Here is a 144,179-nt window from a genome sequence, read left to right as displayed (position 1 = left end):
CACCGCGAAGGGCGACTCAACCAGAACACCGCGAGCTTGGCTTGCTTTCTTGAGCTCCTTACCACGAACAAGGCTCTGATACCATATCAAGATTGTGGGAGAGAAGGAATGCGTCTCACTTGAAGATTTCTTGCTTGCACAATGGGGGAATACACACAGAGATGGAGGCTGAAAACAGTTTTCCTCTTCTTAGTTGTGTAAGCCAAAAAGAACTCTCATACAAAGAAATAGAAGAACCCTATATGTGGGTCTCAAACCAAACTCAAATAACTAAGGTGGCATACTAACTGAGCCATAAACTAGAGTAGATAAGGATAGCTGTCATCTAGCTATTATTCATGGGCGGTGTACCAACCGCATCTACAACTAACACGTCGGTGACATAATGCACAACGGTCACCCTGGCATATCACGAGTGGAGCTCGATCTCTCAACAGGTACATCATTCCTCGCATCAGAGGAGGTAGGACTCCTCTTCCTGGATTCATCGCCAGTCTAGCTTCCACTTCATCGTACAGTCTTGCACCTTCTGTTGCAGCTTGCAGTGTGGCTGGTCTTTGCAGCTCCACAAACTTACGAACTTCTGGTTATAATCCTTTGAGAAACACCCCCTTCTGAATGCCATCATCTAGATTAAGGTTAGTCCATCTCTTCAGGATGGATTCCATTCGTGAGACATAAGCTTCTACTCTTTCTCTAGAGGACTGACTTAAATTCATAAATTTCTCTCACATCCGCTCTTCAAAACCTTCACGCTTGAATTTAGTGAGGAAGGCCAACTTCAAGTCGTCCCATGTGCCAAAATTTCATGCTGCTTGTCTCTCATACCACTGAAATGCCGCGCCCTTGAAAGTGGCGGGGAATATTGCCAACCAATGCTCAGGGGTTCTGGCATTGTTAGCCACACATGCTACCATAAACTCTGCTACATGAAGATCAGGGTCTTCATTGTACTCTCCCTTAAAAACTGGCAATGGAACTACATTCGCTGGCCTGTCATCAATATTTCCAGGATGGATTTAGTTTGGAAGTGGACCTCCAGCAGGAGGAGGAAAGGCTTGATGTGCCATTGGGACTTTTGTAAAGAGTTCCGCAAGGGCGTCAAAGGCGGCTTCTCCTGCGAGCTCGTTCTTGGCTTTGATTCTTGCCTTCTCTCTTCTCACGTACCTCTGGACTCGTTCTAACGCTTGCCTCTTTATTGTGTCATTCATCAGGGGGTTGGCTCCACTATGTTGTTAGTGCTCCACAGAGGGATAACAAAAGGCTTCAGTCTATGGAGGACTCTCTTGCCAACATTTCTTCTACTTCTTCCTTTTCAACGTCTCTAAATTCTACTTTCATGCCACTACATAGAGGAAGGTATTTCGTTTTGAAGGTGTCAAAATGCATACGTCTAAGCATTGTGATGGTGCCATCATCATAGTAATGCCAGCTTCTGATGGTTTCAACAGTGTATGTTGTGAAAAACACTCTGTCTACCAACTTCCAATGGGTTGCTAATTGAACAAACAGAAGATTATCAGTGCACCAAGCATCCCATGTATCTTGCTGTTGAGCATCCACGAACAAATTCCAACTCTTTTCCTTCTTGTCTTCGTGAACCTCCACAGACCAAGACTCCTGAAGCTTCTTCACAATCTCCCACTTGATGATGTCTGGAAACTTCTCAATGAATGCCAAATCTTCCATGGATGGTCATTCTCTCCATTTCTGCTCTTCATTTTGTTCCCAAATAGTTTGCCACCAATATGCAAGTTTCTGTTGCTTCAACAGGAAGAGGAAACTGTCCACCACATAGAGCATGCATCATAATGGTGATATGTTTCCGCCATTGTGGGATGAACTTCTTGAGGAAAGTGGCTTTGATTATGAGAAAATTCAACTCTTTAGTGGAAGAAGGAACTTTACAAACATCCACTGAATTCTTCTCTTCTTGGCAATGCCATTTCCTTCATTTTCAGCCTCTTCTGGTGCTTGTTGATGGCAAGTTTCCCCGATTGCGCACCAAAAACATGGAGCCCCAAGAGGAACACCAAGGAAAAGGGAATTCTCTTGCAAGAAAATCTACCTTGTAACATCAACAAGCTTTTATTTCATTCTTCTTATCATCAAAACAAAGAAAATAACAATTCTTCACGCAGCATCATATTAGATTTCTCCCACAGATTTGATAGAATCAACCATATTTTTCAACATCTTCACAAAATCCATCAATAGAACAAAGAACACAAAGGAATAAACCATCTTTGAATGGAAATCAATCACATATTATTCATCTTCAATGTCTTCATAGTTCTCTTTCTCAATCTCTCATATACAATTACACAGTTTTGATAGATTTGACTATCTCTGACTCTCTCTCTCTCTCTCTCTCCATCAATAGTACATCATATTCTCACTACAATCACTCAATAATCACCCTCAATAATCCTTCTTAAGTCGTGGATACACCTCCCAAGAGGTATGTCTGATATGAAGAGGCACCAAAGCCACTACAGTGTTTTTTCATAGCTCACCACTATCACTTCACTCCAGTCTTTACTTGAGTCTTTAGCAGCTACTTCTTTGACTTCTTTTAGCTCTTTTGCACTTGTATTCACCTCTTTCCAAGGCTAGAAAACTCTCCCAAGCTACACTCTCATCCAACAGAACACATACAAAGGCATACAAAAGGTCTACAGAAGCTCAACAGAGTGTTACAGAAGGTCAACAAAAAGCATCAGAACCACATAATTCATACCAAAACCATTCCAAACCATAAAAAATCACTCAATAAGCTTTCAAAAAATCTCAAACCCTATCAATAAATACTCCATCCTTCCTTACAGAGAGAAAACAGAACAAAACAGAAGCTCAACAGAAGCTATCAGGACCAAACAGAACATATCAGAACATCAAGAGAACTTCACATCTCTACTAATAAACATCATGAGCTTAATAAAACCATTCCAACCTATCCAAAACACTCTCAAACCACTTCCAAACCAATCAATCATCTCATAAAATTAACCATTCAGCTCTCAAAAACAACAAAAATCAACCAAAAAATAGGTCATTTCAACACTCAACAGAGAGAGAGAGAGAGAGAGAGAGAGAGAAGGATCAACATGATTGACGAATGAGATGAGGAGAATTGACCTTAGCCTAAAATTTGACTTAGATTAGAGATTTTGTTTTTTTAATAGTCCCAAAATCAAAAATACCAAAAAATAGAAACATTTACTAGCCTATGAATGGAAATACCCACTTGTCTATCATTAAATTCTAGAGTTTTTGCTAAATATCTATTGGATTGCTTATTTTTACATGGGTTAAGGTGGGTGATCAGTCATTAAATTATGTACTATCCCTATTAAATAGAAAAAATGACTAAGGATGATGAATATGATGCTTGAGATTGAGAGGCATATCTCAATGAGTATGTCACATATCTTTGCACCCAATACAAGCTTATAATTTGCCAAAAGTATCATTTGTCTATAGACCACTTCTATCCTATGGCAAGTTTCAACTAGAAATAATTGATAAAAAAATCTTGGACTTTGAGTTGGCAATGAAAAAAGTGTATACTAATCTTTCTTTACAAATCAAACATTAATTAAAATAATTTTCACCAATATTGTACGTCTATGAAAATTATCCATAGGGAGATGCCAATACATCCCAAGTAATGAATGTGCTATGGTCAATAAGAAGAGCTTGTGGGTGTACAATAGAAGGAGCAATCGAGCTGATAAACCCTCTTTAGGATTCTTTGTCTAGTGCACCCTTGGAGAAGATACTATGGACCTATTAGACCTTCTTCAAATCTTAGAGCCTGAGATGGAAGTGATGATGAATTACTATCCATGGATTCCAAGTTATCTGATCCATTCAAGGAGAATGTGTCCATACCATTATATGATGGGTGCCAAGAATCCCACTTAAAGATACTCCTTGCACTCTTGAGTATAAAAGAAAAGTATGGATGTATTAGAATATCAAAATGGCAACAAGAGAAAATGTGCACAATAGAGAGAAAAGAGCTCAAAGTACAAGAACAAAATCTTACTTAGTAAGTTGCTCACAAGTACAATTGGTACACTCTCTTTGCTCTTTTAGAGTCACCTCTGGGCTGTTTATATAGCCTCATTATGGGCTAGGGTTAGGGTTTTCCTTGCCCTCCAATTCATTCATACCTCACCTTCCCTGATGCACCCTTGCTTACTCAAGGTTCCCATGCTACACTTCTAACACCCCCCCCCCCCCCCAATGCCAACGTGGCATTAGATTACATAGCATGTAAATGGCTTCCTCCCTCAATGAATCAGTGGAATGTCTTTATAAAATAGGCTACAAGGATGTTTATGGAAAGATGACTCACTAGGTACTAGAAAATTTGGTCCTTAGAGATGCTTTGGAGACATAGTTGGCCTCCAATTCTTTAGGAACCTTAAAAGAGTTTCGACATTTACTAGTGATATGCCCTATTTGTTTACAGTTGTTGCACTTTATCTTATTGGGATATTTTTTCCAACTTCGACTATGGGATTTGGTACATTTGTTAGAGTAATGATAAGAGTTGAAAATACTTTTCTTATGGCTTTCAAGAGTATTGCAATGGCATCTTCTTCAACAAAACCAAAGCGTGAATTGAAGCTAGTTGAGCCATTAGACCCTTCATGTGGGAAATGAACTTTCACACATCTTCTCATTGCTTGTATTCAAAGCTAAAGAACTCTATTTTGAGGAAGATTATGGATTTTTTTCCTCTTGCACCATATAGTTTCTCGAGTTCATCCCACTTCTCTTTTGTAGTTGTAAGCTAGCCAATGTGGTGAATCAAGGATTCATCTAGGTGTAATATTATTATGGCTTAGGCTCTTTCATCATCTTCAACATTCATAGGGTAAGATGGATCAATGGATTTGGTCCCTTTGATGAAGAGCCAATAACCTCTTTCCATCATTTTATATTTTTCTACTACTTGCCATGGGTGGAAGTCATGGTCTATATGTTTATATCCGACACATAGCCTTACAATTTTCAAGAGAGATGATGATAGTTAAGAACTTAATAAAAATTCTTAGGGCCTAAAAACCTTCAAATTGTTGAGATTAACCAACAAGAAACAATTAGTGGTTTGATATGTAGTGTTCAAAAACACTAGTATCCAAGGTTGGTGAAGTGCTTGTATTGGAGTCCACCAGTTGGATGTGGGCTTGAGAGCCAACTTTGGGGTAAGAAGCTCTGAATTTTGAGCTTCTAAGTTTGCAATAAACCTCAACCTTGTTTAAATAGTTATTAAAATCACTAATTCATGACTTCAATAATAAGAAAACTCAAAAATATCAAGCTTTAAGCTTTTTGGCAATGCTTAACACCATTAGGGTACACAATTAGGGTTTTGCTCTATGTGAGCAGCAGAGAGAGAAGTTGAGGAAACCCTTTTAGGGTTGAGTAGCCCATTTGGAGGAGTAACAAAGCCCTGTGGTGGCTGCCATCATTGTCCTTTCTATAGGCTACGCCATTGCTTCAACTTCCACACTATCCAAAACTACATCGATTTGGGGGAAATGGCAATGTTGAGCCCCTACATGCCCAATGTCAACTCCTAATGCACCATGCTATTGTGGCTTGAGGTAAGGAAGAGATCTCCAGAAGAAACCAAGGCTTGATATGCTCTCCTTTGCTCTCCCTAGGTCCTTTGAAAGAGATGGATATGGCAGGGAGCTATAGAGGTGAAGAGGTATGATGAAAAAATGACACATTCATGTGCACTTAGTGTGAAATGGAGTTGAAGAAAGCTTGTTGGATTAGAGATATCTCTAATACCATGTTGGAATATCAAAATGGAAGCATGAGAAAGTGTGCACAAGAGGAAGAAAAGACCTCAAAGTACAAGAACAAAATCTTGCTTAATAAGTTGCTCACAAGAACATCTAGTAAAATCTCTCTACTCTTTGAGAGTGACATCCAAGCTACTTATATAGCCTCACTATGGACTAGGGTTAGGGCTTCCCCTACCTTCCAATCCATTTACACCTCACCTTCCCTCGTGCACCCTTGCTTACTCAAGTTTCCATGCTACACTTCTAATAGAATGGAGCAAATGCAAGTGTGACTGAGTTATTTAGATACGTAGTATCCTCTCTTTTTTACTCCATAAGAAATCTTTCTATTCTCTACAAAATTTTAGGCTTTTTTAGATTACTAATATATCACATGTCTCTATCTGGAAACATGATGCCTGAGTCTTGTGATGACCCGCAACAAGTGTTGCAGAGGCTAGGTATGGATTACAACAACATTCATGTATGTGTCAATGATTATGTGCTCTTTTGAGGAGAATACATGTCCATAGAAACATGTAGAAGTATATTGCTTATAAGTATTGACACAAGGTCTGCATGGTCAACACTGTTCACTTATACACATGTCAATCACATGTTTTGCACATCATGTATGGTCAAGTTGATGACATGGCATGTGCAAAATAGGTCCATAAATGGTATTCCACATATACCAGCAGACTTGTAGGCATGGCATCACATTGATTCCACCTTTCTTGGCTTTGCATGAAAGGAAAGGAATCTTCAACTTGATCTTGCTCTATGGATGGCATGAATCCATTTGCTTGATCTATTATAATGTATGGCAAGTAGTCCTTATTAAGTATAACATTTTGACATGGCTTTCTATGAAGAAAGGACAATTGATCCTAAGCTTGCTCATGCATGGATACTATAAAGTCAAGAATATGAATGTCTATCTCCATCCATTGGTTGATGAGCTTAAGGTGTTTTGGGAGGAGGGGATTACTGTGGAAGACATGAGCAAGCATCTTGGGAAGCAGTTTGCTAATATACGTGCCATTCTTATGCGGACCATACATGACTTTTTGGGTCTTGGGGAGTGCACATGTAAATGAGTCTCCATTTTCATTGCATTTTTATATTTGCCTTGATTAGATACATATATTTTGGTAGACTTGGTCACCTCAAGTTACCATGATGTCCATTGTGTGAACCAAAGTTGGATACCTAAAGGTCATGAATGATGAAGAAGATAAGGGTATGCAACATTCTCACTAGAGAGCGATGATTTGAGAGAAGGATTCCTTGAAAAACCTCCTACAAGGATAAAGACCTAAAGGTGGTATGAGTGGAAAATGGTCCACGAAGAGTTGCTTCCAAGCAAAATATGATAGTTCTCAGTTGTTTATAAGTTTCCATATTGGACCCATTTACAAATCAATCATCTTTTAGATCCCATGCACATTTTCAAGAATGTTGGTGACTTATTGTGGGACTATATCATAGGAAAGAGAATTACTCTAGGGGTAAGGATGGACTTGAAAGAGATAGATAGGATGGAGGCGTATTAGCCACAAACAAGCTCTTATGGTCATGTGCAACTACCTCATGCTCCTTGGGAGGAATCCACTAAAGATGAGCACACATTGAAGCAAATCATCATGTTTATCTACACACTAACAAGTATGATGTGCTCTCTTAGATCCACATTTTCTAAAGATGACTAGCAAAAGGGACTCAAATCCCATGATTGGAATAAGGTATGCTAGGTTTATACTAGTTGTGATAGTCACCAATTTGATTAAATGCTTCTTGTATTTCTTTTATTTTGCATCAATCTATAGTACATAATGCATTAAATTTGTGGTAGTTTATACTACCAACCTCAATCATGGGTTGTCTCATTGCACATATACATTTGGTGATCTATAAGTTATCAAAATTAATTCAATGGATCTCTCGGAAGGATTGATAGATGATTTTTGACATAGATAAGTGCTTAAAAATAGCCAAAAACTTCGTCAAAGGCAACAATTGCAATCAATACGATTTTAAGCGACAATGCCCAAAAAGTGCTTTAAAGACCCACTAGACAGCGGTCGATGAATTTTCATAATTTTTTGGCATGATAGACGAGACTCTGGGAGACACCCAATAGTAGGGGACTTCAAGATGAATGCCCAGGATTTTTTGGACTGTGAATAGGACACCGGACGTGAAAGAGGGAGTGCCCGGGAAGCCAAGGGCCAAAGGCCAAGTGTAAAGGGGCTTAAGGGGGGTAGTAGGGGGTGTGCCTTCTGGGAGCCACCTCCCACAATTTTTTCATGAAGGGGAAGGGGGCCGATATTTTGGAAAAAAAGAAGGAAAACATGGCACCATCTTGACAGGCGACGAATGATAGAGGGAGAGGGAGAGGGGGTCATGGCACCTACATGTACCCCTGTAAACCGATCATACCAGGCAGATGCACTCTTTCTTCGCTTTATATCACCAATCTTTGCTCCTCCATTGGCTACCCGGTTGCTAAGATAGAAAACCGGTCTTTCTCTCTCCTCCCTCTCTCTCTCTTCCAAGTGGTGGTTCATAAGGGAAGAATCAAGAAGAAGAGGGGCTGAAGGATGCCCGGCGTGAACTGGATCACTTCAAGATCAAGAGGAGGCTGAAAGAGATGTTTGGCATTGAATATCTGCTATTGGTTGGTCCATTGGCAACCTGAAAGAATTATTAAAAAACCTGCAAAGAAGGAAAAAATTGATAATTCTATTTTACAAAGGAAAACTGTTTGTTTTTTACATTTGATTAAGTCAATGTTATTCTTATGGAGTGAAAATTGGTAGGAATGTTGTTCACTATTTTTTCTAGGCTTCCATGATAAAAATATTAGAAAACATAAAGTTAAAATGCTGGAAATAATTTTTAAAAACCCGTAAAACACGGTTTTTATGAGGAAAATGGGATTTTTTTGTGTTTTCAGGTGGGATAAACCAATACACATGGGATAAAATGATCATAAAATCTATATTTCTATTTTTCTAAGAATTAAGAGCCATAGCTCTGAAAACATATCAATTTTTAATCGGAAAAATAGAGAAAAATAGAGAAAAATGAGGGAAAATGAGAGGAAAAATAGGAATATGCCTTAAAAAATACAAAAAAATATAATAAGTGGTTGTGGATGTATGGTGGGGCAAAGCATGAGGTTTGGCCTTAGTTTGCCCTATCTTTTTGTTACAGTGTGTGATTTATTGCTATTTATACACTAAATCATGACAACCTCTATACACTTATGCAACGAAGCAAAACTTAAACGATGAGGGGACTAGGATTTTGTGCAATAGTTTGAGGAATGAAATAATACAAATTATGATTGATTTTTCTATGCATAGCATTTAGGAAACGGTTTATTTGGAAGTTAGGGATCTAATAGCACAAGGTTTGCCTTGGTGCTAAATTCTTGCAATGAAGCATATACGTATTAGTTGGAATTCATGGAAAGATTGTTTGTGTACTAGCACATAGGCTGATTTCGAAACATAATTGTTTGTGCACAATGAGACATCCACTATCGCATTAATTATACATGTGGTATGAACTTCTACAAATGCATAGCAATTGTTTGAATTATAGTTTACCCATGCTTGAGAGGGTGAGATTCCCCTTGATGTAGGTTAGCCGTTCGTTTCTTGGGGGAGATTATTAGTGAGGAAACATGGTATCTCCTTGATCTCGCTGACAAAGAAAGGATTGTTGTGTGAATGTGTTTATATGTAAAAGCAGCGTATCGAGTGGCCAATCCCCAAGATGTAGAAGAGCTGCAGTGGGGTCATAGCAATCACTCGATGGGGCGTCTCCTTCGTGTGTGATACGTGGAACTTATTGCCAATATGTGTGGGATACCCCTCTGAGGAGTTTTGGGAAAGGTGCTGTTGGACTTTTATCTAGCTACAAACGCAATATTAGAAGTATCTAGTGTGCATTTAGTTATTACAGATGCTCCTGGACCATGAGGCCGGGTGGTGGTGGAGGTGTCTATTGCATGTATGAGGTCTAACTAGTGCTATAGCCAATGCCGGCCCATTTTTGGTCCCATCAGTGGTGCCTCTGTTGGGAGCCGCCTCAAAGTGGTGGTTTCCAAATCTAGGGTCTCTTGGGACCTATTTTTCAATTGATGTCCTTTAAAGAGATCTGTCAAGCCGAACTCCAAAAACAGGAGAGAGCCGAGAGGGCTAGAGGGAGGGCCGAAATCAATAGGCGTTATTCTCCTAAAAGGAGTAGTCTTAAACCTATTCAAGGGCGGGGTCTTAGTACCCTTAGCCTGAATCAAAGTTCATTAGGAGGTGGAAGTTCTAGTACTTCCCCCCTCCCAATTAATCTGCCCACTTCGAGTGGTGTGACAGTTTTGCATGTCCCGATTCCGTTAGCAAATCCAATCATTGTCATGGCGCAACCTATCGCAATCCCTATGGGAACAATAGATTTTCCAGCCTTAGGTTTCCCCCTACCCATTTCTAATGGGTTAGTGGAAGAGGATGCGGAGCTTCATATAAGGGAGTTCCAAAAGTTGATGTTTAATTGTCGCATCCAAGAGGAATGGTATCTAATGATGTTCTTTAATATGACCCTGAAGGGAAGGGCAGCTATATGGTATCACAGCCTTGAGGTTAGAACCATAACCACCGTGGATTTATTTTATGAAGCCTTCCGAAGGGAGTTTGCCCCCCTGAGAGAGGTGGCCAATATTGGCTACGTGTGTTGAATTTGACACGCCAAGAATCACATGAAGATATATGAGCATATGCCAAGAAGATCAAAGAGGTTTTTCGTAAATTGGATGCCTCTATCCCTATCCCGCCTGCTGCCCAATTGCAATACTTCTTGCATGGTCTTGATTTTAGCATCCAGGTGCAGCTGAGTAGTGTCACCTTAGTGGATGTAGACACTACCATTAGATGAGCGGCGCAGGAAATAGAGTCACGTCTGCAAGCGATCTATGCTTCTTCAATCAATCCCAATATGGGTCTAGCATCGGGAAATAATGTGCAATTGATCAATGGCAATGGAAGCCAAGGGATGGGGATAGCCAACCCTAAGGGGAGAGGGAACATGGTGTCGAATATGCCTTTATTGCCAGCTCCGCCTAGTGTGACTATGCCTATGGCTAGTCAAATGCCTCCAAATGTGGGAAGCCAAGTAGCGAACCCTAACGTCATTCTTGTGGGTCAACAACCAGTGCCTAATCAAATTGTGCGGCCAAGGGACTAGCCAAGGGACGGCCAAGGGACCGACGAGTAGATGATCAGGGCTATGAGTCGAGTTCATCAAATGTCCTTGGCGAAGTCAAGGACATGATGAAGCACTACACGGATATGATCTCTGAACAATATCGGCAAATAGCCATCGACGTTAATTTCTTAAAGAAACAACAGAATTTGATAGGGAGTCGACGCCCCAAAGAGGGTGGACCCTCTAGATTCAACTACAAATGGTGTGGTGGGCAATATTATCCATGTAATTGCCCAAATGTCAAGTGCGACATTTGCGGGAATTCTGGCCATTTAGCAACCACCTGTTGGAGTAAGATCAATTCCCTCCAGCAAGGCAGTTGGCAACCAAGGCCTGTTAATCATCGTGCACAAGGAAACAATTTTCAGTAGGATGATGGGCAAAAATAAATACTCCAAAGGGGTAAGGCTACTGTGGAGAAACTGCCAAGTGGCAGTGGGGTGAGCCTCATCGAGGCTGTGCAGGTTAATGGCATTGAAGCTTCTAGCCTACTGCCATAACATGAGGCCAAAAACATAGAGAAGGCGACAAAAATAATGGAAAACCTGTCAACGGAAGCCCTAGGCAGGATGATAAAGGAACGCAAGTTCTAAATCCTGATAAGGAAGGGGGACCTCTAAAGCCCGTAGAGAGTAAGGTTAATGCCAAGAGAGATAAAGAGGTGTCGAGAAAGAAGGTGAGAGTTAAAAAAGAGGCAATAAATCTGGTGCAACATCCTAAAGAGCGGATGGTTTGGCGTGAGAAGCGAGCTTTAGCAAATTATCACAAATTTGATTTAGCTAGATCCCTTTGCAATGTTAAACCAGACGTGAATCTCTTGCAACTAATCAAGTTGTCGCTAGGAGTACGTAAAGAATTTAAAAAGATATTGCATACGGGTTATATCGTAGAACCCTTGGGAATAGTGCGGGCAGGGGATGGCACGTTTGAACATGCTGAAAAGCACAACCCAAGGGTTGCAGCCTATGTTGATGGGATTCTAGTGGATAGTGCTATCGTCGACATAGGATCCTCGGTTAATATTATGAGTTTTGAATTGATGGAGAGGTTGGGTCTTCCGATTCAGAAAGATGCCTCCACAATCCTTAGAATGGTTGTTGATAGTCTGAGACAGCCGGAGGGCTGCATTACTAAAGTCCACGTGACAATTGCCAACGTAGAATGCCTACTGGACTTTAGGGTAATCCGATTTTCAAGACGTTTGAGTTACCAAGTATTGCTTGGTCGACCTGGATTTTACAAGCAGATTGTCAAGTAGATATACCCACTAGTAGATTGATATTTAGCAAAGGTGCTAGACGAGTGGTAGTCGATGCATATCCTGAATCACCTCAAAGTGAGCGAGCTCTCGTGTCTTCTACGGAGTTAAAGACAATGGAAGATGTGCCTGAAAGTGAGATGTTGTCGATTGACAAATCCAAAGAGGGATTGACCACCGAAGACGTCTATCAAGTAATGTTGAACAAGCCATTAGAAGCTCAAGATAGAAAAAGGAACGCAGATGTTATCGAGCTAGACCTTGGTACGCCAGATGATGAATGACCAATAAAGCTAGGGTCTATGCTTAGTGCAAAGGAATGGGAGGATTATGTCACTCTAATCCAAGAGTTCCACGATATTTTCTCTTGGAATTATGATGAACTTAGGGGCATTCCTCCCAACCTCACTGTCCATACAATTCCGTTGAAGGAAAGAAGCCATCCTGTGCGACAGAAAGTTAGGCGTATGTTGTTTGAGTTGCAGGATGGGATATTTGAGGAGTTACAGAAATTATGGAAAGTAGATTTGATCTTCCTTGTGTAGCACACTGAATGGTGTTCACCAATTGTGATCAGGAAGAAGAAAAATAATCAAATCTGGCTGTGTGTGGACTTTTGAGAGTTGAATAAGCAAATTGTTAAGGATTATTACCCTCTGCCCTTTATTGACCAGATTCTAATCAATTGGTGGGTAGGGAGATATATTCATTCATGGACTGTTTTACAGGCTATAATCAGATGGCAATTGCAGAAGAGGATAAGCTCAAAACAACATTCATAACAGTCTTTGGGACCTTTGTGTATCATGTAATGGCGTTTGGTCTATGCAATGCGCCTCGTTCTTGGCAACGAACTGCCAATAAGACCTTTGGTGACATATCCCCTGAGGAATTGAAGGTATTTATTGATGATTTAGGGATAGCCATCGTGAGAGAAAGGTAGTTGATTATTTTACAAAAATGCTTTGAGCAATACAGAAAATTTTTCATAGCTCTCAATTCAAGGAAGTGTGTTTTTGGCGTACCTTATGGGCTCCTGTTGGGCCATATAGTTAGCTCAATAGGGATTGCGATAGATCCTGAAAAAATCAAAGCTATTGTCTCCATGAGTCCGCCACGTACCCCCAAAGAAGTCCACAACTTTCTGTCATCAGTTGGATATTATCGACGGTTCATAAATGCATTGGCAGAAAGAACGTTGCCATTGACAAATCTGTTATTCTTTAATTGTCTGTTTATGTGGAATGACCCTTGTAAGGTGGCTTTCGAGAATGTAAAGTAGGAACTCGTAAGAGCACTTGTGCTGAAAGCACCAAAGAGGGGCAAATTGTTTTATATCTTCTCAACAGCTACCATGCATAGCATTAGTTGCTATTTAGCGTAGATGTGGAAGGAGAAGTGGTATCACCCGATTGCTTTTGCTAGTCGGAAGTGGGATGTATCCGAAGTTAATTATACTTATATGGAAAATTTGTGCCTTGCGATATTCTTTGCGACTAAAAAGTTCAGGCACTACATCCTTTATGAGAAGGTTGTTCTTTATACGAAGGCGGAAGGGCTACGACTACTGATGAACAAGCTACAACTGCCCGACCATTTGGCAAAGTGGTTAATCACTTTGCAGGAGTTTGACTATGAGGTTAAGAGCAAGCCACCTAGGCTGCAGGGTATCGTAGAGTGCCTTGTGGACTTTGGGGAGCCAAAGGAAGCTCTGGTTGAAGATAGTGACTGGGACTCATTGTTCAAGTTTTAAACGGCATCTATTCCCTCCTAGTATGCAATGATAACGCATTATTTGTCGACGAGAGAGATTGGAGCTAGTCTATCGAAGTCAGAAAAGTGAAAGATTAAGCACCAAGCTTTAAAATTCACAATAATTGTAGGCACATTGTATCGACAAGGGGTAGACGATATCTACCACCGATGCGTAATGCCTGATGAGCTCCCTTTCATCTTAGAAGAGTGCCATGACTCTGCTTGCGGAGGTCATTTTGCTGGGCAGCTAACTGCACAAAAAGCTTTGAGGGTGGGATATTGGTGGCCTGCCATCTTCCAGGATGCATTCGAGTACATTAAAAGATGCGACATTTGTCAACGACATGATAGCCAAGAGAATAGGAAGCGACCACTCACTCCTATTATGGCGATCCTTCCATTCGAGAAGTGGGGGATCGACTTTGTGGACCCTATTACTCCGTCGTTCACTACACAGAAAAGATATATTATCGTAGTGACTGATTATTTTACTAAGTGGTCAGAAGCACATGCAACACGGAAAGACGATGCAAAGGAAATTGCCAGTTTTCTATTAGAGAAAATAGTATATCGATTTGGTCCACCGCTATATATGCAAGAGGTATGGGTCACAACTTGATGCATTTAGTTTAGGGCTGCAAGTCCTATTTTTTCCCTTGGAATAGAGCATATTTTTGTATATCTGCCTTCTTCCAAGGAGGGATCTATATTAGTTGGTTTGATTAATTTCTTTAGGTCAAGAGGGCCAATTGTTTTATGGGTTTAATGTTTGATTTCTTTAGGCCAAGAGGGCCAGTTAGTTTGCAGTACAAATGTGCTATTCCTTTAGGCCAAGAGGGTCCTATGTCTATTTGGTGCATGTATGTTTAATGGGTTTTTGTTTTAGTGATTGCATCATATAGGTTGACGAAGTCGCTGGAGGAAGCCTTTGCTGCGGAGGAGCTTCTTGTGGCCATTCGAGGTGGTTTCGTCCCCTTTTCGCATCTTTTCCCTTAAGCAAGTAATTATATATATGCCTATGAGGATTACTTTCTTTTGTCTGTTAGGGACCAGTAATCAAGGCATGAAGTCCTAGATTTAGGTTATGTATGTCTCGGGGAGGTCTGAGTAGTCATTGCCTCTTGCAAAGGCATTGTCAGGCACTGAAAGACCTGTTTTAGACGAGAGTTCTAGTGACCCTGTTCTGCTGACCTACTAGGCGGCTGATCTAGGAAGTCCTATTAGTGTGAGGCAGTTAGAAAATCCTGCAGAAAAAATGATGCTACAAAGAAGAAAAGCCCTATATATTTGAAAGGAAATATATGAATATGTGGAGGTGTGTAAAAAGGGGTTCTAACCCCTAAAACAAAACTCCACGTAGATTTCATGCCTTGGTTTTGTCAGAGGGTAGGGTGAGAGCTGTGATGTGTTTTGTTGTGTATGTATGTTGTATCAGCTTGATGCTCTTTGTGGTTGTGTTTATGTGCAGATCTGTTCGTGGGATTTGATGGGTTGAGTTGCCCTATCCCGTGGTTGCCAATGATAGATGATTTTTGACATCGAGAAGTGCTTAAAAATAGCCAAAATTTTTGAATTCTAGGGGAAAAATAGGCTCTGTCGAAGACAACAGCTGTAATCAGTATGATTTTAAGCGGCAAAGCCCAAAAAGTGCTTTAAAGACCCACTGGACAACGATCTGTGAATTTTCATAATTTTTTGGCATGTCAAACAAGACCTTGGGAGATGCCCAGAAGTGGGGGACTTCAAGACAAATGCCCAGGATTTTTCGGACCGCGAATCGAACACCGGACGTGGAAGAGGGAGTGCCCGGGAGGCCAAGGGCCAAAGGCCAAGTGGAAAGGAGCTTAAGGGGGCTAGTAGGGGATGTGCCTTTTGGGAGACATGCCCCAAAATTTTTGCATGAAGGGGAAGGGGGTCGATTTTTTGAAAAAAAAGAAGGAAAACATGGCGCCATCTTGCCAGGCGATGAATGATGGAGGGAGAGGGAGAGGGGATCATGGCACCTACATGTACCCCTGTAAACCAATCATACCAGGCAGATGCACTCTTTCTTCGCTCCATATCGCCAATCTTCGCTCCTCCATTGGCTATGCGGTTGCTAAGATAGAAAACCAGTCTTTCTCTCTCCTCCCTCCCTCTCTCTCTTCCAAGTGGTGGTTCATAAGGGAAGAATCAAGAAGAAGAGGGGCTGAAGGATGCTTGTCTGGCGTGAACCAGATCGCTTCAAGATCAAGAGGAGGTTGAAGGAGATGTTTGGCATTGAATATCTACTGCTAGTCAGTCCATTGGCAACCCGAAAGAATTATTAAAAAACCCGCAAAGAAGGAAAAAACCGATAATTCTATATGAGGAAAATGGGGTTTTTTTGTGTTTTCGAGTGGAATAAACCAATACACATGGGATAAAATGATCATAAAATCTATATTTCTATTTTTCTAAGAATTAAGAGCCATAGCTCTTAAAATATATCAATTTTTAATTGGAAAAATAGAGAAAATTGAGGGAAAATAAGAGAAAAAATAGGAATATGCCTTAGAAAAATACAGAAAAATATAATAAGTGGTTGTGGATGTATGGTGGGGCAAAGCATGAGGTTTGGCCTCAGTTTGCCCTATCTTTTTGTTACAGTGTGTGATTTATTGCTATTTATACACTAAATCATGACAAAACAACCTCTATACACCTATGCAACGAAGCAAAACTTAAACAGTGAGGGGAGTAGGATTTTGTGCAACAGTTTGAGGGCTAAAATAATACAAATTTTGATTGTTTTTTCTATGCATATCATATAGAAAAAAAATTATTTGGAAATTAGGGATCTAGTAGCACAAGGTTTGCCTTGGTGCTAGATTCTTACAACGAAGCATATACGTATTAGTTGGAATTCATGGAAAGATTGTTTGTGTACTAGCACATAGGCTGATTTCTAAACATAATTGTTTGTGAACAATGAGACATCCACTATTTCATTAATCATACATGTGGTATGAACTCCTGGAAATGAATAGCAATTGTTTGAATTATAGTTAACCCACGCTTGAGAGGGTGAGATTCCCCTTGTTGTAGGTTAGCCATTCATTTCTTGGGGGAGATTATTAATGAGGAAACATGGTATCTCCTAGATCTCACTGACAAAGAGAGGAGTCTTGTGCGAATGTGTTTATATGTAAAAGCAGCGCATCAAGAGGCCAATCCCCAAGATATAGAAGAGTTGCAGTGGGGTCACAACAATTAGTTGGCGAGGTGCCTCCTTCGTGTGTGATACGTGGCACTTACTGCCAATATGTGTGGATACCCCTTTGGTTTTGGGGAAGGTGCTATTGGACTTTTATCCAGCTGCAAATGCAATATTAGAAGTATCTAGTGCGTATTTAGTTATTATAGACTCTCCTGGACTGCGAGGCAGGGTGGTGGGAGGTATCTATTGCATGTATGAGGTCTGGCTAGTGTTATAGCCAGTGTTGACCCATTTTTGGTCCCATCAAGGATGTAGTGGACACAGTCTACCTCTTCAAGAAGTATTTATCCATAAACATGCTCACAATACAAACCACCTCCTAGTACATCTCATGGGCAAAGTGGAGATTACATGATCAGCCTATACTTGATGGATGTTCTTTTTGGAGTGCCTCATGAAAACCCTAAAAGGCTTTGTGCAACAATGGGCTCATCCAAAGGGTAGCATGGTTGAAGGTTTGGCTAGTGTCAAAGGCATTGATATATATTTCTAAGTGGTTTTTGATGGTGGATACAAATAACAGGATGCTATGGAGGCAACAAGATCAAATTTTTGGCATAGTGTGTATCAGTGGCCTATTTGATACCCCGAGGTCTTGGAGGAGTTGCCATGGTTCATGACTGCAAGGTGATTACATGATGTACTAATAACAACTTCATGCGAAGGAAAAGAAGTCATTGAAGAGAAGTGGGAATTCTATAAGAGATGAAGTCCAAAGGTAAACACATGCTTTTGTAGTTGTTGTATAAGCAACTATGAGCAATAACTACCCCAAAAGTTTTAAGCTCCATCAACTACTTTAAAAAATGTACATCTATGATTTAGATCCTAGCCTCTCAGCTAATGTTATGGCCCAAAAACCAGCCCCACTTTTCCAAGCAATAGAATTATCTAAGCAATATGCTCGAAAGTATGGAAAGGATGTCTCTATTCATTCATCATTGGGACAACATTAGGTTGTAAATACACATGGCAACTTTGGGGGATCTAGTATGTCATTTTTCAATCTAAAGTCCCTACATATCCAGCCTTTAATGCTCCTAAGTTAGGAGGTGGTTTTAAAACTATAAATAGTAATAAAGCAAGAAACCAACATGCTAAATTAAACCCACTTCTACTATTCCTCCAAATAATGACAAAGTGATCCCAATGGACCTCTATATGGATCAAAAGGAAAAAGGTTTATGCTTCAAGTATGGAGAAATTATTCATTAGACCATGCTTCTAAGTGTAAAATTCTTATCGTGGATTCTTCGCATGACAATTGGCTAAAGGCCAGCTAAAATGGCTCTCTTTTTACTACAAAAAATCATCTATTTTTTAGCAGATTTTACCTTGCCATTATGCTAACAAAGTACAACTTGCGTAGATTAAAAGTACTCTCCGATAACTTTGTTTGGATATGTGGCACACCCTGTTTGGATGAGCCCTTGGAATGTTATCTCAAATTTTGTCCAATAAGATTTTTTTGTTTGCACAATAAGATGTCTACTATTTTGCAAGTGATCTTTCACAGCGATTTGATGATCAAGATTTTAAATTGAAAACTTCAAATATTGTCGATATTCTAGATTTCTTCTTCAATTTTCATTTCCATCCTCCAAAAGGTTCTTTCATCTTTTGTAATGTCTAAACAGACTGTTCTATCCTCCCTACCATTTTGTAACTCATTATAATAAGTTTCTTCCTTTTTTTAAGGGCAAAAACCTTTTGAGTGGGAATGGAATTAAAGAATGAAAAAGACAAGATATTGTTGTTAGGGGAAAATAAGAAAATATCAACCACACTAATTGGGTATAAAAGGGAATGTACGACCCTTGCATTTCTATCATTCAGTAATATTGAAAATAGTATCTTTATCTCTCCAACTTCCCCAAGTTTCATAGCTTCTCTCTCCTTTTCTCTCTCATTCTAGTCTCTCTCCTTTCTTTTCCCTCTCTTTTTCACTCCTCTCTCTCCTACCTTGTAAAGTGTTGCCCGAGCTTTTCTTGGCAGTATGTTCTTAATAGCCCATCAAGAGACATCCTAGGAAGCGCCATTTAGGATTTTAATAAAACCCTCAAAGTTTGCTAACTAGGCTCACTTGAGTCTACCCCGCAATGGAAGTTCTGATTGCTCCCACGAGGGTCGACCTAAGGTTTTTTTGTTAAATCTATTACTAACGGCTAATTAGTATTAGTGGATTCTAAAGTGATGCATATTAGGCTTTTTGGTTTCTAATGGTCCATCAAGTGCAATTTTTATTCTTCTTAGATGAGCTCTCAGCTTATCGAGACCGCCCAACCATAGGTCTAGATCGTCAGGGGTCCATCCTCCCACTTCCCTCGAGAGAATAGTTTTAGTTATCTAATTACCTACCACCTTAGGTTCAACATATATAAATAGCTTCATTGAATTATCCCCTGATACAAATTCGTTACATGACCTTAATTCACAATACAAAAATAGAGTAAAGCAATTCCTTCTTAATAGTTCCTTTCAAAAAAATAATATTTTACAAATATTTTCTTGTTCGAATGTATTATTCTCTCCAAGTTCCATTCCCCAACTAGTATTGAAACTTCTAGACACAAACTCGAAATTCGGGGGTAGTTCGCAGTTTGTAAGAGTCTAAGGAGTTTATGACCATTGTCCCCCTAGTATCCTCACCTCCTACCAACTAGAGCTCCCTAGAGCAAGACATTTCCCGTCATGATTGCTCTAAACTCACTAACACAAAATAAAAAAAGAAAAACCCCTTGGAGTAGGTTTTATTCATGCTGGACTTGGGGAGGTCTAGTGCCATTATGAACATTGCCTCAGTCACAACGTTCTGTGTTCACTAAAATACTGCCTCAGAGTCGGTGATTTGTACTCAATCATCCATCTTTTAGCCTGATGATTTTAGGAAAGATTAGTACCTAGCTTACAATCACAAACATCTTATTTCGAATGCATTATACATAAACTTTTTAACAAATTTATTTCCAAGACAAATATTTTCTTTCCAATAATAATATTGAGGAAAATTAGCATAAGTGGCAAAATAACTTCGAGACAAAGTAGCATAAGTTGCAAGATAAATTCAAGACAATTTAGCATAAGTGGCAAAATAACTTTGAGAAAATTCAGCATAAGTGGCAAGATAACTTCGAGACAATTCAGCATAAGTGGCAAAATAACTTCAAGACAAATCAATATAAGTGGCAATACCTTCCAATAGTCTTCCTAGACTTCCTTTTCCTTGGGGATTAGTTTGGACTGAATTTAAGCAAGAATTTCATACTTGAGAATAACTCACTGGAATTTCATGGGTCTTTACCTGCTATAAAAGAAAATATTAGTTAATTTAATTACGAATAGTATCATTTGGCAATCACATCTCAAGGTCTCTTATATACCAAGGATTAGAGTCCGTTTTTACCCATCAAAGATTTCGTTTAATCAACACAAAAATTAGAAATATTAAATCTTTTAAGGACAGTATCTTCCTTGTACTCACTTAGGTTCATCTTGTACAAACCCAAGTTACCCCTTAGAATCCGTGGTTAAGAATTCCTCAAATAAATTATATGTAGAATCAAATAAAATCTTATTTTACGCATGCAGCTTTTGTTGCCTATTCATGGGATAAAGGCCTGCTAGCTGTTTTTATTTAAGAAAAACAGTACATGAGCATCCATGGCGGGTGCTTGGTTGATAGTATTTTTGGCTTCATTTGTAATCCCCATACTCGCCATTTTGTTTGTAGTAATTGTGTCCATAGTGTTATTGGCTAATCTTGCATATGCAACCTTCGTAGCTTTCTTCTTCGGGGCCATGGTCTTTAATCGCGAGATCACAAAAAGGGGAATTTGGCAAAGGATCTTGGGGGTAATTAGATTGACGAAAATTTTTATTAACATGGGGAGGCAGGGGCACATGAGGGAGCAATCGCCAAGAATTCGAGAAGAGTCTTGATTCCACAGGGAAATAGGATAGAAGGGATGGAGGAATTGAATTCGAGAGCTCACGGAGTATCCTTCTTGTCTTCTTAACGAGAAATTCACATGCTTGTGCTTCTCTTGCCCCACTCCCTCTTACTCTCTATACTCTTGAGAAGGGCCTCTTCTCTCTTGCTCCAACTACCCCCAACGGCTCCCATGCCTCGTATTTATAGCTAAATGGGAGAAGAAGGGTTGTGGCTAAGAAGAAGAGCTCTTTATGGAAGGAATATTGGTAAAATCAGAAATCTAAAGCTTCCAACATGCAATCTGATGGTTCCTTTGGCTTTGAAATGGGGGTAAAACCCTAGGACACCTAGTTAGAATTCGTTTAGATTACTCCTTCTTCTTCTCCCCATTTGGAGTGTTGTTTGCTGCCTGTAAATTGTGTTTGCAATGTGCACAATTTTGCTAATCTTTCTTTTTGCATGAAATCTCCAAAAGTGGCTCAAAAATCCACTTTCTTTTTTGCATGACACCCTATTCTAAAAGTTTTCAAATGATATTTACAATAAATAATATTAAAAATATGCTAGTTTTGTCTAAAAATCTAGTATTTTTTTACCATCCATACTATAGAAACTAACACTAATAACTAATATGGCTCATAACTCTCATTCATGTGGTAACTTCCATGACGAGTGGCTACAATCCTTGTCAATGTGAGAAAATGTCAGGTTACGATCCTCGAGTCTTTTTGCTTGAGTTTTTCTCTATTTAATGATTTTAGAGTTCTTCAATTTCATTCTGCAAGAAGTCAAGAATATTTTAAATCAAAGTTGGGATATCACATCATCTCCCCCTTAAAGGAATCAAGATGTCCACACCTTAAATGAAAGTGGGGATATTGATTACATAGTGATTCATGGTCAATCCATTGGCATCCTCTTCAAGGTAGTCTTTCAACTGGATGAGATATTCTCTAAGGGTTTTGCTTCTTAGAGTCTTCTTCTACATGTCAAGTATCTTTTCTGGTTGAAGTCAAGGACTCCCTAACTTGACATTACAATTTGTTGGTCGTTAAGTACATGGTCTAGGTTAGGGACATATGCTTTTAATAGGCTGACATGAAATACATTATGTACTTTCAAGTTATTAGGGAGTTGCAGCTTGTAGGCATTTGGTCCTAGACATTTTATCACTTATATGGCCCACAATACTTGGGACTTAGCTTCTTAAATTCCCCCAAAGATAAGGAACTTTTCATTGGGAAAACTCATAAGAAAACCATGTCACCTTCTTTGAAGATGCGTTCTTGCTTCGTTGATCGGCATATGGGTTCTATCGATCCTTGGTAGCTTGAATATCTTGCCTTATAGCTTTCATGGTGATCCATTTCTTCCAGCATTTGCCTAGATGCTTCTACCCATAGGGTAGGATCGGAAAAATTTAATGGTGTAAGACAATCTTGCCCATATCGTGCCTGAAAAGGAGTCATCTAAATACTTTGATGGTATGATGCATTGTAGACAAATTCAACTAAGGGTAGGTATTAGATCCACCATTTGGGTTCTCTATTACAATAACCCCTCAATATGTCCTCAATAACTTGGTTGACCTGCTCTGTTTTGACCATCGGTTTGGGGATGGTAAGCAGTACTGAAGCAGAGATGGGTTCCTAGAGCTTCAAACAAACTCTTCCAAAAGTTTGAGGTGAAGAGAGAATTGCAGTCACTGATGATTCTTCGGGGTAATCCATGTAACCTAAAAATTTCCTTAATGAAAAGCCTGGTGATATCAAAATCTTTGTAATTGGTTTTTACAGGAATAAGGTGTGTAACTTTTGTTAGCATGTCAATGACTACCATTATGGACTTATATCCTCCTTGTGCCAAGGGTAATCCAACTATGAAGTCCATGGTGATATACTCCCATTTCATTTGAGGGATATCAAGTGGTTGGAGCTTTCCTGGCAACTTGACACGCTCGGCCTTAATTTGTTGACAGTTTAGGCATTCAATGACATACTTGAGTACATCACCCTTGAGTCTTTCCCAATAAAAGCTTCTTCTGACTGTATTAAGAGTCTTAGCATAAACAAGATGACTTTAAAATGGGGAATTGTGAGCTTCCCAGAGTATTTTCCTTTTGAGTTCTTGACTTGTAGGAATACATAGTCTTGTCTTGTAATAGGAAAGCTCCTCGTTTATGGAAAAATCTTGATACTTAGTCTTGAGTTTTGGATTTGAATCCTTGACAGTCTCTTAATAAGTTCTAATAGCTTGGATCCTTCACTGCCTCTTCTCTAGTCATTTCTATGAGAGGGTTATTGGGCATTGAAATCATTGTGCCAAGAGTTCTAGTCCTAGAGGGTTCTTATAAGATTAGAGCATTAAGGAATTATTTACGTCTTAGGGCATCTGCAATCACATTCTCCTTGCCTAGTTTGTACTCGATTTCAAAGTCAAATTCTTGCAAGGTCTCAATCCATTGGCATTGTCTCATATTGAGATCTGGTTGAGTAAAAATCCACTTTAGGCTCTTATGATTAGTGACTAGAGAAAACATTTTACCAAGCAGGTAATGTCTCCATAGTTTAAAGACATGTGTGGCATAGTTTCTTTTGTGAATCTTTAATTTTCTTGAAGCATAGGCTATTGGATGCCCTTCTTGCATAAGCACACAACCCAAAGCAAGAGAGCTTGTGTCAATTATAAGTTTGAATTCTCTGTTGAGGTTAGGTAGCCTTAGGATAGGGGCAATTGCCAAACTCTATTTAAGCTTCTTAAAGCTAGATTGTTCATCAAGCGTCCATGTAATGGAGACTTGCTTTTTGAGAAGGCCGATAAGAGGTGTGGTGATTAAGGCGTAGTCTTTAATAAAGACTCTATAACAACCCATTAGCCCTAAAAATATTCACACTTCCTTGACCATTGTCGAGGGTGGCCAATATTGTACATCTTGGACCTTGGCAGGATCCATTAAAATTTCATCTGTCGATATTGTGAACCCTAGATATTTAATCTACTTCTTGAAGAAAGCACATTTATTCTTTTTAGCATGTAGTTTATGGGCTCTCATTGTTTCAAGAACTATTCATAGCTGTGGTTCATGGTCTTCTTCATTCTTGGTATACATTTAGGTATCATCAAAGAAGATGAGGACGAAGTTGTCAAGGTAGGGTTGTAAAATATCTTGCATCAACTTGTTGAAGGTGGCAAGAGCATTTGTTAGCCTAAACAGCATCACAATAATCTCATAATGATTGTACCTTGTGTTAAAGGAAGTTTTAGGGATATCTTCCTCCCTAATTCTTATTTGATAATATTATTATCATCTGAGGTCGATCTTTGAGAAGAGCTTTGCTCCTTGGAGTTGGTAAAGCAACTCATCTATCTTGGGAATTTGGTATTTTTTTTTCACTGTCACATGGTTTAATCCACATTAATCGATACAAAGGTGGAGTGTTTCATCTTTCTTTTTCTAAAATAAAACGGGGGCTCCCCATGGTGAATTACTTGGCTGAATGTATCCTTGGTCTAATAGCTGCTTGAGTTGCTCTTTCAACTCAATGGATTTAGGAATCGACATTCGGTAAGGCCATTTAGTGATGGGGGGAAACGCCTAGAATAAGTTGAATTTCATGATCTTCTTCCCTTGCTAGTGGGAGCTCTGTCAGGTCTTCTGGAAAAACATCCATATATTCTTTTAGCCAAGATGGTTGATCCTTGGCTTCACTATCTTGCTCAACCTTATTGAGTTTAATTAGATAGATGGGTAATCCTTTCTTCAACCCTTTACTATTTGGGAGGCTTTAGCCAGCTGAACCTTAGAGTTTCCTGCTTCTCCCTGAGTGGTTACTTTCTCCCTTTGACTTCTGGAATGTGATTCAGCCCTTTCCGAAATGGATATGGGCATTATTTGGAATTAACCAATCCATACCTAGCAGACACTCATAAGCCCCGAGGTTCATAATGTGAAAGTTCATTTTGAAAGAATCGCCACCCAAGCTAAATTCTACCTTGCTACTTTGTTGTGCTGATAGAACTTCTTTGTCATTTTCTGATTCCACAAGCATTCTAGGTGCAAGAATAGTGTTTATGCCTAGCCTTTTTGCAAATTTTGGTGATATGAAAGAGTGGGTACTTCCATAGCTTGATAATCTACTAGTGTTTGAATTACTGAGAATTAGTGATTTAGACCCTTCTTGTTGAGAGTGGTGTGTACTCTAGCTCTTTCCATATTGGATTCCATCGTGGGATCTTTATCATTACTGATCTCCTTTAGGTTTATTCTAGCAACATTTCCCTTGGCATCTTGGCTTTGCCCATGAAACTCAAGCTTCAGGCACTACCTCTTAAAATGTCCCAGTTCCTTGCAATAGAAACACCTTGGAGTCTCGTTGCTCCTTCTTGTGGGTATAAAGCTTCCCATGGAATTTGATTTGGCCTTCTTTGTTTTGTTTGATTGGTATTGTCCTTGGGCTCTTTTTGCATAACCTTGGAAGTTACCCTTATTCTAATTGTTTATGTTCCAAATTTTGCATTTCTTGGCCTTTGTTCAATCTCTTGAACTATTGGAGCTGCTCGAATCAATGCATCTTGTAAATCCGATGGTCTCATTAATTCAAGATGTGTATTCATGGGTGGATTTAGACCATTGCAAAATTTGGATACTTGATGTGAAACATCCATCATAGATGCATATTTTTGAAGCATTACAAATTTGGAGTAGTAGCCTTCTAAGCTTAGGCTTAACTACTTTAGATCGAAGAACTCATTCATCTTTTGGGCTTGATATGTGGGCAGAAGATATCTCCCATGTACCGCGTCCTTAATTTTGTCCCTAGTGATATCCCTCTTATTATTTGACTCCGAACAATCTCCCTGACTTATCTTCACATGGGAAGCTAAAGAAACACTAATCAACTTAACACCCTGTATATGAAACCGCTCAATCACTTTCTGGATGTACTCCTTTCATAACAAGTAGAGGAGTCTCTTAGAGCGATTGTGCATAATATTCATACCAAGTATGTGAGAGGCATGCCCCATGTCCTTCATCTCAAAGCTCTTTTTGAGTTGTCTTCAAATCATCTAGCTCATCATGAGCACTCCTAGCAATGAACATGTCATCAACACATAGTATCAAAATGATAAGGCTACTATCACGAGCCTTCATCGTATATAAAGATACGGATACATATAATAGAGAATATGACTCTAAATGCATGAAAGCATCAAGCTTGTAATACCATTTTCTAGGTGCTTGCTTAAGTTCATAAAGATTTTTTCTCAACTTGTACACTAGGTATTCCCTACTCTTTTCCAGAAAGCCCTTAGGGTATTGCAAATAAATTTCCTCATATAGGTCCCCATGTAAGAAAGTTTCTTTGACATCCATCTAATACAAGTCTAAATCCATCCACATAATCAAGACCAAAACTAAGCAAAGGGTAGTCATCTTGACCATAGAAGAAAATAATTGTTAAATAGTAGCTTAGTTTAGAGAAGGTGTCCAGAATGTATTCTAGAAAACATAAGTGCAAGGGGAGAACTACATTCTAATTTATTAAAAGACTAGGGGTGAAGAGTTACCCCATCATTGCCTTAGGTGAAGCAGATTATTTAAACTTGACTTACACTAGGCATCATTGGCATATTTTAGAGGAAAACTATATTTATATTGTTAGGCATATATATAACATAAATTAGAGAAGTCTTACACTATAGAGATAGTTTGTGTACTAATCATATCCCACCATGAGCCAAGATAGGTGCAAGGAGAAAATTAAATCAGATTTTTAGAAGACGAAGGGTAATGAGGTACCCAATCATTGTCTTCCCTACATAAGAGTGGGTGAATCTAATTAAAAAGGCTTACATTATAGAGATAGTTTGTGTGTACTAATCCTACCCCATCATGATGAGCCATGATAGGTACAAGGGGAAAATTTAAGTGAGGTTATTAAAAGACTAAGAGTAGTGAGATACCCCATCATTATCTTCCATTCATAAGAGTGGATGGATCATATTAAAATGTGATTTTCAAACATCATTCATGAGAGGAAACATTTAGAGAAGTAGGCTTAGGGATGTATTACCCTAGTCACATCATGAGCCAAAATGGGCTTGCTAAGTGGTCCGACTCCAATCCTTAAGAGGGCTAGCAATGACCCCACCATAGTCCAATAATCATTATGATTTCAAAGTTTTACTTTATCCATGCACCATTACTCATATGTAATAAAAAAGAAAAATTTAACAAGAGTAAATATGGTGGTTAAGCAGTAAAAAAAGTGCCGAACACTAAAAACTACCCGGACAAAAGTAACGAGAGGAGATTAAAAAAGACAGAAAGCATTTAAGTAGAGCAATTTTCTATAAAATTCTCTCCCGCTCTCGTAACAACTAGAAATCAAAGAGCACTAGATTTAATGAATCGAACAAAAAGATACAAAACAAGGACGTGATATTAAAGATATAATTACATATGTACTTAATGCCTCCATTAATTGTGTACAAATAAAAAACAAGTCTAAATAAAGCAAAGGTTTGGCCAGTAAAAAAATAAGCTCTTCTGGAAACAGATCAAGCATAAACCATATCAAACTAAAGCATATCAATATCCAAAAGCCACGAATCCTTAGTTCTTCTACAATTGTTTCAGATATAAAATATTTCATCTATTTTGAAAGAATTAATCGATCTTATAGCGATTTTGGCATAATTTTATGATTTCATACCTACAGCAATTTTACTATGCCATCAAAAAATTAAATAATTTCTTTTTTATGCAATCAAGCTAAAAAACCATGATAAATATATCTGCCTAAGTCCTTGCATATTTATTTATTAAAACCATTATAGAGAAAGAAAGGATTACATATACCAAAAAGCTTACTAAAAGAGATTGATAGATTTCATGAATTAAGTACCCATTTTGGCTTATACAAATAATCACAAGATCATATACACTTTCATGTTACAAGTTTTAATGGGGGGTAAGACTTTATATCAGTCCCACAACAACATTATAAACCTATTCTAATTCTAATAAAAATACCAACCATAAGCAAATTTAGGGGCAGCATGCAATTGCAATTATCTCAGTTGCCATCATGCATTATCATCTCGATCGAGGAACCACAAGAAAAAGTCTCCCTAGCTAGACTCTATATATAGCAAGCTATGGTTGAGGGAAAGACCATGTGCACAATGGACTTTTGTAGAGCATGGTGGAAATCCCATTCAACAAAGTGCCGGCCCGCATTATAGCAATTGTGCCAATGCCATGGTGCTACAACAGAAAAGCATTACACCAAAATCAAACATGTCATGCCTATCAATAAGAGAAACTGATTTGCAGCAATGATTGCATGGAAGAGGACAAGCACATCAATTATATATTCATGCAAGGGGCAGTTCTACAGCATAGCAAAGGCAAAAGCTGTCATGGAGCCAACCAAACCAAAGAGGGAGCTAGGGGTAACCTGGCAGATAAGCTAAATGACTTGGTCCTCAAAAGGGAGAGGCTAAACAACTAGGATGAATTTATATAACCTAAATGATAGGGTTAGGATTATTAGCTCTCCAACATGATTATGGAATGGCAAAGTTCCTTCTGAGGCTAACTAAGGTATAAGGTCTGAGGGTAAAGAGTTTATTATAGCACAAACATGATTCATTTAAGGTCAATTCATCATGGGGGTTTGATAACCACATAAGACTTGTTATGGCTTTGAAGAGGGGCGAAACATGTAAAACACCATACATTTATTGTGATATCTAGGTTTTAGAGCCAAGCTGAGTGCTTAACATATCTCACATTATAAGTAATAATCGAGCTATCACTCAAAAATATATAGCACTGGTTTTTACTTTAATTATAACATTATTAGCAAAACACATTGTTATCAAATCAATTAAGGGATTTTGGGGTAATGTAGTTTATATGTTTAAACCATAATAGTGGACATAAGAGTTACATACTATATACTTAGTGAGGATGAATAGCCAAGCTATTGATTGTCAAGTTATTAAGCATTGGGGTAACTAATATCATGTTAGTTACTAAGGGAAGGTAGGAGTATCAATGTGTAGTAACATGATGTCTTGCAATATGTTAATAGGATTACACATACAACAATCCCATGGCCTTGAAAGCTTTGTAACTTATACTCCATGTTGTTTTAACAATATAGCTATGAGGCAACCATCAACCATTACCATTTGGATCATGAATAGGAGGTGATGTGTAGTGGGCACCTACCTATCATATGAGATGACCAAAAGGTACATCCCAAACAAACTCATCATATGTGTCAATTGTTACTTGGATTCACGTGATGAGTTTGTTTGTTTTTCTTTCCATACATATGATTTTGCATGATGCACCTTTTGCAACATCTATTGTGAGGTCTATATTTTCTATTATCATTGCTCTTGCCCTAATTGCTATCTCCTCAATCTCATGAATACTTTTATATGTTAGCCAATTTTGTAGGGTCGGTTTATTGTTTGCATTGGTTCAAAATTGCACAATATAGGTTTTGTTTTGAGTGTAGTATCTATGAAGGAGTTGCTTATTTTAGTTGTACACATCCTCTTTATGTATACATATAATTGTAGTTTTTCAATCCACAAATTGTAGGATGTTTGTCTAATTGATAATGCATTGTTGCAAACATTCTTGAATATCTTCTTTTGGATGCCTAATTGTTTGTAAGAATTGCAGAAAGGGAGAGTCATGTGCATTCTTGACTAATATGTGCAAGGTGTAATTTTTTCGATATTGCCAATATGTAGATGATGTAATGTGACATTGTTAGGATATTGTACTTCAATGATTGTAGATTGGTGGGAGTTGTGCAAGGTCACTGAACAATATTATGTGCTTGTTCTTGAATGGGTCAAACAGGGTTCCTCAGCACACAGTCACTATTTATCAAAGTATTATGTTGAATGTTGTTCATGTTAGCATAGACATCTCATCAATGATGATTCCATTTGCCTCACTTATAACAATGAAACTTTCATCCATTTCTTATAAGGATAGTGAATGTTGTTGTGCACAGACAAGTGTCTTGAATTGATATTGTGGGAAGACTGCATAATCTTGTTGACATATATGGTGCACACTATGCCAAGATATATTCATCAATTTGTACATGATAAGGTAGATCAATGTATATGATAAATAAGCGAGACATGTAGCATTATGCTACCCACACTATGAATTCTAGTGTATAGATGTGGTGCTCATATATAAGGCACACTTGGTCATTTTCATTTAGAGAGTGAGAATACACCACTATAATAGAAGAGAGTAGAGCCCAAGAAGCTCCCTTCCACTATATCTTGTTTGTTGCGTATGAGTGCATGATACCAATATTACATTCGCGACATGGTATCAAAGCAATCCATTATAGGTTGAGTAGGTGTATGACTTTCTCACATGCACAAAATCTATGCTCAAAGTGGTTGAGTAGATGTGAAGACAAATAGCCCAAACCATTAGAGAGTGAGAAGCAAGCCATAGCCAAGAAGAATCCTTGGAGGTCATAAAATGGAAATTGCATTCATAAAGAAGGAGAAACAGGTCATACAACATACTTAGCCTGAAGAAGGAAAGATATTCCAAAAGAAGCCATACACCCATATCTCCACTGCTGGAGCTCAAGAGAGGTAAGGCAAGCCTTTGAAGTCCATTTTTGGGATTCTTGGATCAGTTTTAAGGCTTTCAAAGCATCACAATGGAGTTGTGGGTCAAGATTGGGGCAAATCGACAAAGTCTGAGTATGTTGGATTGCTAGAAAAGGTTGCAGTATTTCTCCTATAACTTTTGATAGAAAAATCAAAACAAAGAAATAAATGTTGATCCAAGAAGCTCAATTCAAGATCTACAACTTTGCTAGCATAAGTTGTGACTGAAATATGAGTGCAAGATAGAGAAAATTGCATATTATAGAGATTGTTATGATATAATAGCACACTGAAATAAGTAGTGTCTAGGATTTGGGAAAGCAAGATCAACAAGCTCTTAGCCACATAAACCTTACTAATGATAAATTTCACTTCTAGTAGGAATATTTGTAGATTTAAAGGCCTGAACTTGGTTTGATTAGCATAATTTTTTTATGGTGGCATTCATGGATAATGTATGTATGCATACTATGCAACTTGTACTAGTTGCAAACTAAGCATTGATTGCTCATTGAATCCATGCATTTGGATTCTATTAGACACCCATGGTGTTTGTTGTCTATGATAGACTTGCAAGTATGCAACATTAGTGTTTTGGAATGCATACCATGGGTGTTTTTTATGCTCAGTAGTAGTGAGCAGTTGCATTTACCATTTTGTAGTGGATGCTTGTGTTGTTGATGTATTGTTTGACATAAAAGCATACATATAGTGCTTATAATTGGTTTGTCGGGGTTACTCTCTTGAAATTCAATACAAAATCATGTCTTTGAAAAACATGAATGTAAGGTTGATCATGGGTGAGAAGCTTGGCAATAATAATTACCCTGCATGGAGGTTTCGCATAAGAAATCATAACATTGGTAAGGACTTGTGGGATATAGTAGATAGCACAAAGGCTAGGCTAGTAGAAGATGATGCGGCAGTGAAGGCATGGAGGAAAAAGATCTATCAAGCCAATCACTACATGTCCATCACCATTGAGGATAGCATATTGGGCCAATATAGGACAAAACTACAACAAAAGATGTATAGGATGCAATATCCAAATTGTTTGCGACAGGCACTAAGGCTCAAAAGCTACAACTTAAATAGGAATTGCATGATGTTGAGATGAAAAAAGCAACATTTAGGATTATGTCTTGAAGATTTGAAGCATTATGGACTAGCTTGGTAGTATTGGAGTCACTATGGATGATGATGATAATGATGTGGTTGCAGCATGCCTACATGCCTACACATGTTTTTCTATTCAAAGTGATAGTGGTGCAAAATAGACTCTTGGTGAGGTTACGTATGTACCTGGTATCACAAAGAATCTTGTGTTAGTCAATCATATGATAGGGAGAGATCTAGAAATGCAATTTAAAAAGCATGGATGTCTAGCCTTGGATATGAAGAAAAATATGTGTATGATTGCCCATGGCAAGAAGGTTAAGCTAAGTGCAAGTATGCCCAAAGAGAAGAGGAATAACATATCCATGCTCACTAATAATATTTGAGATATGGAGATCTGGCATAAGCAAATAGGCCACATGAATTTTCAGTGATTAGTTGGTCTTCCAAAGCTTGGACTTGTTACAGGTGTGCCACTATTCATGGTGCACAGATCACATGCTGTACGCTCGCGTAGTGAATGCCGGAAGGTCCCCAAGAACAAAAGAACTCTACTTTTTGCACAAAACTCAAGGTAAAAAGCATGCACGACATGAACAAGAGACCAATTGGGTGCAATCTCCCCCCATGCCTTGTGTAAGCGCTCCACAAAGCATGTATTTTATGTATTAATCATCTTCAAGCTCAAATAATAGCCCAAATTACAAAATAGCAAGCTTTTAGCTTTTGAGTTTGCTTTAGCACAAAATAGAAATAAAGCTAATGGGGGCGGTGCCCAAAGAGTCAGGCATACCCAATACAATGTCCAAGTACAAATAACATAATCGTACGCCCATGTGCATACAAAATAATAAATAAATATCCAACGCCTTAATAAATAGGCGCGACAAAATATAGGCGCCATGCCTAAGGTATGCGCCCATCAAAATATAAGTGATAAATCGAATACTCGCTATCCTCCAATGCTTTCCTCCGCCACCACTGCTGCTATCTCTACACATCAACTGAAGCATTCACAATCGTTAGTAAAATAATACAATTAAATCGACAAAAGTGAATACCTAGCAGTCTTTAGCTACATAAATAAATCAACTGGTTAGAAATCAATCCTAACCTTAATTTATTACGAGTGTGCACTCTAAACTCATAAACGTTTATTAATTTAATATGCATTTTGCGGAATCACCCGCTATGGAATCACCCATGTACACAGTAAATTAATGAAACGCCCGAAAAGGATAGGCATCCCCATCAACTTCTCTCACAAAGAATCCACTTTGTGTATGAGCCCCAGTCATCAAAGTTTACGGAATCCACCGTAAAACCTCACGGAATCCACCGTGGCACGGAATCCACTATGAAATATGCCTCCTGGCATCATACCCCTGGGGTGGGATAGCAATTGACCTCAATTGCTATTAGCTCAATGTGGAGCTAGCAGAGTGGGAAAAGCATTTAAGTCTCTAGCGTGCATCCATTGGGCTTCTTCTACAGGATGGTTCTTAAATTTGACTAGATATCTAGAATATCTTCGGCCAGTTCTAGTGGTCATAAAGTCAGTATCTATGATAGCTTCAGGTTCAAGTATTTCAGTCTCTTCCTCTAACAAAGGTGGGCTTTCATAAACAGGGTGTACAGGTAATTGGCCTCTAAAGGGTCATAATAAACTAATGTGAAATGTGTTGTGAATTTTCCAATGAGGTGGTAATTCTAACTTGAATGCATTGTCATTAATTTTGTGAATAATCTTAAATGGTCCATAGAATCTAGGTGCTAATTTCACAACTGGGTGTTTATCTACACTTTGTAATCTACCTTTTTCTATTCTCAACCAAACATAGTCATCAACTTTGAAATTCATTGCTTGTCTTTTCTTATTGGCTTGTTTGGTATATGATTGCTGGGCTTTGGCAATCATGTCTTTAACCTCATCAAAAATAGTAGCGTGCATACTAACAATATCATCAGCACTCTGAATTCTATTTGATAAAGATGCAACAGGTGTAGACAATCTATAACCATAAATCACTTCAAACGGTGCTTTCTTTGTAGATGTGTGTAGTGTATTGTTATATGCAAACTGCAGTAAATGCAAATGTGTGTCCCATGTCTGTGGTTTAGAAATAGTGTAAGCACATAAAAGATCTAGAATAGTACTATTAGTGGTTTCTATTTGTCCATTAGTTTCAGGATGAAATGCAGATGAGAAATCAATTTTTGTGCCTAGGTTAGCAAACAAAGTAATCCAAAAGTTGTTACAAAATCTAGAATCACGATCAGAAATAATAACTTTTGGTAATCCATGGTTAGTGAAAACAGTTTTCAAAAATAATTGTGCTGCCTGAGATGCTGTTAAAGTCTTCTTACATGGAATGAAATATGCTTGTTTACCAAACCTATCTACTATAGTCCAAATCATATCATGGTTAGCTTTAGTATTAGGTAAACCAATAATAAAGTCCATAGAAATTTGTTCCCATGGTCTTGATGGAATAGATAAAGGCATAAGTAGTCCATACTGTTTACCATAATGTCTCTTAACTCTTTGACAAATCAAACATTCAGAAACAAAGTTAGATATATCAGTGTCTATATGTGGCCAATAAAAATCTTCAATTAATGTACGTAAAGTAGATATGATACCTCTATGACCTTGATATGGAGGACAATGAATCTCATTCAAAACAAAAGATCTGAATGGAACTGTAACACATAATCTCTTTTCATAAAACATGAATCCATCATTATAAGACAGCGAATCAATAGGAATCCAGTTATTTCTAACTGATTTATTCCAATTAGCATGAAAAGTAATGTCCTGATGATAACTATCTTTCATAGGAGTTAGAGAATCAAATGATATAACAGAAATATTATGAATGGCAGGTCTTCTACTTAATGCATCAGCCACTACATTTTCTTTACCGGGTTGATATTGGATAATGGGATGAAAACTCTGAATAATGACTGCCCATTTGATATGTTGGTTAGATATTTGAGGTTGGCTAAGTAAATGTCTAATACTTTGTTGGTCAGTCTTAATCATAAACTCAAAACCCATTAAGTAGTGTTTCCATTGTCTTAAAGCTTATACTACAACTAATAATTCTTTGTCATATGTGGAATATTTAAGTTCGAAGGGTTTCAGTTTACAACTAGAATAGGTTATGGGATGATTGTCCTGCATAAGTACGGCTTCTATTCTAGATCCACTAGCATCAGTAACTACTAAAAAGAATGGTCTATTAAAATCAAGCAGTTGTAATACAGGAGCATGGGTTAATGCATGTTTCAATAAGTCAAAGGATTTCTATTGATTATCAAACCAATGATAAACAATACCTTTCTTCAAAAGTTTAGTCAAAGGCAAAGCAAGTAATGAAAAATTACGCACAAACTTCCTATAAAAACTAGCAAGACCTAGGAAAGATCGTAACTCATGCACATTTTTAGGTATAGGCCAGTTCAATATTGCTTCTATTTTCTTAGGGTCAACCTTAATACCATTTGATGATACAATATGACCTAAATATTCAATTTCTGTTTTAAAAAACTCACTCTTTTCCGAATTTGCATACAATTGATTATCTTTCAACAATTTGAAAACCAAAGACAGATGTTCATAATGTTCTTTCTCATTTTTACTAAAGACCAAGATATCAGCAAAGAATATAATAACACAATGTTGATATTTCAAAAATATACGATTCATCATTCTACTAAATGTAGCAGGTACATTAGTCAATCCAAAAGGCATCACTAAAAATTCATAATGACCAAATTGTGTTCTAAATGCAATCTTGAATATGTCAGACTTATCTAATCTCACCTGATGATAACCAAATTTAATATCTATTTTACTAAATATGGAAAAACCTTGTAGTTTATCCATAAGATCATCGACTCTAGAAATTTGATATCTATTCTTTACTGTAATCTTATTTAAAGCATGATAGTCAATGCACATACGATAAGTATTATTCTTCTTCTTTACCAATAAAACAGGTGCACCAAATGGAGAACTACTAGGTCTAATCAATCCTCTATTTAGTAATTCCTCAAGTTGATTTTGAATTTCTTTTTGCTCTATCTGGTTATGCCTATATGGTGCTTTACAAGGTGGTTGTGTACCAGGAATTAAATCTATTTTGTGGTCTTCAGGACGTGAAGGAGGTAAACCAGGTGGTAGATCTTCTGCAAAACAGTTTTTAAATTGTGCAATGAATTCTTTATGCCTAGGGTGCATATGTTTTTCTTTAGCTTGCAGTTCATTCACCCAAATTAGATAAGATTTACTACTTTTGCGTAATGCACGTTTAGCTTGAGTATGCGAAAGCAGTGGAAAAGCATTTGATGCATGCATACCATACAATGTAATATGTTTTCCTTGAAATTGAATATTAATTGAATGTGTGGAATAATCTATATCAGGGTTATGCTGATGATGCCAAGGTATACCTAAAATAATATCACTAGACTATAATCGTACAACTAGAAAATTCCTTCTTTCAGTGTATTCACCAATTTGAATTTCTAAACCATGCACTTCCTGTGTTCCATTATACATTGTGCCTAAGAATGCTGCTTTAATGCGATAATGCGTAGGAACAACCTGTAATTTCAATTCTTTCACTAGCTTTGCAGAAATAAAATCATGAGTACTACCATCATCATGCAAAATAATATTTTCTTTTCCATGCACTAAACATTTCATTGTTAATAAAAAATGTGGAGTTGGCATACCTGGTAAAGTATCCGAAGGAGTAGTAATGTCATCTTCATCTTCCATGAAATCAGGCATTTCTTCATGTTCTTCATCTTCCATTGCTCCAAGGTAGTTGATATGGACAGGTGGCTTCTTCGATTGGCAATTGGCTGCTAGATGTCTAGGTTGGTGGCATTTATAGCATACTATAGGTTTGGCTTTAGATACATTGTTTGCAATGGCAGGAAGTCTAGGAATATTAGGATTTGGTTGTGAAGTTGGCTTAGGTTTTTGATTGGTATTCGATGGTAAGCAGGTGGTTTTGCCCAAGACTTACGGAAATATGATGAAGGAAATCGACCTTGATTGAATCTTCTAAAATTTGAATTGAATTGCTTAGATCCATAGTTACCATTTGCTTGAAATTGTTGTGGATGCTTGTCTCTTCCACGAAGCTTGTCTTCAGTGTCATGAGCTAAATAAATTGCGTCTTCAAGAGTTGTAGGCTTGAACATATTGACTTCGGCGTAGTAATGTCCAAGAAATCCAGACATATACTTGCGCTTGTGAGTCACTTCAGGTACATCTTCAAGCATGCGTAACTGGAGTAATGCATTCCAAAAGCGTTCGGTGTACTGAGGAATAGGCTCACGATCTCGTTGCTGAAGAAGGTCCCATTGCTTTATGGCTTTTTCATGAAATTGTGGAGGAAGTAAATTCTGCATAAATTTCTTCTTGAAATTCTCCCAGGTAGTGGGACAATCTGTACTTTTACGAACCGCGGTCCACCAAAGAGATGCTCTATCCACTAAATGATTAGTGACACACTTGATTTTATCTTTTTCTGCATATGTTTCCTCATGAAAGTAATCATCAAACTGACTGATGAATGCAAGAACAGTTTTTCCATCTTGAGTGCCATTGAAAGTACGAAATTTGAAATTTCTTTTACTTATCTTTGTTTCTTTGCGGATGGATTGAGCTTCGAGAGTCGCGTCGATGGTACGTCGAATAAGGTCTTTAGATTGAGGTTCCTCTTTGTCGGTAGTCGATCTTTGTAAATTAGCCAATTGAACTTGCAATGCTTGCCTAGCTCGTCGTTCTTCATCCAACTGCATCATAATTAAATCCAGCTTTTGCTCCATCGTAGGTTCAGGAAGATCACCTTCAGCCATTAAATCATCCATATGTGGTTCCGTCATCCTGCAAAACTTCAAAAGACCTCACACTCTCAAAATCCAATTAGCGGGATGAGCGTAGCTCAAGATCGGGTGTACAAGGCTTATATATTTTTGTGTGTGGCTTTCACAATCTTCGTCTTTGACTATTGCGGAATTTGTAATCTTTGAAAAATCTGTGTTTTAACCTTCTGCGTGTGCTGAAAATGGTTCAGCAAACCTGCGTATGCGAACAGTACCTTCCAGTGAACAACTTTGCAGTTCGGAGTTTATGCACAGGAATAGCCCTTCTATGAGTTTTGAACAGAAGTCAGTTTTGACTTCAGGTGACTTGTCTGACTTACAGAGTTGCAGACTTATGTGACTTGCAAAGTACCAGAACTTGCAGAACTTGAGTGATTTAGCAGACTTAAAGAATTTGAACTTTGTAGACTTGCAGAACTTGGGAGATTTTGTGTGACTTGAGGCTTAAGAGACTAAGCTTTAAGCTTAGTATAATAAAATCATCGAATTGTAGGGGGGGCGGGGGGGGGGGGGGGGGGGGGGGGCATTTTGTGACACGAAATTTTCTCCAGATGCCGCCCTGTTGCCATTTTTTTGACGAATTGAAAGATTTAAGCTTTTTAAGCTTAAACTAAGCTTATTAAGCTTATGAAGCTTGCTTAAGCTTTTAAATTTGTGGATTTTGAAGACTTATCTCTATGTTTGTTGACGACTTGAACAAGAGGATGTAGGAGTGGTCCTCCACTATTGCAGGCCACGGTCCTTCGCGATCAAAGGATGGAAATAGTGGTTCTTGACCGCCAGGAATCAACCTGTATTGACCGTTTGCGATGAGATTGACCGTAGAGCCCGATCGTTCCTGGAGCTCCGCCTTCGCATAAAATGGGTAGCGATTGGAAGCTCTCGATCTCAGCTTCGCTTTGATACCATTGGTGCGCAAATCGGATGTTGTACGCTCACGTAGTGAATGCCGGAAGGTCCCCAAGAACAAAAGAACTCTACTTTTTGCACAAAACTCAAGGTAAAAAGCATGCACGACATGAACAAGAGACCAATTGGGTGCAATCTCCCCCCATGCCTTGTGTGAGCACTCCACAAAGCATGTATTTTATGTATTAATCATCTTCAAGCTCAAATAATAGCCCAATTACAAAATAGCAAGCTTTTAGCTTTTGAGTTTGCTTTAGCACAAAATAGAAATAAAGCTAATGGGTGGTGCCCAAAGAGTCAGGCATACCCAATACAATGTCCAAGTACAAATAACACAATCGTGTGCCCATGCGCATACAAAATAATAAATAAATATCCAACGCCTCAATAAATAGGCACGACAAAATATAGGCGCCATGCCTAAGGTATGCGCCCATCAAAATATAAGTGATAAATCGAATACTCGCTATCCTCCAATGCTTTCCTCCGCCACCACTGCTGCTATCTCTACACATCAACTGAAGCATTCACAATCGTTAGTAAAATAATACAATTAAACCAAAAAAAGTGAATACCTAGCAGTCTTCAGCTACATAAATAAATCAACTTGTTAGAAATCAATCCTAACCTTAATTTATTACGAGTGCGCACTCTAAACTCATAAACGTTTATTAATTTAATATGCATTTTGCGAAATCACCCGCTATGGAATCACCCATATACACACTAAATTAATGAAACGCCCGAAAAGGATAGGCGTCCCCATCAACTTCTCACACAAAGAATCCACTTTGTGTATGAGCCTCGGTCATCAAAGTTTACGGAATCCACCATAAAACCTCACGGAATCCACCGTGGCACGGAATCCACCGTGAAATATGCCTCCTGGCATCAATTCAAGGCTACAAACCATTCATGCACTTGTAGTGCTTTCTAGTTTGCCAATCAAGCATGTAAGCAATTTCCCAAGGAGGGAAAGAGAGCACAAAGAGTGCTAGATTTGGTGCATAGTGATGTATGGATAGCATCGCAATCGAGCATGAGTGGGATGAAATATTATGTCTTCTTTGTGGATGAATTTTCTAAAAAGACTTGGGTGTATTTCCTATAGGAAAAGTTTAAAGTGTTCAAGCTCTTTCATAGCATGGTTCAACTTGAGACTTTGAAGTACATTATTACCATCCATCCAGGTGGAGGGGGAGAATACATATCCATGGAGTTTACACAATACTTAACCTCTCATAGCATGCGAAGACAAGTTTAATGTGCTTATACACCACAAAAAAATGGTGTGGCAGAATGCAAGAATAGAAGGATTGCTAAGGTTGCTAAACCATTACTAAATGAAAAACACGTGCCTAGATACTTTTGGATAGAAGTAGTACAATGTGTAGTTTATGGTATGAACAAGTTACATACACTAATAGTACATAACAAAAGTCTAGAGGAGGTGTACATAGAGTATAAGCTAGATGATGTTTTTGCTATATTCACATTCTTAGTGAGAAGAGGAAGAAGTTAGATCCTAAGGCAAAGAGATGTATTTTTGTTAGACATATAAGAGAAGAAAAAGGCTACAAATGCTACAATCTAATTGCTCATGACCTTCATATTAACCATCATGTAATCTTTGATGAGTTGAGTAGTTGGTACACTCCAATCATGACTACTCATGATACATTCATTGATATGGATAGTAATCAAGTGAAAGGACATGCGCACAGTCTTTGTTGTGTTGCTACCACAGCAAAGACATTTAGTCCATGGTCAAGGTGACTCAAAGCACATGTAACTGACTCTAGAATGGTAAGAAATTCACATAGTGCTACTGATAATACAATAGTAAATTAGCCCCATTCTTATGTGCTTAGAAGCCATAAATCAATGCCAAATAGTCTTGGATCCCATGCTCAAGGGAGTACTAATATTTAGCCATGTGTTGATGATGTTAATCATTAACATCTAGGACAATAGATTCTAAGTAGCAAAAATGGGTTAACATAGAGGTGAAGTAGAAGCTAGTTTACAATGTTGCTCTACATGTGTGAGATACCCAATAGAAAGGTGGATTTTGCAGTATACATCATGCATACATGACGAATGTCCTGGAAGAAAAAGAGCCTAAGAAATTTGAGGATGCAATGGAGAACCCTCAAGAGGTACAAGCCATGGATGAGGAGATGGATGCTTTAGAGTAGCAAGGTACATGGTCTCTTGTTGACTTTCCCAATGGAAAAAATGTTATTCGATGTAAATGGATATATAAGATAAAGCATAACTCTAATGGTAGTGTGAGCATGTATAAGGCTAGAATTTTAGCCAAAGGCTATGCACAATAGTATGGCATTGATTATGAGGAGACTTTCAACCTAGCGGCTAAGATGGCTACCATTCACACATGGTTGCATTAGCTTTAGCCAATAAGTGGAGGATGGATCAAATGGATGTGAAAAATGCATTCTTGAATGGAGATTTGACTAAAGAAGTCTATATGTAGTAGCCACAAGGATATGAGGATTAGAGGTATATGCATAGGGTATGCAAATTGCATAGGTAATCTATGGGTTAAAACAAGTGCCAAGAGCATGGCATGGTCTGATTATAGGCTATTTACAACAATTTGGATTGCATGCATGTCCATTAGACTTTTCCTTGTTTGCATTAGTTTGAGGGAGTGATAAGGTCTCAATCATTCTATATCTTGGTGAACTCATCCTTATAGGTGAAAATGAGCAGCTCATTGCTTAGGTCAAGGGTCAATTACAGCAAAAATTTGAGATAAAGGATCTTGGAGTGATCAAATACTTTCTTAGTATTGATATGGCAAAAGAAGGAGACAGTATATGAATGTTACAAATATAAATGCATTAGACATGCTAGCAATGTATGTTATGACAACATGTAAACCCATGAACACATTGCTTGATCCAAATGCAAATTTATCAATGCATGAGGGTGATGAGATAGAGGATCTAGATATATACATGTGTATGGTAGGGAGTCTCATTTTCCTTATCATTACACCACCTAATCTCAGCTACACAATTGGAGTTGTGATTCAATTTATACAATCACCTAGGAAACCGCATTTAGATGCAGTATGTAGAGTCATGTGTCATGTGAAGCCTATAGTGGTTATGGATTACTAAGGCAAATATTGAGCCCACACTTCATGCCTACATAGATGCAGATTGGGCAAGTAGCGTAGATGATTAAAGATCAACATTAGGATATGTATTCAATCTATCAGGTGAAGCAATTTCATGGATGTCAAAGAAGCAACCTACCATTACTTTATCTTCTATAGAGACTGAGTATAGAGGGGTAGAAATTGCACCATGTGAGGCCATATGATTATGTAGCTTGCTAGAGTAGATTGCCTATGACATAATGGACCTTATACCTCTTTATTGTGATAACGTTAGTAGCATCATGCTAGCTCTAATAACACAGTGTTCTATGCTCACATGATGTTGCATCCACTGCCAAAACATGGTCAACTGACCCAGATACAAGCAAGGGGTAGAGAGTATTGGACTTAGCACCACATGCAATGACAAGATTCCCGCTAGTAATCTTCCATGAGGAATCACCAAAAGAAACTACGTAACTTGCATCAGTTGTGTCAATCAACTTGTTTAAACAATTAAACCAAAGTTCCATTAGAGATAAGGCTCTTCATGAGAGTTGGTACATGACGTACATCATGAAGAGTAAACACGCTACTTGAACCAAACTACAATTGAACATCACCAATACCAATTATGTCTAATGCTAGGTCATTACCAAAATGGATAGATCCAATCAAACTATGATAGGAGTGGAACCACTCTCTATGAGGGATCACATGAAAGGAAGCCCCTAAATCTATTAGCCGACACTGAGTATACTGTGACAAAGCATCAGTCAATTGTGAAGTATCAAGAGAATAAGCTGCAAAGTATGAAATCATAATCATAATCAGTCTACACAACATTGATCTCTTCAATCTTCACATTGGACTTGCTAAGGACAATGCTGCGATCATCATTTTTGTCTTATACTTTACCCTTGCCTTTTTTCCTGTGCTTGCCCTCATGCATTTTATGACACTATGGCTGAATATGTCCTCCTTTTCCACATTATTAACAAGTCAATGAGGAGTCACGGCCACGGGAATTAATGGGAGATTGTCCATGTGATTGAGAATGAGACTACTGAGAGACTCTTCCACGATGGTCATTACTTCTCCTACCATTATTGCCTCTACATGTCAAAGCATGAGAGGTGCAAGAAGTATTGATATTCTTTTTTTTAACCTCTTCATTCAAGAGTGCACCCTCTACATCTTGTAACTTTAGCCTATTTGTAGACATGCTTACACATATAGCAGTACAAAATGTATCCCATGATTCATGCAATGTAACCAAGAGGAACAAAGGGGGAAGATTACCCTTGAATTCAATCCCCAATGAAGACAAATGGCTAAGAATAGAATGAAACTCATTTAAGTGGGCTAACATGGAAGTATCCCCCTTGATGTGAAGGTCCATGAGTTGTTGTAACCAATACATCTAAGAAGCAAGGCTTTACTTGCACCAATACATCTAAGAAACAAGGCTTTACTTGTCATAGACATTATGAATCTCATCCCAAAAGTCCCATGCAAACTCCCCATCAGAGACAACATTATAGAACACTTGCTTAGAGGGGGAAAAAATGATGGTGGACTTACATATCTCATCTAAAGCCATTATCTATTCCCAATGAGCCTTGGGAAAGTATAGCCATGGACTTTATCATGGAGCTTCCTCACACACAAGCAAGGAATAGCTTGGCATCGAGAATAATATGTTAGAATGATATACATCCCATAGACATAACCATCATGCATAGAGTAGGTCTCACAAGTAACAAAAAATACCAAATAAAGGGACAACAAACTGATCAATGTAACGAAAGCTCAATACGTAGTCGACCAAGGTGCATACATCTCTAACAATGATGTGACAAACATAGGTGCCAACCCAAAAGCAATGTCAGATCAGCCCACTAAGCCTTATCTACGTACATAAAGCATGGCGAGAGAATGTACATGTCACCAAGTCCCATGGTCTCACTATAAGACCTTCAAGCTCAATTGGATAACCAAATGCTCAATGTAACATCCAAGTGTCAAGTAGCGGCTCCCAATGGAACAAAAGTTGAATGGCAGATAAGCAAACAAAGCTCAAAACATCATGTGAAAGGCATCCATATATTCCAGATCCAAGTAGAAAATATCTAGGAGCATCCAACCCAAGTAACTTACAAAGCTCTTGCTGTAGCATCAAATAACCATACATAATAGTGAATGATAGCCAATGTCAAGAGGTAAAGCTTGAATCTTAGCTCAAGAGTATTGAAGCATAACCAAGTATGTGGCATCAACCACAGACATCAGTGTAGCATGTTGAGTAGTCAATAAGCATCAACAAACAATAGGCATGAAGTTTTTCTAACAAAATAGCATTCAACCCTACTTATTACAGCAGTAAAAAAACCACCATAAAACTGAGTAAATGAGTGCTCAAATCAGTCCAATGGCATTCCTCCCTAGATGATCTGGCATCCAATAGACATCGTGAGAAGCATAAGTGACCTCTAGACAATGAGGCAAGTGTTGTCCTAAACCATATAACAACAAACTGTCACAAATTGTGAATCAATGGCTGATCTCAAGAGCTTCAAATGATGCCTAGAATCAGAAGACCAATACCAAAGAAGAGTCCACAAGGTTGCATTCTGCTGGGAGCAGTGCTGCCAAGAGTTGAAGGATATGGCTAAGAAATTCAGGAAGTGGGCAACAATAGTAGGTACAATTCACGATGTTACTGCTAAATTGTTTAGTTAGAACTAGTTTTCTCAATCTTTTTGTTAAGTTGCACTACCCATTATTTGTGGGAATGCATGCACAAATCTCATTTTTTGTATTCTCAATGTCAGTCTTCTGTATCCAAAGAATTACGTGTGCATGCAATGAGCCATTGGACCTCGTAGCCAACAACATAACACTCGCAAGGCAACCATCCTTTGTGAGGATGTATTGATTGAAGAAAATGTGAAATTTAGTATGGAACATGGATGTGCATTCTAAAAGGCAATCTTTCCATGAGAATTTAGATTTGAACTCACATGCTATTGATTCCAATGTGTTGAGCTCTAACCATCGTGTACTATGACTTCATTTGCAGTAAATGTAAGCAATAAATGTGGCATACCCAAATCTCGACCATTGTAATAAGGGCTTTCATGTTTCAAATATGCCATGATGGAGAGTTGGTATTGATGCAAGGATTCTATACCAATGTATATGGCACACTATTCCTTCATTTGAGCTATTTTTATTTGCATGTTTATAATTATCAATGTCTCTTTGGAATCACATTGTTGTTGTGTTGTTTGCAACCATAACAACTCATTTCAATTGATATAGAATTTGAATGTAAGGCTTATGCATATTGTACAGAGAGAATAAGGTTAATATGAGCATTTTGATATATTTACTAAGATACATTGTGACATCAAGTGAGCCATGTCCAAATGGAAATAAGAATGGGAACATTGAACTTTCCAAGGTGATGTCCAAGAATGTTAGATTAAGACAAGTCAATATCTTTTGAGCATTGCACCTTGTACAAACGAGCCATGGCACATTGCAACTTAACCACATTAACAAAAATATTGTCAAAGTTATCATAGTCATAAGAAATCTTTCCAAATTTAGTTCCCTCCATTGCGATTTTGTTGGTGATAAAAAATACTCTCCTATTGAATCAACAATGTACATATTTCATGATCTTCTTACATCTCTCAACCAAAATGGATGAGGCAAAGCCATATGCTTTATTTTAGTACGAGCCAATATAGTTGCTATCGTACCATATATGGCTTCATAACCTTATCGACTAAGCTCAACTATATCACATGCTATATGAACTTAATTCACATATAAGCTATTAAGAAGATCAGTAAAAATCACATTCAAAGAAGCAAAACCAAAGGTCTCGATGTCAAGGGTCTCTTAAAATTCCAATCAGATGCTTGTGTTTTAACGATGCCTTTAGGAGCTCCATTTATTGATCCTTACCTTGGCCTCCAACATTATCAAAAAATTTCTTGAGAAAAAATAAATATTTTTGGGAATAAAGTAAATTTAATTTGTCTTTCAATAGAAAATGAAGAACCTTAATGGTTGTACACTTCTTTTATGCACTCCACCATTCAAGGATAGTGACAGCATTGGAACTAAGTAATGTCTTATTTCCTTGCAACCTACAGGAGTTTTCTTACACCTTTGCAACTTTGCTTCTATAATGTTCTTATCCTTCTCCATTTTCTCCAAAAGTGATTTTAATGACCATTCTTCTCCTCCAAGGTTGAATTTCTTTGTATGTCCTTTGCCATGTCTTGTCCCTTGTCTTTATACTACTTCAATTTTTCTTTAAACTTCTGCACTTTGATTTGTTGATCTTCTAGGTATTTTTTCAACACATTTAAAGAACCCTAGGCTTGTAACAAATATTGATGAGTACTATATAACATTGATTGATAATATTGATGAATACGAATATTTCCATCTAAGCATTTGCAATAACCTAGTAGACCATTTTCACCATCCCCGACAAAAGCAAGCAATGAAGAAGTGGAATTGAAAGTTGGATTTAGCCTAGTGCTAGGATCATTAGGATACATGGAACCATCCACCCCCAAAGATCAATCTTTCCCTTTCCTTCTAAATGATATTGGGAGTAGTTGTTGCATCTAACCTACACTAGCTATAAGGGAACTTTGCAATAGCATACTCTTTATCTATACAAACATACAAGTTTATCTTCATCTTACAATTGCTTATGTCCTTAAGTGGCTCCATTAGAGCATGAAAGAAAATGGAGTAGATTAAGTTTTCATGAAATAATATTGATTTGAAAGGGCTAGAGGATAAAAGAGAGCATGAAAAGTACTTAGATGCATATATAATATGGTTGGATACCTCTAGAGATAGAAAAGGCCATGTTTTGAGAATGGAGTGAAAAAGTTACTTTTTGAGATTAAAATTAGTTTGCCCTATTGATATGGCAATAAGGAGAAGTAGTGGAGCATAAAGTGGGTATATAACTATCTTTATAGGATCCCATATATCACGTGTGTGGATATTAAAAAGTATGAGTTGATTTTGAGGGTCTTCAATGTAAAAAAAAATCTATAGAAAATGGGTATTTTAACTTACAATATGGTTGGGTGCATTTTGAGAAAAAAAAATTGAACAAAAATAAAACTAAGTTCTTGATGTGGGCCTTTTGAAAAAGTGGTGGTTCCTTCTTAGAGAAACTGATTTAGAGAGCATTTAATACATTTTTTAACTCCTTAGAAGTATTGATCCATCTTTGTCAAAAGGAACTATACCCAATTAAACTTGACACACTCAAGGATCTTGACAAAAGCAATAAAAAGTTCCTTTGGTAGGTATTTTGGAGTAAATTTGCTATAGCCACTAATACCCTTGAATTGGTAATGACTTTGTTGGACATCAATGGGATTAAATTTTCCTATTGATGAAGAAGAGCAATGATCTCCTCACATGATAACAAAAGGTTGCAACTAGGCATAGAAGAAGAAATAAGGGGTAATCTACTTCTACTTGTTCTCTAGACAATTGACTCAAATTCATGAACCCCTACCATATTCGTGCTTCAAAATCTTCACATATAAATTTGGTAAGAAAGGCCACTATCAATTCATTCCATGTATTGAAACTTCTTGTTGCTCACCTCTCATGCCACTAAAAGGTTGTGCCTTTGAAAGCAATAGGGAATATTACCAACCAATGCTCTGAGATTCTTGAAAATTGGTAATGGAACTACATTTTTTGGCTTGTTATCAAAATTTCTAGGATTGATCTGGTTGAGAAGGGGATCTTGATTTGCCATTGGAACTTCTGTGAAGAGTGCTGTAAGAACATCAAAGGAGGCTGCTCCTCCTAGCTCATTCTTAGCTTTAATTTTGACATTCTCTCATTTCATGTATCTCTGGATTCGTTCTAGTGCTTGCCTATTTATCACAGCATTCATCAAGGACTTGGCTCTACCTAGTTTGTTAGTGTTGCATAAAAGGGAAGCATAAGGGCTTTAGTCTCTAGAAGACTCTCTTGCCAATATTTCTTTCACTTCTTTCTTTTCATAGACTCTAAATTTTGCTTTCATGCCTCTACAAAGGGAAAGACCTTTTGTTTTGAAGATATTAAAATTCATTCTTCTAAGAAATGCCATAGTGCCATCATTTTAGTAGTATCAACTTTGGAGGGTTTCAATGGCATAAGTTGTGAAGAACACTCTGTCTACTAGCTTTCAATGTATTGCTAATTGGAGAAAGAGAAGATTTTTAGTACTCTAACCATCCAATGTATCCTTCTATTGCGCCTCCATGAACAAATCCCAACTCATTTTTCTTACTCTTGTGGACCTCAATTGACCAAGACTTCTTCTACTTAATAGCGTCTGAAAACTCCTCAATGAAAGCCAAATCTTTCATTGATGATCATTCTCTGTGTTTCTGCTTCTTCAATTTCCTAAAAGATAGTTGACTAAAATAATACATCTCTTTGTAACTTCAAAAGATAATGGGAATAGTTTGTCATCATAGAGAGTCTATATCAAGATAGTGATGTGTTTCCACCATTGAGGGATGAACTTTTTGTAAAAATTAGCTTTGTTAATGAAAATTTCTAAATTTTTAAGGGCAAAAAAATTTTTGCACTCATCCATTGATCTTCTTTCTCTTCAAAGTGCCATTACCTCCATTTTCAACCTCCTCTATTGGATACTTTTGATGGCAATTGTTCCTAGCTGTTGCACACCAAAACATAGAGCTCTCTAAACAACATCAAAGAAATGGGAAAATTACTGTAAGAAAATCTATCTTGTTACATCAAAAATCTTATTCTTTATGTTTTCAAGAAGCCACAAGAAGAAAAAAGAACACTAGGAACATGAATTCTCTATGTAATATCATTGAATGAATCTCTCATGGACTTATCACAACTTATTATTCGTTTCCATAAACCAAAAATCAAATGAATACAAATGAATTATTAATATTGAATGAGAATAATCACATAATATTTATCTTTCATGATTCATAGTCTTCTTCTTTCAATCTCCTACACAATCTCTCATAGATACAATCCTTTGATATAGAAAATTGACTCTCTTTTGCTCAATCATTCTCTCACATATGCTCTCAATCACTAATACATCAGAATACTTATTTGATACAATAGAATAATACTTAATAATTCTCTCTTGGTCATGGAGATACCTCTCAAGAGGTATGCCTGATTCAAAAAGTCACCATAGACACTACAGTGACCTTTTAGAGCTCACTATTATCACTATCACTTCAGTCTTCACTTCAAGTCTTCAATGGCTATATATTTACTTCTTGAAATATTTTGATCTTATATTCTTCCCTTTCAAAGATTAGAAATTTTTCCTAAGCTAAAAATACATCCATTAGAACACTCAGAAAAACAAATAGAAGACAACAGAAGATATACAAAGCTCAACAAAACACTACAAAAGATCAACATAGTATCATAAAACCTCATAACTCAAACCAAAACCATTCATACTCAACAAAAACGATTCAACATCACTAAACCACACTCAAACCTAACAATTCATAATCTCAACCTCTTAAAGTAGAAAAACAACATACCAAAACAGAGACAAAACAAGCCTATTAGAACCAAAAAAACATACCATAGAACCTAAGATATTATCACAACTCAATAAGAAAATCAACATCAACTTCTCAAATACATTTAACCCATCTGAAAACACTTCAAATCCATCAACATCTAAAAAACAATAAAAAATAACAAAAAATCAAATCATTTTAGCCATCAACCCTCTACTATCGTTTCTTCTAGGATTCTAATTGTTTATTAGGGCTTTAGCATGATAGGGGATTGAGAGCAAGGTGTAAAAGATTAAAGAAACATAGGATTGCTTGTGCTTTTAAGGTTCTTGCGTTTACCTTGAGATTCTGTGGGGCTACTATAACTAATAATTGTGATTGTTTGGTTTCCATAGTTGATTGGATATCAATCTTATTAAATGAATCAAGTTTTATTTGCAATAGTGGAAAGCACCTGTTGCTTGGAATCATGGAACTTTCAAAATCATAGACTCTCTTCGCACTTTTGGAAAAAGCGAGAATGGAAATGCCTATGGATTGGTTGTGTGTTAAGATTATTGGCTTCTTACTCTTTTCCTTAGGCTCCATTGTTGTGGATTTTGTAGCTCCTTGCTGCTACTGCTATTGTTTTCTTTACTTTTTTTCTTTCTCTTGGATAACAAAGGTGCAATCTTAGGAGATTATGTGCCTTCACTTAGTTTAGCAACTGCATCATTGGACTACTCATTACTACAAATCTCTTTTCCTTTTGTCTCCTTGTTAGGATTTCGTAGGTTATAATAAGCAATAGGTCAAGCCTCTTGCTTTGAAGAGCCGAGCATTTCAATTGTCCCTTCTTCATTAGGCATATAAACATTGGTTATTGGTAATTGTTCTTGCTTAGTTGCTAGCTCTAGGACCTTACCTTATTCGATTATGTATAGCTCATACTTAGGGATCTCTGCCAATATTTCCTCCCTCACCTATCCCTTTTCAAGTTTTGTTTTATATTTAATTTTGTTTTTCTTCCATTGAGGAGGCACTTGTGTGTGGTGTGACAGAGGTGGTCTTGTAGGTGGTTTGGACAACCCATAGCCAATAATTTTATGCATATTATCCATGAGCGATCAATAGAGATCATGGAACCCATTGCTACATATCAATTTTGAAAGGTGGAACTCCAACAATCACAATGTGTGACCTGCCATCCCTTATTTTATCGTCATAGTAAGAATAAAGAATAGAGTGAAAATGATGATGATGGGTCACCACCTTGTATGGGTACTAAGTACAATATAAATACAGATGGCTAGGTACATGTGGCCTTTAACCCCCAACAACCTCAGACTTAAATGTGAATGTACCTAAGTGAGGATGAAACAAGAAAAATAGTGATAAAGTATAATGTGTACATAAAGGTACAATGAGATGAGGAATGGGTATCATCCCATCCTACACCCACAACTTCCTAAAGAAGGTATAATGATCTAGTGGAATACTTTTGTGGGGCTCTTTGTAAGCCTTAGTGGCTACAATATACTCAACCTTAGTAGTGGAAAAGGCATTTCTATATCCTAGATATCCAAGAGAAGCAATATCTCCAGGAAAGGTAGCTAAAGATGGACTTTCTACTATCTACATGTCCTACATAATCTGAGTTTGTGTTACCCATGACTCCAATGTCGTAATTGACATAACAAAGGCACAAGTCTACTATATATGATACCCTTCATAGCATCCCAATGTACCAAAGTGTTGCTATATAATGAGCCACAACTCCCATTGCAAATGTTGTGTCAAATCTTGTGGCTATCATGGCATACATCAAGTTACCCACTATGGATGTATACAGGATCTTGTTCATCTTATTAAAATTAACTCTTTTTTTCTATTTAAAATCATTAGCAACCTACTGGGCCCTATATGCTAGCTTAGGGCAGCTAGGGGTGCTCTTCAATTTATACACCCATTTGCATGGCAATGCATGTTTTCCACTAAGCAATGGAACCAAATCCCGCATATGATTCTTCTCATTGAATTAAACTCAGAGTGCATGGATTTCTCTCAAAAGTAACAATCACATGTGTGCATAACCTCCTCAAGTAAGGGGCTCACCAGAATCTATTGCTTAATATAATACATAAAGGATAACCCTAAGCGGTGGTAGAAGCTTAGCAATGTCATCGAAAGCATCTTTCTTTTCATAATGAGTAATGTATATTGTATCAAATAACTACCATCGAAATAATCTCTCTCTCTCTCTCTCTCTCTCTCTCTCTCTCTCTCTCTCTCTCTCTCTCTCTCTCTCTCTCTCTCTCTCTCTCTCTCTCTCTCTCTCTCTCTCTCTCTCTCTCTCTCTCTCTCTCTCTCTCTCTCTCTCTCTCTCTCTCTCTCTCTCTCTCTCTCTCTCTCTCTCTCTCTCTCTCTCTCTCTCTCTCTCTCTGGGGTAGGTAGGAGAAAGGGCGGTTGGAGGTCTAGAATGAGTAGGTGGCAAGCAGCAGGAAGCCTTGAAAGGGGGTGGTAGGTGGCCCATGACTAGTGGGTTAATGAGCAGCCACAAGGAATCAAGGGTCCACCATTGGATTTGTAGCTCCATTCATGATACATAGCCTTCATTTTAATAAATTTTGAATAACTCTACTCAAGATTTGGCATCGTCCTTTCTTCTCCCCTACCTCTATGTCCTTTTACTCATCTTCATCATTACAAACTTTTTTGTCTTCTTAGATGTGACACGGGCTACATCTTTGGCATCTCATGTGCCATCTTGGCTAGTAGTGCATGGGCTACATTATTAGCACATACCAATGCATCCTTCACATCAACTTTAGGGTGACACTAAAATGGGCATAAATAACAAATATATGAATGAACAACTCATTTGCCTCATCATTTGATATTTGCATGCTCCTCCTCATATTGAGATCCATCCTTGGATTATGGCCATGGCAAAGGTTGGATTTTATTTGGATCATTAGACATCTCAAAATCTTATTTTTGGGTACCCAAACTCATTATGAATTTGTGTTATCATTGATGCCAATCACTCTTCCATTAATGGCTCCAATGGTCATTATGGGGCCTCAAGCAAGGGGCTATGGTGGACATATGCATATATTCATTAGGATGCATTATGATGGTGGAGATACGATCATTTTGCATTGTGATGTTGGAGATCATTGTTAGGATGTATGATGATGGAGGCCTAATTGGCTTGAGCTTGATCGTGTCCATAACCTTCTACATTCTCCTTGGAGCCTATGTGCATAGGGGTAGATCCACAACTCTAAGGATCTCTTTTAATGCTCCGTTGTGATTTGACAAGTTGTTCAACTTGCACACCTTGGACACAAGTTTATGGTGTAGGCATTGTCAAAGTTCTCCACACACTTTGTCATATTTGCATGGAAATTTCCTAAAGTCTAATTTAATCTGAGACAATTACACATTGTGTTTATCAAAATTTTCAATTAAACTTGAAATTTCATGGAGTATTTTATTTTCTTCAAGTATATGTTTATCATTTCTTAGTCATTAGGATGCATCGTGATGGTAGAGATGGTTGTTAGGATGCACCATGATGGAAGCCTAATTGGCTTGAGCTTCATCATGATGAAGGGCTGCCATGTGGCACACACAGATTGCCCTCGTCAAATGTGGGAATCCCCCATAGAGCCTGGCACCCTAACCCACATCTACATGCTAGGGGAGAGAGAGAGAGAGAGAGAGAGAGAGAGAGAGAGAGAGATGGGGGGCGACATGGCATGCTATTGCCACGTAAGGCATGCATCAAGTCATGAAATGTGGTAACCAATAATAACAATGGTACTTCAAAGTTTGGCATAAAGTACTAAACTTAAGCTGGTGGTTAGCACCCCCCCCCCCCCCCCCTCCAACATGAGGAAACTAGGCATCAAGTCATGAAATGTGTTAACCAATAATAACAATGGTACTTCAAAGTTTGGCATAAAGTGCTAAACTTAAGCTGGTGGTTAGCACTCCACCCCCCCACCCTTATTTATTTTTTTTAATGCTAAAATCAAAGTGTATGTGTGTGTGTGTGTGTGTACGAACGATAATTGTTATCATCTTTGCTCTCGATAGAGATCTAAAATGTATCCACATGTAGGATTACCCCTACCTCATGCTAGCTTGACTTTTCCATACTTATGTGTGCATGTTGGACATTGGTGCTACAATGGGTACATAGATGGAGAGGCAAGGATCTAATTGCATAGGCTTGGCTGCCATGAAGCTAGCTTACCCTACCTATTGGTACATAGAGGTGTGTTTCATCAAGCTACAATAGGGTTTTTGTTTGTCGTTGTTCCAAAATTGCAAAAGTGGAGTATGATCTTAGAGGATCTCAACCACAACCCTACCTGAAATACTTAGGTGCCTCAAACACATGCCCTCTCTTGAACGGTGGTCTCTATCTTGAACTGTGGTCTCCTACTCTCTCACTTGATTCAACCACTACCCTTCCTCTCTCTCTCTCTCTCTCTCTCTCTCTCTCTCTCTCTCTCTCTCTCTCTCTCTCTCATAATTTGGCTTAACTTTCCTCTGTCGACATGTCCCTCAACTTGCAAGGAAGGGCATCCATCCAAGCATAGCAACCTCTGCTTTGTTGATGCTTTGCTTCCTCTCTCTCTCTCTCTCTCTCTCTCTCTCTCTCTCTCTCTCTTCACAAGAGGTTGGAGGTATTGGAGAGGGTGTCCTTGAACAAGCTTGGTGGAGTTAAGGTGATGCATGTACTTGCCGTCCTTGGCAAACCACATGGCTATGTGTATTGATATTCCAACCATGAATATGAACATAACAACAGCATCATCCCTTTAGCGCACGCACAACGACAGAACTTTTAACTTTAGCATAACAAATCGGCATGGAAGAAAGGAGACTAATGATTTAGGAAGGTTTATGACATGTCTTGACGACAACGTAATCCCGCTCCTGCTATGGTAAGACGCATAAACCTAGCTAGTCGGTGAGGAAGAGATGTTTGCAGAGACTTGTTGGGTTATGATAGCAACCACCAAGAGAGAGAGAGAGAGAGGGGTAGAAGGCCAAGAAGAAGACACCATGTATAAACAGGTTGTCAGGTTTGGGCCTTGCATAACAGTCCGTTGATAGATATAGAATGTGACTAGTTGCACATCTTCATATTGTGAAAACGTTTAGGCTAAGGCTTTTGTAGCTTTTAAGCTAAGTGAAAAAGGACTACAAGCCTTTCCCCACTCGGTCTTGATAAGGCAAAACTAATTTCATGTTAAAATCCATTTTCTCTAATGGTGAGGCCAAGCTACTAAGTTACCCTACATAGCTGAAAGTTTAAATCTATTCTTTCTCTAAAGGAGTAGCCAAACCATTAAGACCCCAATATCCATTCTTGAAACATGCACAAATATAATAGCAACATGCATGCATACACACACTATGTTGCATGTGCAAAATGCATGGGTAAGCCATACTCTCATATATTATGCGCACACACACACACACACACACACACACACACACACACACACATGTACACAAGCAAGCACATAAGTATGTGTAGATGCATAAAGTTAAGCTTCAATGCTTACATCTTTGCTACTCATTTAAATTCAATGAAAAAAACTATAGCTTGATATAGGGAGAATGATAGCTATTTAGTACAATATAACTAACAAGCTTTAACAACCTCGTCAACCACAATACTATCAAGGCAACACAAGCTCAACGTTGAGGGGGCATGGAACTCTTATTAATTCAAGAGCTTCTCCACACTCATGCAATCTCCAATCTCTCACTAGGATTCCTTTTAGGAATTAGTGGATTCTCACCTAGTGGATTGTATGTGAGAATCGACAAAACGTAACATTTTCATAGTTAATTGTAAGAAACTTGCTTCTTATTTTATAGTGGTCTAAAGCTTTACCATTTGAAGAGAATACATTTCTACTTATATATCACATAATAGATTTCAGATTTGCATAATAACATTTCGGATTAGACTTATATGTACACCTAGGTCTATGTATAAGACTATATTTATGGGGAAAAAAACTAATTACACTAAAAACTAATATACCAACATTAAGCTCTATAAGATCTTACTTGACATGGATCTAAAATAATCACCTAATGTGTGCATGTATAGTTGCATGTGTATAATATGTAGATGTAAATCTTTTTGTTTTGAGTTTAGGAATGAGAAATAGGCGAAGGCTTTTGTAGTTTGGAAAATAGATGACAAAATGATTAAAAGAGTCTTTTGTCTGAGATTCTTGCTAGGTAACACTATTTTTGTTTAAATCTCTTTCTCGCTTTGAGCCGTTTAGATGTCAAAATCTATACTCGACAAGCACATAGAGAGAACACCAACATGCATGCACACACTCCATGTGTATGTGCATGCAAATGCATGTATAAACCTTGCTCTTATATGTTGCATGTGCAAGCACACCCTCTTGCTCATGAGGCATGTCTTAGAGTGCAAAGCACCCTAACTGTTGATAATACCAGTGTGAAGCACTAGCCTTGTGCTTTGCACAGGCCTGGGCACAGAGCACCTAGTATGTTTTATTGGGTCACCCTCGTAACTTCACACACTTCTGCTTTTGGTCGGAAAATTTAGCAACAGCAATACTAAGGGATGGTAGCAAGTGTTGCGACTGTTTAGTCCATGTTTCTTTGACAGATAGGCTCATCTTCTTCAGCGTTTAGGTTTCTGTAATACTTCTATCATTCATTGGCATGTCATTCTTTTGTGTTTGGTTTTCTGTCGTACACTACACTCTGGAACTTATTTAGTATGTGTTTAATTTCGTCTAAACTTTATGATCCTTGAGTTGACAAGGACTAAGAGCCTCCTTTAAAGAAATTGTCCCATTCCATTCCAACTCAATGGATGACAAGAATGCTTGACTGCATCTTCACGTGGGAAGACTGGTTCAGCCAGGTTATTATAATTCCTTGTGCCTCTTAGAATCCAATTTCTGCTTCTATTATGCCAGAAAGAGTAGTTTAGTAGGTTAGGTCAGCAGCCCAGACAGCCAACAACATTCATTGGCATTCCCCTGTCACCTGTGTCCTCTGGGAGGGCAAAATACAAAAACTCCCTCTTCAGAGCACTGGGCTGATAACCCCAAAAGAAGAGAAATACTCTGCATGGTAGATTGATTCGTGTGTGACATACCCAGGGCTGCGGGTGCAAATCCAGCCTTGACAGAACTGCAGCATCCTCTCATTGGAAACCAGGCTTGACAGTACTGCACCATCCTCTGATTGGAACCCAGAAAAAACAGTTTAGATCTTTGATATGTCACGACCGAAAACGAATGTCGTGGCCCAGTTCACAGCTACATAAAATCTGTTCCGCCAACTGATAACTCGTGTCAAATACGCTGACCGCCACACCAGCCAGCTCGAGAAGCCAGCCCATGTGAACCCTCCTTGCTTCTGTATGTATCATAAACACACTTATCAGAAAACAAGCAGTGCAGCAGTGCATTATTAGATCAGAAGCTGAAATTTCTCAAACACCAACTACTAACATTTGTTCTTTAAAGGCACAGCTCTGTCTTAACCTGATTAACAAAGCCAATGTGATAGGTGTGATAACCCCCGTGCTATCTAAAACACAGTAGCTCCATGCTATCTAAAACACGGTAGCTGAAGAAAACACACGCCTGCAAACCTAACATAGTCCATGGAATCGGAAAGTATTTGTGACGAACTGCTAATCCCCTTATTTTCCTTCCTCCAATTTGAATATAGCAGTCAGACTTGAATATAGCATAGGATCCCCTTAAATGTATCAGATTCAAAACCTTGCACCTGTGAAATCGTACACTATCCAGGCTTCCAAATGTAAGATTTATCAAAACATGCAGCATCAAATTCCTGCTCATATATTTTTGGATTGACGGGCTAGTAGCTACTGCACCCCATGCATAGCAGCTAGCAAATATCCAGTGAAGGGAAGATGGGATTCCTACAGATAGAAAAAGGAAGGCTACAGCAAGGTTACTATGGCCATAGGAAACATTTGCCTTAATAAACATGCCACTAAAACTCTGAGGCCTAAGTGCGCTATCAATCAATGCTATATAACGTTCCCAGCTCTCAATTTTATTATGGCTGGACCCCAGGGCCCCAGTGGCGTGGCAAGCTTCTAGTGGAATCTGGCAGCATGCAGCAGGGCCACTTCCAACGTCACAGTCGTGGAGTGAGCTGTTGCAGGTAGCTGAGGCTAGAAATATTAGAGTCAGAAACAAGGCACAATCTCCGCTATTTTTTTCTGAGTCACTGATGGAAAAGGACATGTCAGTGCAAACCCAGTGCAACTGCGCTTGTTGCAAATACTTCTCGATGAATGTTCCTATTTGAAACAGAGAGTGCAGTAATCAATCTGGTCATTCCAGGGTAGAAACTGGAAATTACCACCCATATATCATTTATTCAATAATTGTAGATTCAAATTACGTACCTCACTTTGTCGCAGATCAATCAACGCCTTGTACCTTCCGACTGATGCCATACTGCCCAAATGCTTGTATACAAAAGGTGGGCCTTCAGAGACCTTTGCAGAAGTACCAGCATAACCACCACCTTCTTTTAATAACCTGTTCAGCTCTCTAGCAAGGTATTTACCTTGCCTTTCTGCAACCTAAACATAGAAAACGTACCATCACTACCAAAGGCACCAACATAATTCTACTGTTCTACATAGATCTTGGCAAAACAAGGGCTGTTTTCTCCTTATCAGTTATTTTAATAAACACTACCTTTGACAAACCCAAGCATGATGGGCCCAATCATCCATATATTGCTTAAGCTTGAAAGCCCTAATGGATAAAATTGATATTCTAGATTCTAGAAATTCTGGCATTCCGAATTTTAAAATGTTGAACAATAATTGACAAACTTGCGACCACATGCAATCAGAGATCAGTCTATGAAATTAGGTTTAGTATCACTAAACTACACGGCAGGAAAAAATATTCTGAACACTAACTTGTGCGAGAGCAGGTAATACAGGTTTCCCGACACTTTCAACAAACCCTGCGCAGTCACCAATCGCATATACATCCTCCATTCCCGGAACTCTCAGCCTTTCATCTACTCCAATTCTAGAAAATACGAATTGAAGAATCTTAGTACGAGTGTTTGAATGGAACAGCTCTGAAGACGAAAGACATTAAAATAGGTAGAGAAAATATAGGACCTTCCACCAGGTGACTTTGGCAATTGCAAGGAGTTGACGAATCCTGATGGTCCTACACCAGTTGACCACACCAACAACCCGTAAGGTATCACTGATCCATCACTTAACACAAGTTTCCCAGGTTCAACATCTTTCACAACTCCATGGACGAATTTGACCCCTGCCTGCACGTGCACAAAAGGCTGTATTCAGACATCCTGTTAAATATCCAAAAAACCTGCTATCCTGGGAACACTTTTAAGGACAAACCACAAATCCTCACCACCCTATTTGCAACGTGTACAATCACTCTGGCTTACTAAATATTAGGGACACAGGAGTTGAAAATATTGTGATACATTTTGCTTTGGCAGTCGGAAGCACAATGAGGATTATATATGTCAAGTCAAACTATTATGCACTGCATAAGAACATTCTCATTATACAGAAAGAGGACTATCTATCTACAGCACAATGCAGGAACTGAGAACTAACACACCCATCTAGTAGTGCAAAGAGGACCTGTCAAGACTTCAGTATGTGTGCCTTATATGAATATCTTCCTTCTCCTATCACTTTCACCTGCAGTGCTATGAGAGCCACTTGCACAGCTAAGATTGTCACCCAATGGTTGCACCCTCAAGTTGGTGGTGCGTCTGCAGCCACTCCCCTCTAGCCAAGTCAACTTTTGTAAGTTGCCTTTGCTGCACAGTGAAACTGTTAGAATGATGCAATGCAGAAGGAAACACAGTTCAAATGCATACAAAAGTCAGCTATCCCTCTCTCACTTCAACATAAGGCATAAGAAAAACACATCACAAAGGCCCAATGCAAAACACATGAAAGCACAGCATTCGTTAAGACAGTCATGAACACTGCCAATGAGAGCAAGGTTGCACACACAACACTGGTGGTATGCAAACATGACTACAAGAGTCAATATAAAGCAAGGTAGGTCACACAAGAATCAACATGTGTGTCAACAACCGAATGCTCAAGCAAAGGAGCACATGGAGCACTTGTGCTACCACAAATGGCCTCACAACCGCAACAAGAGCAGCAGCAAACTGCAGGCAAGCCGAAAGACAAACACAGTACTGCATGCGAAACCTGCTCGGAGTCAGAATGTCACCATGCAAGCCAAAATATGAAAGCAGGTAAGTCAACCAACCAACATAGCCACAGCATGTGGGTCTCCAATACCATGCCATCTGGCTAGCTCAGATGACTACAATGCAGTGTCAAAGCTAGAGGCTTATGTGACACACAAGAGGCGTGGATGGCAGGACAATGTCAGGACACATTGGCAACAAAGGGCCGTGGATGGACTTGCATTCCCTCCCTTTCAAGAAAGTGGCTGCCTTTCAAATCTTCGAGGACTCCATGAAGTTTCCTCCTGAATAGGCTGCATCAAATTGCTAAATGAAAGTCAAAGCTTTCAGCCTATCTTGTACACCACTAAAGGACTCAAACTTCACTGCTTTTTCACCCTCATCATAGTCTTTTGCTACCCCTTTGGGTGCCAAGTTGTCATACACTGGCTGCTACAAAAAGGGTACATTTGCTGAATTTACATCAATACCAACACCAAATGGAGCATTTGCATGACGAGTATTCATTCCTTGAGCCCCATATGCATTCGGGGGCGCAGATGCAATACCAAACATGCTAATTTGTGCCCCAAGCATCAAGCCAATGCTACCATACATAGAATTTTGCATATTTCCAGCCATGCCGGAATACATTGGGCCTTGCACACCGTGCATCGATTGCTACATACCATAGGGATTTGTGCCATATATTCCTGCATGTGGTCCTTGTCCAACCATAGCATGAAAAATCCTGCTTCCACCAAAATACCTTGGTTGCCCCATCATAGCATATATACACGGCTGTCCAAAATCCATTGGATTGGCACTTCCGTGATAGCCTTGCATTTGCATTCCTTGCCCCATAGGTACCAGCTGTTTTATTTCATTAGTATCTTTGGAAGCTTCAAATGAAGGTTTGGCATTATCTTCGGTGCATCATGCTATCCCGAAGATGTAAAAGATGTCGTCTTCTTCTTGCCTTTGTTGTCCTTCTTTGAAGCATTTAAAAATCGAGTAAATTGAGGATCCTTTGCCAATTCAACAAAGAAATTTGCTATTGTCCTCATCCAATTCTTAAACTAGTCATCAATTTCCTCTTCACTTTGTTGGTCATCAGCCTCCTTATGTCCTGAAGACCATGCATCTTACCCTATAGCAACATTTTCTCAGCTTGTTATCCATGGTCTAAGTCTTTTCCAAGGTCAGGCATTGCATTTCCTTCATTCCCATGTGAATGTTCTTACGGAGAGGCATCATCGCTGCTTGAGTCCATTTCACTGTATGAAGACATTGTTGTAATTTCTCAACTGAGAGTAAAAATCAATATTAGCACAAAGCTTTGGTTTGCAATCACACACCTCAGACCCACCAAATCAAGGAATTGAGTGGTAATCCCGGCGATGGAACCATGAAACCATTCTTCCTTTCGTGGATGGATAGTAATTCCCTAATTACAACTTAGTTCTAGCAATAGCATTTATTACAAAACTGAGAAATGCAAATTAACTTACAATCTTGGACAATGGACATCCTAATGGCCCCAAAAGTGGTACCCCTTATGGTATTTATTTAACTTAATTGAAGAAAAAGTCGATATACAACGAGATTCTCCCAATCCCTTTCAGTATTCCAACTCCCCTTGCTGTCCAAAATGACCAGCAAGTCCTCAATCTAATTTGCCCCTTGATTCAGGTAGTTAATTGGCTTTCACCCGCTTTGATGGAGATGGAAAATGCCCCAAATTCATTGATTTGTTGATCCCTCCACTTGAATGACTAAAAACAACTTCAGCCCTATTAAATGCAAATCTTGAAGCTTCCAATTTCTTGCACACTTCCTGAAGCTGCTACTAAACCCTAATTTTTGCTGCTGTTGATTAGGGTTTACAGCAAAGAAATCTGAAATTTATCGACCTCTGGTGATCTCAATGCTGTAATCTTCGAAGCAAGGCTGTAAAAAGGCTGGGAGATGAGAGAGAATGCTAAGGAGAGAGAAAATTCAGAGTTTCTTTGCAAAGAATTGAAGAAAATCATTTACTGATGCCGCCTTGTCTCAACAGCTTATAATGCAAAAAACTTAAGAAAATCAGTCATTTACTGTTGCTCCCCTGTCTCAATAGCCTATAGATGTTGTCACCTACTGTTGATTGGTCTTCTCCTCCCCTTGGCTACCTCAGAAGGTCCTCCAATGGTAGCAAATCAAACCAGCAACACCTCCTCCCTCCCTCTTGTAGGCTAAATATACTAAAATACCTCTCTCCAGCCTCTAAAGACGTTTTCCAATCTTGCATCTGTAGTTTTGACAAGTGGCAACCTTCCCAAATGGTTTTTCCAGCATTATCCATAATTAAGTATTAACTTTCAATCTTTGAAAATTAATCTAATAATTATTTCGATGCCTTGAAAAATAATCTAACTGGCCAATAATTAAATTGACTAGGAAACTTCCATTTTCGAGTGTCTCTACGCCATCTTTGACTATCAGATTGACATTAGATACCATTAAACGCCACTTCTCTAGTGTCACCAAAACTGATACTTATGGCCAAATGAATGATCTAGGCCAACAACTGGCACCAGATACCACCAAGTACCTGTGCGGCATAACTTATAGCAACCTTTGCCTTCGACATCCCATGATTTCCTTCCTTCCCAAGCTCCTAAATTTACTATAACCCCAGTTACACCTCACATGTGCAACATTTACTTAGCCATGTGATTAAAAATCAATCCACGTGTTAAGTGAGGTTTCAAAAATACATATCCTCACGACACCACCCTTGTTTTAAGTTGCCTATCTATCTTGAGAGTTCTTGCTACCTCTAGATTTAACCTTCAAAGAAGAGGATATCAAAGGCCCCTCTGAGAGCGAGGATGGAGAAGAGATCTTTTTGTGGACTTGATCATGCATCCTTGCATACCACATGAATAGACAGTTGGGTTAATGAAATGATGTGTTGCATAAAGTGGAAGTATGTAGGGGGCAACTTGTTTAAGAAAAATGTGACATGATTATCATCTAACTTCAAGGAACTAGTGGTAGTGAACTCAACAAGTAACGCCTATATTCAGCCAACTTGACTTTCAGATTATCCCCTTAATAGAAAACTCATGCAACTCATAACCGAGATTGAAAGTGTTTGAGAGTTAGGTGATGTGATGAAGAGCTATGTGATGTAGTGTGAGATTTGTGTGTGTGTGTGTGTGTGTGTGACTAACTAACACGTGTTTAAGTGAATAACTAATAGTGCAACTAATCATGCAACTAACTATGCAACTGATGGTGACTAACCTATACACCTTCACATACTAACTACGTGAGTGAATGTGAAGTGTGAATTGTGCAATCCTTGCATTTAGATAAGTGCTTCAATCCGCATTTTAAGCTGATGTGACCGTTTCTTCTGCAGTGGTAGCATTCTAGCTTTGATTGGTCTTTACTTAACCACAGGGCTCATCCATTATATAAACATCAAAGGGGCCACAAAAGAAGCATGGGAAAAATTAAACAAACTTTTGGAACAAAGGAAAAGAACAAAGAAATATATTTAAAATTTGACTTCTGCAGCTTACATTCTGAAATGTATTCACTTGTGGGCGTGTGTAAGCTACAGTGTTAATGGGTGGGATCCCCATAATAATGGACTGAGATGCAAAGTGGTGTTCACCATATGGATAGCTAACATGTAGAACCGAAAAAGAAAAAGTGCTAGGAAGGGGAACAAATGATCCTAATCCTATTGTGCTTGATGCAAATGGTGAAATTTAAACCTACGCTGTTGAAAGCAAATAAAAGAAAATATTAAGTATTGGAACCAAACGAAAAGTAAAAGTGAGGATCAAAAAAGGGAGAGACGAGGGAAATGCAAATGGTTACTACTAATTCCATGCTCAAATGAAACAGAAGGTACAATGTCAAGTATATCTACGGAAGTACATCTACTTCAAGCTCCTGCTCAATTGTCAAGATCCGAATCTTGTGCACAAGACAAAGAAACAAGGGTTTTGTTTCATGACTCAAACTACTTATACGAACCTAACACCAGGTCTAGCTATGATGAATATATGTCGCTAGTTGTCCTGAACGCAACATGTCCTCCCTAAGTGCAGAGGTGGCCAGCCTCACCAACTAATCCTAACTAATGTGCAAGGCTCCCAGAAGTGTCTCAATAGTAGCAAGAATATTTCACATGCATGAATTCAAGGAGCTTCACTTATGTCATGAGCCTTACATCTAGTAAAGATGAAGTTAAAGATGATGCATTGTCCTCCTCAATAAGGCCATAATGTCTTCTCAATTCCTCTAGTGATGGAGAAACTAGAGAAGGTATTGTAGCTTTCCAAGAGAAAGAAGTCTCAATCATTGCAAGTTGGCTACTTGTCACTCATGTATTGAACAAACCAAGCATCCATGATAGGTGCAGAAGACTCTTTAGAAGAGCATTGGCTCTGATATCATGTGAAGATATGCTAGGGTTTGCATGGAGAAAACATAGAATGTATAAACACAAACAAAACACGATATCTCACACAAAAATGCAAAAGGCAAATATACAAGAAAGATAACTCTGAAGTAAATGAAAGAATGTTGTAAATAAATGAATGTGTAAAGGGAGAGCTGTCCAACGTCGATGACTCTCATGGAAGCAACTGAGGGACTAGTCGGACAGTGACATCCACTGGGATGGATCCCAAGGGCCACCAATCAGAGCTGGGATGATCTTGAAAATGGTAGGGCAGCCAGCTGGAAACCAAAACACGGCAATCTAGAGGGCTGGAACTGGTAAACGCAGTAGTCTACTGCCTGAAGAAGAATGCAACAGCCGAAAGAGTGACGTCTAATGTCTGGCAGGCTGTAAAAACACAAAAAGCAGTGCAGAACTGATTGCCTGCAGAGCTGGAGCAGTCGCTAGGTGCTGGGGATGGGTTGGATGCTGCCATCAGGCAGCAGATAAGCAAATGCAGCAGCTGGAGCACCTCCTGTGGGTTGGGTGGCAGCAGGTAGCAGGTTGTGACAGGCTGAAGAAGGCATGGCAATGGTTGCTTGAAGGCTGGACAGCCACTGGGTGCATTAGACTCATGGCTGAAAAGAACAGGATGCTAAATGGCTGGGCACAATATCTATTTGTGAATGAGGAACCAACCAAACTCAGAAAGTTTGCTTATGGAACACAAAAATTCTTCTTCCCTAAAGTTTGAGTTTTGGTGCTGTTTTAATGAGCTAATTAAGGTTGAATGAGAAATGCTCCTTTCCTAGTTTAGCACACCTATCATCTTAGGTCACACCATTTCAGCTCCTGAGGTTAAGACTCAAAACTTGATGCCTCTACCATCTTGTCACACCACATGACAAAGTGCACAAACCAATCACCGTGATTGCAAAAGCCACTTCAAACACCTCATACCAAGGGCTCCCCAAAAGCCAGTCAGCCAAGCACCAAAAGTGACTTCACCAAGTTAAATCGCAACAGATGGCTGCCTGAGTCAAAAACACAAATGCATGACTGTCAATACCAGCACATTGGGTAAAGGACACAACGTGAAATGCATAAAGTGCAAGCCAACAGTTGTAGAAGCTTCCAAGGCTCAACACAAGGAGAACTTTCAGACTAGTAAAATTCATGACACAAAAGGTGCCACCAACGGTTGTCATGCAAGCTCTTGCTGCAAGGCAAAGTCTGGAGAAGCTAAGGAGCTAAGAGGTAGAGGAACAACAAGTGGAGGAAAATCACAACACAGAAGGAAGACATAGAAGGTGAATGTCAAAGCTCAATACCCCTATTCTAATATCATGATGGAAGTCACAAATGCCAACGCAAAAGGTTAGAGGGAAAGAGAGACAAGCAATAGCACCGATGAACAATGCACTCACCAAGGAAATAGGAAATATAATGCTATATATAGACACATGCAAGGCACCATACAACCCTAACCAATCGCCCAAGATGGTGGCCAACAACTAGCTCTTAGTGTCCAAACAAGGAACCCTAAACCCAAGGCACTCTAATGTCCCCCAAACTCTAGCGGGCTCATAAGAGAGACATTCTAACCTTGTCATTTCCCCTATTAGTAGACAGCATGTTTGCCAAACTTGGATCATGTTCCAGCTTGAGCACATCATAAAGACTCCTAATTATCAAAATTCCCAACATCCAAAAACTGGCATGCATACTTAGCTAACTTCACTCATGTATGTGTACATAATCATAATATGGATGGGCTTTGTACAAAGGGATCAACACATATGCGAGGAAAAGCTGCTCAAGTTGCTTTGAGGTATACTTGAAAAGTTGAAGGTGACAAAAGCACTTTGCTTGGTACCATGTATAAAATCCTAGCCAGAATGATCAACCTCGGACTCTCTCTCCTAAGGCCACACCTCATTCACCCTACCCAAATTGGTTTTGTTCAAGAGTGCAGCATCCTTGACAATATTTTCACCTTCTAGGAATCCACAGCTCTTGCATAATCCAGGGGACAAAATCTCATCATTTTGCTTCTCGATTTCAAGAAGGCCTACAATAGAGTTGATTGGGAGTTTCTAGAGGGCACCACGTTGAGGATGGGCTTCCTAGAGCAATGGATCAGAGGTGTATCCGCTGGATATTCATCAACTCACACCCAAGTCTTCATTGCTAGGACCAAAGATGCCAGATTTAGTATTCAAAGGTCAATGGGACAAGGATGTCACCTTGCACCCCTCCTTTTCTTATTTGTAGTAGAGGCTATGAGCTCCTTCTTGAGGGATAGGAATACAGGTATTCGAGGCCTCAAACTTCCCATTCCACAGTTTGAGTTGCTGGATGTAGAGTTTGCAGATGACACATCTGTCTACCTGGATGGGGATGAGGAGAATTTTAGGGCCATTGTTGCTGTGATGCAAGTCTTCTGCATTGCCTCAAGAGCTCTTATTAACTAGCACAAATCCTATGGATTTTGGGTTTGCAATACTCGACAGATAGACTAGAAACCACATGCGACTTTCACTTGGGTCCCTCGTGGCACTTCTATGAGATACTTGGGCTGCCACATGTAAGCATTGATATTTCTTTAGAGCAGCAGTTGGCACCCTTATTACTTAGCATAAGACAAAAGCTACTATATTGGAGCATTGCAAGACTATCACTAGTAGGCAAGGTGGTAGTTGCAAATCAAGTTTTGTTGGCCACCATGTGGTACATAACTTCTTGTTGGGCCTTCTCTAGGTCATGCATTGGCCAAGTGAAGTAGCTCATCAGGAATTTCATTTGCTCAAGTGGAGATCGTAGTCCTGCCAGAGCTAAGGTAGCTTGAGATGTTATCATCCAGCCTAGATCCAAGGGTAGTTTGGGGGTTATTGACCCAGATAGTCAAAGTAAAGCACTAATGGTAAAGCTCATCGTGAGGGGACTTGTTCCAAGTGAGAAACTATGGAAGAAGCTACTATTCTGGAGATTAGAGAGGGTTGTTCCCGCTCATGGAGGGCAAAGGGCCGTGGCAACCTAGTACACATTGGATATTTCAGCATATCCAAGCTACAGAACTTGGGAATAGTTTTGAGGTCAAATTTACTACATCTCTTATACATGCATGGAGATCAGTATCTATAGGACTTCACCAAATTGACCCAGCAAGTGTTGAAGAGAAGTTGAGGCAGCCACTTCTTTTTAATCAACTACTCAAGATAGAGAGAGGCCACACCATTGGAGAGAGGACCCGCCTATCTTGGGGGAGGTTCTCTGCATAGGTAGCTTCTACAATGGAGGAGTGGTTTGCCTTTCTAGAGCTGCTGGCTCATATACAAAGACAGAGACTTCAAGGCATCAGGATGACCAAAGTCATAATGGAGAGCACCATCGAGGTGGCACCCCTTGAATGGAGGAATGAATCATTGACAAATCAGACATGGATAGAGCTCTTTACCAGAGGAGAGATCCTTCTTGCAGTGGTAGCCACTAGGGGGAGAGTATGTTTACTTTTTCAGTAGAGATGGATGGTAGACTTAGGCAATAGGATCTGGATCAGTTAGAGTTCATAGGATGCTCTCAAAAAAGGATTAGAGTTGTGGATCATTGTGATAGAACTTGGTACTTAGACCTAGACCCTCAGACTTGTATGAAAGATAGATGGAGACATTGGGCATATAGGAAGAGGCCACCACAGAGGCTTCAGTGGGATCCTAGGGACTGGGTATGGAGGGATTCACTTGTAGAGATGCCTCAAGAAGTCCCCTTCTTTGGCTATACCACTAGCTTGGGGAGGAGAATACAGATGAGTAGGACTAGAGTGGTGCTAGCTGCAGCTAAGCACTGGACTATGTGAGCTATATCACAGCCTTTCCTAGCAAACTTCTAGAGGAGATTGGAGAACAGCTTTAGAGCAAGAAATATTTCACTCTTTCTTTGGTTACTAGCACACAAGAGTTTAGTAGTTGGTACATGGCTTGGTTATGGTAGAGAACATATTCCTTGCGCTAGATGTGGGGAGCATGAGGAGACTCAGAGGCATTGCTTATGGGATTACCCATGGGCTTAGGTCTGGAGGAGCCCTTAGGATGGTGTTTCATGGCACTACAGATTCTATGATTGCTACGTGGGGGACAATTGCACAGGTCACTAACAAAGACCCAGCTTGTGGGTTATCTCATCTCGGGGTAGCTTGTGAGCAGGACTTTCATGCTAGATTTCTCACAGACAGTATGGACTTAGGGGCATTGTCACAGATGGGAGCTCATAGCTAGCATTATTGCTTGGTACACATGGACAGCCAGATGTAGCCAGGCTATTGATTTTTTGGATATATCTACAGCAGAGACTCTCTCCAAGATCTGGACAGAGACTGTGCCTACCCTTTGTGGGAGATGGGAGAGAATACAAGGCAGCTCAGACACTATGAGGAAGTAGAGAGATGCTTTTCTCAAGACTTGGGATACTGGCACCTCTCTTGTTATACAATTCTTGATATGGAAGTCCCTTAAAAGGCTGCTTTGTAATTGGATTTTCACCTTGGGACACTTTGTTTTGAGGTGTGTTAATAGAATTTCACTTTTCTCTAGAAAAAAAAAAGAGCTCTGCTCCACCAACTATTGTTTTCCGCAGTATTGAGGCTATTTGCTTTTGTCATCTACTTGCAAGTACACTCATGGCGTTCTGAAACCTCCTCTATTTATCAAACTTCCAGCACATTCAACTTTACATCTTTACATATATGTGGTTGATACTACTTTGTTAATCAAGCATATTCATCTTCCAGCTTCAAAAATATGCTGTTGACAATTCCCAAAAATGCTCTCCTCTCACCACTCTGGAGATTAAACCGTGTGAGTTCATGTTTTAGAAGCTTCATGCTCAAAATAACTAGGTCATTCTCATGCATGATCCAAATTCAGTGGATTGACAACAAAAAAACAAAAAATAATGTGGTTACCTTTGTCAAATGTTTGATTGCATAGGATCGCAGTCCAACATCAAATGAAGATAAAATCTCTTTTGCCTGTAAAAATTTGTGAAACATGAGACGCGTGCACTTCACTCCTCTTTCACATAGAAGAAATAGTGTTCCATATGTGATTCTTTAATGTAATAAACTATACTAACATATTGCCGAGGGAATATAATGATATCAAAGTGCCTTTTTAATCCCCATTTATGAATTTACTTCTCAATAAATTGAGCATGACAAGGTCTATGCATGAAGTGTAATCTATGAGTAGGAGAATGTACGAAACCTCAATAAGTGTAACATGAATGTAATCTTGGACATGAGCATATCGCTGATGTACATCCCTTCTTATGAAATCACTAAGCTCGCCACTAAACTCAACTCCTGTAGGCCCTCCACCTACAACAACACAATGTAGCAATCTCTTCTTTTCCTCTTCTGATGTCCCTGCAAAATAAGACAGAGAATCAAATGCTCATCTAAGGCATAAGAGGCACCCCATGTTTGTAGATCCACATAACCGAGGTATTGAATCTAGGTCCTATTAGCATAAGGAGGTTGTATCATGGCACCTAATAAGTACATGCTTATACATGGGGGGAACCTTTATGTTATTATACCCCCTGAAACAGGTTGGCCATTGTGTCTTAATTTTCACTTTTTGATATAATTGTCTATGGTTTCATTGCTTTTGGGGGTTTCCCACCAAGAATTTATCAATAACCAAAGTTGGCATTAAGTGCACTGTCACATGCAACTCTTATATGGATACTTTGGGGAAACTGCAACTTCTTATTTTGCTTGACGCCAAAAATTTGGTGGCTTATATTGATCTGTTCATTCTTCATGCCTCAAAATGGAGAGAATAGGTATCTGTGCTTATGACACTCCTGAACACGCTTGGCAGCAAGATTATAACATTTACCAACTGTAAACTGCTTCTCTTGAAAAACAAGAGCAATGGCATGACTGTGTATGGTCATGCACCATTACAGAGCAACATAAGCTGGTTGAGATACCATGTTCCACAAACGATAAAAAGATTGGGTTATGCAACACTTATGAAAGCTGGATTTCTAGAAATTCCACTTGGCCTCTTCATGTCTATCTAAAATTGAACAGTCCCCATATCAATGGTGCATCTCCGGTTTTTGCTACCTTTGTTGATCTGGTCAAAAACTAGCATTGACTCTTTTGTGTCTCATGCAATGAAGATTTTTGGGCCAATCATAAGGATAAAAGTGGTTGAGAAAGCATGTTCACTAAGATGCATTGAGGTTTGGATCTATTCTTCTCCTAGCATTTTTGGGCAGAAACATCCTGTCCATCATTCTAGCTGCCCTATATATTGGGACTATGGTTAACACTCATGCTTATGGCCATTTGCTGGTTATTTATGGATATTGGGCAGTGGGATACAAGGCTTACTCAGAATTGGGATGAAGTGTTGGCTGATTGAATCATCTAGAAGGCAGGATCCAAGGAGGCAATTCAATGTGTTTGAAGTACTTGTTGGAGCAGGTTATTTCAGCAATCATTGACTGAAATTGAGCCTTATGGAACTTATCACTTCTTGTAGCATGGCGTCAAGACAGTGTATGGTGTGGTGGATGATGATGGCCATGTCTTTAACATATGCACAAGAATGTAGAAAATTTGTTTTACATATGCATAACTGACCTATGTAGAGAACTCAAGGCAGCCTTTGGGGTCAGTGCCTTAGCTCAATGTAATGGATGATGAGACCATTAGTCACCAATTCTGTTGTTACCTTTTGAATACATTCCTGCAGAAAAAGCATATAAAGGGCCTCTGCCACTCACTTGGATTCAGCGGCCAGCCATACCATTTATAAAACTGGTGGAAGGGCAATTTCTGTGATGGATTTGGAAAAGCAAACTGCAGCAGACAAATCATTATTGGAAGTGTCTTGTGGGTGCCTTGGTTGTGATTACGCTTGTACAAAAAAGAAAAATTGTAATGACCACCTGCCAACGAAACATGTCAGACTTGTACTAAAGACATGACTCACTTTTTTGGGCTCGTCCACATTCATGCTTTGTTTTCAATTATTGGACTGCACAACTCCATGACTGCTGAAATTTCCAACATGCTTATTGCTTTTTGGCAGGTTTTGAATTGTCACTCAAACACTAGTTTTTACCTGGACTAGATTCTAGACACTAATGAGGATTTGGATAGCTGCAATTGCTAGCATTGTACATATCATGGCTGTGCAGGCACATTATACAGCTGGCCAACCTGATTTATTTATTGCCCTTTCACTGAGTATTTATAGGCCACTCTCCCTATGTCATTATTGTATCATACATGCACATTGGAACCTGCAGCAGAGATGGAGAGTGGAAGCACTCTGCTGGTTTCCAAATGGTTTTGTATATAGATTTGATTTCTCAAGTTCATTATTTCTTCATGTGTTCTTGTTATTTTGTTCAGTTCTTTTGTAAACAGCAGCTTCATCTCTTTGCTTCTGTTGCTCCATATTCATCTGACATGGTTCAGTTCTTTGTGTATACAGCAGCTTCATCTCTTGCCTCCATGGCTCCATTTTCATCTAACATGGTATCAGACCCCAAGCATCTTCGTTATGGTGTTGTTTACTTTTGTTGACTATTGTTTCAGGTCTGATCCACTCTTCTTGATTGGTCAGTGGTGTTCGACTGGCTTGGGTGCATCATCTAACAGTTGGCCAGCAGCTTTCAGCTGGTAAGCAGCCTGTCAAACCTTTGTTTTCACTGTTGCACCCTACGTCTTCACAATTGCACTCTATGCTTTTATCATCTCAGCCATTATTTTCACTCAGCTGCTGACGTCTCCTCCTGTTTTGCAGTCACTTTCACTTTTTCTCCACAACCTTCGCCAAAGCAAATACGTCGGAGAACTAGAGTGTCCAAATAGAAATTGTGCTGGCCACTCAATTTCTGGATCACCAAACCAGGTGGCATGGGCAGGTATAAGACTCTTCATTTGCGAAGTCATTAAAAGCATTGTGGGATAGCATGTCATGGTTTTTGTACCCTATTACCACTAAATTATGTTGATTAAGTTCCATAACATGCCATGCACGAAAACTTAATACCAACATATTGGCTAACAGAATGTCAGCTGTTGGTCTCGGAAGCCTTGGATGCTTCTATTGTAAGCATCCCCCCATCCTGCTCTCCAAGTGCAAGCGTGTAGTGTATTATATGCCACATCAGCAAGCACAATGTCAAGATTGTTCATCCATCAGGGCACACATAACCATGAGGTGCAAAGAGGTACGTGTAGAGCTAATGTCAAAGAGGTGCAAAGGACCGTAAAGGAAATGGTAAGAGACTTTAGTGCAGCTGGACCTCAAAACTTACAAATGATTGTGACTAGAAGACTAGTGACAAGTGCCCTAGTTTGCAAGCAAGGTATTCCCATATCTAACACTGAACTCTCAACAATGCTTGAGGAACTCCATCAACATTTGCCTCCCTATGATTTCTCTTTTTTGCATTTTCTTTAGCCTAATCTACACATCTAAGATTTTGCCTTGCATCCATGACGACCTCTCCTCTTCCGTGCAATTGGGATGAAGACAATCATGAGAAAGCAATCCTAGATTGGGACAACAACAATGTCAAAGCATACCCAACACTTCTTCGATGTATCTTGAAGGAAATCCTACCTGCGGTTACCTCTTGCGGACCATCTCCCAAGGTGTGGAAGAAGCTCCAACTTGTGTACGAGGCTCCTTCGACCGCCATAAGGGTTGTTATCCTCTCCAGGCAATTGCAAAACATAAGGTACGAGGTGACCAATATGATTCAGTCATTCATTCTTCGAGTAACATAAATCCGCAAAGCTTCGCAACATACAGTCTGCTCTACCCGAGGTTAATTTAGTAGGGACTGTTCTCTAAAAATTTCCTCTAGAGTTCCATGGTGTGGTGAAACCAATCTTCCTTCCATGGAGGGTTGGTAATAACCCGATTATAGCTTAATTACAGTAAGCAATAATTAATGAAATGCTACAAACAAACATTTATCAATCAATCTTTGACATTGGACAACCTATTGGCCCCAAAACTGGAGCCCCTTTTAGTATTTTCTTTATCTTTAATTGCAATTGGATTCGAATATAATGGGATTCCTTCAATCCCCTTCACAATCCAAAAGCCCCTTGCTGTCAGTAATGACCAGCAAGTCTTCAAACTTTTGCCCCTTGATTTGCTTGGGCAATTGGCCTTCAACAACTCCTTGGGAAATGAAATTCTCAGCCTTGAAAATTCAAGTCTTGAGACTTCAATCTCCGAGCACACTCCCCGAGGTTGCTGTCAAACCCTAAGTTCTGCTATTAATTAGGGTTTATAACAGAGAATAATATAATTTCTCAGCCTCCAAGGATTAGAATGCTGAGATCTTCAAAACAAGACTGAAAAATGGCTAGAGAATGAGAGAGAATATTGAATAGAGAGAAAATTTGGACTTCCATCCAAGAAAATGAAAAAAATCAACTACTGCTCTATCTATACATCCATGAAAGCTGTCTCCATTGATGGATCACACCGAATACGATGTTTGTTTGGCTGAAAGAGCCCTCAAACTGCTATCACCTCCTACTGTAGTCTCTTCAAGGCATGTCACCAACTCCCAAAGGGTCTCTTGCTGGTTGGAAATGGCTTGTCAACTATTGTAGCTGCTATGGTAGTCTTCTCTCTGTCTCTCTTTGCTTGCACAAGGCTAGAATGACCCTCTCTCTCCCCTAGCCTCAAAAATATCTTTCCCGCTTGCATGGGCAAGTTTTGCCAATTGGCAACCTTCTAATCCCATTTTTAAGCATTAACTATATTTTTAAGCATTAACTACATTATTAAATTAATTTTTAAGCTTTAAAATTTTGAACATTAATTTAGTACTTATTTTAGTACCTAGAAAATTAGTTTGACCACCAACAATTAAATTGGCTAGGCCAATTCATCTCCCAAGTATTCTTGAGTCTTCTTAGCCCCAAATTGACATTAAGTTATCACAGGGACATGAAATTTTGAGATGCTTTAATCTTACTCATAACATTTGATTAAGTTACTAATTAAGTGTGAAAGGTTGTATAGCACATGTGATGCACATGGCAGTTATTTCATGGTAGCAAGCCAAGGACCCCAAGAATACAATGAATTTGAAAGAAAAAGTTATAATAAGTTATGCCAATTGGGCTTTGGTGGTCAATTGGTGTCAGTTTTGACCCTAGGCCAATTGGTGGGCCACTAAGTGTCTATGGTGATGCTAGGAACTAGGCATTAATTAATTAATTAATACCAATCTAAGGGTCAACAAAGGTTGGGGACCACTCTAGGTTGCAAATGGCTTGGCCAATGGGCACATTTAATTTTGGCCAAGGTCGGAAGGGTTGAAAATAATTTTCAGAATTAGTTAATTCTGAAAATTAATTTAATGGCTAGATAATGCTAAACATTGGGTTTGGAAGGTTGCCACTTGGCAAAAATACCGATGCAAACTAAGAAAACGTTTTTGGGCCTAATTTCAGCCATTCAAGGAGTTTTCCAACTTGTGGGAGAGAGAGAGGAGGTGTTGTAGATCAAAATTCAGACCAATTTTCAGCCCTTTGCTCCAAGCAACATGAGCCAAAGGCCCTAGGGAATCAGGCACCTCTGCAAGAGAAGGATAATCAAAATCAAGCAATAGTATCATGAGGCTGGTGATAGCAGTTTTGGGCCTCTCTGGCAATAGGCAGCAACGACAGGGGCAGATATGATAGGCTACAAGCAGAATTCAGCCATTTTTCGTGAGAAATCTCTGAATTTTCTCTCTTTGGCATTCTCTCTCCTATTCTGCCCATTCTCAAGAGATCTCAGCCATTTGGAGAAAATCTCAACCAAATTTGGTGGATAGCAAAGAAAATTCTACTATAAGCAACCACCTCGGGACCTGTGCCATCAGTAGAAGACATCGTACACTAAATTCAACACTTGGAATTTGTGGAATTGTTAGGGAATTCACGTACCAACCCATCCACTATGAATTCGAGGTAGCATTTGGCCAATTGGCGTCCAATTAGAGCAAGTCCTAGGTGAAATTCGAGGGGCAATTGGCCCAATTTGTGTCAAAAGATGACGTACCAGCGAGACAATAGGGTTTGCGGGGAGAAACACAGAGTGAACTTAGCAAACACTCAGAATAGAAGGGAAGAGAAAAGAAACTCCTGGAGTCCTTGGCTCGTACATATGAAATAATCTCAATTGCACTTCATGTGCAACACATACTTAAACATATAATTAAAAATTAATCTGAATGTTAAGTAGAGCAAACAAAATTTCACGTCCTCATCATGACATGTAGCAAATGCCTTACAAGATCAAACATCTCATACAATCGTAATTACAAATGCCACTACTTAATCTTGGACAATAGACACTCGGTTGGCCCCCAAAACTAGGGCCCCTTGAGGTATTCTTTAACTTGTATTGCAATTGAAAGAAGTACACTGAGATTGCTCCAATCTCTTTCAAAATCCAATGCCTCTTGTTGTCATAAATGGCCAGAAAGTCTTTTGATCAATTTGCCCCTTGATCTAACAAGGGATTAGCCTCCAATTGACCCTCAACTAGTCAAAATGACCCTTGATCTAACAAGGGATTAGTCTCCAATTGACCCTCAACAAGGGATCAGCCTCCAATTGACCCTCAACTAGTCAAAATGAATCACAAATCCAATTGGAATAGTTGGCTTCTTGAAATATTTGGCAATTTATCGAATTCCAAATGTCACTAATTTCAAGTACTAAGCCGTCAATTTCCTAGCACCGGACCCAAGGTGGCTGCTTGAAAATATTTCATTGCTTTTTGGGCTTGAGAGGGAGTGTTGAGAAACCACTTTTTCAGTTTCTACACTTCAGTTAGGATTTCACACTGACAGACCCAAAAAAGGGTCAGCGCCCTCATTCTAGGCACTTTTATCAATGGGTGCCCACTTAGTAGTGTACCACCCTAGACAACTAAGGTCTATAAATAGGCCACCTCTTCATTCATTCCACACTCACCCCTCTATCAGTCATTCACCACTCTCTTCATCACTCCGATACCCTTCTCTCTCCTCACCACTGTCGCCCATACCCCTATCGAAGGACATTGCAATTCGTGGTTACTATCCACCATCTCCACTTGGTATTCTACTGTTGCATTTTCTTGCCACATTCTATTGTGGCATTCTACTATCATATTTTACTCTAGCGTTTTACTACAGTGTTTTACTACCACGTTCTACTGTGGTATTCTACTGCTGTGTTTTGTAGCCTAGTCTACTTTCTCGCATTTGAGGAGTACGCTTCACTCCCTCGACAGCTAGTAATCATCTTCTTCATCCTTGACAGCATCAGCGGATTGCGCTTCACTCCCTTGACAACTGTCCTTTACCTTCTAGTGACTTCGATAGCTTATTGCCCAAAGGATTGTATTTTTCTCCCTTCACTATGCAAATTCCCCATAGGTGCTGCCGCTTGATTCAAACAAGACAGTACAATCATCTTCTGAGCTTCAGCTCCACTATATCAACTTTTCTTCTCATAGCATGATTCAGAGCATCATCACCATGTTCTTTTCTGTTTCTAATGTTCTCTTCTCTCTCAGTGTCTTCGTACACACTTTGTGTTTCACTCCACAAATCCTACTCTTAGTGTATTCATACACGCCATGTTCTTTTGTGTTTCTGATGTTCTCTTCTCTCTTAGTGTATTCGTACACACTATGTTTCACTCAACAAACCCTACTCTCTCTCCCTCTCTGCATCGTCGTATATCTTGATATGGTATTAGAGTATATATGATATCTTGATAGATACAACCATTTTACCTTCACCCTCCTCTATCTTGGTTAAGTCACCCTTCTCTATCCATTTGAATCTATCAATATGGTAAAATGTTTGCATTTGTCAAGATAACAATAGTATCATGGCAAAGTCACCCTCCTCTATCCATTTCCATCTATCAATAGGTAAAATAATACGGAAACTTCACCGAGAAGCACATGGAGACTTTACCTATAACTTTCAGGCCCCAGAAACTACACTAGGTTCTAGTCCTTTCTTTCCTCTATAGCATGGAAATTCTTTAGACTTCCACATTGCTGCAATTCTAACTTAATTAGTATGAAACATTCCATCCAATTGACTAGCCCCTCATGTGTAGCTAACATGGTAGGAGCACCATATGCATAATGAAACATCCCTGTTTGTATACTTTGAAACATCACAAGGTGACTATGCATGGGAATTTGCATACCACCAGCCATATCAAGATATTGTTGAGCTAAAAATGCATTACAAACTGGTTAGCTCTTTTAAACAGCCCCAACACTCAAGCATTACCAAACTTTCATTTAGTTGTCACTTTGCTATTAGGAGGTGCTAGACTACTACATTTGCTGCCATCTCATCATCATCAATAGTAGCTGATGTCAGCTCTTCTCTAGTTCAGCCTGCATTTTTGCTGTTGTGTAGGCTGCCCTACATCAGCACCCCTTCAGCCTGTTATCGCCTGCAATTTATAGCCTTGGTGATCAAGTTTCCGAACTCCAGTGGGTGGCACACTGCTACATTTGCCAAATTCATCCTCCACACTATTGCGTTTTGGTGACCAACCTACCACCCTTCCACATTCAGCACTCTTTCTGCTCCCACTAGTGGTTACTACATTCACTGCTCTGCGTTTTAGCATTTTGTACACTCTTTCCATCATTTACAACATTGATTCATTCACATCAGAGTTCTCTTTCTTCCTCTGTTTGTGTTTGTGTTTTTGCGTTTTGCATAGGGTTTTGCATTTACTATGTTACTATCTAGGTTATTATATTTTAGGCATGTTCGTACATTTGTTTTCTCAGTGTAGACTCTAGCATATCTTCACATGGTATCAAAGTCGATACTCTTCTAAAGAGTATCTTGTGGCTATCATGGAGGCTTGGCTTGTGTGAGATACACGAGCGACGCGTAATCGATTCACCATGGCTCAAATGACTCCATCTTTGAATCCTCTGTTGCTTTCTCAAGCTACTCCTTCAATGAAGGCTTTGTTGAGGTATTATGGTCTTGATTTGGAGAACACCACTCCATCTACTAATCTTTCTTTCACAACGACCTAACTCTTCTTCGTCTCATACTCCTTCTCAAGATACATCTTAGTTGGAGCTCTCCACTAAAGAGACTAATCACCTCTCTATTGAAGAGAGACTGAAACCAGCCTCCCTTCTCGAATGGGGTGGTAAATAATCTAATTAAGGACTAATTATAGCAAGCATAAAATTCACTTAAACTGAAAAATGCAAACATCGCCACTTAATCTTGGACATTGGACAATCTATTGGCTCCAAAACTAGCACCCCTTGTAGTATTTATTTTAACTTTTATTGCTAAAGATTGCAGTGCATTGAGATCCAGTTTGATCTCCTTCGATCTTCAATACATCTTGTTGTCCATAACAAGCAGCAAGTCTTCAAACCAATTCGCCCCTTGGTTTGCTTGGGGAGTAGCCTTCAATCTACTCCGTATGGCGAATTCTGCCCTAAACTTAAGTTGGCTGGCTAGTCTCCTGAAATCTCCATATTTCACCTCCTGAATTTCAAGTACTAGGCTCCAATTCCTAAGCACTCTTCCCACAGTTGCTGCAAAACCCTAATTTCTATTGTGAATTAAGGTTTAGCAGCAAAAATTCTTCAATTGCATCCCCTTGGGAATAAATTTTGCTGAGATCTCTCGAGGGAAGCTGTGAATTGGCTAAAAGAATAGAGAAAAAGCTAGAGAAAGAGAGAAATTTCAGAGTTTCATCCCCAAAATTGGCTGAAATTTAACCGAATGGTTGATTTGCTGCAATCCACCATAAAAAAGAGACCCACATGCAATCACCTACCCTTGTGCCAAACTTGCTGTAATCTACCTATAGACAACCTACAAAGGCTCTCACCTACCTCCGATGGCCTCCTAATGAGCTGAGGGCACCTCTTTGACAGCCTCCAATGGCTAGGCTGATCACCAATGGCTAGAAAATTGCAACAACATCTCTCTCTCTTTCTCTTCCAACCTCCACAATGTTGAATAAGGCTCTCCAGCCTCTAATAGCCTTTCCTCACTTGCATGGGCAAGTTTTGCAAATTGGCAACCTTCTAATTGTTGGCTCAAAAAAATAATTATACCAGCCAATAATTAAATTGGCTAGGCCAATTTGTCATCCAAACAAATCTTGAGTATTTATTAGCCCTTGAACTAGCATGAATTGATTAATTAATGACTAGTTCCCAATGTCACCACTGACATAAATGGCTAATAAAAACTTCTAGGCCAAAACCTGACACTAGGTACCACCTAGTACCTTTCAAGTTACAACTTTTACCTTTGACACCCATGGACTTCTTAGGGTCCTTGGCCCGTCATTGTGAAATAACTTACTTGCACATCACATGTGCATCTCACATTTACACATTTGATTAACACTTAATCAAGTGCTAATCAAAGCATCAAAAGTTCACGTCCTTGTGTGATAGAGACTATCCACTAGGAAACATCCGAAAGTTCAAATTCTTTACAATCAAGCCCAATGGCAGGTTCATACAATCCATTCTTGTGTAAGTCCAATTTTGTCTATACTACTCCTTCAATTATGCAAAGCCAACTATAAGTCCACCATGGAGACCCAGACTGGGACTAGTATGGATTTGAAGAAAACTCTACGTTTAAAGATGTTCCACAAGATAATCCTTCATTCTTGTTTCATTTGAGTATGAGTTTGATACTTTCCACTCACCTTCACATTTTCAGCCCTTCCCTCCCACTATCACTTCACATTAGATTGCTCTTCTTTAGACCTACAATAGATTATCCAATCTTATTATTTAGGCATTTTATCTAGCATTTTATGATGGCTATTTTAGTATGTATTACTGGCCAACTTGACATCATTTGTGGCATTATTTTTGCTTATTAATTTAGGCTACTCCTCCACCGTCATCATTCATCATCTGACAGGTTCTCGTGAAGGAAAGGAGCAAAGACCAGTGCCTTCACGGTCGGTGACTCACATTGGTTCTATACTGTCTCATATATTGGTATATAGATTCCATTTCTCAAGTATCTCTTTGCTTCTCAATTCTTTGTGTAGTGTTCTTTTCTTTTGCAATGTTTCTCTTTTCTTTATCTCTTGTGTTCAGCAGTCTATTATAGCAATTTTCCACGCTTCCATCATTGCATCCACTTTTGACATGGTATCAAATTGCAGGATCATTGTTCATGCTGCTGTTTTACATTGTTTCAAGTCAAGTTTTGACTTTTCGTCTACTAACTGAACCTATTTCTAACTACTTGCAGGATTCAACCTAGATAACCATCTTCTGCTACTTTTCGGCCTATTTTTTTGTTATTTTCTCAGCGTTTTGCAGCTTGCCATTCGCGTTTACAAATTTCTCGGTCTGTTTAAAGGCTAGGGACCTATTATTACCCCTTCCAAATGAGACGAGCCTTCCTTCCATGGATGGGTGGTAATTCCCTGATTTTAACCTAGTTACAACAACAATTTATTACAAAACTGAGAAATGCAAATTAGCTTACAATCTTGGACAATGACACTTTGTTGGCCCCAAAATTGGTGCCCCTTTCAGTATTTATTTAACTTAATTGAAGAAAAAGTTGATGTACAATGCGATTTTCCCAATCCTTTTTAGTATTCCAATTACCCTTGCTGTCCAAAATGACCAGCAAGTCTTCAATCTGATTTGCCCCTTGAATTGAGCAGTCAATTGGCCTTCACCCGCTTTGATGGAGATGAAAAATGCCCCAAATTCATTGATTTGCTAGTCCCTCCACTTGAATTTGACTAAAAACAGCTTTAGCCTTGTTGAATCCAAGTCTTGGAGCTTCCAATTTCCAGCATGCTTCCCAAGGCTACTGCTCAACCCTAGTTTTTGCTGTGCAGATTAGGGCTTACAGCAAAGAAATCTGAAATTTCTCGGCCTCTGGTGATCTCAATGCTGTAATCTTCGAAGCAAGGCTGTAGAAAGGCTGGGAGATGAGAGAGAATACTAAGGAAAGAGAAAATTCAGACTTTATTCGCGAAGAATTGAGAAAAATCAATCATTTCCTGCTGTCTCATCTCAACAGCCTATAGATGTTGTCACCTACTGTTAATTGGTCTTCTCTTGCCCCTAGCTGCCTCAAAAGGTCCTTAAATGGCTACATATCAAACTACCAACATCTCCTCTCTCTCTCTTGCAAGTTGAATTAACTAAAAAATGTGGTGAAAGAAGAAGTCTCCATGCTATTATTGTGGCAAGAAGGGACACCTTCGAAAAGATTGTAAGACAAAGGTTGATGACTCTCTCAGCGAGTCTTCCTCATCTCTCGATCCAGATTTATGCTCCAGCTATATGGCCTTGGCGATGGTTACAGAGACCTCCCTTCCAGGATGCTAGTACAAATGCTAGGGCCATCCCTCACAACTCTCCAATGCCAAAGAGAGAGTGTGAGAGGGTGGTGAGATGGGGTTGAAGAGCCTCATCTATACAAGTATATAGGTGCACATGTTCTCAAGACGGGTTTTCCTGACACATCGACCAAAGTCTGGTAGGTCCAAATCCCAGAGCTGGGATTGACATCCAAGTTCATGATGAACTGGTTTTTTGACAGAGAGCAGGTTTGACTCCTACTCTAAGCTCACATGAGGAAACACTTTGGCCATGGTCACATATGTTCAAAGGCATTTTTAACAGCCTGATCTTGTATGCTACTATGAGACATTGTTGACAAATATTGAGAGCTGCTATGATTCTTCTCTGTTTTCAAGAGTTGATACGATTGACATCGACATCAGGTTCTCTCTGAGGCACCTTGGTGGTGGCTTGCGCACCCACTACTTGGGTATCCATGGTTTAACTCTGGTGGTCCTTGTTATATATACTATGATGAGATATTCTCATTATATATTTTATTGTACCAGATCATCCATGATCTGAGAGAGGGTGTTAACAAATATGTCAGTTCATGGCTAAGTCTACGCATGTCACTGGGCTAGGTCACCAAGATATTTCCTAGACTATTTAGGCATTTTATCTAGCATTTTATGATGGCTATTTTAGTATTTGTTGCTGGCCAACCTAACATCATTTATGGAATTATTTTTACCTATTTATTCAAGCTCCTCCTCCACAATCATCATGCATTATCTGTCATTCATCATCTAACAAGTTCTGCTAGAGCGAGAGGACCAGGTGTCAGTGCCTTCATAGCCGATGACTCGCGTTGGTTTTGCACTGTCTCATATCTTGGTATATGGATTCCATTTCCCAAGTATCTCTTTGCTTCTGAGTTCTTTGTGCAGTGTTATTTTCTTTTGCAGTGTTTCTCTTTCCTATGTCTCTTGTGTTTGTGAGAGAGGACAGGATCGAAGCTCAGCACAGAAAAATAGTAGACAGTAGAGAGTGAAGCACGGCACCCAATGCAATAGACTGAAAGAGTGTAATCCTGAAAGTACAAGGTACAACCCTTAAACCTTAGGGTTGTAAAGGGGTGTTCACACCCGAACACGGTAAGTGCCCGTAAGTGTGTGTCATAAGCACATACGAAATAATACCATAAGTCTGGGGAAAAAAACCTCTCCTATCGAGAGTAAAAAGTGCCCCAATGTCCTACTAATCACCGACACTCCTATGTGAGCATAGACGTAAGTGAGGCGTGAGTAAAATATCCAACAAACCCCCCTGGAGTGAAGAGTGATCAAGAGTACAAGGATCATCCGCCACCAAAGGAGATCAAATTTAAAGCATGGCGAATTGCTTCAAATTTTTCACGAGGAAGAGCTTTGGTGAATATGTCTGCCACATTATTAGTGGTAGGACAATAGACAAGGCTGATATCACCTGCATGTAGCCTCTCTCTGACAAAGTGATAATGTATCTCAATGTGTTTCGTGCGTGCATGAAACACTGGGTTCCGTGCCACTACAATGGCACTCTGACTGTCAGTGAACAAAGGAGTAGGCTCCGTATCAGATACATCTAGATCAGCAAGCAAGTGTCTAATCCATACACATTCAACGGTGGTAGTGAAAGCTGCCTTGTATTCAGCTTCACACGACGATGTTGCAACAGTGGATTGTTTCCTGCTAAGCCAAGATATGCAAGACAAGCCAAGAAAGAAACAATTGCCACTAGTGGAGTGACATGAATCATAATCACCAGCCCAATCAACATCACTGTAAGCATGTAGCTGCAGTGGTCCCCCCTTGGCATAAAGCAATCCAAGAGATTTAGTACCCTGCAAGTAACGGAAGACACACTTAATAGCTTGCCAATGCGACATGCGTGGCTAATGCATATATCTGCTCAGGGCTGAAAATGCAGACGGTATGTCTGGCCTAGTGTTGCATAAGTAAATAAGACATCCAACTGCTAGAGCATATGTGTGTATATCAAACAAATCACTGTCATCATGTAATGATAGTTTAAGTCCAGGTTCCATTGGTATACAAACAGGCTTGCAATCTTGTAAGCCAAACTTCTCAAGAAGTTTACCAATGTATCTTGATTGTGATAACCCAATACCTCTAGCATCATGTATAAACTGAATGCCCAAGTAATAATGCAAAGACCCCAAGTTTGACATGTCAAAATTTTGCTGCAAATTTTGTTTAAATGCTGAAATCTGATCAGCATGTGTCCCTGTAAGCAAGAGATCATCAATATAAAGACAAATGATCAGCATGGATCCCCCCTCTTTACATACGTAAAGGGTAGACTCAAATGAGCTATTTATGAACCCTTGGCTAAGCAAGAAAGCATCGATCTTGGCATACCAAGCTCTAGGAGCTTGTTTCAAACCATACACAACTTTTTTCAGCTTGCAAACTAAGTGTTCCAAGCCCTCAACTGCAAAACCAATGGGCTGCTATACATATACTTCCTCATGAAGTTCCCCATGCAAAAATGCAGTTTTAATATCCAACTGATGCACAGTCCATCCATAATGAGCAACCAAAGCAACCATAGACCTTATGGTTGTCATACGGGAAGTAGGAGCAAATGTCTCCTCATAGTCAATGCCTTTTTTCCGTGCATAGCCTTTAGCTACAAGCCTTGCTTTGTATTTGTCAATGGATCCATCTACATTCCGTTTCAACTTGTAGACCCATTTTGTTCCAATGGCTTTCTTCCCAAATGGCAAAGACACCAAATCCCATGTTTGATTCTTAGTGATAGAATCCAATTCAGCTTTCATTGCTGCCATCCGATGCACACTCTGTTGTGCATCCTCAAAACATTCATGCTCTTCTTCATCAAGGGTGCTTGCTACCATAACAAACTCCATGGTATGTACAGTATCATACATACGAGCTTGCCTTCTAGTACGACCAGCCATGGGTGCATACAGATGGCTATCTTTCATAGTCTATAAATACCATCTAGGCATTTGTCTTGCCTCCTGACTGTGCATAAGCTCTTGCTGAATTTCAGTTTCAGCACTTTGCTGAATATTCAGATCAGCCAATGGCTATTTTTCTGCATTTTCCAAAGGAGTAGCTGGCTGAACATTGAGTTCACTTGCTGAAACTCCAGCTAAATCACCAAATGTAATGGGCAGCAGCCCTTCAAATACATCACGGGCAGCATGATATGTATCTAAACCAGCTAGAGACAATTCTGATTTTTTCATCAAATAGTACATCCTTACTAACAAGCACCTTTTTCGAAACAGGATCATAGAGTCTATAGCCTTTGCTCTCACTACTATATCCCATAAAAATGCATTTAACATCCTTGTTATCCAGCTTTTTCCTGAGTACCTTTGGAATATGTGCATATGCAAGGCACCCAAAGGTAGAAAGTGTCCAACAAAAGGTTTCCAACTGTTCCAAGCCTCAAAAGGTATAATTTTCTTCAAAGCTTTGGTGGGGCATCTGTTCAAAACATGGCAAGCACACATGACGGCTTCCATCCAGAAACTGTGAGGCAAGCTCTTTGCTTGCAACATACATCTGGTCATCTCCATGAGTGACCGATTCTTTCTCTTTGCAACCCCATTCTGCTATGGAGTATAAGCAGTAGTGTACTGATGGACAACGCCCTTCTGCTTCAAAAAGAAATTCAGCATAGAGGACATGTATTTCCCCCCTCGGTCCGAATGGAGAGTCTTAATTTTACTACCATATTGGTTTTCAACAAGTGCAATAAAAGCCAAGAATGCATCATACACTTCTGATTTTTTGACCAAAGAGTAGACCCAGCAAAATCGAGTAAAGTCATCGATAAAAGTCACAAAATAGTAACATCCTCCCAATGACTTTGTCTGCATAGGCCCACATACATCTGAATGCACTAACTGCAACCTGGCTGTTGCTCGAAAAGCAACATAACGGGGAAACAAAAACGATGCATTTTCCCCAAAATACATTCTTTGCACAAGTGCTTAGAAGGTCTCTCCAGTAGAGGTAATCCATCTAGCATCTACATACGCTGTAAAAGCATCAAGTTGCCAAAGTTCACATGCCTCATCCTAACATGCCATAACTCTGCCTGTATCATAGCAAGAGTAAGAGTGGATGTCAAATACACTGATTGATCAACTGAAAGAGCATCCAACTCGTATAACCCATGACATAAAGTGCCTGTCAAGACCAAAGTCATGTGTTCTTTGTCTCTCACCATGCATCGATCATCATCAAATGTGACTTGCAATCCACAATGTGCCAAAGAAGAGATAGAGAGCAAATTCTTCTTTATGCCTAGCACAAATAAAGCATCCTATAGGCGGAGAATAGAGCCATCAACGGCGGCTGTGAGCACAATCTCCCCAATACCTCTAACAAGGTATGATGCATTGTTGCCACACTGTACAGACTTGCCAACTGGAGCTGCATGAACAGATGCAAATAAATCTCTATGAGATGTAATATGCCTAGAAGCACCACTGTCAAAAAACCAAGTGCCTGCATCCTCAGTAGAGCTGAATGCTCGATCTACCTAAGAGATGTTATAACTGCATGTCTAAAAACAATAGTCCCTGTCTACATCAAAGGACGCAGACTCAGTAGCAGTGGAAGGAGCATCAGAAACAGACATTCTTGACTCCTTTTTCTTCTCTTTGGCAATGCGCTTTCTGCACTCAGTGATGTAGTGGCCTAGCTTCTTGCAATAATGACATTTGCCATTTTTGGCTTGCATGTCCCCTTGATTTTTGTTTGCCTGTGATGTGCCAGAAGCCCCAGAACTCTGCAGGGCATTCTTCACTTGGCTGACTTTGCCCTTCTGTCTAGCCATAAAAGCCTCCTCAGAGGCTATAGCATCCACACCACTATTCCTCCGTGTTTGCTTCTTCTCTAGAAGCAGACTGACTAACTGAAGAAAAGTGATTGGTTGCGCGGCAATCCTCATGGTGAGGTTTAAGGCCGTATGAAAAGCCAAGTACGAAGGAGATAATGAGTTCAAAGTGATAGATATCATCTGTACATCCGAATAGTACTCATCAACATTCATGAGTTGCTCTCGCAAGTCTTGAATTTTGTTCAAGTGATTCTGAATAGAATCACCTTCATCCATTTTCAATGTCTCTAGCTCTTTCTTTAAGAAAGAGATGCAAGTCTCATTCTTGCCTGCAAACATCTGCTCCAAAGTTAACCAAGCTTCTCGTAAATAAATTGTCTGTTATGCACGCAGTCCAACGTGCAATCAGTGTTCAACAACACTGTACCAGCAAAATCCCCAAAATTTCTTGCCTTGGGTTTGTCAAAACATTCTGTCAGTGACTATAATTGTACTGCGTATGCCAATGTCCTCAAAAAACATAAAAGCCCCAAAATTTCGAATGAATGTGCCCAGAAATTTGCATCAACCGTGTCCCAAACACGTATCCTGAATTCTATGCCTACTTGCATAGAAACCCCCTCTTCTAGAAATTTATTCTGGAATAAAAGGATTAAAAAATTTTTAAAATACCTGACGTGGAGAGGGCGGACGTTGGTCAAGTCGCAAGCAAGGCAGTTGGGCTGTACTTTGCAGGCCACAAGCGGATGGTATCAGGTCAGAGGGGTGGTCAGTGTGGTGCTGACAGGTGGCACAAACTGACAGCCGGGCGGGCAGTGCTCAGTAAGTGGGTGACACTCTGATGATAGGTAGGCACTGACGGGCGGTTCTCAAACGTGGAGCTACAGAGTCGACGCTGCACACAGGCGGGTGGCGATGGCCACAGGCATGTGATGCAGCACTCAGCAGGCGGGAGTTAGGAGGCGCTTTGGACTAGACTGGTGGGAGCTGGCACTTCAAACAAGACTCGCGGGGCAGTTAGCGTGGCGTGCAACTGTCATGGGAAGAAGCATGTCGAGCTGCTGAGGATAAGGCACTGCTGTGCAAAGCAGAGGAGCAAGGCGTCTCCTTTTGAAGGTTGAGACTGAACCTGAGCAGAGATTCCCGAATGTTGAACAGAGCCGAGCTGAAAAGGGCATCAGCTGAACAGAGCCAAAGCAGAGTTGGACTGAGCAAGAAGTTCCCGGAGGCTGAGCGGAGCTGGGCAGAACCTGAGCTGAGCAGAGCCAACGCTCTAATACCAAATGGAGAGAGGACAGGATCGAAGCTCAGTACAGAAAAACAGTAGACAATAGAGAGTGAAGCACAACACCCAATGCAATTGACTGAAAGAGTGTAATCTTGAAAGTGCAAGATACAATCCTTAAACCTTAGGGTTGTAGGGGGGTATTCACACTTGAACACGGTAAGTGCCCGTAAGTGTGTGTCATAAGCACATACGAAATAATACCATAAGTTTGGGGGGGGGGGGGGGGGGAACCTCTCCTACCAAGAGTAAAAAGTGCCCCAGTGTCCTACTGATCACTGACACTCCTATGTGAGCGTAGGCGTAAGTAAGGCGTGAGTGAAATACCCAATAGTGGTCGGCAATCTATAAGAATAGTTTTCCACACTTCCATCATCGCATCCACTTCTGACACACTTGTCAATGGCAAGACACATCATTGGAAGACAAGGACAAGGACACCAAGAAGGAGAAACTACAAAGGACTCAAAAGCAATGGTTGCTCCTTTATCAGTAGCATTCCTCCATTTGGAGGTGATTGAGGATACTCCTCCGACGGCCTCTAATGCAATGATGTTGACCCCCTAGCCTCATGAATGGATAGTGGATAGTGGCACTTCTCGGCACGACTCTTCTACAAATGGTATTGCTTGTATGTATCCAATGCATAGGCAAATTCTCATAGGTGACAACTCTTTAGTCCCTATCAAAGACAAAGGTAATATACTACTCATTCTAGATGGGTAAAGTAGTGCCCACACATTAGAAGTTCTTTATGTGCTAGGTTTGGGATATCATCTTTTTTCAATGAGCAAGATTTGTGCTCTTGGTCTCACAATGGACTTTGATAAGGACTCTTTCTGAGTTCTTGATGGAGATTCTTTGCAGGTTCTTTATGCAAGTCATGAGGAGAATGAAGTCTACAAGATACGGACTTCATCAGCCTTCAATTCTCTTCTCAAACTCAAACTAAGCTATGGCATGCTTGGTTTGGCCACCTCAACTATGAGCACCTTTGGAAGACAACTCGTAGCCAACTTGTGCGTGGATTGCCAAAGATTGGAATAAGCCACCCGCCATGTGTCTCTTTCAACAACCCATGTACACATCTCCCTTCCTCATTTCAGCATTCATCCATTACTGATTTCTACGTTCTATTGTCTCTTTTCTCTCTCCCTCTTCTCTTATGTTTATTTCCTTTCAGTTCGGTCATATGCTTCAGCATTCGCTATACTCTGACACATTATCATCATCATCTTTGTAAAAGGGCACTTAGGCAAGTGAACTATTTTCCACGAGGAACACTACCCAAGTGGCACCTTGTTGCATGCACATTCTTATCATATAGCATACTCTTTGCCTCATTGTGCAGAGCACTCTTGAGCAGATCCTAAGCTATTTCCACCAATGGTTCTTCTACCACCTTACCACCACACTTCCATTCTTTTTCATATTTTTCCTTGCAATCAATACCCATGAGTGGCTAAGATAGATTGTCTATTTTATGATATGGTGGATCTAATCATCCCTTTTCATTCTCCCCCTTCGGACACTGTTACTTGATATAACGAAAAATATATTTAAACTCTCCAAAAAAAAAGTTCAATGTGGTTCATCTACCTTTGCATGTCCTGACAGGCCATTGGGCAACCAATGAGCACCCTTTTTTTTATGCCTTGGTCTCTCTAGGGTGATCACTTGGACTCCCTTGGTAAGACACCATTGTCTCTATTGCCTTGGTAAGCCATTGGGCAACCAACATCCACCCTTTGTCTAATGCCCTAGCTGCTTTGGGATGGGAGAAGTGTTGGATGTAAAGCCCCTTTGGGTGTAAACTCCCATTCATCCCGTGTGTATAAACTTACGAGTGTGAACACACCCTTTACTTATAACATATAAATACATTTTTATTCTTTGTGTGCCATGCAACGCACTGGTACACTCACATTCGATTCTCTCAACTCTCAGCGCTATCCCTTCTCATTCTAGTCTTGCACTCCATAGCACTCATGCCCAACAATCTGGTATTAGAGCGTTGGTTACAGCGTTCATGCTTCCCAAGAGTGTGCCAAGTCGCGGGATAGGTAGTAGTCGACAAGTGTGTCAAGTCATACAACCACTAGCAATCGACAGGCAGCACTCAACGCATGAGGCAGGGCAGTCACGACGTGTGTAGCAGACGGAGTTGGGGTGACGGCGACCAGCACAAGTCGTGTGCAACACTCTGGCAACCAAGTTTCGATGGGCCCAATGTTAGACGCCAGGCAACAAGGCTAACCAATACGATGACCAAGTTGACTAGCGCAAAGGGCCAATGGGCCAAATAGACTGTGCGTCATGGGCCGACAGCACCAAGTGGCAGACGGGTAGGCCAACAACTTTTTTAATCTGGAATTTTGGCTCTCTCCCTTCTCTATTAAGTGTTCACGTGCACAAGCACACAATACCATTTTGGTTGAAATTTTTGGGGGTTTTTCCAAATTCAAGAACCATGATCCAAAACAGAACAAACTGACCAAGAAATTGCAAAAATTGCGCAAATTGGCTTCAAAAATTTTAGGACTTTTCTCATATCAATGAAATTTTGCTTAGATGAGTCAAATTTGTGACATTGGTGCACATTTTGACCTAAGAATTTTGGGGCTTTTGTAAGATTTTGGCAAATTTTGCTAATTTTGCCAATTTTATGCTCTCGAGTTCATGTATTAATGCAATCAGTGCAAATTGGTCGGTTAAATTTTGGGACTTTTGCTAAAATTTGAGAATTTTGATAAAAATGATGTCTGAAATGTACATTGGGAACATTGCTAATGCAATCTTGGTGCTGTAAGTAGTGAGATTTATCTCCCACTTCTGAGATTTTGAAGAAATTACAAAGAATCTTGTTTTCTTTTGTGTATCACAAGTACTTGGTCACATATGTATGCAATACATATGTTGGGCAGCTCCCATTGAGTCAATGTATTGCTGAATAGTCATGTTGCAGCAATCTTAGTGATCACTTGCAAATCTAGGATTATTGTAGATGTACTTTTGGTAATATTGCTGAAGTGGGAAGTCACCTGGCAATGACGTGTGCTTTGAGTATATGCTGAAATTTCAGTTATACTGCTGAAAGTCATCCGTTCCACTGTTGTACATGTACTTGGACTGAACCTTGCTCTCATTGACTGAAAATTTGGGCTGATATTAGCTGAATATTCAGCTCATTGTTTGTTGTCATAAATTGCAGTACTGATCTTTGGGTACATTGCTGAAAAATGGCTGCAAATGCTTCAAGCAATAGTGACACTAAATCCCTTTTGAAATCAAGAGGTTTGATTTCAAGCAACAATGACACTAAATCCCTTCTTGAAATCAAGAGGTTTGATGGCACTAGTTTCAACTTGTGGAAGGACAGGATGCAAGGCATTTTGTTTCTCAAGGATTGTGATAATACTCTTTTGGAAGTCAAGCCTACAGCTATGACAGATGAGGATTGGGCTAGACTCAACAAGAAGGCCATTACATACATTAAAATGGATGTATCTGATGATGTACTTACAAACATTAAGCGTCTTGATACAACTTATGCCATATGGAAAAAGTTGATGGACACTTATGAAAATACAACTCTGATAAATCAAGTGCATCTCAGGCGTAAGCTTGTAAACATGGAGTTGGATGAGTCTAAGCTAGCATCGGAGCATTTGAGTGCTTTCACAAGGATTTTGAGCCAATTGCAAGACTCTAGTTTGCAGCCCTTCAATGATAAATTAAAGGCCATTTCTTGTTGATGACTTTGCCTGATAGCTGGGAGTCTCTGGTTGTTTCATTGAGCAACAACCCTACTTTAACCTTCAATGGTGTTAGGGGCTCTATTCTCAATAAGGAGACTAGAATAAAGTCCAATGGAGAAAGTAGTGGTTCAATCTATCATCTTAGAGGCAGGTCAAGAAAGAGGGGTAATGCAAGAAATAAAGGCAAAAGCAGAAGTAAAAGCAAGGGCAAACAGCAAAACGTCACTTGCTATCAATGTGGATGTAAAGGGCTTAAAAAGCCCAATTGTCACTACTACAAGAAAGAGCAAGAAAGAAAGAAACAACAAGGAAAGAAAAAGAAGGATGACAAAAAAGATTATGACAGCTCTCCCTCAAAAGAAGTTGCGAAGGCAAATGTTGCATGTAGTGTGGTTATTGAAGAGCTCTCTGACACTAAAGAGATACTTATTACTGTTGGGTATCTCACACGCCTTACTTACGCCTACGCTCATATGGGAGTGTGCGGGTGATCACTAGGACACTGGGGCACTTTTTACTCTCGGTAGGAGAGGTTTTTTCCCCCAGATTATGTGTACTATTTTGTATGTGCTTGTGGTGCACACTTACGGGCACTTACTGTGTTCGGGTGTGAACAGCCCCTTATAACTCTAAGTTATAAGGGTTATCATTTGTACTTTCATGTTACACTCTATTCAGTACTATTGCATTGGGTGTCGTGCTCAACTCTGTCTCTCACTCTCATACTGTCTACTGCACTTCAGCTGTACCTCGATCCTCTCCCATCTGACATTTGGTATCAGAGCTCAGCTCAGAGCAGTCTTCTGTCTGCAGTCTGCAGCCACCGCCAGTTCTGCCCCAGCCGCCTGTTCCTGCCCAGTCCTGCCTGCGCCTGTCAGTCCGTCAGCGCGCAGCACCAGACGACTCCTCTGCCCAGCGTGCAGCTCCAACAAACAGCGCGCCTCCTGTACCTGCGTGCTGCCACCCCTGCCCAGCGAGTCCTCTGCCCTGTGTCTGCCCAGAGTGCCCCTTCGCCTGTCAGTCTGCCTGCGCAGCCTCCCTGCGCTGAGCTAGCCTGTGCCGTCAGCTCCAGCTGCCAGCGCGCCACCTGTCTCCACCAGCCAGTCCTGGGTGCCGCCTCCTCAGCCCAGCGCGCGCCCAGTCCTGCCTGCGCGTGTCACTGGACCTGCACGCCTGTACCTGTGCGTCAGTCCGACTGTACCCAGCAGTCATTACCTCGGGAATCGTGCCCGTCGTCAACACGCAGAGGTAACATTCTGCACTTTTCTTTTACACAGGAGTTCGTGCAACAGGTTCAGGTTCAGCATTGGGAAACGTGCTGAACAGCGGGTTCAGTTTTCAGCATTGGGAAACGTGCTGTGTCAGTCTGTGACACATTGAATGCACATTTTGGGGCTTTTGTAACAGACATTTGTGACAGAAATTTTGGGCAGAAAATTTTGGGGCTTTTAATGTTTTAGTGCTGCTGAGCACTAATTGCACCTTGGGAAGCGTGCATCAGTGACAGTTTTTTTTGACAGAGTACCCTTTGCACATTAATTGCAGACTTGTGTTTGCTGCAATTTCTGGAAATTTGCAGATTTCCAGCCCGTACTGCATTGACATTGCTCTATTACCTTTTGGGAAATAATGGCAAATCAGGGAGGAGATGTATTCACCTATGTGTCTAAGGAAGACCGATTGGATGGGAACAATTATTCCCTTTGGTCTTTCATGATGAAGAATGTATTAGTGGCCAAAAATTTGTGGGATTATGTCAGTGGAGAGGAAGCACGACCGGGAGTTGTGGCTCCCGCTACTCCTCCTCCAGGAGGACGTGCAAGAGGGCAACCTCAGCCCCCTCCACCTCACCCCGCTCAGCCACTTCCCCCAAGAACTGCAGCTCAGAAAACTTGGGATACACGGGATGCACAGGCTATGTCGCTGATTGCATTGGCAGTTCAGCGTTCTATCATTCCTCATATTCGTTCAGCAGCTTCTTCACAAGAAGCTTGGTTGATATTGGAGCAGATGTTTGCAGGAAAGAATGAGACTCGCATCTCTTTCTTGAAAAAAGAGCTAGAGACTCTAAAGATGAATGAGGGTGATTCTATGCAGGATCATCTCAACAAAATTCAGGACTTGCGGGAGCAACTCATGAATGTGGATGAGTACTACTCAGATGCGCAGCTGATTTCTACGACATTGAATTCACTGCCTCCCTCTTACTTGGCTTTTCATACTGCCTTGAACCTCACTATGAGGATTTCGAAAGAGCCCATCACTTTCATTCAGCTTGTCAGTTTGCTTCTAGAGGAGGAACAAACTAGACGGAACAGTGGTGTGGATGGTATAGCCTATGAGCAGGCTTTTATGTCAAGGCAGAAGGGTAAAAACAGCCAAGGGAAAAATGCTTCGCAGAGTTCTGGTAGTAGTAACACTTCACAGACAAGTCAGAAACAGGGGGGCACGCAAGCCAAGAAAGGAAAATGCCATTACTGCAAGAAGCCTATTATGTATATATTACTTTTATAATGATTGCATATATGGAAAACAAGTGAAGTCTCCTTATTACTCTGGTGTCGTTAAGAAGTCCAATGCTCTTGACTTGGTACATTCTGATATATGCACTACACCTATTAATTCACATGGGGGTGTATGGTACTTTGTCACTTTTATGGATGATTTTAGTAGAAAGTCATGGGTGTATGTATTAAAGAGCAAAAAGAAAGTGTTAAATGCTTTTAAAAAGTTTCATGCTTTTGTTACCACACAGAAAGGGCTTAAGTTAAAAGCTATAAGAACAGATAATGGGAACAAGTATGTTTCTAATGAGTTCAAAAAGTTTTGTGAGATGCATGGCATTAAGAGGGAGTTGACAACCCCTTACAATCCTTCATCAAATGGCGTGGCTGAAAAATATAATCGCATAATTTGTGAGAGAGTCAGATGCATACTGTCCACAACTAATCTCCCACAACAGTTTTGAGAAGAGACTCTTAAAATTGCAGTTCATGTGTGCAATTGCTCTCCCAATCATGCATTGGGAAATAGCATTCCTGAAGAGGTTTGGTCTGGCAAACTTGCTTCATATGACCAATTGCGTGTCTTTGGTTATGATGCTTTTGTGCATATTCCTGTAAATCAAAGGACTAAACTAGACATGAAATCCATCAAGGGCATCTTTATGGGTTATGGAGATAAGGGAGAGATGGAATATAGAGTTTGGCTTCCTTAGGATAGGAAGATAGTACACAACCAAGACGTAGTATTTAATAAGGCAAAGTTGCTGCTACACATGGTGACCTTGACAAGAAGGTCAAATTTCAACATGAACAACCAGCCATTTGGCAACCATTAGCTGAAGATTTTGTCCTTTTTGACACTGAAAATGAGCAACAGCCTATTGTGCTCCAGCTAGAAGATAATGGACAGCAAATTGATGCACATGATGGAATAGGACAGTAAGAAGAACATGCTGAAAACAGGTTACAGCAACAAGAAAATGCTGAAAATCAGCCACCAAGTGATGGTATGCACATATCTAAGGATGTAGGCCCATTTCCTATCAATACAAATCATTGGATAAGAAGGTCCACACGTGTCACAAGGCAGCCACAGAGGTTTCAACCATCTTTGGTTGTATTTTATTCACTGATGAAGGTGAGCCTCTGACATTTAAAGAGGCATAGTCATGTGAAAACAAGAGAAAGTGAGAGTTTGCTATGCAAGAAGAGATAAAGTCTCTGTATGAAAATAACATATGGGAGCTTGTATCTTTGCCCAAGGATAGGAAAGCTATTCCTAGTAAATGGGTTTATAAGGTGAAATGTATTGATGGGAAGCCCAAATACAAGGCACGTTTGGTTGCTAAAGGCTATACACAAAAGGAAAGCATAGACTTCCAAGAGGTTTTTTCACTGGTGGTAAAGATGATTACACTCCATGTTTTGTTTGCTCACACTGCATCCTTGGATTTAGAGTTGGATCAAATGGATGTGAAGACTACTTTTCTTCATGGTGACTTGGATGAAGAGCTGTACATGAAATAGCCCGAAGATTTTGCTCTTCCAAGGAAAGAGCATTTAGTTTGTAAGCTGAAACGCAGCTTATATGGGCTGAAACAAGCCCCTAGACAGTGGTATAAAAAGTTTGATACTTTTATGCTCAACCATGGATTCAAACGCAGCCATGCAAATCACTGCTTGTACACTAAAAGGTTGATGATGGAAGTCTTATTGTCCTCGTTTTATATGTGGATGACATGCTGATTGCAGGAAAGCATAAGAGTACTTTACATACTCTTAAAAGGCAATTGAGTCCAGTCTGTTAGCAGAGTATTTGTCAGCTCATGTGTGACTCTGAGCTTGATCTGGGCTGGGCATTTTTTATTAGGTATTTTAGGTATTTTTCTGGTGTGGCATTTTATGCCATTGGGGCATTTTATGCACCAATCGGCCAGCATTAAATGCTGTCCGACCAGCATTATTGCTCCCCACTTTTTTAGCCTATTTATACTCAGTGGCTCCTCCTCAGTCAGTCACTTCATCTTCACCATCTGCAGACTCTGTGGAGAGAGGAGCCAGTGCCAGTGCCCACGCAGCCAGTGACTCACTGTTGTATGCGACTGTCTCGTGTTCAGATATATGGATTCCATTTCCCGTGCATACATCAGAGTTCTCATCTGTATTGTGTTCTTTTCTTTTTCCTCTTTTTGTCTTGTGTTTCAGCAGTTTATTTCAGCACATGTTTATGCTTCCACCGCTGCTCCACTTCTGACATGGTATCAGTTTTCAGGATTTGTGTTTCTTGCTGATTTCAGGACTGTTTTGTACCCCTGCTGATCAAACGACTGCTGTTGCAGCCAGGCGCCCTGTTTTGGGGCTGTTTTCAGCCTGCGTTTTTTGCAGTTTTGCCATCGCCTGCTGCCTCCGCACCCTCTGCTGCCTGCGTTTTTCATCTGCAGCTGCTAGCGACAGTTTACTACCTGTTTTCTCCAGTTTACAGCCTGCGTTTTGCTGATTCAGCATCTCTTGTGGCTGGGTGGCTGTTCCTTCAGGCCGTTTTCTCTGTTTTTGGCAGTTTTTGACTAATTTTTTGACTTTCTGCAGCAGATTTTGTCTTCTATTGATCAGATTTTGGGTTATATTGCATGTGAACTCTCTTTTTCTGTAGTCTGTGCTTGTGTTTTGGCTGTGTTTCCTCTCTAAATTCCATCTCTTCTCTACTTCTCTTCTTATCCTCTCCATATGGCTCCTCCGTGCACTTCCCCTGATGCTAAGTTGCATGAGACATCCTTGAGATTACAAGGGCTGCTTCCGGCACATTATGGAGGTGAGGCTTATGTAGCTTCAGAGAGGGGTGACGGGAAGAAGAAGTCGAAGGCCCAATGTTACCACTGTGGCAAGAAGGGACATTTGCAGAAGGACTGCAAGAAGTTAGCGGCTTCTAGGAAGAAGGAGCAGAAGACAAAGCGGGATGCTGACTCTACCGATGAGTCCTCTCCTTCATCAGACTCCGACTCCGATCCTCCGACCAAGGTGAAGTCCAAGGCGCGGAAGGGATCCTCTTCTTCGGATCGCGGGAAGGGCTTGGTGGCCCCTTCCTCAGCTGCTTTCTAGTGGTGGTGATGAGGTCATCCCTCACGACTCTCTTGTGCCAGAGAGGGAGTGTGAGCGGGTGTTCAGATGGGGCAGCCGCGCCTCATCTATATTTTTATACAGGTGCACAGGTTTCAGAGAGGGACGTCCCTGGCGCATCGACTTCAGTCTGGCGGAATCAAATCCTGGAGCTGGGATTGACATCCAGGTTCATGATGAGCTGGTTCTTTGACAGAGGGCGAGAGGCTTTCGTCTAGAGCTCACATGAGGGGACACTTTGGCGGTCTGGCCAAAGGCAGGGAATTCATGGTCACCTATGTTCAGAGGCATTTTTGACAGGATGGTCTTGTATGCTACTGCGAGACATTGGTGATGGACACAGAGACATGCTATGATCTTCTCTATTTTCAGGTGTTTGGTACGATCGACATTGACATCAGGTTCTCTCCGAGGCACCTTGGTGGTGGCTTGATCACCCACTGCTTAGGTATCCATGGTTCTACTTGGTGGTTCTATGTTATATAGTTTCTGATCCCTTTTCATTGTACTATTGTATTGTATCAGATCACTCATGATCTGAGAGAGGGTGTTAGCAGAGTATTTGTCAGCTCATGTGTGACTCTGAGCTTGATCTGGGCTGGGCATTTTTTATTAGGTATTTTAAGTATTTTTCTGGTGTGGCATTTTATGCCATTGGGGCATTTTATGCACCAGTCAGCCAGCATTAAATGCTGTCCGACCAGCATTATTGCTCCCCACTTTTTTAGCCTATTTATACTCAGTGGCTCCTCCTCAGTCAGTCACTTCATCTTCACCATCTGCAGACTCTGTGGAGAGAGGAGCCAGTGCCAGTGCCCACGCAGCCAGTGACTCACTGTTGTATGCGACTGTCTCGTGTTCAGATATATGGATTCCATTTCCCGTGCATACATCAGAGTTCTCATCTGTATTGTGTTCTTTTCTTTTTCCTCTTTTTGTCTTGTGTTTCAGCAGTTTATTTCAGCACATGTTTATGCTTCCACCGCTGCTCCACTTCTGACACAGTCTTCTTAATGAAAGATTTGGGAGCAGCTGAACACATTTTGGGCATGCGCATTAAAAGAGATAGAGAGCAGCACTTTTTGTTTCTCTCACAAGACAAGTACATCAGCAAAGTACTTGACAAATTTAATATGGCTGATGCTAAGCCTCTTGGTGTGCCTTTACCACCATATACAAAGCTTAGCAAAGCTGATTCCCCAAAAAATGATGTAGTTGCTACTGCTATGAAGGGCATACCTTATGCATAAACTTGTGGTTCTTTGATGTACGCCACGGTTGCAACTCGCCCAGACATTGCTCATGCAATGAAAGTTGTTAGAATATTCATATCTAACCCTGGCAAACCACATTGGGAAGCAGTGAAATGTATCTTTAGATACTTAAAAGGTACACAAGTGTATGTGCTATGGAAAGGGTACACTAGAGTTGCAGGGATTTTGTGATTCAGACATGGTAGGAGATCTCGACACTAGAAAATCTACCAGCGAGTATATCTTTACTTTGGCTAGTGGGGCTATTTCTTGGTGTTTGAGGTGGCAGAAAATTGTAGCACTGAGTACTACAAAGGCTAGCCACAGAAGCTTCTAAGGAAGCTATTTGGCTTTGGCTGTTTGGTCAAGGATTTTGTTCTTCACGTACTCCAATGCTTGGTTGTGATAGCCAAGGTGCAATATGTCTAGCTAAAAATGCCATGTTTCATGCACGTACCAAACACATAGATGTTCGGTATCACTTCATTCGAGAGGTCTTGGATGATGGCCTTGTCACACTGACTAAGGTCAAAACCCAAGATAACCCCACTAAAAGCCTTACAAAGGCTTAGCATGAGCATTGCATTTGGCTAGTGGAAGTTGGATAGTTTAAGGCACCACTTTGGGCCTTTAAGTGGGAGGTTGTTGGGTGTAAAGCCCCTTTGGGTGTAAACTCCCATTCATCCCGTGTGTATAAATTTACGGGTGTGAACACACCCTTTACTTGTACCCTAACATATAAATACATTTTTATTATTTGTATACCGTGCAACACATTGGTACACTCACATTCGATTCTCCCAGCTCTTAGCTCTATCCCTACTCATTCCAGTCTCGCACTCCAGAGTCCATAGCACTCACGCTCAACAGTAAAATGGACTTGAGCTTTTTTTACACACTCTTTTTTGTTTCAATTTTGGGACTAAGAGGAAATATTGAACTAAAAATAAATTGCAAAATGGATTAGCTCTTTGAAACAGCCCCAAAACTCAAATATTACCAAACTTTCATTAAAAAGAAACACATTCTTAGAGAGTTTTTATATCCCATAAGAAAAATCCTAATTTGGGAGGATCCTTCTATATCTATAAATAGACAAACTACCCTACATTCAGCCTATCCTTGTTTTGTAGGTTACATTGGTCCACACACGTTCCATTGCTGTTGGTATCCTATTTTCAGCCTTCAGCCTCACTTCACCTATCTGCTATCTAGCCATCATCAAGTACAACCACGATTGTTCCAACCCCTAGCCCTTGTTTTTCAATCGTCACCCTACCCTCATGAGGTGCTAGACTATTGCCTTTGCTGCTAAAAGGTGGAGCAAGAATGGAAGCACAAGCAAAAGCAAGAGGGAAGCAAAGAGCTATGGAGGTTCAAGCAAAGAAGAGAGAGACCAGAGTGTGGGATCTCCAACAATCACAATGTGTGACTTGCCTTCCTTATTCTAAGGTCATAATAAGAATAAAGAGTAAAGTGACAATGATGGGCAACCACCACCTACAGTGTACAAGTGTGCAAGCAATAAGTACAAGTAAATGTAGACTGCTAGGCATAGGCAACCTTTAATCCCCAACAACCTCCCACTTAAAGGTGAATGTGCCTAAGTGTAAAGAAAACAAGAAAAAAGGTGACCAGGTACAAAGTGTATATAGAAGTACAACAAGATGAGGAATAGACATCATCTCATTCTACAACCATCATCTTCCTAAAGTAGACATAACGTTCCATTGGGAGACTTTTAGTAAGCAGATCTACAAGATTCTCGTCAATCGAGATCTTAATAAACTCTATCTACTTGTCCTCAATCATCTCTCTGATGAGGTGATACTAGACCTCTATGCTTGGTCTTCACAAGAAAGACCACATTACATCCCAACTAAATGGCACTCATAGAGTCCGAATGCCTAGACAATCTAACCATAGGGCCTCCTTACAAGCCTCAGTGGTTGCAGTGTAGTCAGTCTCGGTAGTAGACAAGATCATGCATTTCTACATCTTGGACACCCAAGAAACAGTATCCCCAACAAAAGTAAAGGCATAGCCACAAGTAGACTTCCTACTATCTGTATGTCTTGGATAATCAGAGTCCGTGTAGCCCATGACTCTAGTATCCTGGTCACCATAACAAATGCACATATCCACAATGCCATTAACGTATCTCATGATACTCTTTACAACGTCCCAATGTTGCTTGTTAGGTGTCGCCATATAACGAGCCACAGCTCCCACTGCAAATGCTATGTCAAGTCTAGTAGCTATCATGGCATACATCAAGTTGCCTACCACGGATATATATAGAAACTTAGCCATCTCGGCCCTCTCATCATCTAACTAGGGACAATCTGTCTAACTAGTCTTCACATGAGAAGATAATTAGCAATCAATAGGCTTACCACTTTACAGACGAAACCGCCTAAGGACTTTATGAATATCCTCCTTCTATGATAAGTAGAGGAGTCCCTTAAAGCAATTATGTGTAATATACATACCAACTATATGAGAGACATGTCCCATGTCCTTCATCTCAAAGCTCTTGTTGAGCTGAATCTTCAAAGCATCCAGCTATCATTAGCACTCCCAACCATTAGTATATCATCAACATATAGCACCAAAATGATAAGGCTATCATCATGGGCCTTCTTCGTATAAAGACATGGATCCATATCACTATGGGAGTAATCTTGTGAGTGCATAAAGGCATTAAACTTATGATACCATTCCCTAGTGCCTCCTTAAGTCCATAAAGACTCTTGCTCAGTTTGTACACTCAGTGTTTATTGCCCTTTTCCTCAAAGCCCCTAGAATATTGCATATCAATGTTCTCATGCAAGTCCCCATGAAGAAAAGTCGTTTTTACATCCATCTGGTACAAATTCAAATCCATCTATGCAAGCAAGGTCAATACCAAGCATAGCGTATTGAGCTAAAATATGCATTACTTGCTGATTAGCCTCTTAAACAGCCCCAAAACACACTAAAAATGCTCTTTTAGAGTAAAACCCTAAAACAGGGAGTGATTCGAGAGAGTTCAATGGAAACTCTAAAACGAGGAGCGGTTCGAGAAAGTTTAGTGGAAACCCTAATTTTTGGGGCGCCTTTCCACATCTATAAATAGACAGGCTGCCCCCATTCAACAATTATCCTTGTTTGCAGGTTACAACAGCCCACACACCATCTGCTGCTGTTGGCGCCCAGTTTCTAGCATGCAGTCCGCCTCCATCTGCTATCTAACCATCATCGACTGCAGCCACATCATCTTCAGCCTGTCCATTGCTGTAGGCGACGGCTCTCAGCTGCTGGCGACTAGTCCAAACTATCCCAGACTGCTGTTCAACCTGTTGTCCATCATCTCTAGGGTCAGCCAGCCTGCGTTTTCAGCATTGCAGGCCTTGACACTCTCAGACACTGTTTCAGCTTGCTGTTTACAGCAGACTGTGCACAGTTTCCAGCCCTTGATTGGTGGCACACTGCTGCGTTTACCAATTTCCAGCCTCCAGACTGCTGCGTTTTGGTGACCAGCCTGCTGCCATTCACTATTCAGCACTCCTACACTTCGACTGGTGGTCACAGACTTGGGATCCATCTTCGGTGGACATCACACTCCAACATTGCTCTGCCCTTGAGCACACTGTACACTCTTACATTCATTTATAGCATTCATTCACTTCAGAGTTGTGTTCTCTCTCTCCCTTCTTCTATTTTTGTTTGAGTTTTTGTGTTTGAGTTTTGAGTTTTGCACTTAGGGTTTGAGTTTTGAGTTTTGCGTTTAGGGTTTGAGTTTTGCCCTCTGTGTCTGTGTCTGCGTCTTTGTGTTTCTGTCGTGGTCGTACACTCTGTGCGTCCTCAGTGCAAACCCTAGTAGTCTTCTAAACAAGCTTAGCCATCTTGACCACAGGAGAGAAAATCTCATCAAAATCAACTCCCTTCTCCTACTTAAAACCCTTAGCAACCAACCTCGCCTTATATTGTGGTTTGGGACAACCAAGGATACTCTTCACTTGTACACCTACTTGCATAGCAATGCATGTTTTCCATTGGGCAAAGGAACCAAATCCCATATATAATTTTCTTTTAGTGAATCATATTCAGACTACATGGCCCTCTTCCAAAAGTGACTATCATCTCTACGCATAGCCTTGTCATAAGTGAGACTCACCAACATCTCTCACTATGACATAATGCATAGAGAGCTCAAAACGATCAAGAGGAGATAAAGCTCTAGTGGAGTATCTCAAGATTGGTTGTGGGGCTTATACGGCGTGTCCTCTCCATCCACATCATGATCATGCACAAAAAGCAGATCTTGGGCCACTACATCATCAACAGCTACAACAAGCTATCTAATTGGGGCTAGCTTTACTGTAATAGGAGATTCTTCCTGAAAGATCACCCTGTTGAAGGAATCGTTTAGGCACGGAGATAGAGGTAGAGAGACCTTATGCTCAGAGAGAGAGAAAGAGAGTGCGAGTGAGCAGAGTAGAGAGTGAACACGTTTTTCGATACAATGTCGAGTGTACCACTTTAGGTTTTAGATAGATATATGTATGAAAGTACAATGTGCTAAGGGTGTATTCACACCCGTGCACATATAAAAGGCACGATGACCCTTTATTCCCAACAACCCCTCACCTAAAGGCAATGTGCCTTAAGAGGAGAAAAGAATCAACTAAGTCTAAGTATGTACAAAGCTGAAATAAATATATCTATCCAACTCCCATCATCTGTCGGCAATGAGCAAACCGCTCTGCTGAAAGACCCTTCGTGAGAAGTTCTGCAGGATTATCATCTGTATGCACTTTGACAAGCTCAATGCTCTTGCTGTCAAGTACATCTCTAATGAAGTGATACTTCACCTGTATGTGCTTTGTCTTTGCATGAAAGACAGGATTGCGTGCTAGCATGATAGCACTCTGACTATCAAAATGGAGAACAGGTAACTCTGTGATGCCAAGCTCTCCCACCAGACGTTTCCCTTGTTCAACAAACCCTTCAGGCTGCTGCATATATATGTCTTCATGCAGATTACCATGTAAAAACGCAGTCTTTACATCCATCTATATGAGCTCCATATCCTCAACTGCAACCAAGCCCAAAATGGTTCTCAATGTAGTCATCTTGACTACAGGAGAGAAAATCTCATCAAAGTCAATTCCATGCTCCTGCTTGTACCCCTTTGCAACCAATCTTGCTTTGTAATTTGGGGAGGAACCAGAAGTGACCTTCATTTTGTAAACCCATTTGCATGGAAGGGTTTTCTGCCCTTTAGGCAACTGCACCAAGTCCCAAGTGTCATTTTTGTCAAGAGATTCCATTTCTGACAGCACCATTTCTTACAGTCCTGTCTGTCCATTGCTTCCTTGAAGCAAGACGGTTCACCACAGTCTGTCAATATAACATACTCAGCCACATTAATTGCACCAAGAACAAATCTGTCAAGTTGTCTAGTAGCCCTAGACGATCTCCTAACCCAATGGTCATTGTTTGCTGCTGTTCCTGCAAATTTCCATTTTCAGCATGCTATCTGGCATTTCAGCCTGCAAATCAGCATTAACAGCTTGTTGTCATGGCTGTTCTTGCACATATAATGGCTCATTTTCGTGGGCAATAGCTAGCTGATCATTTCCTGCATTTACAGGTTCATTTACAGCAGGTATTTGCTGCTGTACAGCGGGCACATTTTGCTGTCCAAAAGGTATTTCTTCCCGAAATATAACCCTACGGACCTCCTCAATCTTTTCGGGCTGTTTGTGCATGCGATCTTCCCGGAAGATAACATCATTGTTGCGTACTATTTTCCTTTTCTCGGGATCCCACAATTTATACCCCATTTCACCCTCGTCACCATATCCTAGGAAAATGCATTTACAGGACTTTGTCTCAAGCTTACTGCATTTTTCTTTACGAATGTGCATAAAAGCCTCGCAACCAAACACATTCAGATGAGCATATGAAGGTGGCTTGCCCGACCACGCTTCTTGGGGAACTCCCCCCCCCCCCCCCCAAAAGACCTACAAGTGAACAGCCGCCATAACAGCCTCTGCCCAAAAACCATGGGGTAATGCAGCATGAGACAGCATCGTACGGACCTTATCCTGTATGGTCCGATTTATACGCTTTGAAACTCCATTTTAGGGTGGATTATGAGGGGCAGTGAGCTCCCTCTTTATCCCTTTGCTGTCACAAAATGCCTGAAAGGCTTCCCCACCATTGTCAGAGCGAAGACACTTAAGTGTCTTATCTGTCTGATTTTCAGTCAATGCCAAGAATTTTTTAAACTTGTCAAGCACTTCATCCTTGCTACGAATAGGGTAAACCCATACTTTCCATGTAGCATCATCGACAAAGGTGACAAATATTTCTTCCCCCCTAAAGATAATCTTGGCATTTGACATACATCGGAATGTACTAACTCTAGAGGAGAAGATCTCAAAGAAAGAGACTTTTTGTGAGAAGTCGATGCATGTTTGCCATAAATACAATAATCACAGTGCTCAAAATCAACATAACGAAAACAAGGCAAGTAACCCAAACGAGAAAGCACTTTCATTCCTGTTTGACTCATGTGTCCCAACCAGCCATGCCACAAAGAAACATTTGGCTGCTCGGTCACAGCAACAACATGGTCATGCACACTAGATACATGAAGTGGATACAATGTATCACTCTTGCAACCTCTGGCAATAATCCTAGATCCCTTACAGATCTTCCATTTTCCATCACCACAGGTAGTATGAAAACCATCATCTTCTAGCTGCCCTGTACTGATCAAGCTCTTCTTGAGCTGAGGTACATGCCGTACATGCTGAAGTGTAAAGACAGAGCCATGCTGAAACTGTAACTGCACACTGCCAATACCTGCAATCTCACATGCATAGTTGTCCCCAAGATGGACAACACCATGTCGACCCCTTGTATATGCGGAAAATTACTCACGATGAGGGGTGACATGAAAGAAAGCACCTGAATCAAGAATCCAGGTATGCATGTCATCATCTGTATCTACAAGTAGAGCATGTGCACCAAAATGTGAAGAGACAAAGGGTACATCACTGCCACTGTCACTGTCGTGAGTAACTACATTCACCTGTTCAATTTTTACACTGCTTTTCTTAGACTGACTGTCCTTCTTCTCTTCCTTGCAATCATCTGTCTTCTTGCCTTTTCCTTTCTCTTTCTTCCATTTGTAGCAATCATGTTTAAAGTGACCCTTCTTGCCACAATGATGGCATTCAACATCTTTGCCACATGATTTACTGCGTCCCTTGCCATCATATTTGCCCTTTTGCTGTGATCTGCCCCTAGTATGCAAAGCACTAGAAGACTTGCTGGATGCATTGTTCTGCCAATTCATTTCTTCCATAAGTAGAGCACTCTCTACATCAGCATACAAAAGGATCACATTAGAATTGCTCATGGCAGTCCTGAATATATCCCAACTCTCTGGTAGTGTGCAAAGCAAGAAAGTAGCCTTAAATTCCTCATCAATCATGAACTTCAAGGCAACCAGCTGGCTGAAAATGGAGTTAAACTCACTTAAGTGAGTAGACATTGCTGTACCTTCTTTCATACGCAAATCCATAAGCTTTTTCAGCCAATACACTTTACTTGCAGCGCTCTTCTGTATATATAGTTCTTCCGGTCTAGTCCATATAGCATATGCAGAATCCAAACCTTCAATGTTGAAGAGCAAGGCATCAGAAATCGATAGCTCTATGGTTGAGCGTGCAAGCTCATTCAACTCATCCCAATCGTCCTAATCCATGTCCGCAAGCTTTGCCCCTTTAGTTTTGATCAGCTTTGCCTGCTTCTTTTGCAGCAGGATATTGTAGCACTATTTTTGCCACACTGCAAAATTATGTGCACCTTCAAGCTTCTTTATATGCATCAAATTACTGCTGTCATTGCTGCCAGCCATGGTTTTCAGCTCAAAAGTGACCAAAAAACGAGTAAATGCAGGCCCAAATTGTCACCCAAGTGACCAAGGTACAAACAAGTACCAATCAGCAATAAATGACCACGCAGAAGTACAGATTTCAGATCTGTAATTCAGTTTTCAGAAGCACCAAACCAAGTGCTACAGCATTATCCAACCGATTACAGTTGTTCCAAAGGGCATGTGCATCACATTACATGAGAAATCCCAAAATTTCAGCTGCAATTTCTGTTGTACGTGTACCCACGGGCCTAAAATTTGACACGAACGGTCAAAAGCCCCAAAATTTTGTGCTCAAAAGCGTCAAACACACATCTGCATTTCCTCTGTCATGCATAGGACTATCCAATTTTGCCAAAATAAAGAAATTTCAGCAAAACCCTCAAATTTTACCAAGTGTTGATGTCCAAATTGCACGGAATTCAACCTGCATATACATAAGATGACCAAATGCTGCACAAATTTTGCCCAAATCGCAAAAGCCCCAAATTGAACGGGGTCCAATGTGCCTCAATGTCGAGAAATTGGGTCAATTTCAGCCCAACTTGTGCATGTACATGAAAAGCCCCAGATGTCGGGGACAAAATGTCACAAATTCCTGCAATTTCTGAGACAAATATCACTGTTGCATCTTGCGCACATGAAATTTGGACAAATCCCCAAATTTTCCAAGTCCTGCGTGTTCGAAAGAATTTCACTAAAAATGTGAAAAGCCCCAAAATTCCTGGGCAAATGTGCACCAACTTTGCAATTTCTGAGTCAGATTGTCCAATTCTGTGTTGAGTTCCCCAGAATTCGAGAAAAGACCCAAATTTCTGAGCCAATTTTGCACAGATCTGAAGTCTTGTGCTTACACACGCGAAACCCCATCAGTGGATGAAGCAATTTTCAGAAAAAAAAGAGGTTGAATTTTGAAGAAAAATGATGGGGATGGGTCCGTTGACCTGCCAGGCGTCGCTTGACCGTCACGCCCGCCGGCTGGTCGCGTTCATCAGCGCGCGATGCAGTCCCGTCGCCTGCAGCTGTCGCGCCTTGCTCCAGGTCCTGTTGCGCCGCCGTTACAAGCTCCGTTTTCCGTCTGTTGCAACCGACTGCCGTCTGCTGTCGGTGAGTCTGTGAGCCCATTGGTCCGTGCCTTCAGCGCCACTCTGCCACGCCTACAGTCGTCCATGCGTCAATCGTCCATTACGCCTGTACCTAACCAGTTGCTTGGCACATCGTGACTGTTGCTGCCCTTCACACTTCTGCAGCAGTCGACTGTATCCTTTGCTCACGAGCCTATCTGCCGCAACCGACTGCTCAACTCTGACAACTCCTGCTCGTCGAGTCCACCTAGGACTCCTGCAACACCTAAGCTGTCTCCTGCCAGCTCTGATACCAGCTTGAAGAAATTGTTTAGGCACGGAGATAGAGGTAGACAGACCTTACACTCACAGAGAGAGACAGAGTGCGAGTGAGCAAAGTAGAGAGTGAACACGTTTTTCGGTACAATGACGAGTGTACCACTTTAGGTTTTAGATAGATATATGTATGAAAGTACAATGTGCTAAGGGTGTGTTCACACCCGTGCACATATTAAAGTCACGATGGCCCTTTATTCCCAACACTCTACATACCTCAATTACTAGTCTCATACGCATATTTTTATCATAGAAGACAACATCATGGCTACGGATAACCTTCCAAACCTATTGATCCCAAAGGCGATAGCTCATCTCACCTACATCACCATAACCAAGAAAAATGCATTTAACGGACTTTGGATTTAACTTATTGCACTAGTCTTTGGGAATATAGCAAAAAAGCCTCATATCCAAAGCAGCGCAAGTGTGCATACGAGGAGGTTTTACCAAACTATATCTCCTCTGCAACTCTACCACCGAGAGCAATGCATGGGGATCGATTAATAAGATGAACATTAGTAGTAACTACCTCGGCCCAAACATATTATGGTAAGCCTACCAACTAAGCATATTGTGGACTCTTTCTTGAATAGTCTTATTCATGCACTCTACGACACCATTTTGAGATGGGATATATGGGGCAGTCAACTAACGCTTAATATCTCTCTCATCAAAAAGCTACTCAATTGCCTTAGAGACATATTCACCCCTATTGTCAAATCATAGGCATTTCAACCTATGCCCAAATTGATTCTCAACCATAGTAAATAAGCATTGAAATGTAGGTGACACGTCTAATTTCTACTTAATGGGATAGGTCCAAACCTTATACAAATAATCATCAATAAGCATGACAAAATACTTAGCACCACCTAATGACTAATAGGCCATGGGACCACAAACATCTAAATGAACAAGAGTCAAAGACTCACGCACGTGCATAAAGCTAGACTTTTTATGAAAGTTAGATGTCTACCTTGCCATATAAACAATGATCACAAGGGTCAAAACATGAGTCGTCAAAAGGTGACAAATACTGCAAACAAGTGAGTACTTTCATTTCTTTCAAGGACATATGCCAAAGAGATACATGAGAAAAATCACGGTCACAGTCAAGACATGATCAATAAATCCAACAAGCAAAGGATATAGACTACCAACCTTGGCACGTCTAGCAAAAACAAAACTGCCACATGTGATCTTTCATGCAAAATCACCAAAAGAGACACGGTACCTACCATCATCCAACTATCCAATTGAGATAAGACTTTTAGTCAAAGCCGAGACGTGATATATATCACGAAGCACAACAGGAGCACCAATATCAAATTGTAGTCTAATATCACCTATGCCAATGATATCCAATGCAATATCATCTCCCACTCTAATAGAACCCATAATAGTACCGTAGCTATGAAACCAACGACGATGCAGGGTAACATGAAATGAAGTCTCCAAATCAAAAAGCCAACATTGACAGTAAAAGAACGGATCATCGATCAATTGAGTAGTATTAGAGTGATGAAGCAACAAGTACTCCGAGACATTTGTCTCTTCTATCTTAACACTAGACTTGGGAACAATGCTACAATCATTAGAAGATTTAGCATTATCCTACACTTTTTCTTTGCTTTTTCATTACGCTTAACATTGTACATTTTATGGAACTACGACCTAAGATAACCCTACTACCCACAATAATGACATGTCAAAAAGAACTTACGACCACTTGACTTACTCCGGTGAGACTACCCATGAGACTTGGACTGAGACTTCTGTAAGTCTCAACCATGGTTATTATTCCCATTTCCACCATTTTCGCCTCTCACTCCAAGTGCATAAGAAATATGAGATACAACAATATTCTTCATATTCAATTTTTCTATAAGAAAAGCACTCTCTATATTGTCACAACTCTATAGAAACAGAATTTGTATCCGTTTTCATTAATTTGTCTATATAATGATTTATTAAATTTGTTTCCTTTGCACTAATTAGATATAAAGAAAAGTGCATTGGACCTGGCCACTGATGAGTGGTCACAGGTTATGGTGGACCCACGTGGTGGGTTAGAGAAAAGATAGTTCACACTTCCACCTATATGGCCCGATTGGGCGTCTGTGACCAGAACTCACGCATATCAAGGTTAGACTCGCACACAAAAAGGATTGATGCCTTGAAGTGTGGGCTAGATCCACCAGAACAGACAGTTACAATCAACAAGATGGCATGATCATGAAATGCTTGTACAATGTGCATGTGTGGACTGAAAGCTTGAAATACACATTTCTTTGCATAGGAAAGTCACATGAAGATTCTAATACCGTTTTTGCAATGTACACGGAAAAAGCTTTCATATGACACCCATATTGGAGGGGTTCCTAAATTTTAGGAGGTCCCTAAATTTTAGGAGCCTCGAATTAGCCTAAAAATGCTAGTCCTAAAAAATAGGGATGTCATTCTAAAAATAGTAAATTTTGTACTATGACTATGCTTACTAAATTTGGTTGTTTCTATTCTTGACAATATTTAGCCCAAAAAGGAAGGCCATAGGGAAGAGACAAGTGTCAAGACACTTGTCACACAAGTTTCCAAGTGTCCCACCACTTGTCACATCTCATGACATGTGGCTGGACACTTGTCTTGTGCCACTCCACTTTCCCCTTTTGTACTAGCTCTTCCCTCTCCTATATATAAGAGCTCGTTTTTCTTCATTCAGCATCATTTTTCTTTGCTGTAAACTCATGTACAGCACCCACAGATAGCCAGAAACTGGCCCCATCCATCCCCATCATCATCCCCCACTTCTCCATTATCAAATTCCTCCATATTCCCTCTTCTATCGCTGCTGTTTTACAGGACAGCAAGCCTGTAAATTCATTACAGCACCTCCTTCTCGAGCTCTTTCTTCCATTTTACCAACAAGAAGCAAGCCCTATCCATGTACTGCTGATCAATGATGAAGAAAGGCTGATTTCCCCTCTTTCTTCTCTCATACTATAAAGAGATCAGTTCTTATCATTGAATAATAGATAATGCATGTGTTTGTACATCTTTGCATGATCTTGTGAGAGTGAGAATGACTTCTCCTCACTCTCAAGTTGATTGTAACTGAGCTCTTCCCTAAGGGACTTGGGTTGAGCAGAAATACATTCCTTCGGGGAGGGGGGGGGAGCGGGGATTGGTTTGCCCATCTTCAACCCTCAATCTTGTCTCCATTACTTTTACATTTTCATGGCTGTAATTTTGTAAGTAATTTTCATTTTCAACTTTAAGTGTTCATTCTCTTTTATATTAAATCTCGAAAACAAGCGAATATCATAATTGTTAAGCATACTACGTTGTTCGGGGCGTTTACAACAATGCACATCCAATTGGCCCCAAAATTGGCACCCCTTTCGGTATTTCTTTATCTTTATTGAAGAAGAAGTTGATTTACAATGGGATTCTCCCGATTCCCCTTCGCAATCCAAACTCCCCTTGCTATCCAAAGTGACCAGCAAGTCATCAATCTAATTTGCCCCTTGATTCAAGCACTTAATTAGCCTTCACCCACTTCATAGACGATGTAAATGCCCCGAATTCAATGGCTGGCTAGTCCTCCATCTAAATTTCGCTGAATTTCACCTTCAGCCTTGAAAAATCCAAGTCTTGGAACTTTCAATTTCTGGCACGCTTCTTAAGGCTGCTGCTAAACCCTAATTTCTGCTGTAAATTAGGGTTTACAGTAGAGAAATTTGCAATTTCTTAGACTCCAAGGGTCCAAATGCTGAGATCTTTAAAGCGAGGCTGTGAAATGGCTAGGAAATGAGAGAGAAAGCTGTAGAAAGAAAATTCAAATTTTAGTCACGAAGAATGACTGAAAATCAGTCAAATGCAGCTACTGTCCTGCCACAACAGCATTAAATGTTGTCGCCTACAACTGAGACATCCAAATCAGCTATCACCTTATACCTGGATACAATTGCCAGCTGTGGAAAATCCGAATCTACAATCACCTCCTCAAAACTCACTCGTGATTGGCTGCAATGGCTGAAAATATCCTGGCCATGGTTGCTCACAACTCTCTCCCATATGCTATAGCAAGAATGATCTCGTTTTCCCTCTTCTACAGCCTTTTACCAGCCTATATGGGCAAGTTTGCCAAGTGGCAACCTTCCCAAATGGTTTTTCCAATATCATTCGTCATTAAATAATAATTTCCACTAAGGGACTTGGGTTGAGCAAAAATACATCTCCCGAAGTAATTTTCATTTTCAGCTTTAAGTGTTCATTCTCTTTTATATTAAATCTCGAAAACAAGCGAATATCATAATTGTTAAGCATACTACGTTGTTCGGGGCGTTTACATATATCATTGCATTTGAAACCATCTTCACGAGGATTAGCACTCATAGCAATGCGGAATGTATTTCATAACTCTGGTAGCATGACAAGTAAAAACAAAGACATTATCTTATCCTCAAACTAAATGCCCTACGAGATAAGCTAGCTGAAAATAGAGTGGAACTCGTTCAAATGAGTGGGTATAGGGGTACCCTCCTTCATACGAAGGTCCACAAGCTTTCTCAACCAATATAAGTTACAACTGACATACATGGCTCTGCTTGTCATAAAGATGACATATCTTATTCCATAAATCATATGTACCACCATCAGTCGAAATGACATTGAAGTACACTTGCTTAGACAAAGACAGTATGATAGTAAACTTACATAGTTCATCAAGCTCATCCCAATCATCTCTATCCCAATTTCCCGGCTTTATGCCCTTGGCTTTCAATAGCCTAATTTGCTTCTTTTGCACCAATACCTGCCATATTTGAGTCTTCCAATACTGGAAAGTTATTGCTATCCAACTTCTCTTTGCTAAAATAAGCATTGTCATAGGAGGTATTTGAAGCACCTGCCATTATGTCTATAAACCAAAGAGAGTATGGGCTGCTGTAATAACTGCAAATTAGCCCCAAAACTCAGCCAAAAAAAGAGTAAAATAGGGAGAAGAATGGGCTAATACATTGTTATCCACATGCAAAAGGAGTAGAGTACTGAATACGAGTGTTTCCTCTCAAAGAAACTGCTTAAAAACAGTTTTCAGCACGACTGTCCATAAAACTACAGTAAATGATCATACATCTATAGGTAAATGACCAAAAAGAGTAAGCCCCCACTGCTAGGAATATTCAAGTAGCAACTAGGTATGTAACACAGCTAGCAATGCAAGACAAAGAATAAACCACCAGCTACAAAAGACTATCAAGACGTCCAAGGTATCAGATATATAGATACATACAACAATGCGTATCAAGCATGTATCCACCACTGACAATCCACTAACAATAATAGGTATGGAGCATTCAAGCTCAAAAGCAAATCATCCCACAGTCATGAATCTCTGCAATGAACAATGTATGCATAAACCAAGAGAGTATGAAGAGTCTCCCACTGACTCAAAGAACCAAGCCTTGCAATGTAGTAAGTACAAATGGCTCCCACTAGAAGCGAATCTGGAATGCCCAAGAGCACAACAAGGCTCAATACATCAAGTACATAGCATCCATATGCCCAAAGACATGAATCCGTATATCTAGGAGCAAATACCAACAATAGGCCTTCAACCCACAAGTAAAGAATCATTGTATCAGTGAGCCACTGCCAAAATGTATTCAATCGAGCTCAAATACGAAGCTCTAAGCTCATCATAAATATATTCAGGCATATGCATTGATACCAAGCATCAACACATACGTATAGAATCCCCAAAGCGCTTGTAGACATATAATACATAGACCTTCATAGTGAATGCTTGCTGTCCAAACTTTACTACAGCAAAGAAAGCTTCAGATGTTGAGCTATTCAAGCTCTAAACAAACCAAGAAGCTTGCCCAAGAATCAAACCAACATCTAGGAGTTACATACTTGCCCCATAAGCATTATATGAACCTGAAGCATTCAAGTACATGCTGCCCACAGTGCATTACAGCAGACCAGCTCTAATTATACAGTCAATGGCTGAGCATAAGCACTTCAAACAAAGCTCAAGATTAAGTCTCCAATGCCAGAAGCAATGCTAAAGAGTAAGAGCAGCACTTAGGAGTAAGAGCACAAGTTGTAGAGGTGAACTCATGAAGGGAACCAGGGGCTCAAAATGTGCTGGCTGACCTGGGCCTTTCTTTAGCTGCTTCTCACCTCAGGGATCATTGAACAGTGCTCTATGGTGCCTGTGGAAGTCGGGAAAATTACCGGAAACAAGCTTTGCTAAAGGGGAAAGTCAAAATATACCTCTGGAGCAAAGGGTTAGGGCAGCAATGAAACCTTAAAGTGAAGCTCTCTTCTTGGGGCTGAAGGAAAGAGTGATGAAGCTCTTGGAGTACCCGCTCTCATACAAGTCAAAAGGTGGAGCAAGAGTGGAAGCACAAGCAAAAGCAAGAGGGAAGCAAGAGCTATGGAGGTTCAAGCAAAGAAGAGAAAGACTCATGTGTGGAAACTCTAACAGTCACAATGTGTGACTTGCCTTTCCTTATTCTATTGTCATAGTAAGAACAAAGAATAAAGTGACAATGACGAGTGGCCGCCACCTGCAGTGTACAAGTGTGCAGGCAGTAAGTAAGTACAAGTAAATATAAGCGGCTAGGCACAAGCGGCCTTTAACCCCCAACAATTGCTAGCTCATCATCACCAATGCGAGACATCAGTTCTTCTCCAATTCAGCCTGCATTTTTGCTACTAGGCAGGTTTCCTGCCCCTTCAGCCTACTGTTTACAACCCGATGATCCAATTTCCAAATCTCCGATGGGTGGTACACTCTTGCATTTGCCAGAATCAGGCTCCAAACTTCTACCTTTGGGTAACCAGCTTGTTGCCCTTCCACATTCAATACTCTTTCAGCTCCAATTGGAGGTTACATCACTTGGGATCCATCTCCAATGGATGTCACACTTCGACTACATTTACTCCTCCGCTTTTGAGCATTCTATACATGTACTCTTTCCATCATTACAGATTCGTTCACTTCAAAGTTCTCTTTCTTCCTCTATTTGTGTTTGCGTTTTTGTGTTTTGAGATTAGGATCTTTGCATTTATTGCACTATTGTCAAAGTTAGTGTATTAGGCATGTTCATACATTCTATGTTTTCTCAATGCAAACCCTATCATATCTTCATAGTTATATTTTCCCATACATTCCAAGCATTATTAGCATTTTTCTCTGACCAACACCATATAGAGCATTTGCATAGCCAACATAAATACCATGAGTCCCAAAAACAATGGGTTGTGTATATACATTGCTAAGCATGCTACCTTGTGCCCTAGGCACCATGCCAACATTACTATATATAGGATTTTGTATCCCACTAGCCATACCTAGATATATTGGGCCTTGCATACCATGCATAGGTGGTTGCATACCAAATTCATTTGATCCTAGCATCCCCATGGCTGAAGCATTACTAGCCATTGCTTGGAAAACCGATCCATCACCAAAGTACCCTAGATAACCTACATTAGTATGCATACCTTGCTATCCAAAAAGCATTGGATTGGCACTTCCAAGTTTGCCTCACAGATGCATCAATTGCCCCACTAACATCATTTGCTTATCTCATTATCCACATTTGAAACATCATGCTACTGCATTGGGTCTTCCTTTGGTGCATCTTACTGTCTCCAAGCTCTTGAAGACGATTTCCTCTTCTTGTTTTTGCTATCTCCTTTGGGGAGTTCAAAAAGCACTTAAACTGAGGATCATTTGCCAATTGCACCAACATTTCAACTGATGCTCTTGCTGGCCATCAACTTCAAGAACACGGGATTGGCCTCCAAATGACCCTTAGCTAGTCAAAATGAACACAAATCCAATTGGGATGACTAGCTTCTTGAAATCTCTGAGAATTTGTTGAATTCCAATTGATTTCAAGTAGTAAGCCTTTGATTTCTTGGCATGGGATCCCAATTGCATGCTAAACCCTAATTTCTACTGCAAATTAGGGTTTACAACAGCCAAAACACAGCTGCTCTTCACCAAGGTCTGAAAATGGTTGAAAATTGCTAGGGGATTTCTTGTAGAGAAGAAAGAAAGCTGAGGAGAGAGAAATTTCTTATTTTTGTTGCAAAATAGTGCCAAAATCAGTTGTACTTGACTTTTGACAGCAAAAATGCTGTCACTAGCTGCTCCAAACATCTAGAAACCTGTCACCAACAGCCTCAAAAGGTGGAACATCAGTCGCCTACAAACCTAATGGCCTTTTGATGCACTTGCCACTACTAATGGACTTCTCGGTGGCTCGAAATGCCTCCTCCCAGTGTTACCTGCTATTTACAACCTATGTCCACTCTCTCTCAACCTTCACAATGCTCAAAATGGCTGGAATGACCCTCAGTTGGTACCCCAACAGCCTTTCCCCCTAGCTTCCATGGGAAAGTTTTCCACTTAGCAGCCTATTTTACCACTTCACAACCTTCTAAATGGATTTTTTTCAGCCATTTAAACTAATTTTCAATTTTTTGGCCAAGGGCAAAGGGTTAAATTAATTTTCAGAAATAATAGTTCTAAAAATTAATCTAGCCATTTATCCTTGCCAAAGAATTAGCAATGCCCATTCACAATTAAATTAGCTAGGTCATTTTGACTCCCAAGTGATCCTATGCATTCATTAACCCCTAAACTGGCATTAATTACCTACCAGCACATGACCAATATAACTTATTACAATTACAACTTTTGCCTTTGACACCCATTGACATCTCAAGGTCCTTGGATGATCATTGTGACTCAAATGACTTTCACCCCACATGCACATTTCACTAATTCCTAAGTCAAAATGCCAAGCATAGCATGAAAAGTTGACTTCCCCATGATAGTATTACATGAGGGTGCACTTTGGCAATCTAGCCTAAGGCAAAGAATCCATGGTGATATTATGCTTTCTACGAAGATGGACATCGACATGGATTGGTCAACATAGCCACTACTATCTTTCCAAGAAGGTACCTTGGCATTGTTGTATATTTCCTTGTACTTATCACCCATGATCTGAGAGAGTGTGTTAGGTCTGTACATATCATGGTTGTAAAGGGACATTATTTGAGTGCATTGCATTTTTACCAGGTGCAAATCTGCACTTATCCATGGCCGACCTGATTTATTCAATGCCCCTTTACTGCCCATTTATAGGCCACTTCTCCTCCATGTCGTTATTGTATCATACATATACACTGCATCCTATTGAAGAGAGGAAGACTAAGAGCACCCTGCTGGTTGCGCACAGCCCGTGCACACTACATCCTACTGGATAGAGGAAGACTGGGAGCACCCTGCTAGTTGCCCACACCCCTTGCCTTTATACACACTCTTGGGCTTTGGTATATAGATTCCATTTCCCGAATGCATGATTTCTGAGTTCATGTGTTCTTGTTACGTTGTTCAATTATCTGTGTATACAGCAGCTTCATCTCTTTGCTTCCATTGGTCCACATTCATCTGACAGCAATCATGCAACTTTTGGATCATCTTCATTCCAAATCTTCCTTTCTTTTTAAAACACATGTATAAGAATCAATCTATGATCATGGTTCCCATGGTGCTGTAGATATTTCCATGCCATGAGCGCTTACCCAGTATTCCTTATACATTCTTTGTAGTATTATACCACCCATTGTACGGTAGCTTAATCAGAACAGTAGTTTAATGTAAAACTGATGTTCTCCTTGATGAACGGACACATTCAACTCTCTCTAAATGGGTTGTGAATATACCAGGAATATCAGATAGCATGAGGTTCGAAAGCAGTTTCTTCCTTATCCTTTGAGCATCAGAAACTTCACGAAGAAATATTGCGTTCTCATGTACTCCACGAATGTTGAAGGTAAGAGCTTGTGCACCAGAGGCAATAACAAGCTTATCATAAGCCACAGCGAAAGGTTTCGCTTCATGTGCACCATTTTCTGGTTCCGCAGCACAATGAACCTAGAAATCAAATATATGAAACTGTATGGATTGCCTTGGAAACGGAGTTGTAAAAGCTCTCTGAGCCATCTGATAGCGATTGACAAGACAAGAAACACAACAGACTTGTTCATCTGCAATTTTTTTCTGAGAGTTATTTTGACAACTGTCTAAGAACTCCAAGAACATGATATGGTACCTCATGTTTTTGAGTATCAATGTTTTTGCATTCGCCAAGAAAGAAGTAGGAGTTCGGTGATGTTGACAATGCCCCCTGAATACGGACTACTGGTTCTGCGACAGATCGAAATTCGAGTGTTCCGACACAAGTAGATGCCAAGAGAGGAGTGAACACCATGTGATTCCTCGGAGAGATGCACACGATGTCACAGAGCTTTGTGTTCAGATCCTTCATGAGCCGAGAGGCTGCCCATCCGGTCCCCAACACAACAAGTCTGGGCTTTTCCCCGGGCTTCACTGGCGGCAAACTGTTGGGAGATTCAGCAAACTCTGTGTTTTGATGCACGGCCGAGGCGGCATCTTGCTCGCAGTAAGGAAGGCGATGCACGATGGAGTAGCATTTGCTGGAAATCATGGATGGGAAGGCGATCTCTGGGCCTACTGCTGCTGCTGCTGCGAAGGAATGCGAGGATGGCAGGCTTGCGGGTGCGGCCAGCAGGCGGTAGGACCTGGCAAGGTGCCTGAATGCCATGCTGGTGACTGATCGATCGCAAGGGCAAGGAAAGGAAGCAACAGAGAGAGGGACTCGAGACTCAAGAGGAGGAGAACGAAAGGAAGCAGGCAAGATGGATGGAGTGTCCTAGCGACAATAGAAGAAGTGAAAACAAAGCTTGCTCGCTCGCTCGCTCGCTTGGCTTCCTTGACTGGTGCCACCTGCTAGGGGACGAGCCCATGTTTGACACGTCATCACGGGGTGCTGACTGCGAACGTGCCCCTGGTCGATGCTATGTGCGTCTGTTGAAAAGCTGGCTTCTGCTATTCCCAGGACCAAGAGCCTCTCCCCTAACCACGGCCCTAGCTTTTTTTTCTTTACACATCCAGCTGTCCCTGAAGATATGACTTTTTTTTCTGCTTGGAAAATTATGTTTTATTTTTATATATAGAAAAAGAGAGGAGATGAAAAGTAGCGGTGGTGTAAGGGTAACCCATGAGGTCTTCCCAATGCATCTATAGAGGGAGTGGTAGTCACTCAAGCTCTCCTCGCGTTGTGCTTTTACATGTGATTCCTTAGGGCTCAGGACTACACCCTTGTGACACTACTGATGTGAAGGCTAAGTGGGCTTAGGACTACATCCTCATGACACCGCACATGTGAGGGTTCGCTTCTAAGCTCAGGGAATCACATGTAGAAGCACAACCCAAGCAAAAGCTCGAGTGACTACTCCCCATGGGGAGGAAGAGGGAAAGAAAGCATTAGAATATAAAAAGAAACTAGATTGACACGTGCAGCCATGTTTACTTAATGGCATTCTGTGTCTACATTGTTTCTTTAATATCTCAATCAAGTCAAGGCAAAATGAATACGTATCATTTAAATTTTAGAGACCTGGCGTACAGCTTGACACATTCTCTTGATCAAGATTACCTTGCAAATCATAAGACCGAAACCCGACAAGTTGCTTGGTCAAAGTCGAAGTTGAGTGGCTTTGATATTTTACTTTTTTTAAATTAATCATTAATTTATAATTTGCAAAAGTATGATATAACACAAAAAACACATGACCATGCTATATATGTAGCATGTTAAAGAGTTGGCACAGGTCGCTTCGTTGTTTTATAATTATGGGGGAAAGTGCCATTCCCTCGTCTTTTGAGAACATATAAGCTTTTCTTTACTATTCAATCTCTCAAAAAAGAAAGACACATGGGGGCGGGGGCACATTCTAAGCTCTTGAAAGATTATACTTATGAAGACTGCAATTACCCTTGTTAAAGTCAAGCCTGCAATGATGAGACGAAACCAAATGAGCAAACCACATCAACTCTAAATATAAAACTCATTAATGTCATGTTGAAAACCACTTGAAGTAACCATTGCATTATGAACTCGACATAGTTTACCTATATAGTATTATTATCTTGACCTATCAACTCTAACATAGTAATTTAACATACTTTCAATTTAATATTAACTTAATATACTTACTAACTAAACTAAACCAATAACTAAGTAAACAACTCTAACTCCTAAATAAAAGAATCTAACTAATATTCAACTATAATTGAATAGCTAAGTAATTAAATAACTATAATTTTAATTATTTAATAACTAATAATTAATTAATATAGCTAATATCTAAGCAATAACTTATTAATTAATTAGTTCATGTATTATATGATTAGTTAATACAAATAAGTTAGTTTGCTAACTATGTTAGGTAATCATTAATTATACTATTAATTTTTGTAATAACTAAGTACGTAATAAATCAAGACAAATAAAATAATTCAATAATACATTAGCTAATAACTAATTAGTTTATTAAATTTAATTAGTTAATACATATAAATACATTATTATTATACGAACAATAGGGATTATTGTTGAGGACAAACCCTCTGGCAAAGTGAAGTCAGCAACCTCCTAGAGACGAAAATAAGGACACCACCCTCCTACAGTTCGCGACTTAGCTCCCCCCTTTGTTGCATGCTACTACTACTCACGAGGCACTTGCTAAAACTACCACACCTCCAAGCTTATCAACTTTGGTCATGCCTCCAGTTTGACTTCAACTTCAAATCCTTCGACATGGCCCCATAGTTCACGTGACTCAAGCTAGTGTGAGGCGATCATTGAGCCATACTGTTCTAGACAAAATAATACTTGTAGCCATTGAGGAGGGAGGATGAAGGAGATAGCTAAGATGTGTTTAGGAGAGAGGGTGAGGCACAAAGCGATAACGAAGCCAAAGGTAAATATCAGTATGGCCCCCAGATTTTTGTGCACATATCAATTCTTTGCCAGTCACTTAATTTTTTGCATTTATTTATACGACCATTTTATGAGACACAAACTTGTCATTAGTTTCTCACGCGGAAAGATGATTCTAAGTGCTATACCTTGATCAATAGGGTATAGGGTTTGATTTAGGGAGAGGCCATTTAGGAGAGATAGCGCCCTGTTTAGGGGTCTTTTAATCTATGGGCCCCACAATAACTGGGGTACCAGCTGCACCCATGAAAATATGTGTGCATGTGCCGATATATATTCACAGCTTGATAATGGTGCCTATGCAGGTGAGGAATGCACAAAGACACACAATTAAGGATGTAGGGAAAGTCTATGGCTTGAATGTGCATGATTCAAACCATCAAGCTATAACCGGGTTACAGGCTACACCCATGAAAATCTTTAGGGCCCATGTCAATATATACCCACAGCCTGCCTGATAACGGTGTCTCCAGGTCAAGGAATGCATAAAGACAAGCAATTAAGGATGCATGGCAAATCTATGGCTTGAAAGTGCCTTATTCGAATCATCATCAACAAGTTGTAATTGAGTTACGACTACATCAATGAAAATCTGTGAGGTCCATGCCTATATATATAAACAACCTGATAACGGTGTATGCAAGGGCAAGGAATGCATAGAGATAGGTGATTAAGGATGCAATAAAAATCCCTCCTGGGAGGAGCCGACTTCAACCTCTGCCTTACTATGTCTCTCGCCCATTTCCATCACATCAACCTCAGCTCCTCTGACCCCAGCTCCATCTCCAAGCTAGCTCCTCTACTTGCGAGCAAGCATTCTCTCTCTATATGTTGCTACTAAGATCTACATCATTGTTAACTCCCAGCTAGTTTGTCAGGATGGCATCAATGACCCCTTCACCTTGACCAACATCACCCGTCGTCGATTCAAGGACTTGAACATGGACTTGTTCGATGAATGCACAGAGATTGTCAACAAGTGCCTCACTTGAAGGATGTAGGCATGCAACAAAACCAAATAGACAAGGTCACGTTGGCTGGTGCATCTAGCCAAGTCCCTAAAATTCAAGAACTTTTGGATGAGTTCTTCCATGGAAAAGGAGTTGTGCATGTGACGAGTTGACGACTGCCTCTAGTGCCACGGTGTATGTTGCTGTTCTGATCAACACTAAGGTCTATGAGACTTCATTCCTTTCGACGAATTTGATCTCTCTTGGATCGGCAATACCTACAAACTTATTCCTGAGTGTCTTGATTCCCCACAACAAAACTATTCCCTGCAAGGTGGAACACATCTTCCCCATGCACCATGACAAGTAGCCCCTGATCTACATCCAGGTCTATGAAGGAGAGCATACATTGGCAAGAGACGACACCTTGCTTGGCAAGTCCGTGCTCTTTGGCATCCTTGGTTCCCCATGTGGCATCCCTATAATCAAGGTCTCCTTCAACATAGATGCAAATGGAGTACGCTATCACAAGCCAAAAGAAGAAGGTGGTCAATATCACCAATGACAATGTCACGCTAAGCAAGAAGGAGATCGAGAGGATGGTGCATGATGCAAAAAAATTCAAGCATGAGGCCAAGGATATATGAGAATATGGTGGAGAAGAGGAAATCACTGGACGAATATGCATGTAGGGTGAGGAACCTGATGTGCCATTGCCAACCACCTTCATCTTCATGAGTAGCCATATCATTCTTTTCCCTTCTCATTATGTATTATCACAATGCAAAATCCTCTCTCTCTCTCTCTCTCTCTCTCTCTCTCTCTCTCTCTCTCTCTCTCTCTCTCTCTCTCTCTCTCTCTCTCTCTCTCTCTCTCTCTCTCTCTCTCTCTCTCTCTCTCTCTCTCTCTCTCTCTCTCTCTCTCTCATACCTATTGTGAGAGAGTCTTCCCCATCGCCTAGTTCTCACCTTCCCTTCTCACATTTTGAACTTCTAAAGATGAACTACAATTTGCCTTTTGTGACTTCTCCTCTCTTTGCTTTTCTGGCTTTGCCTCTCCTAGGTTTGCTTTTCTTGATTTGCTTGTCTTAGACAAAAACATGCTAGAAAAAAGAAGAAAATAACCAGTTCTAAATTGTTCCAAATTTTTAATAAAAAGAAATTTACTTGGCACTCTAAAAGACTCCAATATATGAGACTAACTAATTTGAAAAATGAAATGAATGAGGAAAAATATAAAAAAGAAACCTACATTAGTTGCACTTACAAAGAAGATGAAGCATTTTTTTTTGTCTCGTCTCCTTTTCTTTCCTCCTCATCGTCTTCTTCTTCTGCTACTACTTTTTCATCTCACCTCCATGTCGTTTTGTCCACTATATACTCTAGATTTGACATGTGCAACCACATCAAATACATCACTTTGTGTGTGTGTGTGTGTGTGTGTGTGTGTGTGTTCATCTTTGTTATCTACATTGATACTGAGTCTCTAATGGCTTCCTTATTGGTTTTTCGTTGCTTTTCTAGTCCTAATTTATCATATATAAAACTACAACTTTCTTTAATTTGTTTTGAGGCCTTTCTTCTTTTTAAGGCTTTGTTCAACATTTCATAATGGCGAAATCCAAAGCATGGGACCATTAATCTCATTCATAGCAACATCACTTCATCTGAATGGAGCTCATTAAAAAGTTAATGGTTCTCTCTTCATAAATATCAGATTTGGTTTTGCATCTAAAAATTTACAACTTGCAAAATCTAGACAACCAACACACATGAGCTATATGTGAACTCAATATCTCTTACATGAGTTGTATGATTTGATGACAAAGCATCTTACACCTCATTTTTCTACCAACCATTCAACATTGAGGGTTACATCTAATGATAATGGCACTAAACACGACGTTATAATGAACAATGGGTAGACTTGGCTAATTTGCAGTTTTCATTTTTTTCATTTGTCCTCTAATTTGACAATGAATGGACAATTCAAGGGGGTTGTAAGGATTGCATTTCTTGCTTGGGATTACATAGTAGAGGCTATTTTAGACAAATGTAGTTCAGCTTACCTTGTGGAAGGACATGTAGATCTTTTAGTCTCTTTCCAAGCCGAAAATGACTAGAGAAAACAAGGTTCAAGTGATCTCGTAATGGTTAGCTTGCCATTGCACAAATATATGATGTCCTTTCTAGGTTTTGACAACCTCTATCATGTTGTATCTTATAGTAGCATATATGGAAAGGTTGAAGGATTAGTAAGTGGTACTTGAGTCTTCTTATCTATTTTTACCTCATTATTGCTACTAAACTAACCTCTTATTCTAGTCCCCTCATTTCTTTTTACCACATTCTTATTGATCCAACCAATTACTCAATACTACATAGGTTCATCAAACAATGCTTAAATATCTTTTCACATTGTTTGTTGCTTAAATAAGGGTTGTTACTTCTTATTTATGTCCTCTTAACTCTTTTTACCTCATTGTTGATTATGGAAAGGATGCCATGTTACCTTATGAAATTGTGGCATGTTAGATGCTTATGAAAAATAAATACATTATTGAGATTATCACCTTCAAATTTAATTATGATTGAACATGAGTGAAGACTAGAGCTTGCACTTTTTTAAAGATTCACAGGATGATATTGGTGATGCTACATGCAACATGACATCTACTATGGACAATGTTGATGACCTTGGTTGGCACACCATTGTTAACAATCCATAGCCATGGATGATAACATTGGTGTAGTCTAGAAACAACCACGTCCCACCTCAACCTTAAAAGCATTTTTGTAATCTAGATTTTATAAAGCTCTTAATTCTTAAAGAAATCCTCATGCATTTGTGAGACATTATGTAGAATAGCATCATTAAGGAAACATTAAACACCAATAAGCATCTAGGTTTGGCATGCAATACTTTTCTCTAACATATGCCTTATGTATAGCATGGTATTGACTAAGGGAGGAGCTAGCTTAATGTCATGTTTATAGGCTTGACTACATTCAATATTAAAGGATATTCTCAATTCATTGATGTTTGAACTTTACAAAAGATCGTTTCATCTTCTTAAAACTCAAAATAATTTGTTCTTGAAAATATTTTGTAGAGCAAGATAGTACAGAGCAACACATATACCTATTTTAATGCATATGGGGGAACAACATCTTCCTCCATAATTATAGAAAAATGAAGAGACTTGTGCCAGCTCTTTGCCATGCTATATTAAATAGCATGGTTGTGTGTTTTAGTGTATTGCAACCTTCTCATAAATTTACTATAGAATAACAATATTTATGAAAATACTAAAATACTTGAATCCCTTAACCAAGTCTTTCATCTATAGTTATTGTGTCTTGCAAGGTAATATTCATAAAAGGCAACACAAAGTGTGTGAGCAAAACCAAATATCACAAGGTATGCAACTTGTCACAATTACTTTATGCATTGAAACTATATTTCTCCCTTTTTTAAAAACATTTAGACATGCAATGAAAAAGGCAACAATGTGGGCTCATTTTATGCCAAAATCATGAGTTGTAAAGAATAAAATAGTTGTAAACATCACAAATTTTCACTATGTGATGGTAAAAAGTATCCTCACTTATGTCAATACATTCCAATGGAAAAATGAGCTCTACGCAAGTGTTTGTTACTATAGCATCATGAAGATATTGAAGGAAAAGAAAAGCAATGGCTCTAAGAAAAACATTAATAAAACCATGTACAACAAGCTAGCATTATATGTACATAATGGAATTCTCTTGGGCTAAGAAATATGCAAAGATCATTAGCACACTAATGATATACCCTATTTGTGAGATAGTCTCATTGCATTGTCAATCCAAAGTTTCCCACAATAAATATAAGTTTGTAGAACCGATGGAAGTTTCAACAGCTCTTGCAAGCACTAACCTTATCCTTGCTTGCAAAAAACATAATGTGGATGTCATCATTAAACAATGTGATGCTTGTTACTCTAATGAAGAGCGTAACACAATGCCATTTCATTGCTATTGGACTATACAAGAAGGATCCTATGTGTTGAGCCTTTGTAATTACAACTTCTGTGTATAATTGATGTTTCAATGTCCATTATAAAAATAGTGAGGGACATCGCAAACAAAACACTAGATCATAAATCAATCCTTGATAATCCTTTGGTGCATTGGAACGATACCAAGGCATGTACCATAACAACTAGTTATGAGCTAATAATCCAGCATTGCTAATGTATTTACATTCAGTATGTTGTACAATCAAATCATCCAAAAGTATTGACAATAGTTGGACATCGCCACCCTAAAGAAAGGGATCCATGTCCACAGCAAAGAGGTGATACAAAAGATTATACAACTACATCATGAGAGTGCCCCATCTAACACAATGTTATAAGCAAAAAACACTCATGTGTAGTGTGTTGGAGAACCTAGCTAAGCATAGTCAAAGACAAGAATTCCAAATATCCGATTGACATGATTTTGCATTTGTCATACTATGCAAGAATGATCAAATTATAGAAATGACAACATTATTCAAGGATACAGGGTTTACCTACACCAAACTCACCTTGCCTAGACATCACCTTGGAAAGTTCAATGTTCCCATTCTTATTTCTATTTAGACATGGCTCACTTGATGGCACAATGTATCTAACTAAATACATCAAAATGTGCACATCGACCTTATTCTCACTATACACAATGTATAAGCCTTACATTTTGTTTCCATATCAATTGAAACAAGTTGTTATGGTTGCAAATGACAATAATGTGCATGTAGAGAAACATTGATAACTATAAGCACGCAAGCAAAAATAGCCCAAATTAAGAAATAGTACATCACATACTTTGCTATAGCATTCCTGCATCAATATTAGGCCCTCCATCATGGCATAGACAAAATTTGAAAGACCTAATTATAGTGGTCAATATTTGGGGTATGCCACATTTCTTCCTCACATTTACTGCAAACAGTCACTAGTACACAATGGCCAAAGATAAACAAATTGGAACCAATAGCAGTCAAGTTCAATCCAAAATTCTCATCTCATGGAACATTGTCCTATAGAATGCACAGTCTTGTTCCATACTAAATTTCATCTTTTCTTCGATCAATATATCGTGGCAAAGGATGGTTGCCTTGGACATGTTAGCATTATGTTGTCAAGTATGAGTTTCAATAGAGAGGCTCATTGCATGTACATGTCATTCTTTGGATACATAAGACTTACATTGACAATACAACAAATGAGATTTGTGCATACATCCCCATAGACAACATGCAATGCAACTTAACACAAAGATTGAGAGAATTAGTCCTAACTAGACAATTTCACACATGCCATTGAGCTTGCTACATATCAAGTACTAATGGGAAAGCAAAATGTAAGTATGGGTTTCCATTCCCATCATGCCACACATTGGACTAACAATAGATCTTGAAACACAAAGGTACATGTACTATCATCCTACAAATGAGTATAGAAATGTGGTTCCATACCACGCAACATTATGTGAAGATTAAAGCTAGTGAAATTTAGGCTTGAAGATGAGAAGCTCCAAATTTTTGGCATGAAATTCTGCAAATTTGTGCACTAAAAACAAAATCCCCAAGGTGTTTTGGTGAAATTTTGGAGGTTTTAAAAAAAATCCTCAAATTTTTTTATGAAATCGAGTGAAAATTGAAGACTATCGGTATAAGTATCCACAATTTTGTGCCTATGGAGAGGCTATGCATGAAAAAGGGTCAGTGGACTTAAAGGCTGATTAAGGATGCATATTTAATAATATTTTTCAACCTGATAGGTCGCTGCTGGTTAACAAAGTTAATGCAAGTTGTCAAATGTGATCATGAGTTGTCACATATAAGCTGCAATAACTGAGGATATGCTACACAACAAGGAAGACTTCTAGAGTAAGGTGTGGAGGTAGATTTCCCACACAAACATATTGCAAATCAACTTGTAGAAGCCAACAGTTCATAAGGAGGAGCAAGGATGAGATATGCAGTCCTTCAAGTCTAGAGTAGCAGTAGCCAAGTTCAAGACTCAAGGGTGGATGAGACAATGGTTGCTCAAGAGCAACATGGGATTGACAAGAGGTATGGATCTAATACCACTATTAGGCTAGGATTCAACATCACGTACACACTCATAGTGAACAAGTGAATAACAAGGGAGAAGAGAGTGTTGGAAGGTCACATTCACTATGTGAGAATGATGATGAAAGTACAATCCCTAAGGTGCTAAATAACACACCCCCACTGACAAGTATTCACACAAGGAAAAACCCTTCTCTAACTAGAAGGTAGAGAATACATGTCGATAAGGGAGTGTTTACACCAGAAATTTGGTGGAACATGATAAGTGTAACAATCTATGGCAACATTGGTATCAAAGAAGAAGACTATGAACCATAAATAATGAAGATTATGTGATCATTTTCATATAATATTGAGCATTCATTTATTTTTGTTTTCTTTGTGGCCAATGGATATGAAGAATAAGTTGTGATAAATTTATGGGAGATTCATTCTTTGATACTATGTAGAGAATTCATGTTCCTAGTGTTCATTTTCTTCATGTGGCTTCTTGAAAGAATAAAGAACAAGCTTGTTGGTATGACAAGATAGATTTTCTTGTAGTATCTTATCCATTTCTTTGGTGCTTTTTAGAGAGCTCCACAAAGCAAGCTTTCTTAGAAAATGGAAATGTCATTGATTGCCTCCTCATAGAATTGGATGCCAGGTTGAAGTTATTTGCATGCATCTATGTGTACATGGATATAGTTACATTGCTTAAAGAAAATGAAGAATATCTAGCATATCCACTAACATGGAAGAAACAAGAATATCTTGGTGAGCACTATGATGAGCTTCTAGAAGATCGTGTATGGTGCATCTCAAATGAGGAAGTCAAAGAGTGACACTTAAAATTTACCTTCAATGGAGTGCTTTGTTAGTATGACTTGCCTGAGATAGAGGAGTTAAGACAACAAGCTTAGAGGCGAAGAAATTTTGAGAAACATTGGTTCAATAATCAAGCTTCAATGGTTGAACTTATAGGCCAACTAATGGCGTTCTTGAAGGAGCAACAAGCCATATGGTATTCTCAAAGAAACTTGGCCTATGTAGCCCCTATTTCCTTTCGCACACTTGTTATTGTCCATGGTATGGCATTAGCGGGACCCATCCTAGATGATTACTTACTTGATAGTTCTAACAAAAGAAGGGATCAATGTTACTAGTAGTTTAGGATAAGGAACAATATTGTTTGACATTGCAACAATACTTATCCTTCCTAGTTTCTATAATTAGATTTTAACATCTCAAAGTGACACAAAATCATAGATTGTAAATGCATGCATATAGCAAATATGTTTTCAATAATTGAGTACGGATCAAACATAGTTTTATTTGTTTAATTTTTTTGAAAACCCACACACCCTACAAAAAAGCAGAGTTAATTAGAATCAAGGTCAACATAATTGGACTCAAGTGGTACTTCTTTTGATGACATAGATCTATTAATGAAGTTCGAACATATTCTCTCATATTTTTATCAAGTGAATGTAGGATAGCATAGGTGATCAAGCTAGTAGGTCAAATGTTTGAAGCCACCAATGACTATTGTTCCCTTGAAGATTTGCCAAAAGAAACATTGAGCAATGAAGACCTATAATGAACACCTCACCATAATATAACATATATGTGAAGGCCATTCTCCACATTCAAGTGTGCCTCCATAGGTATCTTGCCAACTATTCTCTCTTGACACAAATAAGGCATAATACAATTAGGAGACAAGATTTAATCATATGGTGAAAGTTATGTCATCAACCAAGCTGCAATCTCCATGATACCCCACCTCGGGTCCCATAAACCACTCTATTAGTATTGCTTTAATATCAACCAATATCTCCTTTACTAAAGAATCTTCTCAAACCTCTTAATATTACCATCATACATCTCTAATCCAGATGGAGAGTCCCTTTGTATTACATTGTATTTTAAAAGAAATAGAAAAAAACACAAATAAATAAAAATAAAAATAAAAATGTGCATGCACAAACACTGCACCATGCCTAGGGGTACTTAAGTTGGTATGTCTAGTGGCCTTGATTGACTAGCTCTACTCCTAACCCCTAGCTCCACTTCTTATTTTCCCACATAAACTTAAGGTGTATCAAGGTAGGACATACCTAGGGAGTCTTAGCTTACCTATGGTTAGACTTGTCTCTTTGAGTCACCCACACAAGTTCTTCCAATCTTTCATAGCTATGGTAACAATATAGGAAGCATGACAATTAGTAAGTCAATTGAGAGTTATTCAATGTTGTAGTTCTACTTTGTGTTGGAGTCTCTATTTATTAAAAGGAACCTTCATCATCACACTTATAATTGTGAATCCTATGGATATCGAGTACTTCAAGGTTCTTTTCATGATACCCATTGATTTCTATCCCTCAGCAAAGTGACAATACTTTCCATTACCTAACCAACTTCTCTAATCATACTCTTTCCATCACAGGAAGGGCAAAGTAGATAGGAAAAACACTTAATTAGTCTATAGTTATCATCAATTGGTGCCTTACTTTATGGACAATCAAGAAACAAAAGCCACTGTGTTGTCTTCTAACAATGGAATAGCCTATGTAAGCATATGAACTCACATAATAACTGCACCATAACCTATATATGGACTGGGTCCTCAAGTGTGGGATAACAGTCATTTTTTGACCCATCTCCCAATCCATCCTATATCCTATATATGCAAAATAAACTAGCACTTCCCTAGTGAGAGACCATGAGATATTTTTTCCTACAGGTACAAGTGAATACAATGGCTTGCAACATCTAACTTGAATCAATATCCTTTGTGATGCCCAACTTCATCCAATCTAATTGATTCCAAACAACATCCCACCAAGGGATTCTAATCCCATAACCTACATCTAATCCACATTACCAAATATTTCTTGATATCCAATATGCAAAATAAATCTAAGTCTCACCTTGAGCTTCCAACAACTTCAACATCTAAATCGAGCTCTAATGATAGCTACTACTCTCGTCACAATGATTCCATAACTATCCTTGATACTCATTGACTTCGATACAAGCTAAAGCATGCTACCTTTGATAAAGAGTGCCATGGGATTGGTACTCGACTAGGAGGGGGTGATGTTAACTATAAAATATAAAGATACAAGAATGGGAGAATAAATTGGCAAATGTGACAAAAGCAAAGAGAAGTATAAATTAAGCGAAAGATAAAAGGTCAATAATTGTAATTATACAATTATTTGTAATATTATTTTGAGAGTCAAGATTAGTGTCCATATAAGTTGAGATATTTTTTACCATGAAGAAAGACCTTCAACTCAACAAGGGTTACATGCACTAGCTTTCATTCACTTCCATGGCAGTCACTGTAATCTAAATATATATGTATAAATCAAGAAACACTAGCAATGAGAGAGATGAGCACCCAAATTAAGTGGAAGCTCAAACTCAAAACCCCATATATAAAAAATGGAAAGTGAATCGATAAGCTCACTCTTGTGGTGAGCAAACTTGAGAGCATGTTTCTTCTTCTTTCTTCGAGTCTATCTACTTATGCTCCATCTTAAGATTGAGAGTGAGAGAGGGATTTGCGAGATGAGACTTCTGCCTTGCATGCACTCTTTTCTTGTTTCCCTTCTTGGATAAGAGCTAGATTTGAGGAGAGGTTAGGTTATCTTTCTTCTTCTTCTTCTTCTTTTCATTTTCTCGCATAGATTGGATGCTTGCAATTTGAATTGGGAGCAATAGAGTAGAGAAGGTGGATCAAGTTCCACCACATCAATTGTGGAGCCACCATTGAGTCTTCCCTTCATAGCTTTGAGGAGAATATAAGGCAATGAGTTCATTAAATCCTTGTCAATTTATTTTCTCTTTCTTTTGTGGGGTTTGGGAGAAGAATGGATAGGTTGATGAGTGTAGAGGATGTATAGGCTATGTGAGAGGTATCCATTGCTAAATTAGATAAAGGGCTTGAAACAATAAGCATTTCATCAAGTCTGATGATCAAGCTTGTGAAATCTCTAATATAAGAAGATAAGTGGAGGTTGAGCATCAAGAAGGAACTAGAGGATATAACATTATCACTCACTCATGCATATGTTCATACCAACATTGAAAGTAAAAAACTAGCGATGAGAAGCTCTTAGAAAGGCCTTTGACATGCTTAGCACAACCACAGCTCTATTAGTATTATCCAATAGTCATGGGAGAAGCCATGAAGAAAATGACAAAGAAAAAGTAGGAGACGCATCACTTGTTTCCTTAGGGCACATCAAGGTCAAGACATACTTATTAGGGAATCTCAGCTCATCTTGATTAGACTTGTCTCCCTAAGCCACTTACACTTTTACCTTCCCGCTTCATTTACCCCATTGCCAACAAATCATTTTTCAAGCAAGAGGAAAAAAATATTTTAATAGAAAAGAGAAAAATTGCCTAAACTACTATATGCGTTTGATCCAATAGAGAGCCATGTGCTTCAAGAGTTACTAAGATTATACTACATCTTTTGTTTATTCCACTTTTAATATTCTCCATCTTTGTTATCAACAACCCCTTTTTCCCTTGGTAGCACCACTTCTTCCCATCTTCATCAATTTAAGATTGCTTGCTTCATCAACTACTATCATGCACAAAGGATCCTTGAACTATGCAATACCCTATATATAAACATGCATATATTGTATATTTGCATCTATAACCTATGTTAGATGGCGCCACCAATGATCCATGGTGTTTAAAGTTGTAAGGTCCCCATTTATGAGGAGAAGCCATGTGTGAGCCAGGTACATCCTAGCTTGTATGTTAGATAAGGTCTATGTGATTGGATGGCAAAAAGATAATGTTTGCAAATCTAGCCTTTCGGTTAGATAGAGTAGGGGAGTAGTGCCCTTCACCCGACGATAAATGGAATATTCCTTGGTTGACTAGGGAAGGTTTATAGATGGTCAATGGACAAGACGACTAGATTATCTTCCTAGGCTTTATAAGGACGACCTCTTCAAAGCCATTGCTAATATATCTTTCACCTAGTCAGAGTGCTTCCAGTTATCCTTAAGATCTTTGCCTATAATGTGTCTGAATTGCCATCTAAGCTTCATAGTGGAAGTGCATGGGTGGACAGAGCCATCTTTGTATCAATTTATTTGAAATTAATGAAGTTTTTGTTCTTCTCATATTTGTTTTGCATTCTCTTCTCCTTACTTAGATTATGTTTGCTGCATTGTGTACTTTTTACAAGCTATTTATGATTTTGGGTCCTTTAGTATGGGACAACACCTCATGCTTGCATGGAGTTTTGATCCATCTCTCCCAACCCAATAATATTCTATGTTATATGCATGAATAAAAGACTAGTACTTTTTCCTATGGGTCTAATTAGGCTATGATGCACATATGCTTCAAGGATTGACCAACCTAGATCGCATAAAGTGGCTAGGATGTCCAAAATAGGGTACAAACTCTAATTCACAATTGTGAAAATCCTAAAATTCAAAAGGATCATAAATCATAAAGTGCAAATGGGGTACCTTGAGAGGTCTAACCCTAACCCTAATCTTGGTAGAATGTCTAAGTGGTATTTACCCTTTTGGTGCATCCATGCTACAAAAGCTCTATCAATGCAACTATTGAAGCTTTCTATTCACTTTTTCTATTCTATCATCTTGTCTCCATTGTTGAGAGAGAGAGAGAGAGAGAGAGAGAGAGAGAGAGAGAGAGAGATGAAATGAGGGACTGAGGAAAAGTGAAGCTCTACATCTCCTTCTTACTTTTTTTCTTATTCTCTATTAGCTTTTCGACTTGTTTGGTGTGCTTGGTATTGGGCATAAAGGAGTGATGGCATCAGATTATGTTGTTTGGGTTATGGAACCATCTTTGAGCCTTCAAAATTTCAAAGTGCAACACAAAAAGGCAAGATAGGTGAGTTCATTACACCTTGAAACTAGTCTTATATTCTTACTTTCTTGCATTGGAGAGAAGGATGCATGGCTAGCTAGAGCAAAGTGTTGCAAGATAAGGTGAGTGATTATAGTCAAAGCTAGTTGCAGGTTCTAAAACTAGAAGTCCATCCAATGTCCTACCTATTATGCATTTAGCCCAATAGAGAAGGAGAGAATGTGGCAATACATGATGGAAGAAATTAGAAGGCTATTATTGAATGAAAGGCTAGAAAGAATATTTAGCAACCTAGTCATCATCAATGACCTAATGTGCAAAGGAAGTTACTCAACAACACCAATGCCCTCTAGTTTGGAATCCATGTTGCCAACATGTTGCTTGTAGGAGAAGATGTCACACTTGGTTCCAAGGACCAAGCAAATCTTCCCTTGATTGTGCAAAGCAAATAAAGAAGTATAGAGCTAGCAACAATCCTTATGGCTTTGTAGAGTAATGTTAATACATTTTTGAGGCTAGTAACCTTAGTTTTGACACTAACAAGGTGCAAGCCTTTGGTTGTGCTTACATTGCAAGGGAGAGACGATTCATTAGGTTGGATATAACTAAGAATGTCTCACTTCTCCATTCTCAAGGATCTATTCAAGATGCGCTTCATTAAAGTCAAGTATGGGGACAACCTCATCATATGGCTCATGAACTTAGAGCAACAAGAGGGAGAAAGCATGTGAGACTACATCTCATAATTTCGAATTATGTATAAGCAACACTATGTAGCTGAGAGACCCAATGCCAAGGCTATGGGCAAGGCCTTTGTGAAAGGTATCTATAAGATGAATGAGTTTATAAAGCCCTAGCCAACAACTCGATGCTAAAGAGATCCAATCTCAATGGCATTCTAGATGAAGTCGGGTATATCCACGATCTACATTGAGAGAGAAATCACAACTAGAGGGATAGATCCAAGAGCAATATAACATCTTATAAGAGTGATTTGGAATTGGATGTGACCCACAACTTGCATGCCACCTTTGAGTAACAACAATTAGAGCTAGCCAAAATTGTTCATGCCTTGAAATAATTGTGACCCTACCAATAGGAAAATCCAACGTGTGCGTTGTAGGCATGACATCTCCCATCAAAATGTTCAAAATCATTGTGAATAAGCACAAATTGTGAATGCTTTGGACAATAAGACACCATGCTACCCTAGACCCCCATGGTTAGCCTTTTTGGCTCCCGTTATGTGAAATCTTGCTACACATAGTGTAGAAATAAATCCTTTGAGCATTCTACGACCACCCTATCCTATTATCACTCACCCTCCAAGCAATAAACTAGTCCACTATGTGGAAGAGTCAATTGAAGAGAAAGAGTACACAAATCCTTATATTGCTTTGGATGAGGAAGTCAATGTGGTCCTTAGGGACTATCGAACCATTCTCATCATGATGCTATGGCAAGGAAGAGGAAGAGTTCCAATGTAGCACAAGGATCCAATCAAATGCCAAGACTATGAACAACCATGTTACATGTCCTCTAGGTACCTGTAGAAAGTAGAACCATACATAGAGTTGAGTAGACCAATGACGCCTTAAACATGGCATAACTCATATGTACCCCGACTATCCCAAGTGAAAAGATAGCATGAGCTATTGTCTTGTTGATATCTCTCACCCTCTTTGGGGTGGAGATGATAGATGATGAGGAAACCATACCTATCCTTGTGAATGTTATCATGTGGATGCATAGCAAGAAGGCTAGAATTAGCATTCTTCAACTCTCTACTACCAATGAGTCCATCATAAGGAAGAAGAATGCTAATAAGAGAATAATGAGAGTTGTAGCCAACATAACATTATTGTAGAGCAAGGGACTCACCACAATGCTCACTAAGAACATTGAACCTAGTGTAGAGAGTCCCATAGCATGGCCTTGCAGCCTCCAAGGAAAAAGGATACCATAATGCAAACCACTAACTAGAAATAATAGATAAAGTCAAGAAGTGGGTGCAAGAGACCCCACTAGTAAGTGAGAACCTCAAACTACTCATGACCCCAGGGAGTCCACCTTATAGAATGTGTAAGATACCATGGGAGTTTACAAGGAAGGGTATTATATTTAGTAAAATTTACAAGATCATATTCACAAGAGGTGTTTTTTAATCACAATTTGACTTTTTTTTCGTAAGTTTAGTAAAGTAAAAGGGGTCATTTTAAGGCCTTATAGCATGTAAAGAAAGGGTATTTCTTAATATCTTTTGAATTCATATTATATAGATGATTTCTTATAAATGGACCCCCCACTCTCATGAAATGAGCATTGTAGGACTATATAGCACCATGCTACTATCTCAACTAAAATATGAGGATGGCATGCAAGGATCGTTCTGTGACTTGGCCTCAGACACTAAGCCAAACAAAGGATGAGCCTTGGTTTGATGGAAGTGGGGCAAGAACTTGGTCATAAAACTAATTGGTTCTAATGTAATGAGATAGATCCCAATATCTTGCCACATTGGCTTCCACCTCTGTGTTAATTCTATTAGTGCTACTATTGCAAAATATTATTGACCTCTAGAAGGTGTTCAAACTTTGGATAGAGAAAGGGGAAAAAACCACATGAACTAGCATAGAATGTAGTGCAAAAGAACACCTTCAATGATGGGGGGTCAACCCCACCTCCAAGGGCACTTAAAGTCAAGACATTCTAGGAAGGATCCAATCATCATGATGTCCTTCTAGTAGAGGCTCTGGTTGGTAGAAGGGGTATCATATATACATGTGTAAGGGTCATCATTGTTAATCAATCCTTGAAGCATGCTCATAATGGCTGATGGGCTAGTATAAGAGCTAATAATTGGAGGTGTTGAAAATGTTTTATATTCATGTGATAGAGTTGAGAGAGCATACTTAACTTGAAGCTAGAAGATAAGCTAGCTATGGTAGAGGTAGTGTATGCCCTGAAAGAGTGGGAGATCTTGAATGAAGAAGAGTGCCACACAATCCCAATAGCTTATTTTTCTCCTCTGAGCACCCAGTATTTTATTTCCTTTTTCAAGACATGATGGAATCTACTCTAATTTTGGTTTCTTGTATTTGTGTCATGTCTAGGACTAGAACGCATTGATTTTGTGAAGGGGATGGAGCAAACCATTTCTCTCCTTTTCTAAAAGCATGGCTAATAAAAAGCACACATGTAGTTAGGTTTGGAAGGCCCAATAAGGATGTTCAATTGATGGGAAAAGATGAATATGTAGTAAAGACAATAGTAAAGTTCTAGTAGGCTATATTTTCTTGTTCAAGAAGTCTCTTTATTAGGTTCTCTTTACTTCCAAAAAAAAAAAAGGTTCTCTTTTCATCCAACAAAAAGAACCACCAAACTTTCTTTTGTAATGCATCCTCAAACACACTGATTACAATGGATGCCTCATCCTTAGATATGTAGCAACTGCTAGGACATTGTGCAAGCTCTCAATAAACTAGGAGTGGACTCTCCTACAATACCTTGTGAACAAATAAGGCTTGCAGTACCTAGTGAACAAACCATGTGCTACAAGCCACATTGTAAGATGGTTTCTATTCCTCCTAAAATTCAACTTCAATATAGTTGTAAGGAAAGGAAAGCAATATTACATGGCCAAGAGTGATGAGTGGCAAGGAGGCAATTGAGATCAATGATAACCTTCCGATTTCCCAAATTTCGTAGTGTAACAATAGGCTTTGTTGCCCAAAGCAAACTTAATTCCCTATTGGACTAACAATATTATGAATATCCTAGAGCATGGATTGCATGAATACCTAATATAGAAAGCCCAACTTCCATGCCTTCTCATCAAGATTAGGCCCTATCAAACTAATTGGGGGACAATTAAATAAACTCTGATAGGACACTCTATTGAGAAGATGTGTGTGTTGGCATGAAATCAAACGAGTACTAGAAAAGTGCATGCACAAATAGTAGGAGGTCACTTTGGCGCTAGCACTACAGGAGGCACATGGTGGAATAGCAAGATGCCACTTTGACACTAGCACTATAGCTCGACAAGTCCTCTAATCTTAGCTCTAGTGACCAACTATGTTCAAGGACATTGTACGATTTGTGAAATAGTGCAATGAGTGTCAATGCACCAAGGTGCCCATCAAGAAGGATAAAATGGAGCAAGTGCCTAACTTGGTTGGTTAGACCTTCATCAACAAGTGGGAAATCGACTTCATGTGACCCATTATCCTTGTATGCAAGCATGACACACTATAATTACTGCAAACCATATGAAAAAATGGCTAAGGCACGAGCAATGCAAAAAAATGATCCTAGGACTATTGCCAAGTTCCTATAGGACTAGGTCATATCTTGGTTTCTTTATTCCATAGAAATTATTAGCAATAGAGCACTTCATTAATGAAGTCATGGAGCACATACTCTCTATGTTCCTTATTGTTTACTAAAAATCAACCCCTTAATTCTAATCAATGTACTAATAGAGATAGTTATTGATCATGGAATGATCGGAACAATAGACTTATGGTAGCATTATGGGTTTATCCAAATATATATAAAATAATTAGGCCATATGCCCTTCATGCTAATGTATGGCATAGATGCCATCATGATCATTGAGTTCCTTATCCTTAGCCTACATATAGCAATCCAATAATGTTGGGAAGGAAATAAGGCTTGGATTGAGCACCTCCTTGAGGTAGAATGCATAGAGAGATCAAGCTTCTAGCCACCCATGCCTTAATTGTTAAAAAATCATGTAGAAAAGCATAGTTCTCGATGAATATGTGCAAGATCAAACCTTTTGAAAAGGGGAATCTGTTCTCCTTTACTGACTAAAGGGACACTAATAGAAGTTTAAATTCATAGGGCTAGGACCTTATTGAGTTTTTCCTATTAGCTAAATCAAGAATGTGGAATTAGAGACCCTTGAGGGTGAAATAATTGGCCGCTTCAATGGAGTTTTGATCAAATACTACCCCTAGGACATCAAAGCATGAACAACCATTAGGACCTCTCAAAGCCTCAGTCAACCATAACATGCAACAAAGTTACGGCAAGACCCCCGCTTAACCCGCAAAATTTCAAGGTGATGGCTATTATAAGTAGCAACTTGGATAATGGAGCTTGTACCATCAACTTACCTCATGATTAAACTCATGGCTTCTAAGGAAGTACTAGTTGATGCCATTATCAACAAATGCTTGGACTACAACACCTTACCCTATCACTGTTAGGATCAAGCAAGCCATGTGCCATGACTTCATTCCCATATGAAGGTTGAACCTGCTCATTGCTAGGCAAGTGTAGGCTTGTATTAACCACAAAAACTGGAAGTGTCTCAACATTCTTTTACATTTTCCTAAACAAAGAAGATGTAGGGTATGAAATTAATTAGGATGATCCTTTAAACCAACTACCATGTCAATTCTATGTGAAAACACATCCACTTAATCCTCCCTGAGCCAAAGTGTCCTCCATGTTTAACATTAGGGACTTGGTCAGGAAATTCTTGTAGACAACCAAGCTGATCAAGCATCTCAAGCCTAGCAAGCAAACAAATACCTTGTTGTAGGAATTACTAGTGGCCCAATATAATAAATTGGTCCCAATCAACGACTAATGATTAATCACCAATGCTAAACTATAACTCACACATCAATGGTATCGAAAGAAGTAGAGAAAATCGACAAAGCACCTATTTGGGCTACACACACAATGTAGAAGATCCAAAAGAGCCACACACAGAGACATGTCACCTTGAAGTGGGTGCCTAAGCCCTCATCAAGCCACAAGGATGCTACAAGGGAAATCATTACATATGGATACCCAAACATATCTCTCAAGCCACCGAAGCCCCTTGATTGATGGCTCATAAACCACAACATGGGGCCTCACATAAGCATTCCACTTCAACCTAGTCACCTAGGCATCCTACATAGAAACCCCAACCCAAAAAACCCATCTGGGTGTATACACACAAGCCAACCCAATCTCTACCCAAGGTAGAGCCAATATCATGCACCATTGATGTCCCACATCCACACCAACCCAACCACCAAGTCACATGAAAGAGCTAGCCCTAGAACTTGTAAACAAGAGGGTAGAATCCATATCCCCAACCCATGCTCTCTGGGATCCCATGAGGCTAGTCCTCCCTTAATGTTGCGAATCTTTGAAGGACAACCCACCCATGGGATCGACGGGTCAAGATTGCCAGCTAGATTGAAGCCTAACATCACTTGCCAATGTTTCTGTTAGATGGAAACCTCTCAAGCTAAGCAAATTAACCTCTCAATAGCTAACTACTCCACCTAGTTAGACACAATGTTTGAAACACCTAACCATGCCTAAAATATGATCGATTACGAATCATTAGGGACCAAATGGTCAAGATTGTCTCATGATGGAAAACCACGTGGGAAGAGCACATGAACATCTTCTCCAAGAGCACAATCATCCAATAAGGAATCTTGAAAATGTCTCCCAAAAAGAGCATGAGAACAATACAAGTCAATTGAGCCATGGTCATGAAACTTTAGGACTTATCCAAAGTAACAAAGCTTGAGTTGAAGTATGCCTCTCATGATCCATTGTTAAAGAATTGGTATACTCATTGTCTTGATATTTCTTGCAATGCTTGTAATATACCTGCCCTTGATTATGTGATGGATAACGTGGCCATCCGTACTCTAACCAGAATGATCAGATTTTGTATGGCTAGTTAACCCTAGGTCTACCCCGCAGGGGACGCATCTTGCCATTACCCATGGAGGGTCGACATGAAGGTTCCTAATTAACCTAACATTCACCTATCATCAACTAGCTCACATCTAGAGGTGTCCTTCGAGAGGCTTCTTGTCCGAAAGAAGCGATTACCATTACCCTTAGTTCATGGAGTACAACACTTTTTTCCAGTAGCAGACTAAGGATGTATGAAATCCCTCGCAGTGCTCTGGCACAGCCGCCATACCTTTCCCCTAAGATAATTTACAGTTCGGGTTCTGAGGCCAAACCCTAGGTAAGTTAGTGAATCGGCCCTTCCTAGAGTTTCTTCCTAGCATTTGTTTTTGGGGAAACCTCTTGACTAACCGCCATGTCGCCTCATCCGATGCATCTGTACGTCACCAAGATCAAATCCACCTATGGCTAGCATTTTTAGATGTCCCAAGTAAAACTTGGGCCATACAGGGGACCAAGTAGTTCCTAGGTGCATAAAGAATTACGTGGCCAGAGCCCCCTAGCACCTTATCCACCTCCTACTTAATACGATCCCTGCTGGGAGACCTCTCGCCATCAGAGCAAGTCCATGCTTCCACAGTGGTAAAAGCATCCCCTCTTGGTATGGGGATTCAATACCTATCCTTGGGGGAGTTATAGGACTCCTCAATTTTGATCTGTTCTAATACTTAATTCAATTATAATCTAATCTAAAAAATCACAAACAAGATTGATGTCTTCAAGCAGTTATGACTTTAATCAATCATGCAACTTTCAAGTGATGATTAATCTAGTAGCAATCGATACTTGAATTTCACATAATGAACTCTTCCCCTTGGAATTTAACTAAGGGTATCTAGATTTTGGGGTCTCTAACTTCTCGGTTTAAGGTTTATTCTTGTAACCAAGTCTCTTGGCCTTAAGTCAGTTTCTTTAACTTAGAGTTATTTCTTGTTTTTTTAAAAAAATATTCTATCAGAGTTTCTAGTTTAAAACTATATCCTTGGCTAGTTTCTTCAGGGTTTCATTCTTAGTAAATTTGTCTTGAATTCACTAATCTTCTTTTCTATGGGGTTAACATTAAAATTCCTCATGATTTCTCTTGAGTTCTAGGTTTTCATAGTTCCCTTAATAGTTTCTAGCCTATAAGATGTTCTAATAATTTACAAAGTGAGTACTCTAAGATCGTAGTATTTCTCAAGAGACTTATCTTATTTCTATTGAATTTGGATAGAAATTTTTAGAAAAACCTATGATATCGCGATTGGTAAAGGGTTGTTATCCAGGCCCGTGACTCCATTAGTGACTCCTATGCTCACAACTCCAATTGTTGCTTCCACGTTAGTAGGGTCATTTGTGATTTTCACTTTTGAATTCTTTTACTTTGGGGCCATGATGGAAATATGATTCGTAGATGAAGAAGAACACGATAGTAATACCGGTTGGCAAGAGTGTAAGACTCTCGATGATGATGATGGATATTGCGGGATTCAATGATGTAGGCCTTGCGGATGGTTCTTATTGTCTCATGTGGAGAGCAATACTTCTCTCTCTAGTAGATGGAATAGAGACGAGAGTAGAGGTATGACTTCTAACCGGGTTGATAGAATAGGATAAAGTTCTTCAGTGTCTTCTCTTCTCGGATTAGAGTAGAAGAGGATGAGAGACCTTCAACATATTCTTTTCCTTGGGTTGAATGGAATGATGTCTCTTTGTCTTGTGGAATAGAGTTTCCTCCTTCTTGATCAGTGTCTCGTCCTCCTGAAGATTGCTCTTGTCACTCCCTCTGGTCATCCCCATTCCCTTAATTTATAGTTTTTCGAAAGGGGAGGGAGGGTATAAAAGAGAGGACGCTTTCTTTTTTAGCTTTTTTTGATGACATCATCGATGATAAAGAGAGAATGCTTTCTTTTAGCATTTTTTATGACATCATTGATGATGTTAGAGAGGAAGATCCATTTTTGTAGTGTGAAGATAAAAAATTATGAATCTATGGGCGAGCACCACATGGCGCATTGTGGGGCGGCCGTCACTCCAAGGCAGTGACCAAGGCATAGACCTTGGCATCTTGGCCTTGGCATACTTGGCAAAGGGCTACGAAGGCTTCGTTGGTGCCGTTGGTTGTGCACAAGAAGCTCCCACTAGCTTGTAGGAAAATCTTCTCGGGAGGTCACCCATCCTAGTAGTGTCGTTACCCAAGTGCACTTAACTACCAAGTGACTATCCACTAGGTTAGTTCTTTTTGATGTTCTATATTGCAAACATAGTTTTAATAAGCTAGTCTTGGGAGGGTCTCCCAAGTCTTTCTTCCATGAATTGGCATGTAATACCTCATTGATAATAATAATTATCTTCACAATGAGAGTCAGTTTCATAATTAGAGCTAGTATTTTTTTAAAAATAAATAAATATGCAACATAAATCAATTTTCTTTAGAAAGTATACGTACATTAAATAAAACTAAGTAATGGGGACATTACATTCTTCTCTCCTTAGAGAAATCAAGATGTCCTCATCTCAAGAGAAACTGGGAGTATTCTTTCATAAGGGTTACCTCATCAACCCAAGTGGCATCCTCTTCAGGATAATCCTTCCACTGGTGGATGAGATATTATCTAAGGGTCCTATTCCTAAGGATTCTTTCTTTTACATCCAAGATTCTATCAAGTTGAAGTTCAAGTAAACCTTGGCTCGGCATTACAACTTGTTGATCATTAAGAATATGATCAGGATTAGGTACATAGGGCAGACTAACATGGAATACATCATGAACTTTTAGGGTTTCAAGAAGTTGTAGGTTATAAGCATTAGGTCCAAGAGCCTTTATGACTTTGTAAGGTCCATAGTATCTTGGGCTTAGCTTCTTGAATTATCCCAAGGATAAAGAACTCCTCTTGGATGATTCACTCTTTTCTCCCTAGGTCAGCATAGGCTTTCTGAAACTTCAACCTTCAAGGTAGGGTAGTTGGAGCAGTTTAGCAGAGGTAGGCATTCTTGCCCATATAGAGCTTGAAATGGGGTCATTTGAATGCTCTGATGATAGGATGCATTGTAAGCAAAATCCACCAAAGATAGATATTGTATCCACCGTCTAGGTTCTTTGCAACAATATGCCATAAGTATGTCTTCAATGACCTGATTTACACACTTTGTCTGCCCATCAGTTTGAGGGTGATAAGCTGTACTTAAACAAAGCTATGTACCAAGAGCTTTAAATAATCCCTTCCAAAAATGCAAAGTGAATAAAGAATCATGATCATTGATAATTCTCTTTGGCATTCCATGAAGTCTAAAGCTTTCTTTGACAAATAACCTAGCAATATCTAAGGTTTTGATTTAAATAAGGTGGGTAACCTTAGTCAACATATCCACAATTACAATGATCGAGTTGTATCCTCCTTGAACTGAGGGTAAAATCCAACTACAAATTCCATACTAATGAATTCCCATTTCATCTTAGGAATATCAAGTGGTTGTAGCTTTCCTAGTAGCTTAATTCGTTTGGCTTTTATTCGTGGCAACTCAAGCATTCGGTTAAGTATTTAAGTAGGTCACTTTTGAGCTTTTCCCAATGATAGCTTAACTCATTCGGATTTTATTCGTTGTCAACTCAAGCATTGGTTGTAGCTTTCCTTTAGCATTTGCTGATATTTGGGATCATTATTCGCCTTCTCCTTGGCTAGCTCGATACTGGGATTGCTAGGCATTGATATCATTATGACTAGTGTTTGAGCTCTAAGAGGTTCTTCTGAGATAAGTGCATTGAGAAATGATTTGCGGCTTAAAGCATCTACAATTACATTCTCTTTGTCTGGTCTATATTTTGATC

The 144,179-nt window shown here is 39.6% G+C and overlaps 1 protein-coding gene across 2 annotated transcripts; it reads right to left on the bottom strand.

Annotated features, from left to right (window-relative positions):
• Window positions 1–55,772: 55,772 nt before the first annotated feature.
• On the bottom strand, window positions 55,773–118,778 carry LOC148035249 (internal alternative NAD(P)H-ubiquinone oxidoreductase A1, mitochondrial-like). Of its 2 annotated transcripts, XR_015691172.1 has the most exons (9): window positions 117,963–118,778; window positions 117,574–117,784; window positions 69,552–69,712; window positions 69,251–69,316; window positions 58,777–58,940; window positions 58,567–58,681; window positions 58,039–58,218; window positions 56,746–57,008; window positions 55,773–56,642 (listed from the first exon to the last, which is right to left on the bottom strand). XR_015691172.1 is itself a non-coding variant. In XM_087680214.1 (8 exons), the coding sequence occupies exons 1-8, from the start codon at window positions 118,473–118,475 to the stop codon at window positions 56,856–56,858; spliced, it is 1,563 nt and encodes a 520-aa protein (XP_087536340.1). In that variant the 5' UTR covers window positions 118,476–118,778; the 3' UTR covers window positions 55,777–56,855. The 2 variants fall into 2 exon arrangements, 1 of the variants encoding a protein (XP_087536340.1); XM_087680214.1 differs by having other exon boundaries at window positions 55,777–57,008.
• Between the last annotated feature and the right edge of the window lie 25,401 nt (window positions 118,779–144,179).

This window comes from Lygodium microphyllum, chromosome 6 (genome assembly GCF_053477565.2).
Source record: "Lygodium microphyllum isolate KBCC chromosome 6, Lygodium_microphyllum_v1.1.10, whole genome shotgun sequence".
NCBI lineage: Eukaryota > Viridiplantae > Streptophyta > Polypodiopsida > Schizaeales > Lygodiaceae > Lygodium > Lygodium microphyllum.
Note: the sequence above shows the minus strand (reverse complement) of the source record. Positions and strands in the feature narration are given on the sequence as shown.

Coding starts and splice junctions, on each gene's coding strand:
- LOC148035249 (XM_087680214.1), bottom strand. CDS start 118,475: ATGGCATTCAGGCACCTTGCCAGGTCCTACCGCCTGCTGGCCGCACCC. Junction 69,713..117,573: donor CATGCTATCTGATATTCCTG/GTATATTCACAA, acceptor CTTATTTTGCAG/GGACATCAGAAGAGGAAAAG. Junction 57,009..58,038: donor TTGATCTGCGACAAAGTGAG/GTACGTAATTTG, acceptor TGATACATACAG/AAGCAAGGAGGGTTCACATG.